This window comes from Doryrhamphus excisus, chromosome 22, assembly GCF_030265055.1.
Source record: "Doryrhamphus excisus isolate RoL2022-K1 chromosome 22, RoL_Dexc_1.0, whole genome shotgun sequence".
Taxonomy (NCBI): domain Eukaryota; kingdom Metazoa; phylum Chordata; class Actinopteri; order Syngnathiformes; family Syngnathidae; genus Doryrhamphus; species Doryrhamphus excisus.
Genome location: NC_080487.1, coordinates 6,062,962 through 6,174,251, shown reverse-complemented (window position 1 = coordinate 6,174,251; position 111,290 = coordinate 6,062,962). Strand labels below are relative to the sequence as shown.

At 40.0% G+C, this 111,290-nt stretch overlaps 6 protein-coding genes and 1 long non-coding RNA gene across 11 annotated transcripts; 3 read left to right on the top strand and 4 right to left on the bottom strand.

The window, feature by feature from the left end:
- Window positions 1-36,190: 36,190 nt before the first annotated feature.
- Window positions 36,191-48,122, bottom strand: ap1m1 (adaptor related protein complex 1 subunit mu 1). Its single transcript, XM_058062019.1, has 12 exons — window positions 47,943-48,122; window positions 47,236-47,392; window positions 47,074-47,141; window positions 46,855-46,985; window positions 45,026-45,173; window positions 44,775-44,901; window positions 44,525-44,667; window positions 42,234-42,305; window positions 41,809-41,967; window positions 41,569-41,694; window positions 37,036-37,111; window positions 36,191-36,710 (listed from the first exon to the last, which is right to left on the bottom strand). The coding sequence occupies exons 1-12, from the start codon at window positions 47,982-47,984 to the stop codon at window positions 36,688-36,690; spliced, it is 1,272 nt and encodes a 423-aa protein (XP_057918002.1). The 5' UTR covers window positions 47,985-48,122; the 3' UTR covers window positions 36,191-36,687.
- LOC131109739 (uncharacterized) lies at window positions 38,161-42,939 on the top strand. The gene is made up of 3 exons (XR_009120781.1): window positions 38,161-38,395; window positions 41,214-41,346; window positions 41,423-42,939. It is a non-coding gene; the product is annotated as an uncharacterized LOC131109739 (long non-coding RNA).
- Window positions 48,123-54,792: 6,670 nt separating the features above from the next.
- LOC131109694 (tropomyosin alpha-1 chain-like) lies at window positions 54,793-70,411 on the top strand. 4 transcript variants are annotated; one of them, XM_058061949.1, is made up of 9 exons: window positions 54,793-55,088; window positions 59,573-59,698; window positions 66,574-66,707; window positions 67,591-67,708; window positions 67,779-67,849; window positions 67,953-68,028; window positions 69,417-69,479; window positions 69,558-69,627; window positions 69,801-69,985. In XM_058061949.1, the coding sequence occupies exons 1-9, from the start codon at window positions 54,975-54,977 to the stop codon at window positions 69,881-69,883; spliced, it is 855 nt and encodes a 284-aa protein (XP_057917932.1). In that variant the 5' UTR covers window positions 54,793-54,974; the 3' UTR covers window positions 69,884-69,985. The 4 variants fall into 4 exon arrangements, with proteins under 4 accessions (XP_057917932.1, XP_057917931.1, XP_057917934.1 ...); XM_058061948.1 differs by lacking the exon at window positions 69,801-69,985 and adding an exon at window positions 70,100-70,411 and having other exon boundaries at window positions 54,797-55,088; XM_058061951.1 differs by lacking the exons at window positions 54,793-55,088; window positions 59,573-59,698 and adding an exon at window positions 64,959-65,304.
- Window positions 70,412-71,157: 746 nt separating this feature from the next.
- LOC131109720 (ras-related protein Rab-8A-like) lies at window positions 71,158-75,160 on the top strand. Its single transcript, XM_058061990.1, has 8 exons — window positions 71,158-71,333; window positions 71,885-71,945; window positions 72,138-72,198; window positions 72,278-72,355; window positions 72,426-72,515; window positions 72,588-72,653; window positions 72,720-72,770; window positions 74,656-75,160. Exons 1-8 carry the CDS (start codon window positions 71,210-71,212, stop codon window positions 74,743-74,745), a joined length of 621 nt encoding a protein of 206 aa, XP_057917973.1. The 5' UTR covers window positions 71,158-71,209; the 3' UTR covers window positions 74,746-75,160.
- Window positions 75,161-77,329: 2,169 nt separating this feature from the next.
- On the bottom strand, window positions 77,330-81,616 carry cib3 (calcium and integrin binding family member 3). Of its 2 annotated transcripts, XM_058061975.1 has the most exons (6): window positions 81,566-81,616; window positions 80,061-80,095; window positions 79,660-79,771; window positions 79,303-79,450; window positions 78,988-79,183; window positions 77,330-77,351 (listed from the first exon to the last, which is right to left on the bottom strand). In XM_058061975.1, exons 1-6 carry the CDS (start codon window positions 81,614-81,616, stop codon window positions 77,330-77,332), a joined length of 564 nt encoding a protein of 187 aa, XP_057917958.1. The 2 variants fall into 2 exon arrangements, with proteins under 2 accessions (XP_057917958.1, XP_057917959.1); XM_058061976.1 differs by lacking the exons at window positions 79,660-79,771; window positions 80,061-80,095.
- A 2,398-nt stretch (window positions 81,617-84,014) lies between these two features.
- Window positions 84,015-87,771, bottom strand: admp (anti-dorsalizing morphogenic protein). The gene is made up of 5 exons (XM_058061917.1): window positions 87,409-87,771; window positions 85,177-85,313; window positions 84,978-85,100; window positions 84,699-84,888; window positions 84,015-84,594 (listed from the first exon to the last, which is right to left on the bottom strand). The coding sequence occupies exons 1-5, from the start codon at window positions 87,704-87,706 to the stop codon at window positions 84,170-84,172; spliced, it is 1,173 nt and encodes a 390-aa protein (XP_057917900.1). The 5' UTR covers window positions 87,707-87,771; the 3' UTR covers window positions 84,015-84,169.
- A 2,306-nt stretch (window positions 87,772-90,077) lies between these two features.
- pnhd (pinhead) lies at window positions 90,078-97,081 on the bottom strand. The gene is made up of 7 exons (XM_058061918.1): window positions 97,030-97,081; window positions 95,110-95,205; window positions 94,897-95,039; window positions 94,497-94,773; window positions 93,031-93,212; window positions 92,123-92,181; window positions 90,078-90,334 (listed from the first exon to the last, which is right to left on the bottom strand). Exons 1-7 carry the CDS (start codon window positions 97,079-97,081, stop codon window positions 90,184-90,186), a joined length of 960 nt encoding a protein of 319 aa, XP_057917901.1. The 3' UTR covers window positions 90,078-90,183.
- Between the last annotated feature and the right edge of the window lie 14,209 nt (window positions 97,082-111,290).

Genomic DNA, 111,290 nt, shown 5'->3' with positions numbered 1-111,290 from the left:
TATAAATCCGATATATGCGTAAAACGGACATTTTCCGGTATACGCATATAACGGATTTCGCTTATATCGCTGGGAACAATTGAATCCGATATATCCGAGGTTTACTGTAGTAACCTTGGAATCCATCATGGCCACCTTGGTTCCCAATTGGTCCATGAGCATCATTACATCTGAATGGAATGCTAACAAATTCCCAATGATCGTCATCGGACTCCACTAAAAAGCCAACCATTCCTGCCTGGATCTGCCTCCTACATAGATTGGATCTTGGACCAGGCTCTTGGACTAGAGGTGTCCTATCGGATGAGATGCAGAGCATCTTTTATCCATTGAAATTCCTAAGAACTTTTACCGCTACAGATACTACAGATTGCAGAAAGTACTTGGATCCCTCCATACATCTGAATGGGATGCGAACAAATTCCCAATGATCGTCATTGATGGCTCTTGGACTAGAGGTTTCCTATCGGATGAGATGCTTAGCATCTTTTATCCACTGAAATTCCTGAGAACTTTTACTGCTACAGATACTACAGATTGCAGAAAGTACTTGGATCCCTTCCTCGGAGAACAACCTCCTTCCTCGGATCCATTTGTGGTATTTTTTCTATGTTTGCAATGCAGTGGCGCTAGCAGAACCTCCTTGCGTGTTTCACACGGCGGGTGTTGGCAGGAAGCATCCGTTGTCCAGACCTGCCTGCCGAGCGCCCGTCCACGTGTGCCAGCGCTCATGAGTCACTGGCAGACGATGTTTGCCCAAGCAGCCGTGAGTCACGGCATGCTAGCTTGCAGGATCTGCTCGCATGCCAGGTGAGGCTTGAGAATCCTGTCCACGTTCTTCGCACGGACGCCGACGAAACACGTTGTTACCAGTAGCCATTTTAACGCCGCCTGTCGGACACGAGTATCGACATACTCGACTCACTCACACCCATTTTAACAGGAAGTTTATGCATTAATTTCCAAATAAATGCCTCAACTTTTATACCCTAAATTACCAAGCATCTACTTTTACCGTTTTGTTGCCAAAATTGTTAGCTCTCTTAGGAATTTATTAGGTTTTTCTACAAATTGTGTTGGAATAACCAAAAACTGCTTGAAAACCGTTGAACTGATGCCAGATACTTCCTGTTCCCACGAGAATTGACTTGTATTTTGCACACATAATTGCACTGTAATTAGTACTGTAATTAGTCCCAGTCATATTCAGGTTGTGGGTTTTTAAATACTTTTTTTTTCAACTAATGAAATGAAACTAATGTAATAACTTAGGTGAATTGACGCGTTTTACTTCCTGTTCTTATGAGGATTTAATTAAAAAAATATATATTTTACTGTGATTACTACCAACCAGATGCATGGTCATTTAGGAGTATCATTTAGGAGTACAAATCATTGGTGTATTAGTACAAAGCAGACATTGAGGTACTTTTTGACAATCATATGATTTTTACGAATAAATGACTAAGTGTTCAAAAAGAGGTTCCCGCACACTTTATCACTCTCATTCATTCGTTTATTTAGGTAACGTTTTGTTCCGTTTGACCTTCATCAGACATCAATAATAAAAAATCAATAATAAATAAATGACTGAAAATAATACCAGTTGGGTGAAATACTTATATACGTATTATATTTAGTAAAAAAAAAAAAGTAAAAAAAAAAAATATCCCCCCAATAAATGAATGAATGGGTCAATGAATGCCATATGTAATTTCCCATGCTGCTTCCTGTTTATGGTATTATGGAGTATTTTGTACAAATAATTGGTGTATTAGTACAAAGCAGACATTTAGGTACTTTTTGACAATCATGTGATTTTTACTAATAAATGACTAAGTGTTCAAAAAGAGGTTCCCGCACACTTTGTCACTCTCATTCATTAGTTTATTTAGGTTACGTTTCGGTCCGTTTGACCTTCATCAGACATCAATAATAAAAAATCAATAACAAATAAATGACTGAAAATAATACCAGTTGGGTGAAATACTTGTATACGTATTATATTTAGTAAAAAAAAGTAAAAAAAAAAACAATTTTACTGTGATTACTACCAACCAGATGCATGTATGTGGTTTCCTGAAAATGTTGCATTTGTGGCGAATAAATAAACGAGTAAATAGTTGAATTGATGTCAGATCCCGAAGTTTCACATGCTGATTCCTGTTCTTGGTAGGATTTACTAGTACTTACTAGTACACAAAGTCTCCATTTCTGATACCGTTTCAGCCCATAGCGATATATGTAACATATCCATATCTGCTGTGATGGAATGAACACATATGTGTTGTATGCAGCATTGTTTTAATATCGTTTTTCAAAATCTGATACTGATGTCGACCGATATCATATTTTATATAGCCCATATACCGATAATTATCGGACATCCCTAATATAAATTTTGGTCTCTCCCCAATAAATGAATGAATGGGCCAATGAATGCCAGATGTAATTTCCCATGCTGCTTCCTGTTTATGGTCATTTAGGAGTATCTTGTACAAATCATTGGTGTATTAGTACAAAGCAGACATTTAGTTACTTTGTGACAATCATATGATTTTTACTATATGCGTTACATTAACGCCCAGTTTGGACTCTTAGGAAAAACAATCAGACTGCACTTCCGGAATAACAAACAAAAAACAGACTGTGTACATATATTTATACAGTATATTCTGTATATTTTGTATTTTTCATTCTTTTTTTAATAGATGTGTCTGCACCTACTTACAAATTCTAACAAATACTAACAAATTCCTAGTATGTGTTTGATCATACCTGGCAATAAACCCTTTTCTGATTCTGATTCTGATAAACTAAGTGTTCAAAAAGAGGTCACTCTCATTCATTAGTTTATTTAGGTAACGTTTGTTCTGTTTGACCTTCATCAGACATCAATAATAAAAAATCAATAATAAATAAATGACTGAAAATAATACCAGTTGGGTGAAATACTTGAGTAATATTTTAGAAATAATCGTAGTCGTGTAATGAGTACAAGGCGAATAGTCGTAATCTCGCTCAAAGGGCTAAGGTTGCATTCAGGTGAGGTGAGGCCACCTTAGTGTTGATTCAGAAAGTTCTTATCTCCCAGCATGAAGACGAGCGTTAAAGAAACGGCGTGCTGGTTGCACTGCTGAAGGATGCCCTTGTAATTAGCGTCCGCTAGCAAGCACCACAGGGAGCTCCCAAGCGTCCTCAGAACGTTCTCTGGACGCGGCGTTGTAAATGTTGTAGTTTAGTTACTGGCCACGTGACTAATAGGGCTCGGAGGCGGCGATAAGGAGTGGTACATTCCATCTTTATGAGCGGCTTACCTCGCAGCAACTGATAGATTATGCAAACTTTGCTCCTAAATTCATCTTCCACTTGCTCACGCTTGTACTTCACAAATGTACAAAACACTTAGAAAAACACATGACAAAATAAGCTCACTCATAGCACCTCTAGTACAAGTACTTTGTGGTTTTTAAACACAAGAAGTGCAGTATAATGAGCGATACTTTATACTACATAGTGAAAAATGTTTGTCTTATATGAATTCCTGCTCTGTAATCTAGTGGCTTCAGTCGAGGGGTCCAAATCGAGTCAAGTCCCAGATTGACATTTCCCAGTCCTTACTGGTCATATGCACTTATTTATTATTATATGTGGTATTCCCGTCACAACTGATGAGACTGAATGAGACTTCTAACTTATGAGGTTATATTGCATGGAGTCCCTCATGGCACATCTGAGTGAAAATAACTTCTTCTTCTATTCGGTGTGGCTTTTTACTTTGTCTTTCTTCTCCTCTCCGTTTGAAACACTTTAAGTTCAGAAGTTCCCCAGGGGTCAATACCGGGACCAAAACTGTTCAACTTGTACATCAATGATATCTCCAAAGTCACAGAAGACTTAAAGCTGGTATTATTTGTGGATGATACCACTGCTTTTTGTTCTGTATCATTAGAAAGGTCAGAGAAGAAATGGTCACACTAAAAAAATGATAATAGATTGTCCTTGAAACTAAATAAAACCATGCAATTTGCTAACAGCAGCGCCTACAGAGAACATACTAACTCCTTATTTCTAAAATCACAAATACTTCAACTTGCTGATATAGTTCATCTTCAAACAGCTAAAATAATGCATAAGGCTAAAAATAACCAATTAGCTAAAAATGTCATCCAATATTTCTCTACAAGAGAGGAGAAATATGATCTCAGGGAAGAAGTACATTTGAAACACTTCTATGCTAGGATAAAACGTATATGCTAAGTTAAAAATTTAAAAAGAATAAATAGATAATAGAATCAGAATCAGCTCAGTAGCATGCTATGTTTACATCGGCAGCCATCACTTGTCCGTGCAGTGATACCGTAACAGTTGAGCAATGTGTTGTAAACAAAGAATATTGGAATGAAGCGTGACTATAGAGGTGTTATGTCATGTTCTAGAGCAGTGATCTCAAACACGCGGCCCGCGGGCCACAAATGTGGCCCGCAGGACGCTAGTTTAGGCCCACGCCTTGATATGAAAGTTTAATGTTAGTGCGGCCCGCGCAAGTTTGATATGGATGCTGTATGGTATCATGTACCCAGAAAAAATTATTACGTTTGATTAATGTTCATGTTAAAGGTTAAATAACTGTTAATAGTTATCCTCCCTATCCGTGTGGAAGTGGTAAGTTTTTGGCTTTTTTAAGTTTAAGGGAAATAACTTGGAGGCTACCGTTTAGGTCGCTAGCTCTCTAATTTGCGAGTTAGCATGTGTCTCAAGACCCTGCAGTTGCGCAATATGTTGTAAATAAAAAGAGTATAAATGTGACTATAGTCGTGTTTTGTCATGTCTACAGGGCTCTAATAATGCTTTGTTCATTTTAATCTGAAAAAAATAATTTGTCTACCCACCAACTATATGTGGTTTCTTAAGTTTTTATTATTTGCCGTTTTATTATTATTATTATTATATTTATTTATTACTGATTGATTGATTTTCTTTATTCTTGATTTGTTTATTTATTTTTAATCTTATTTTTTGTAGAAAAATAAGATATTTGAGAACAGTGGAATGTTTTATCAGAGCTTTTCTTGTAGAAAATCGGAACCAAAGCAAAGTTTATTCATTTTTCCGTTTTTTGGTTTTTTGGAAAACCTGATGCGGCCCAGTCTTACCCAGACCCTAGCTCCAGTGGCCCCCAGGTAAATTGAGTTTGAGACCCCTGTTCTAGAGGTCTCTAATAATGGTAAAAAATGATGGGGGGAGGACAGTTCTCGGGTATACGCAGGCTTCAAAGCCAGCGTTAGCATGCCTTAAGTTAAGTTGCCTTCCATGTCGCAGTTATCTCCATTTTCTGTTGATAAGCTAAAGCTAATTCATCGGCAAGTCTCCAATGTGGCCGCCGTCAAAAACAACATGTTATATGTGAGTTTTTGTTTTTGTTTTTATGCTCAGCAAATAAACCTAAATCAAGCGTGGATGTGTTTGTACAGTCACATGACAAAGTGGGCGTGGCATTGCGTACGGCTGGCTTATAAAACGATTACCGTGCATGTTTGCCTTTCATTCACTTGATGGATTATTGACTTTTCCACATACAAATGATATCATCAATGATACAGTTAATATCAGCAGCTAAGATAAAACATAAAGATAGAAACAAAAAGTGAAGGAAAAATAAAAAATTGTGTATTATATTTTATATATAACAAAGTTAAAAGGGACCTATTATTATGCTCATTTCCTTTGTATTGAGTTGTGGACTCCTATAGAGCAGCTACACACAATAACGAGCAAAGATCTTCCAGAATCTGCACCTATTCAGCTGTATTTATTATTTATTATTGTATTTTGTGGTTCCTGCAAAAACGCTCTGTTTTAATGTATTCCACCCACGGTCCGCCTCTAGACACGCCCACTCTGCTGTGGTCGGTCACACTCTTGAGTACTGCCTGCCTTGTTTCCAGGGTAAAAGTCTAATAAAATGATGAAGAGGTGACTTTATATGTGCACGCGCTTTAACGGGCATATCATAAAAACCATGAAAAATATATCAAAGGGGCTCGGGTCCATTTAGTGGTGTTTGTATTTTGTAATTATTGACCTTTTATGAGGAGCACAAGGGGTCATCGCACACTTTTAGACAAGGGAGCTTGTTGTTGTTCTGATGGAATGTGTTGTGTTGTGTTGTGTTGCGGTGGATTGTCAAGCCTGAACTTCCATCAAGATAAACAAGTCAGCTGAACCCTTCATTTAGCACTTCCTCCTCCTTTTGGGATGTGACTTTCCTGGCAGGCATTTCTACCTGGCGGCATTCCCTGGGATGCGACTGCAGCTTTTTAGATGGGAAAACTTTCATTTGGCGGAAAAAAGAAGCTTGATCTTCCAGGGAAAGAAGAAAAAAATAGAATTTAACTAACTTAAAATAGAATTTAACATATTTCAGTATGTGACTAAAATAATAATAATAATACAAAATAAAAAAACAGAAAGCAGGAAGTGAACAAATGTAACAGTTACTGATTGTAAAAGTACCAGATGGAGGGGTAGGATTTAATAAGCTTTGCTTCTTCCTACTCCTTTTGGACATGTGGAACTGTGAACTGATTATGGGATGCACTCAATTGTAATCTGATGCATGTTCAAATGAAATAAAACCATTACCATTACAAACTATAAAGGTAAAAAATGTAAAAATCAGCATAAAGCCACCCTACCAAGATAAAGAAGTTGTAATATTAATGAGGAAAAGTCATCATTTTTGGAGGGAAAAATTACATTTTAGTCGCGTTGAGTTGAGCCCAAATCATTTTCTATGCCGCTTATCCTCACTAGGGTCGCTGGTATGCTGGAGCCTATCCCAGCTGTCTTTGGGCAAGAGGCGGGGTACACCCTGGACTGGTGGCCAGCCAACGGCAGGGCAGTAAAGTTGAAAAATATGAAAGAAAAATACATATTAAATACATAATAAAGTCAAAATATGATGGAAAGAAAGTAAACTAGAAGAAAAACATTTTGAAGAAGAAAGCTGGAAATTTATGGAATAAAGTCAAAATATTAAGAAAAAAGTCTAAATTTAAATAATTTTTTCCCCAAAAATAAATTAATGTATGACAAGAAACCTAATGGTTAGCATGCAGACCTCACAGCTAGGAGACCAGGGTTCAATCCCACCCTCGGCCATCTCTGTGTGGAGTTTGCATGTTCTCCCCGTGCATGCGTGGGTTTTCTCCGGGTACTCCGGTTTCCTCCCACATTCCAAAAACATGCTAGGTTAATTGGCCACTCCAAATTGTCCATAGGTATGAATGTGAGTGTGAATGGTTGTTTGTCTATATGTGCCCTGTGATTGGCTGACCACCAGTCCAGGGTGTACCCTGCCTCTCACCCAAAGACAGCTGGGATAGGCTTCAGCACCCCCGCGACCCTCGTGAGGATAAGCGGTAAAAAAATGAATAATAAAAATAATATTATTAATTATTGCTTAATTATTTATTATTGTTATTATTATGTATTTTTAGTATTATTATTTTCTTTTATTATTATTATTATTATTATTATATTATAATTTATTAATTATGGCAAAATTAGTTTATTATACAAATTATACAATTTGTCCTCACAATACATTATGAGGATAAGCGGCAGAAAATGAAAATGAATGACAAGAAACAAAACAAAAAAGTTTAAATTTTTGGAAAATTAGTTTGGGGGAAGAGTTGGAATATCATGGGAATAAAGTCCTAATAAGAACAGACATTATTATTATTATCCTAATAATGGACATTATTTCAGAGGAACAAAAGATGGAAGTCTACAATAATAATAGGCTTTGTCACCTACAGCATATCACAACGCTGAGATGCAGTTTTTCCCTGAAATATACTACGTATAAATAACTTCTTAGCATATCCAGAATGTGGCCCTCATTGGAAAATATTTGGACAGCAGTTTTTTATTCCTGTTTAAGGCAGCGAGACCTCACAGAATGTTGTTGCAGTGATACCGGCCCAGGAGACACAATGGTCATAATAATACCCACCTCCCAATGCACAGCCCCCACCATTAACAATGCAGGGCTCCTGATGGGGGTGGGCCGAGAGCAAGGCCTGCGCAGACGTCTGGGCTGGGGGATTTAACCTTCCAGCCTGGGGCCTTCATACCTGACTGAGGGCAACCTGAGACGCTGGCGGGGGCGGTGGGGGGAGAGTGGGGGGAGGGCGGGCGGCACGCGCCTGGAGAGCTAATGGATCGCAGCTGAGGTTGAAAATGTTTCAAATAGTCCAACTTCATGTTTGCTTTGGAGCGTCCCCAAAAAACGGCTCAGGATTTGGACTTCCTGTTTGGTTCTGGGTGCGTTTTGTTTGGGCGACCAAGCTGGTTTGCGATACCTGGGGTGAAAGTTCATACTGATACTTGATTGTTGGCTTTTCTACCAAGTAAAAGCAAAAATTCCAAGTATCGGATCAATCCCCAAATCTGCAGTACTGGGCCATTTTCCCATAGGAAATAAACACTGACAGTCGATAGAAACTTTAGAACTTTGGAACATGAACACAGGAGGCATTCAGAAGCTGAAGCTGGACTCAAATGCTGTGGAAATATGCTAAAACCTAGAATGAAAGTAAGAGTAAATTAGTAGTTTGAGCTCAAATCAGGAATCGAACCAACCATCTCTGACCGTGGATCCAAGCACTCTACCAGCTGTGCTATACAACTTCATTTGCTGCAATTGGGGTAGCAGTACCCCAACATGTACATGAACACAGGAGGCGTTCAGAATTTACATAGTAAATGCCCAAAAAAAGGCCAGCATTGTTAGTCCAGTGAACGGCATCATGCCACGTCCAACGTCGTCTCTGGGTACTGGGTTTGGTGGAGGACGGTTTGACCTACAGTTATACAGCCGGTTCTACGGACTGTTCCAAACCCATAATCAGAAACGGCGTGAGAGAGCACCAACTCCTGACCAGGATGGCTACATCTGGTTGCCGGACCGGTTTTGCCGTGGAAAAGGCCCCGGGGCAGCCCGAGGAGGGATTATGTCTCACAGTTGGCCTGGGAACACCTTGGTTTTTGCCTCGACAACCGCCGAAGCCGCGTGCCGTTTGGCCTGACGGTATCTGTCAGCTGCTTCCGGAGTCCAGAACCCCCCTGATGTACCCCAAGAAGGCCGGGTACTCCGAGGTGCCATTTGGCAGTCAGGACCCTTTCCCCAGCCCGAAGGCGTAGGGAAATTACCCTTGCAGCAACTCCAGAGTAGAACAAGGTCCAGCCCCCCTCTCAAGGAGTTTGGTTCCAGAACCCAAACTGTGGGTCGAGGTGAGTCCGACTAAGTCTAGTCGGAATATCTCAACCTCTTGCACAACTTCAGGTTCTTTCCTCACCAGAGAAGTGACATTCCATGTCCCAAGAACCAGATTTGGCTGCCGAAAACCATGTCGCCCAGGCACCCGCCCTTGACCGCCACCCAACACACAATGCACCGGACCCTTATGCTTGCTCCCGTAGGTGGTGGGTCTACGAGGGGGAGATCCCGTGTGGCTTCTTCGGGTGGGTGAAGGCCCGACCATTAGGCGTTCTCCTTCGAGCACCTCCCCCGGGCCTGGCTCCAGGGTGAGACCCCGGTATACCACATCCAGGCGAGGTACGGTTCCTGCTCTTGGTTTTATTCATAAGGTCTTCTGAATCACTCTTAGTCTGTCCCGTTACCTCGGACCTGTTTGCCTTGGGAGACTCTACCAGGGGGCATATAGCCCCAGACAACATAGCTCCTCGGATCACTCGGGTACTCAAACCCCTCCACCACGATAATGTGGTGATTCACGGAGGACCATTTGGCAGGTGCCATTTTCTTTTCTTTTGACATTATTTTTGGAATGTTACATTTTGGTTTCGGTCTGCCACAAAAACATGATTTATATGAGGAAGATCCAGTTCAGGGCTTCAAAATAAAAATGATGTCGAACAATATGGTTTCAAGCTAGGTTAAATTTGAGGATAAAAGTAAAGTGATCGAGCGCCAAGCATCACCGAGAAGAAGCAAGTCAATAAAAATCTTTTGGTTTTGGCTAAAAAGATCTCGTGGTTGCAAAATCCAAACAGACTTCATTCATTCGCCGAGGCCAGGTTGTAAATTGCAGCCTTCAAACGACATCCGCTCGACTCCTGGAGCGCAGCTTAAGTCATCCCTGCTTTGTGATTGACAAGCTATAATTGCTACGCTTTTCAAAGCAGCCCGGGAGATGTGTGGTGGATAAGCCGACCCGGCCCAGATCTTTCCTCCTTCTGGGCATCACGTTCCTGAACACACACCTTTGTGCTGCATCGCCGTTCATGGAAGACACAACCACGATTGCAACGCAAAGACGAACGGTCATTACGCAAGCTAGGCACAGCGGCCGTTCCGGTCATTAGCCGTCGCGGGCTTTTAGTCTCGAGGACACTCTTTCATTACAGAATAGAGGTAAATACTCTGATAGCATCTCTTGTAACGCTAAATGAGGGTAACAAAGTCACATGCCCCCCCCCCCCCCCCCCCCCCCCCCCCAGCTCCTTCAATCTGCAAGCTCATCAAGAATGACAATAGCAGTTAGTCACATTTGCATTTCTTTGCTGCCGTTGGATTGGACCTAAAACATGGACGATGGTGATGAATACAACCAGCGTATGAAACACATGCTGAACAATGCATCATATATGTTGTCATAATTGATAGGCGAAAACAGGTTGCGTTGTTGCGTTGTTATCCTAAGCCAGAATCATTAGTAACACAATTAACGTTTCATTTTGATTTTGCTCTACATATCTTGAGTTTATACGGTAAAAATGTTGGCTACACTGGCATCAAGCTTGTGTTTCTACAAAATACTGTCTGCGATAATCAATAATTTTCCCTCACCCTAATAAGGCCATTTTCCCCTTTTGCGTGTTCTTTTATCTCTGATTATGAGAAGGGGAAAAAAGACTTGCAAACTGGTATTAGTTTTACAAAATATATTAAAAAATAAACTAGATGATGCAATGTCAGCAGACATTGCGTGGGAATTCTGAAAAGCTGAAGCAAAATTGAAACACTTTTAAAAGGGTACAAAAATCTAAATTTAGAAGCTGAAGCTGGACTGAAATGCTGTGGAAATATGCTAAAACCTAAAATGAAAGTAAGAGTAAATATGTAGTTTGAGCTAAAATCGGGAATCGAACCAACCATCTCTGACCGTGGATCCAAGCACACTACCAGCTGTGCTATACAACTTCATTTGCTGCAATTAGGGTAGCAGTACCCCAACATGTACATAAACACAGGAAGCGTTCAGAAGCTGAAGCTGGACTGAAATGCTGTGGAAATATGATAAAACCTAGAATGAAAGTAAGAGTAAATTGGTAGTTTGAGTTCAAATCAGGAATCGAACCCACCAGTTTTAGCAGTACCCCAGCATGTGCATGAACACAGGAGGCGTTCAGAAGCTGAAGCTGGACTGAAATGCTGTGGAAATATGCTAAAACCTAGAATGAAAATAAGAGTAAATATGTAGTTTGAGCTAAAATTAGGAATTGAACCAACCATCTCTGGCCAAGGATCCAAGCACACTACCAGCTGCGCTATACAACTTAATTTGCTGCAATTGGGGTAGCAGTACCCCAACATGTACATGAACACAGGAGGCGTTCAGAAGCTGAAGCTGGACTGAAATGCTGTGGAAATATGCTAAAACCTAGAATGAAAGTAAGACTAAATATGTAGTTTTAGCTCAAATCAGGAATCGAACCCACCAGTTTTAGCAGTACTCCAACATGTGCATGAACACAGGAGGCGTTCAGAAGCTGAAGCTGGACTGCAATGCTGCAGAAATATGCTAAAACCTAAAATGAAAGTAAGAGTAAATATGTAGTTTGAGCTCAAATCAGGAATCGAACCAACCATCTCTGGCTGTGAATCCAAGCACTCTAGCAGCTATGCTATACAACTTAATTTGCTGCAATTGGGTTAGCAGTACCCCAACATGTACATGAACGCAGGAGCCGTTCAGAAGCTGAAGCTGGACTGAAATGCTGTGGAAATATGCTAAAACCTAAAATGAAAGTAAGAGTAAATATGTAGTTTGAGCTCAAATTGGGAATCAAACCCACCAGTTTTAGCAGTACCCCAACATATACATGAACACAGGAGGCGTTCAGAAGCTGAAGCTGGACTGAAATGCTGTGGAAATATGCTAAAACCTAGAATGAAAGTAAGAGTAAATATGTAGTTTGAGCTCAAATCAGGAATCGAACCAACCATCTCTGACCGTGGATCCAAGCACTCTACCAGCTGCGCTATACAACTTCATTTGCTGCAATTGGGGTAGCAGTACCCCAACATGTACATGAGCCATTCAGCCATTCAGAAGCTGGACTGAAATGCTGTGGAAATATGCTAAATTCTAGAATGGAAGTAAGAGTAAATTTATAGTTTGAGCTCAAATCAGGAATTGAACTCACCAGTTTTAGCAGTACCCCAACATGTACATGAACACAGGAGCCGTTCGAAAGCTGAAGCTGGACTGAAATGCTGTGGAAATATGCTAAAACCTAGAATGAAAGTAAGAGTAAATATGTAGTTTGAGCTCAAATCAGGAATCGAACCAACCATCTCTGACCGTGGATCCAAGCACTCTACCAGCTGTGCTATACAACTTCATTTGCTGCAATTGGGGTAGCAGTACCCCAACATGTACATGAACACAGGAGCTGTTCAGAAGCTGAAGCTGGACTGAAATGCTGTGGAAATATGCTAAAACCTAAAATGAAAGTAGAGTTCAAATCAGGAATCGAACCAACCATCTCTGGCTCTGGATCCAAGCACTCTACCAGCTGTGCTATACAACTTAATTTGCTGCAATTGGGTTAGCAGTACCCCAACATGTACATGAACACAGGAGCCGTTCAGAAGCTGAAGCTGGACTGAAATGCTGTGGAAATATGCTAAAACCTAGAATGAAAGTAAGACTAAATATGTAGTTTTAGCTCAAATCAGGAATCGAACCCACCAGTTTTAGCAGTACTCCAACATGTGCATGAACACAGGAGGCGTTCAGAAGCTGAAGCTGGACTGCAATGCTGCAGAAATATGCTAAAACCTAAAATGAAAGTAAGAGTAAATATGTAGTTTGAGCTCAAATCAGGAATCGAACCAACCATCTCTGGCTGTGAATCCAAGCACTCTAGCAGCTATGCTATACAACTTAATTTGCTGCAATTGGGTTAGCAGTACCCCAACATGTACATGAACGCAGGAGCCGTTCAGAAGCTGAAGCTGGACTGAAATGCTGTGGAAATATGCTAAAACCTAAAATGAAAGTAAGAGTAAATATGTAGTTTGAGCTCAAATTGGGAATCAAACCCACCAGTTTTAGCAGTACCCCAACATATACATGAACACAGGAGGCGTTCAGAAGCTGAAGCTGGACTGAAATGCTGTGGAAATATGCTAAAACCTAGAATGAAAGTAAGAGTAAATATGTAGTTTGAGCTCAAATCAGGAATCGAACCAACCATCTCTGACCGTGGATCCAAGCACTCTACCAGCTGCGCTATACAACTTCATTTGCTGCAATTGGGGTAGCAGTACCCCAACATGTACATGAGCCATTCAGCCATTCAGAAGCTGGACTGAAATGCTGTGGAAATATGCTAAAACCTAGAATGGAAGTAAGAGTAAATTTATAGTTTGAGCTCAAATCAGGAATTGAACTCACCAGTTTTAGCAGTACCCCAACATGTACATGAACACAGGAGCCGTTCGAAAGCTGAAGCTGGACTGAAATGCTGTGGAAATATGCTAAAACCTAGAATGAAAGTAAGAGTAAATATGTAGTTTGAGCTCAAATCAGGAATCGAACCAACCATCTCTGACCGTGGATCCAAGCACTCTACCAGCTGTGCTATACAACTTCATTTGCTGCAATTGGGGTAGCAGTACCCCAACATGTACATGAACACAGGAGCTGTTCAGAAGCTGAAGCTGGACTGAAATGCTGTGGAAATATGCTAAAACCTAAAATGAAAGTAGAGTTCAAATCAGGAATCGAACCAACCATCTCTGGCTCTGGATCCAAGCACTCTACCAGCTGTGCTATACAACTTAATTTGCTGCAATTGGGTTAGCAGTACCCCAACATGTACATGAACACAGGAGCCGTTCAGAAGCTGAAGCTGGACTGAAATGCTGTGGAAATATGCTAAAACATAGAATGAAAGTAAGAGTTCAAATCAGGAATCGAACCAACCATCTCTGGCCGTGGATCCAAGCACTCTACCAGCTGTGCTATACAACTTCATTTGCCATAAACAATAGAAGATTCTCGATGTAATGTTTACGCCATAAACCTTGCACCCTCATCACGGTTTGTGTTGAATTGTGGGATGACGGTGAGTCAGCGTAACGCCAACCACGGCCATCAATCTTAAGCTCGGTGCACGTGTACTTCCTTGTTACATGCTAACACGTGCTAATGCGGCTAACGTGCGGCTCAGACGTCTGTGATGAACAGCTGAGACAAGTCGTAGCAGACGCGGCGGGCACGTTATGTCTTTGTTGTGCGTTGCATTCAAATGTTCGCTTTGATCACTTTTTGACAAGAATTAAAAATGGAGTCGGAGCGTGTGGAGTCTTGATCTTTTAGGATGTTTTTTAAATCTTGTAATCCTGGCAGGTCACATTGCAGCACTTTGGAGATCCTGTTGAGAGCTTTGACTCAGCTTTGACGGCGATGACTCAGCATATTTGTACAGATTATTTCATATTGACCTGGAGATGCGATCACAGAGGCTAGAAATAAACGTTTAGTTTGATGATCCAAATGTAAATACCCTCGCTTCACTGGCTCGGGAGATAGAAAACCAAACAAATTATAAATTAATAATGAATAATAATCAATTAAATTCAATTTAAAGCACATTTAGAGCTCAGTCGGTGATCCTTTACATTTCTTAAAATTCCATTTACACATTTTCAACCGCAGGCAATTATTTGAGCAGATGACAAGTCCTCTTTTGGTTTTGAACAATTTTTGTTCATAATTTGTATTTATTTCAAGGAAATATATTTATTGTATAATTTATGTAGATAAACTAATTTTGCCATAATAAATTATAATATAGTAATAATAAAATAAAATAATAATAATAAAATACATATAATAATAATAATAATAAAATACATGTAATAATAATTAAGCAATAATTTATATTATTCTTATCCCGGTCCTATATTCATTTTCTACCGCTTTCCTCACGAGGGTCATGGGGGTGCTGGAGCCTATCCCAGCTGGGCAAGAGGCGGGGTACACCCTGGACTGGTGGCCAGCCAATCACAATATAATAATAATAATAATAATAATAATGTTTCTGGCAGAGTGCAATAATAATAATAGTTATTAATAACAATTATTAGTATTGGCAGATTTTGCAGAGTATTGGCAATAATAATAACTATGATATTATTATTGATAATAATAATTATTATTATTAGTAGTAGTATTGCACTCTGCCAATAATAATAATAATTATTATAGCAATAATTAATTGATTAATTAATAATTATTGACAGAGTGCAATAATAATAATAATAATAATAATTATTATTATTATTACCAATAATAATAATTATTATTACCAATAATAATAATAATTATTATTACCAATAATAATAATAATTATTATTACCAATAATAATAATAATTATTATTATTATGATTACTACTACTAAAAATAATAATAATAATTATTATTATTACCAATAATAATAATAATTATTATCAATAATAATAATAATAATATCATAATTATTATTATTGCACTCTGCCAATAATAATAATTGTTATTATTAATAATAATTATTATTATTGCACTCTGCCAGAAACATTATTATTATTATTATAACAGAGACCCTCTGAACTGTTGCTGTGCTTGTACAGATAATGCGTTTCATCATAAATATTCTTTTCCTTCCTCCCCTGCAACATGATCCCTTGCTCCACAGTGGGATTGTAGCGCCATATGATGGGATTAGATCAACATATTTGTAGTCTCTGGGAAATATCATTCATACAGAAGATGGGGTTGGATTATTCCCACACTTGAGCTCGTATCACCTGTGCAAGAAGGCATGGGAATCTCACCTGCCTTTTGTGTGCCTGTAGCTTTAATGCTAATGAGCTGTGATTCTGCAAGTCATTTATAATACCAGGAGAACGTCACAATTTCAGTGCTTTTTCTCACAGCCTATGAACATGCTTTAGGCCAAGGCTGGCCCTTTAAGAAGAACTGCATTGTGGGAAGTTCAGCATTGTAGATAGTGTCTCTCTTTGTTCTCTCACTTCTATCTGCACCATTGCATTGTCTTCTGGGTCTTGATTGGCTGTAGCCCATTGCCAATCAATCTCTTTCATCTCTTGTTGTGGTCATGGCTAGCAAACTAGTTAACTGTGTGAGCTACTTGCTAACCGCTAATACTTTAAATAACGGAAGAAACAGAAGAAACTAGCCGTGTGAATGAATCTTGGCTCCATGGAGGATGACGAAGAGGAGTAAAATAGGATGAAAGTAGCAATATGTTTTAACAAGGATACAAAAACGCTGCAGCTGAACGGTGCTAGGACGACGAGGCGCGTTTAGAGGAGTGAAATACACGAGTCACTTCATCATTTCTTGTCGATTACCATTAAAATTCAAAATTCAAATTAAATTTGAACTTTGAAAATGTGTCCGAGAAAAGTATATAAAGTGTAGAGCAGGGGTCTCAAACACGCGGCCCGTGGGCCAAATGTGGCCCGCAGGACACTAGTTTGAGGCCCCCGCCTTGATATGAAAGTTCAATGTTAGTGCGGCCCGCGCAAGTTTGATATGGATGCTGTATGGTATCATGTACCCAGAAAAAATTATTACGTTTGTTTAATGTTCATGTTAAAGGTTAAATAACTGTTAATAGTTATCCTCCCTATCCGTGCGGAAGTGGTACGTTTTTGGCTATTTAAGTTTAAAGGAAATAACTTGAAGGCTACCGTTTATGTCGCTAGCTCTCTAGTTTGCGAGTTAGCATGGAACACTTTCATTCATTCATTCATTTTCTACCGCTTTTCCTCACAAGGGTCGCGGGGGTTGCTGGAGCCTATCCCAGCTGTGTTTGGGCTGTGTTTGGGCGAGAGGCGGGGTACACTGGTCGCCAGCCAATCACAGGGCACATATAGACAAACAACCATTCACACTCACATTCATACCTATGGACAATTTGGAGTGGCCAATTAACCTAGCATGTTTTTGGAATGTGGGAGGAAACCGGAGTACCCGGAGAAAACCCACGCATGCACGGGGAGAACATGCAAACTCCACACAGAGATGGCCGAGGGTGGAATTGAACCCTGGTCTCCTAGCTGTGAGGTCTGTGCGCTAACCACTCGATCGCCGTGCCGCCGGAACACTTTCAACTAAAAAAAACTAAAAACTAAAAAAAAAACTAAAAAAAAAAAAATCACCTCAATTTTGGACAATGAAAAACTTTTACTTTGAAATCCATCCCCAGAAGTCAACATTTACCCAAAATAAATCTTTTTTCCATCTATTGTGTAATTACACAGTGCTGTCATGAGATGTATGTGTTGGGAATGGGAATGGGACTTTGGAAGAATAGAATTAAAACAGGACTTTTCAATCTCCTAGATGCAAAAATACATTTTTTACATGACATTTTTCCGGACTGGTCTTCAATTCGGCTTTTGTAGCTGCTTGTTAGCGCTGTGAATGTCAACACAATAAATCCCCTCTCCTTCAAATGTGCAGGTAAACCTTCAAGCGTTTCCCCTTATGCAATTCCAATCGGAGAAGGTATTTTATTGAAGTGGTCGCCTGTTTGCCCTCACATTAAACGGCACAGGAATGCGTTTCTGGGTTTGCCCAGGTTCTTTTGATGTACGTTGAGAAAAGGAGCTCATTCACAGCTTGCGAGGGGAAGGGGGGGGGCTCAATGGCTTGGTTTGTCCTGGTGGGTAAACACTCGCTGAGGAGGCCCTCCATATACGGAGCGCGGCCCCCATAGCGTTCCATCTTGTGTGACAATGAACAAATTGGCATTGAAAGGCACTTACTGTGCAATAGCGCCCGGCGACACACCTGAGTAAATGAACGTAGCACGCCGGCCGAGAACAAAGACCACCTTGAACCCGACAGACCTCTTTGACACGCTTGATGTTTGACGCGCTTGACTTTCATTGCATGGGGGACCGCAGCAGATGTACCAAATACACACATTCGGTATGCACGCGTCATCAAATCGGAGCCAATGCAAGCACTGTATCATCGCTACTCGCCATATCCGTTAGCTTAGCGTTAGCGACAGACACACACAATCAGCACTCAACACTCACATGCCTGCAAAAGTGTCATATAAAAGTGTAGCTACTACTTTTAGATTTTAGTTGACACATGGAGACGTAGATGTTAGCTTACCTTGTCTCAGTTAGCTTAGCGTTAGCGACAGACACACATAATCAGCACTCCAATGGCTGCCCAAGTGTCATACAAAGGTGTAGTAACTACTTTTATATTTCAGTTGACACATGGAGACGTAGATGTTAGCTTACCATGCCGATCCTTGTCTCAGTTAGCTTAGCATTAGCGACAGACACACACAATCAGCACTCAAATGGCTGCAAAAGTGTAGTTACTACATTTATATTTTAGTTGACACATGGAGACGTAGATGTTAGCTTACCTTGCCGATCCTTGTCTCAGCTAGCTTAGCGTTAGCGACAGACACACACAATCAGCACTCAAATGGTTGCAAAAGTGTCATATAAGATTGTAGTTACTACTTTTATATTTTAGTTGACACATGGAGATGTAGATGTTAGCTTACCTTGCCGATCCTTGTCTCAGTTAGCTTAGCGTTAGCGGCAGACACACACACAATCAGCACTCAAATGGCTGCAAAAGTGTCATATAAAAGTGTAGTTAGTACTTTTATATTTTAGTTGACACATGGAGACATAGATGTTAGCTTACCATGCTGATTCTTGTTTCAGTTAGCTTAGCGTTAGCGACAGACACACACAATCAGCACTCAAATGGCTGCAAAAGTGTCGTATAAAAGTGTAGTTACTACTTTTATATTTTAGTTGACACATGGAGACATAGATGTTAGCTTACCATGCCGATCCTTGTCTCAGTTAGCTTAGCATTAGCGACAGACACACACAATCAGCACTCAAATGGCTGCAAAAGTGTAGTTACTACATTTATATTTTAGTTGACACATGGAGATGTAGATGTTAGCTTACCTTGCCGATCCTTGTCTCAGTTAGCTTAGCGTTAGCGACGGACACACACACAATCAGCACTCAAATGGTTGCAAAAGTGTCATATAAAAGTGTAGTTACTACTTTTATATTTTAGTTGACACATGGAGACGTAGATGTTAGCTTACCTTGTCTCAGTTAGCTTAGCGTTAGCGGCAGACACACACAATCAGCACTTAAAATGGCTGCAAAAGTGTCATAAAAGTGTAGTTACTACTTTTATATTTTAGTTGACACATGGAGACATAGATGTTAGCTTACCATGCTGATTCTTGTTTCAGTTAGCTTAGCGTTAGCGACAGACACACACAATCAGCACTCAAATGGCTGCAAAAGTGTCGTATAAAAGTGTAGTTACTACTTTTATATTTTAGTTGACACATGGAGACATAGATGTTAGCTTACCATGCCGATCCTTGTCTCAGTTAGCTTAGCATTAGCGACAGACACACACAATCAGCACTCAAATGGCTGCAAAAGTGTAGTTACTACATTTATATTTTAGTTGACACATGGAGATGTAGATGTTAGCTTACCTTGCCGATCCTTGTCTCAGTTAGCTTAGCGTTAGCGACGGACACACACACAATCAGCACTCAAATGGTTGCAAAAGTGTCATATAAAAGTGTAGTTACTACTTTTATATTTTAGTTGACACATGGAGACGTAGATGTTAGCTTACCTTGTCTCAGTTAGCTTAGCGTTAGCGGCAGACACACACAATCAGCACTTAAAATGGCTGCAAAAGTGTCATAAAAGTGTAGTTACTGCGTTTATATTTTAGTTGACACATGGAGACGTAGATGTTAGCTTACCTAGCCGATTCTTGTCATGACGATTCTAGTTTCAGTTAGCTTAGCATTAGCGGCAGACACACACAATCAGCACTAAAATGGCTGCAAAAGTGTCATATAAAAGTGTAGTTACTACTTTTATATTTTAGTTGACACATGGAGATGTAGATGTTAGCTTACCTTGCCGATCCTTGTCTCAGTTAGCTTAGCGTTAGCGACGGACACACACACAATCAGCACTCAAATGGTTGCAAAAGTGTCATATAAAAGTGTAGTTACTACTTTTATATTTTAGTTGACACATGGAGACGTAGATGTTAGCTTACCTTGTCTCAGTTAGCTTAGCGTTAGCGGCAGACACACACAATCAGCACTTAAAATGGCTGCAAAAGTGTCATAAAAGTGTAGTTACTGCGTTTATATTTTAGTTGACACATGGAGACGTAGATGTTAGCTTACCTAGCCGATTCTTGTCATGACGATTCTAGTTTCAGTTAGCTTAGCATTAGCGGCAGACACACACAATCAGCACTAAAATGGCTGCAAAAGTGTCATATAAAAGTGTAGTTACTACTTTTATATTTTAGTTGACACATGGAGACGTAGATGCTAGCTTACCTTGTCTCAGTTAGCTTAGCGTTAGCGGCAGTCACACACACAATCAGCACTAAAAATGGCTGCAAAAGTGTCATATAAAAGTGTAGTTACATTTATATTTATTATTATTATTATTACATTAACCACGTAAAGATAAGCATGCCGTTTCGGTAGTAACGGGCTGCCCATTAGCGTGACTTCCATGTTAGCTTGTACCAAGAGTTACCACCCAGTTAATATTCCCATGGACGGAGACTGTCTTGATGCTGAAATTTCGCGAAAACACAAAGCAACAAGAGCGTAAGGTAACCGCAAGCTGTGTAAACGTGATGCTAGCATAATAGCCGAGAACAAAGATGGGCGTTGACCCTCTTGTCCCGACTGTCAAGCTAGTATGTACAAGTCAACGATGGAATTGTTGATGTGATTCATCTGGGACAGAAATGGACATTTGTCTTATCTTCGATATTTTCATTGTCTTGGTGACCAGCAGCTAAAAATAATCACGTTGCTTCCAAAACACGAGCGGAATGCACATCTTGTGGAACAAAAACATTTAAAAATGGAGCCCCGTTCTTGTAGTCTGGATCAGATAATCAAACACACCCTGCCGTGACTCACCAGCCGACCGACCACTCCAGGATGCCGTGTTTGCCGTGTGTGTGCTTTAGCCCGGCATTCCCAGGTGAGGTGTGCTTGTTGTACTGTCTGTCATGTCTGTCACTGAACGCTTCACACCGGTGGAGGTCCGGGGGCCGTGCTGCCCATTGTCAGCCTCAGGCTCCGCCCCCCCCAAAACCGCTCCCTTTGCCACTCGCCACGACTTTCCCAGTCTCACGACATGTACGGGTGTGAATCTCACATTCCATAATCATGTTGTTTTGAGTTTTTTTGTGAGGGTATTAGCGTCAAAATAAGTATTTGACATGATGGCTGTTGTTAGCTAGCTCATATTAACTAGTTTTCTCACGTTATAATGCACAGAAAAGGGATTAGGATTGGGAATGTTGGGCAAAATTCCCCCAAAAGTGCACTTCCCCTTTCAGTTTGTCAGCCACTTTGTAACACATTGAGTTGCTATGGTAACATACAGTATGGCTGCGTATATTTCGGGGTTCAACCATGTACTTTTTCACCCTGTACAAGTATTCCAAATATGAATCCTACACTGTACATGAGCGTGTATTGTGTCTTTAAAAGACTGCACTTTTTGTTTCGGTGTAGTTTGTTTTCATTGCATTTTTCCTCAACTGGACTGCAATCTGATGAAAACAGGTTGAAACCAGATTGAAACTAGAAGATGTTTAGTGGCAGGATATGCGTCCGTCATCTTTGGCCCTTTTCAGGGTCTCCTCCGCAGCTTGTGTCTGTTTAGCTGCATTCCTGGTGGTTAAACATAAAATGGCAAATACGGTCTGTGAGTATAACGGTGGCGTGGTGGTGTAGTGGTTAGCACACAACCAGAGGGGAAATCAGACTTTTTTTTTTTGCTTTCCAGTTTTGGCTAGAATACAATATACAACCCCAAAAAACATTTTAGAACAAATTTGAACTCGCTAATAGAAGTACTACTACTGCTACTACTACAGAGAGAACCAAATCAGGCTGCACAGTGGTCGAGTGATTAGCGTGCAGACCTCACAGTTAGGAGACCCGAGTTCAATCCCACCCTCGGCCATCTCTGCGTGGAGTTTACATGTTCTCCACATGCATGCGTGGGTTTTCTCCCACATTCCAAAAACATGCTAGGTTAATTAGCGACTCCAAATTGTCCATAGGTATGAATGTGAGTGTGAATGGTTGTTTGTCTATATGTGCCCTGTGATTGGCTGGCCACCAGTCCAGGGTGTACCCCGCCTCTCACCCGAAGACAGCTGGGATAGGCTCCATCACCCCCCAGCACCCCCGCGACGATAAGTGGTAGAAAATGAAAGAATATTACAACTTCCAATAGCCAATTTTTTCTTGAATATTTCAATGTTGAGGTTGCATGGCGGTCGAGTGGTTAGCGTGCAGGCCACACAGCTAGGAGACCCAAGTTCGATTCCACCATCTTCTGTGTGGAGTTTGCATGTTCTCCCCGTGCATGCATGGGTAACATTGTATTGTATATAAATGCATTATGTATTGCGGCGGGCTGCACGGAGGTCGAGTGGTTAGCACACAGACATCACAGAGAGGGGGCGAGGGTTCAATTCCACCCTCGGCCGTCTCTGTGTGGAGTTTGCATGTTCTCCCCGCGCATGTGTGGGTTTTCTCCGGTTTCCTTCCACATTCCAAAAACATGCTAGGTTAATTAGCGACTCCAAATTGTCCATAGGTATGAATGTGAGTGTGAATGGTTGTTTGTCTATATGTGCCCTGTGATTGGCTGGCCATCAGTCTAGGGTGTACCCCGCCTCTCTCGCACGAAGACAGCTGGGATAGGCTCCAGCACCGTCACAATAAAACCTTTACGTTATACGTTGTATTCTAATATATGGTCGCTTCCAAAACAACAACGCTCCACTTCTGCACCGTCCCAGTCACATCACAAACAACTGCTAAGTTCAACTCTTCTTTGTTCGGGTTGGAGTCATTGTATTAGCACCCCCCCTCTCCTCCTCTATGTGCACATCATGTAAATTGCAGGGAAGGGTGGGTATGTAATTTCAGCGCGGACATGTGCGCTTAAATTAGCGTGCGGCGCGGTCAGTGGGGGCGAGCACACTGACGGAGCCGGGGGCCTTTTTTGCGGCAGGCGATTGGCTGCGTCGCCGCGCTAACACGCTGCGCTTTTCCAATGCTTGTGACGGGGGTGCTTCTGATGTGGCCGACCGCCGTGGCCTGATGACGGGGGTTGCATGTGTTCCTTGACCTTAACCATAATGGACAAGGTTTTTACCCGCCGGAAGAAAATTACAGCCCCTCTGGAATGCTACTCTTATTATTTTCCGTACGAGAGCGAAGAAGACATCTCAGCGTTAGGATCTCGGGCTGTTAGCAAAGCATGAAATGTGCACGTAGGCGGCTAATAGATGATTAGCGAATGGGAGGAGATGTTAAATTGGAACTGTTAACACATTTGACTTCCTTCCTGCACAGCCGCCTACGCCGTTAGATCCCACCCCGCCTCAGTCGTGTATCAGTCACTCCCTCCCCTGCCGGGATGCTGATGGAATAGCGCTACGAGCCCCGCTTCCAATAAAACGGCATGAACTCACGTTGAAAAGGCATCAAACCTGCGGGTGCTGCTTGGAAGCTGCCAAAAGTGACTCGTAAATTGAAATGGTTTGATATATTTGGCCCCGCTCATCTGTTGGGGGGGGGGGGGTGTAGACTAACCGCACGGGTCAAGCTGGCGCCGACTTCGGCCTTCGAGCAGGTGCTGATGCTCCTCATTAGCATTTGCGTCAAGTTTTGTTCCTCGCTTTGAAAGAGATAAAGATCAGTGAGATTAGCATGGCTTGGATTGGAATGGAATGGGGGGGGGGGGGGCGTCTATGATGATACCAACAGCAGAAGATCAAAGGACCCCCCCTCCCCATCCCTGAGGCCAAGTGCTTGATGTTCTCACCTCGTCACCTGACCTGTCAGGTGTGTATGAGAGGAAACATCAGCTCGGTCACGTGAAATAGACGAGGTCCCTTTAAAGGACTACACCACTGAAAGCACGCATGTTGACATCGTATCCACACTTTCCATCGGAGTTACAAGCTCCTCCCCTTCCATAGCAGCTACTTTAATACACAACATTAAACACATAATATTAACAGCTATTTCGAGAGCAGTGCTGCAAAGCATGATGGGAGATCGCACTAGACTTACTTCCTACTTACCCCAATTGTGGCAAAGTCGTAAAAGTTGCATAGCATATCGCAGCTGTTAGAGTGCTTGGATCCCGCCTCGCCTCGGAGATGCTTGGTTCAATTCCAGATTAGAGCCCAAACCACCAATTTACTCTCACTTTTATTCTACGTTTTAGTCTATTTTCCACAGCATTTCAGTCCAGCTTCAGCGTCTGAACGACTCCTGCGTTTTAATCTAAATTTCAATTTTTAAACCTTTTCAAAGCGTTCCAGTTTTGCTTCAGCTTTTCAGAATTCACACACAATGTCTGCTGACATCGCATCATCTAGTTCGATGTTGATGTTCTCCTCCGTTTTGGGATTAACTTCCTGGAAACACTCACAACTCACTTTCATTCTACGTTTTAGTCTATTTTCCACAGCATTTCAGTCCAGCTTCAGCTTCTGAATTTTGGATTTTCTCACCTTTCCAGTTTTGCTTCAGCTTTTCCGAATTCACATGCAATGTCTGCGAGTTCGGTGTTGATATTCTCCTCTGATTTGGGATTAACTTCCTGGAAACACCGGCATCAAGCATGCACCAAACAGTTTTACAGATGATTAACAAGAATGACTCCGCTTTTGGGAAAATGTTATTTGGGTTTTTAAGGGGGTGGGGGGAGGGGGGGTGACACAGTCTTAAACTTTAATTATTAAACTTAATGATTGTTTGGAATTCATTGCTTACTCGTTTTTTTTTGTTTTTTTTTTGGCTCAATCCCATTTCTTCTTTTTGAATTTTCCAAACCAGATCTTTCCGATCTCCTGACTGTGTGGCCTACAAGCTAACCACCCCTCCAACGTGCAGCTAAAATGTAAATTAGCTGTAAGTTCTATTAGGTTGATGCTAGTACGATGGTGACGGCCAGGTTCATGCACTCTGGGGACAGATGACTCCATTGACTCAATTACCCGATTCACTTGAGTGAGTCACTCATAAGAACTCATGTGGTTGCCTACGCTACTGATTCATATAAAAAGGGATTAGCATTTCTTCAGTTTGTGAGCGTACCTTGTTGAGATGATTGACAGAAGTCAAAAAGGTGGGCTCAGATGTACGAGGGTAAAGGATGCACTGAGTTATTCCTCATCTCCTACGTGACAGGGACCGAAGTTCCTGGTCAGGAATGACAAGTCAGATTAGAGTTCAGGGAGGTCAGCGAAGGAACAATCAGAAGAAACGAGGCTTCTGGGAAATGTTTGACAGCAGAGTCGACTGACGAGCTGATAACAGATGACACATATAAGACGTACTGTATGCTCACACAAGAAGTGGGATTTCCTCCCCTCCGTCACCTTGCTAGGAGCTGCGTTAATCATTAACGACATGATTTGTATCTTTCTTAAACAATCCTTCGCAATGTTGCCACTGATATGGGTCAGCGTAAACGCTAGCAGGAAGTACATCCTCATCGACAATGATGGCTGCAGTTCGCAGTCGCTTTATTAGGACTAGTGGCCAGGGCCAGGGCACATATAGACAAACAACCATTCACACTCACATTCATACCTATGGACAATTTGGAGTCGCTAATTAACCTAGCATGTTTTTGGAATGTGGGAGGAAACCGGAGTACCCGGAGAAAACCCACGCATACACGGCGAGAACATGAAAACTCCACACAGAGATGGCCGAGGGTGGAATTGAACCCTGGTCTCCTAGCTGTGAGGTCTGCGTGCTAACCACTCGACCGCCGTGCAGCCCGCCGCAATACATAATGCATTTATATACAATACAATGTTACTGTGTGCCCTGCCATTGGCTGGCCACCAGGCAAAGACAGCTGGGATAGACTCCAGCATAGAAAATGGATGTTTGTTTTACTTTGGTTTCAGGGGTAATCTGTTTTTATCAAGGCATGTTTTTAGTATAGTCATTTCATCTCTGACTTTACAGACGCCATTAATATTTGGGTTGAACCTGTTGACACCTACTAGCAAAGTCGTAAACGTTGCATAACGCAGCTGTTAGAGTGCTTGGATCCCGCCTCAGAGATGCTTGGTTCAATTCCAGATCAGAGCTCAAACCACCAATTTAATTTACTCTCACTTTCATTCTACGTTTTAGTCTATTTCCACAGCATTTCAGTCCAGCTTCTGAATGCCTCCTGTGTTCATATACATGTTGGGGTACTGCTACCCCAATTGCAGCAAATGAAGTTGTATAGCACAGCTGGTAGAGTGCTTGGATCCACAGCCAGAGATGGTTGGTTCAATTCCTGATTTGAGCTCAAACTACCAATTTACTCTTACTTTCATTCTCGGTTTTAGTCTATTTTCCACAGCATTTCAGTCCAGCTTCAGCTTCTGAATGGCTCCTGCGTTTTAATCTAAATTTTGATTTTTAAACCTTTTCAAAAAAGTTGCTTGCTGACATGATGCTGACATCGCATCATCTAGTTCGATGTTGATGTTCTCCTCTGATTTGGGATTAACTTCCTGGAAACGCTGGCATCAAGCATGCACTAAATAGTTTTACAGATGATTAAGAAGAATGGCTTTAATTTTGGGAAAATGTTATTTGGTTAAACTTTAATAATTAAACTTAATGATTGTTTGCAATTCATTGCTTACTCGTTTTTTTTTGGGGGGGGGTCAATCCCATTTCTTCTTTTTGCATTTTCGAAACCAGATCTTTCCAATTTCCTGTCAATACAACTGTTTACTTTTACTATTTTTTACAACACTGATGATCCTGATGTTCTGTAAATATTCCTGTTTTTTTTTTATTTAAAGGGGACCGATTTTGCTGGGAATCTGCAGCCATATTGAAATAGTCCGGACAGTGCATGGCATGCAGCTCCACATATACCGTTTTAGATGTGGAGCAATCACACGGTACTTTTTGGCTTTTCACGTGAGTAAATCAGAGATGAATAAAACACTAAAAAACAAAAAAAAAAAAACAAAAACAACACATGCATCAATTGCGACACTCTCTTGACGGCTACAAATCCTTTTCGAGGCTGTAAATACGAGCGAGTAATTACAGTTAAAAATGTGTGTAATTGCTGCGAGTCTGACAGGACACGCGGTGTGGGCGGCGGCCACACCTGCTCATCATCATTATCATCAACAATTATGAAGAGTTAAAAAGCTCGCCGTGATTAACAGGATGTTGCATCCTAGTGTGTATGTGTGTGTGTGTGTGTGAGTCACATTTATTGTGCAAAAGCTGCAGGAGGCTGCTCGACACGTGCTGCCTTTTGTGTCAACCGCTAGACCTGAAGTCGGGGAGACCCCACCTCGAACAACGCGGCCATCAAACTATTTCGGAGTCTGCTTGTCTTCATGTGGTTGGGTTTCTATATCGGGCATCCCACCCCCCGACCCCACAAATTACACGAGGGGAATAATCTGCAGTTACATTATTACAACCAGTACAAAGTCAACACCCCGCAGCAACCCCCCTTTCTCCCCTCCCCAAGAGGATGCACCCCAAACGTCTTATTTGGACTCATCTGCGAGTGGTTACGGCACCAAAGCGCCATATGGCTGCAGGATGGAAAATTAGAGAGCCAGCGGGCCCTTTCCCCCCGGCAAGCAAGCTGATTGGGTAAACACACCAGCTTTGACAAAGCGGTTGGCCTCAAGACCAGTATGGAGGGTGGGGTCGGGGGTTGGCGGTTGGGTTGTTGGGGCCGGCTGCTTTTCAGCTCGCGGCCCAACTAACTGGCACTCAAGTCCAAATTTTGGGGGTCACAGGAAGCAGCCCGAAACATATCAGCAGAACGCCGCGGATTCTTCCCCGCAACACCGTCAGGTGACCAACAAATAGCGTACATCAGGTTTTAACCTGGCTATGTAACTCCAAGGGGGGTGTCAAGTGGACCATCACTGTTTACCGCAGGAAGGATGGAACAGTTCAGAATTAGATCCACAATCCCCTGGAAAAATATCTCAAAAGTCGGATCCTTCGCCCAGACAAATCTCATACCATCTCAGCAAATCTCATGAGATTTCAGTTCAATGAACCACAGAAATTGTAGCAGACGAAGTGCAGTGGAACCTCAGTTAGCATCATAAATTCATCCCAGAACGTCCAACCCTAACCAAAACTCTAACCCATTTTCCCACAAGAAAAACGGGAAATCCAATTACAATTAATTCCATTCATTCAGTCATTTTCTATCAATATTTGTTTTATACTTTTACAAATAATTATAAATGCATACTGTTTAAATCAGGGGTGGCCAAATGTGGCCCATGGCTGCTTTTTATATCATTTCACCAAATAAAACAGTAAAAATATATAAAATCAGCAGTCATTTGACAAGAAAGTGGTAATGTGCAAAGAAAAAAATTAAATAAGAATAATGATAATAATTCACAAGAATAATGTGGTAATATTATGAAGAAAAACGCCATTTTAGTTGCATAAAATTTAAAGCAAAAATTTTGTATTTTTTTTTTAAAGTTGTAATTATGAAAAATATAGTTGTCGTTTTTGGAAAATGTCTTGTATAAAATAAAGGCAAAATATTAGAAAGAGGAAAGTTGGCATTTTCGGAAATTTTGGTTGAGGAGAAAGTCGTAATATTACGAGAAGAAAATTCACAGAGATTATTTAAGAATGCAGTTCAAAGATTTGGAAAATAAAAGAAAAATTGGAAAAAAAGCAATGTTGATACTACAATACTTACATTATTGTATGCAAGTAAAACTATCATTGGAAAACTATAAAAAACATTTTTTCGAGTTATCATTTGTAGTGTAACTGTGTTAGCGAACAAAAAACTACAGTCGACCACTGATGACTTCATCGATGGTGCTGACTGCTGCTTCCTGTTTCCATGCGTTAGCAAGCTAATAGGCTGCTAATGAGGATGCTTTGACGTGAAAAAAAATACCTTAAGAACAGTTGGTATTTTTTGAACTCAGACAATGTTGACGCACAATTTGCTCATCCTCCGTCGACCCCGCCCCCCCGGCTACCTTGGTCTGGATAAAGTCGCTAAAGTCTCTTGGCACTCTAGTCTTACACTCTAATTCTCACAATGTTGCCTCATATGTGGATAAACGTGCATGTCCTCGAACTAAACACTGGAGACAGATTTGGTATCAACGCAAATCCCTTCTTCTCACGACTTCCCGTCATGTCATCCTTTCAGCGGAGAAAGGCATCTTTCCGAAAAATCGTAGTGCCAAGGACACCCAACCACCAGGAAGCATCTCTTCGCTTGGCGAGTGGTCGGCTAATTTAACATGGCTTCCAAGCTTTGATGTCATGTGTTGCAGCAGCCCGACCAGGTTTTGTTGTGACCAATCTGTGTCGTCCAAAGCGGACGCTGCCATTCAAGCTCAAGGGGAATGGTCTCTAAACAGGAGCTGATTGACAGACCTGTAATTATTGGAGTGTGTGTGTGTGTGTGACAATGCGGCGCAGAGTGACGCTGATGTCAAACACATGTTCCCCCTCCGCAGCCTGTACAGAAATAACCCAGCCTATTTCTGTGCCGGCTGCTGGTTAGCATGCAGGCTCCAGCCACTGATGTTTGCAATCTGGCCGCCACAGAAGGTTTTTACATGATCACTAATTCCAGAAAAAGTGGTCGGCCGAAGAATCCATCTTTGTTTTTGCTGCTGTTGCCATGCGTTTGTGCCAAAATATCACAGGAAGTTTTACGTACGTTTTTGAGCTAAATATTTTGCCCCAGTTTTTGTACAATTTTGCGTAACGGTCCTTTTACCCTGGGCTGTATCGTTCCGGGGAATCAAGTGTCTGAACCAGGGGTCTCAAACACGCAGCCCGCGGGCCAAATGTGGCCCGCAGGACACTAGTTTGAGGCCCCCGCCTTGATATGAAAGTTTAATGTTAGTGCGGCCCTTGCAAGTTTGATATGGATGCTGTATGGTATCATGTACCCAGAAAAAATTATTACGTTTGATTAATGTTCATGTTAAAGGTTAAATAACTGTTAATAGTTATCCTCCCTATCCGTGTGGAAGTGGTAAGTTTTTGGCTATTTAAGTTTAAAGGAAATAACTTGAAGGCTACCGTTTAGGTCGCTAGCTCTCTAGTTTGCGAGTTAGCATGTGTCTCAAGACCCTGCAGTTGCGCAATATGTTGTAAATAAAAAGAGTATAAATGTGACTATAGTCGTGTTTTGTCATGTCTACAGGGCTCTAATAATGCTTTGTTCATTTTAATCTGAAAAAAAATAATTTGTCTACCCACCAACTATATGTGGTTTCTTAAGTTTTTATTATTTGCTGTTTTATTATTATTATTATATTTATTTATTACTGATTGACTGATTTTCTTTATTCTTAACCCTAACCCTAACTCCACACAGAGAATCGAACCCAGGTCTTGCAGATCTCCAGACTGGGTGGCCAACATGCAAACCACTCGACCACCGTGCAGCCATTATTTTCCATACAATATATTTTTCCTTCAGGTTTTTGGGTGTCTGGAACATACTACATTACATGATTTCCTATGAGACCAGGGTTCAATTCCACCCTCGGCCATCTCTGTGTGGAGTTTGCATGTTCTCCCTGTGCATGCATGGGTTTTCTCCGGGTACTCCGGTTTCCTCCCACATTCCAAAAACATGCTAGGTTAATTAGCGACTCCAAATTGTCCATAGGTATGAATGTGAGTGTGAATGGTTTGTCTATATGTGCCCTGTGATTGGCTGGGTGTACCCCGCCTCTCGCCCCAAGACAGCTGGCATAGGCTCCAGCACTGCCCGCAACCCTCGTGAGGATAAGTGGTAGAAAATGAATGAATGATCTCCTATGGGAAAAATCACTTCAGTTTTCCCAGTTCCTGTCTTACATGGACCAGGACTACCAGATTGGTTGATTTATAAACGCTAAATAAAGTTCCTTTACCCTTGTAGTTGTCATCTACTACACTGCTGGATTGGTTAGCATTGTGTTTAGCGTGTATATTTGTCAGTAATTTAGTGCAGGCTAATTGTAGGAACCAATGATATTTTACAGCAGTAGGGAGGGCCAGAGAGCAGAAAGAACTTCCTGTATGAAATGAAAAGAGAAAGTCCCAATGGTGCCTTTGAAGCTGCGTACAACCGCCGGGTGTTTTCTCTTCCAGGAGAGGATTTTGCTTTCTATTGTGTCACCAGAAAAGACTTCTGCGTTCCCAGACGGCCTCCAGTGACATTTATTTGGGAGGTTTTGTTCACGAAACGTCAAAGAAGAACGGCGATGCTAAATCACTTCATCTTTTCACAGTTGCTTTAAAAAAAAAATGTTTTACAATTATTTGTTTTAACTTTGATAGAGATGTTTGCTTTTCAAACAAAGGAAAACCTGGCCTTTATTGATATGCCTTTTCCACACAATTCCCATGGCGGGACATGTTGGGGCACCGCAGCCCGTGGAATGGGAATACAAGGAGCATATTTGGAAAAGTCGAGGCTCTTGTCTTTTGGTTTGGATAAGAGTGCGGGGATGACACATTTATTAACTTGCAAAACAAACATCTACAACGCAGCCAGCACCCCTTCTTTGTGTTTGTTTGGGATGGCGTGACAGAATTCAGGAACGTTTTCCAGGAATAGCAAGATACTTCCAGGTTCTGTCAAGCATGCTTTTCTCTATGGAGCATATTATTTTTTTATTTTATTTTCTGTATGTTTAGTAAAGGGGACCTATTATTACACTCAGTTTTCCTTTGTATTGAGTTGTGAACTCCTATAGAGCAGCTACACGCAATAACAGCACAGAAAGTCTTCTAGATCTTCCAGAATTTACACCTATTCCAGCTGTATTTATTTGCATTTCCAAAATGATCCGGTTTAATTTATCCCACCACGGCCCACCTCCTGGTATGCCCACTCCGCTGTGATTGGTCACATTCCCAAGGACTTCTGGATACATAGCTTAGCGTTTACTAATTAAGACTAATAAGACTATAATTTGTTGTGGCTTTTGTTTGCAGGACACGAAGAATTAAACATGCATAGGCTAAAAAGCGTAAAGAAAGAAAACCATTTGCGGGCCATTTGTGGACCACATTTTTATGGGCCTGTGAACAAAAACATTAGCCACGTTTACATGGACCCAAATATTCCAATTGCATCCAGTTTATTTGCTCAAACGGAAGAAATGTAACCTTTGTATACACCTCATTCCCAAAGAAAAGTGCCAATCCGAATGATTATATAATCGGATTCACGGGGGTGGAATATTCCTTTTCCCCAATCCGATTGAGGTATCTTGTACACGCTCAAACGGAAAGTTGTTAGACTGCGTTCTTCTTCGTGGTGTTTTTCTTCTTCTGTTTTTTTATTGAGTAATCGGCACTGGACTGCTGCGGAAAGTTTGTTTTTGATTCAAACTGGACGAAGGAAAAACTGGTTATTCCAACAAGTGGAAGAAAAACTCGGAAGTCGGTATCACGTGATGTTGGTGTTTATGCTTTACTGGGCATGCCCCATTGACTATTCTGGTTGATTATAGCGCCGCATGTAGACAAGGGATTGGAATATTCCTTTCCATGGATACCATTGTTTTCGGAAAGGTCATTCGGAAAGAGAAAAACTCCTCATGTAAACGTGGCTACTGAAAGATAAGAAAAACGAAACCAAGTTTGACAGATCACTGACACACATACAGAGTAAACGTATAGCTGATTAGTAAACGACAAATACAGCATCTTCTCATCCGTTTGTGTTATTTTTAGCCCCGCCTAGTTCCAATTAACCACGCCCACTGAAATTGACATTGATTGATTGAAGTTACTATAACTATACCGTAGCTATCCTAGTTGCACTATATTGACGTCCGCAAGTCCCTGCTAGACTGAATGGGATCAATGACGCAAATGGAATCACATTTGTGCAAAGAAATACGACTAAAAGAAATCTTTACGGCCCTGATCGGCGTCTCCAGTGAGGGTTGCTGAGGTGTTTTATCATTGCTGAGGTCGAAAAAGCCTGTGTGGCCCCAATTAGTTGTGATTTTAAGTCTGGCAAGAGGAGTTGATCGTGTTTCACACGCAAGAATAACACGGTTATGAACAATTTAGCGCTAAAAACAGCACTCAAACTATGTATTTAGCCGGAGGCTTCTTGGGAGGTCCCCGGGCCCCCAGGCTGGGTAGGACCACTGCCTTGGTGATTCCCGGCCTCGCTGCCGGCATGACTGCACTTGCTGATGCGGCACAGCTCACCCCCTCCCCCCAGTCCATATTCAAGTCTATTGCACGACAACTATTTATTGAAACGTTTGGCTGCTCGGCAAGGTCACGTGACGCCCGTGTGTGTGTCAAGGCCAGCTAAATATAACACTCAGCTCCTGCGTGCTTTAAGCTAATATTGTTGTAAAGTCTGGAAAGTCGGGACCACACGCACCCTGCAAACTCCCAGCACACGGGAGCAGCATCTGCTTCTTTCCTCGGAAGGAAGTCCGCCGCATTCCGTGGCTTCACCTGTCAACCATGTCCAGGTGACTCAGCTGTCACTTTGTGACAACCGCGCCACCGGCGGCTTTGACGTCACGCCAGGGATATCAGAGGATTCCCTTCAGTTGCTCGGCGACGCGAGTAAACGCCGGGGTCGGGGACTCCTCTCCGCGGCGCACCTGAGAAGACGTGTTGTCTCATCTTTCCATGTTGAGCAACCCTTGTTATTTTCCACCGGGTCATATAACCGCAGCCATAAAATCATTTAACTGTTTAGGTGTGTGTGTGTGTGTGTGGTCTCCATGGCAACCAAACAAGTTATGAAAGGGAAAGGTGAAGGTGATACGCTCCTGTTTTAATGATAGATGAAAGGCTTTGATTAGACGCCATCCATCACATAATCTGTGTCTGTCCAGCCCGAACACACCAGTGGGGCTCGAACCTGTGACCGTACATCCCCATCAAAACTAGCGTTATGTTGAGCTAAAAGCCCCGGGGCTCACAACCCAAAGTCCAGCCCAGTTCTTAAAGGGGAAATGCACGTTTTTCTGTTTTTTGCCCCCCACATCATTCACAATATTTCTTTCAAGTTAATATGAGCTTGCTAACAATGGAGTCGTGGGAAATACCTGAAGACAAAAAACAAATCGGTGTACACGACACGCGCTTCAAGCACGGCCCAAATGCTCTCATTGGACAGCTGCACTGGAGAAGTGGCGACACTGACGGGAGCGATTGCAGACCGTCAACCGCAGCCCGACACACAACCAAAGTTCCTCCTGCACTGAAAGTGCTACACAGTGTCTGCATGCTCTCAAGTCCTTGTCCGCATTGGCTTGATGATCACATCGCCAGCCTCAAACTCACCACACCCTACTACCTAAGGGTTCGCCTCCAAAAGCTCCACCTCGGTGAGACAATTTTTGAGGCACTTTTTGCAGGGTGCAAAATTTCTAAACTATCACTCTCACAAAGGCAGGAGGTCTTTGACAGGACAGGAAGTCAAAAAACGTGACACACGTCCCTTCGTGTCATAGAGCGAATGGCCATTTTTCGCTATTTCGTACACGTCTTTTCGAAGCCAGGTACATGATGGAGGACTCACCTTAAGCCTAAATATAACCCTTAACCTAAATATATAGCAGTTTATAGCAGTATATATAGCAGACAAAGCATGTCTTTGAGTTGTTATTGTGGTTGTGTTTCACAGTGGTTAGCTTATTTTTACACTTAGGACCCTTAAGGTGAAAATGTGTTGTAAAACACCGCCTGTGTAGTTAATTGACATGTGTTATGATGTCTACATTTTGACACGGGAACAGATATGGGATGTTTGCAGACAGATACACACGAGATATGCACAGTACATCTAATCTGAGCCACGGCATTCTAACCATTAAGGTGCGATGATACGCATGCCAAGTCTATAATAGACTACTTCAAGTGCAGCACAATCTGATCTTAAGTGTTTTTTGGAACAATAACAATAATAACAGGTGCACTTTGAAGGAAGTCATTGTCTCATTAGAGCGGAATCAGCCTCGAACATGAGGCGCATTCTCCAGAAGCTAACTATCCTAGCTTGGATTGATGCGGTCAGAGAGGCATCAATTAACCAATGTTTAATTACTCTGCTAATTACTTTTCAATGGCACAGTGGCTTGATCGTGTCTACGACATGGGAACAGCTGTTCCTAATGAAGTGTCATGGCAGTGATGTTGAATCCGGTCACCTGCACGGCGTGACTCACATGACCCAAAAACGCAATGTCCCTTTTATAGCAGTGAGCTCACGCGGGACCACTGTGGTTTCTCCGACCTGGACCCGAGTACAAAGGCCGCAGTGTGGCTGGGAGCATCCCTGCGACCACAACTTGACTCACATCCTCTCTCTCCCCCCCGTCCCCCTGAGCATGTTTATGGAACGTGAAGTGGTGCTACGTGGACCATGATATCACAGGTCGGGGCGGTGCTTCCACGGAGACGCATGGATGCGAAGGACCTGGAAGAACGATGCAGTGAGTACACCTAAATACACGCGGTCCTCGGATTACTGATGACTTCCCTTTTGGTGGAAGTCGGAAAAAAGTTAATAAGAGTTAATAATAAGTTATTAAAAGTTAATAAGGGAAGTTATGTGGTCTGCGTCGCTGTAGCTCTTCAGCGTTGGTTAATTTAATTTGAATTTGGCAACATGATTGCAACTCAAGGAGCACCTAAATTGGAATGTGGCATGAAAGCCTGCAGTGCAAGTCCGCCTGTGACGCTTCAAGTGACGAGCGGGTGTTTTCTCTAAATATACATTTAATGATAATAAAGGGTTTGGGATACATATGGAAAGGGGTTTGTAACTGTTAGGAATCACTTCCATGCAACTTGAGTAGGACAATTTGTCTTTTATGCAAGTCTGATGGCGTCGCTCCACAGAGAGACAATAATTGGCTTACGTTACGACCTCATGGATATGTAGCTAATATATACAAACAATCAACAAAGAGGTGAGTGTGTGTGTGTGTGTGTGTGTGTGAGGCGATGACGGCGAAAGAATGTAACACTTGTGTGACCTACGGATGACGCCGCATGTAAACATGACTCCTGCTCGACACGGCCGTGTTGGCAAAAACAAAAATAACGCTTTCCTGTGAAACGTCCCTCCTTAGACTATTTGAAATGATCATTTAACAAAAAAAAAAAAAAGACCGTCCCATGGTCTCTTGAGTGACACCTGCAGACAAGCGGCTGATTGACGGCCTGACTCCATCCCCATCCGGCTGAGGCGTTGCCTACTGGGTGCGGAGCTGGTAATCTGTGGAGGAAATGGACAAGACTTAATTGAATATGCAGATGGACGGCAATACAAAGACAATGTTAGGAGGATGTTGGGCAATTAGTGGGAACATTAGAAAAAGACCCCACAAGTGAAAGCCTTTCCCAATTATAATCTCAAGAGTTCTTTTTTTTTTAAGTTCACTTTCACACGGTTCACAGGAAGTTGCCTCATGTTGTAGCTGTTTTTTCTTTTTATAGAAAAAGTGCATCACTTCCCACCACATTGCAGGCCATTGCCTAACTCTTGCCTAATGCCTGCACTGTGTGTGTGTGTGTGTGTGTGTGTGTGTGTGTGCTATTACCTCCATTCTGGGTGATGTAGCGCACCCATGGCAGGGCCTGGTAGCCGCTCTTCTCAATGATCTTCAGGTAGCGCACCTGCCGACAAAACGCACCGTTAGAAACTCCTCAACCAATGCAGGGTCACATGATATTGAAGAAAAGACCTTTTATGCACCAAATGTCAAACCCTGGAACTATTCCATAGCACGCTTGGTGAAAAATGTGGCTTCATTGATGGTGCTTTTTGGGGGGTTAAGTGCTAAGTGTTAAGTGCTGCTTTGGTAGTTATGCCATAGAAAAACATTTTTAGGATCTTCTAAATCCGTTTATTGACATAGAGCCCTCCAGACGAGAAATAACACTTCTTACACTCTTATCCCTCAATATGGTAGAGTGCTGTGAAACATAGTTTGCTCCCTTTTGCATGTTTATCACGCTTCAGATCAAAACATTTAAATATTAGTCAATGACAACACAACTGAACACATAATGCAGTTCTTAAATTAAACTAAATTAAATAAAAAATCCAAAGTTACATGGCCCTGGTTGGGCCACCCTTAGCAGCAACAACTGCAATCAAGTGTTTGCTATAGCATGCAATGAGTCTCTTACAGCGCTGTGGAGGACTTTGCAGAATTAGTCAAAATTAGATTATTTTTCAATTTTTCTGTCATTTATTTGCAAGAGAGTCAAACCTCCAGTGTATTTTGATTCCTCTTAATAAAGCGTAAGAAAATTAGCATTTGCCCAATTCTAGTCAAATAAGGGGCCAGGTTTAGGTTTTCCTGCTTGAGTTTAAAAGCTCTTCTGGCCTCGGCATGAAGTCTGGGTTTTAATTTCATGGAGAGACTTGCTTGGGATAAGAAGGGTTTCTACAATGTTCTCATAATGTGAGCCCAACTGTACATCATGCAGCACATTCTTATCATTTAGATCACAACATTTCTGGGCCTTAAATTGTTAATTTGGGTAAAAAATACATATAATTTGCTTATATATATATATACATATTTTTATCAACCATGAAAGACTACTGGAATAGTGTGGAGTAACTTTTGACAAATGGTGATAATGAAGGGACGACCGTATTAGTAGTCCACATGCAACATTTTCACTGTCCAAACCACTTTTTTTTTTTTTTAAGCTCCTGAGTCCAAGAAGAGTCCACATTGTAAACACCAGAGATACGAGCAGAGTTCTTGAGGAAGCAGCGACGTGACTCACAAGAAGGGGAAGCAGCTTTACGGAATGGTGGTTCGAAGGAAACGCACATTTCTTTGACGTGACTGTGTTTTTTTTGGGATGATTCAGCACAATCCCCCTGTTCGGCTTTCACAAGGCCGTTAACCGAACAAGCGTTACCACACCGCTGGATTTCGAGTAAGGCCAGAAATAGCCTTCCAGATGAAGACGATAGTACGAGTATCACATGGTGGATGTCACTTGTGTAGAAAAAGGCCGTGTGATGTGTCAGGGATGTAAAGTTGACCACATGTGCACACTCGCCATTAAGAGGCCCAAAGCGCACATTTGACCACCGTAAGGCTGACGTGACCCTTTTTCTTGGGGGCGGGGGGGGGGGGGGGGGAAGCCACCATGTCTCAGTCACACTGGCTTCCAGATGAGCGCGGGAAGGGAGAGTGCAGGAATTATGCTGGTGGATTGGCAGCGGTACCCGACTCTGGTCGCCTCGTTTTTAGCTTTGCTTGACCCAGCGAGGTCACAGAACGCCATGGGCTGGCACGGCGCAACCGTGTCCATGCCGTCAGCAAAAAAAAAAAAAAAAAAAACATCTGCGGGATAGCATTCCGCCGTTCTGAAATGGAGGATGCTTGTTTGTAAACATCAGGTTGGACCTCATGTCTTGGCACCTCAGCAGGCGTCAATTGGCAGCCGCCATAAGTGTGGCCCTGCTGCATTTAAGTGCATCGTACGCACTCGAAATGAGCGCTCTCTCTGCAGTTAGTGGCGCAGTTAAGAGCAACTTTCCCATGCTCTGATGTTTACACGGCTTAATTAAACTCCACCGCCTCTCATTGCACGCCTCCTCTTGCACGTAGAGAGCGGCGAGAGAAACCACGTGCTGCCTTCAAATAAGAGGACAGGTTAGCAGCCTGACGCACGCGTTGGACACGACCATGGGTGGCCCGGGTGCACCCAAGTGAGATAAAGACCGGGAAATTAAGTCACCTCATTGCAGAAAAAAAAACTGCCCCAAAACACCGGTGATGGTGTTTATTCCAGCATATTGGCGCCTCTCTGCAGGTTGACGTCCTCAAGTGCTGCTTGGTGAATCAGTGCATGAGTGAAAGCGAGCAAGGCAGCGGGGGTTAAGTAAAGTGCATAAGAGAAACGGCCCAAATGTGCTTGGATGCGAGTGTGTCATTTCCGAGTGGGATGAATGACATCCAACTTAATCATGTTTTGTTTGCAAATGTGGAAATGCTGATGATGTATCAGTCACTGAACAGTCGCATTCAGTGTCATCTACTCTTTTGTTGCTTATGAACGGTAGCAATATGATAACGTTATTAATGAAATAAATATACAGTGACCACGGGATAATTTCACAGAACTAATCAAATGTGGTGGTACCTTAGACCAGTGTTTTTCAACCTTTTTTGAGCCACGGCACGTTTTTTACGTTGGAAAAATTTTGCGGCACACCAATAACCAACATTATTTGCTTCTTTCAGCTTTTTCCTGATTATGGACTCGCCACAGCAGATCCTTTTGATCCGCATACAAATTTAAACAACAATATTACAAAATGTCACCACTACCTCTCACGTGCATCACTAAGTCTATTAGAGGAACGAGGCAATCAGCTACATGTTGCCACACGGACGAATATTGCATTGCTCTGCCAGTCTTTACACCATAATACTTGCAGAATAATATTTGCAGAAAATTATGAATACATGTTAATTAAAAAAGTGATATTGAATAATTCCTCACGGCACACCTGACGATTTCTCACGGCACAGTTGTTGAAAATCACTGCCTTAGACTAGCCAAACAATGAGCCAAAGCATACCCGTCATTTACTGTGGTTGGTTTATTAATAAGGATATAAGCCTTATGATGGCACTGTGTGTGGCTGTTTCATCATAACGTTGTCTTATTTAACAAATTTCACATTGCCCCTAAATGCGATTATTTTCATTTCGTGAAAAAGTTAAGCGTCTTTTTCTTATTACAGTAAACCTCGGATATATTGGAAATTCGCTCACAACGGACAGATAAAAAAGAACCGATTTTTCTGTAATGCATTTCCAATAAAAATTCATTGCATATATCGGATTTTTTATAACGGATTTCGCCTATTTCGGACAAAATCTCCAGTCCCGTTCCAATGCATTTCCATTAAATTTCCCTCGCATATATCGGATGGCCGCATCGTTATGCTAATCTTGTTGATGTCACTGGCTATTGTCTTTCTCCTGGCTCCAGATTTAGGACAAATATAAAAGTGAGTGACGTCAATAATACTAGCACAGCAGTGAATGAGATCTTAACCTCACTATTGGAAATAACGTAGGCCTGACGGGCGTAACAGGGCCTAGCTTAATTAACAATTTGTTACGCTCAGAGTCCAATAAAGTTAAATTCTCATTACCTTACGTCTCTTTTCATTGCCCAGTCCAGGTACATTGGAAACATAGTCAAGGAAGTGCCTTTTTATAACGGATAAAATCCGATTTACATAAAACGGACATTTTCCGGTATACGCATATAACGGATTTCGCTTATATCAGACAAAACCAGTGGGAACAATTTAATCCGATATATCCGAGGTTTACTGTATTATTATTACCTCTCGGGTCGAGGAAATCTCATTTAATTTGGTGTCATTGAATTTTACTGCAGAGAGCAAGTCTTTGCCAACATGTCTGTATTTCCTTATTTTTCTTGGCCAGTTGTAATGTCCAAGTGGTACTAACATTGTGACTGGTGAGTGTATTACAATTATCTGTCTTAACAGACAAAAAAAAAAAAAAAAAACCTTCAGTGAATTGACTCGCTATGAAGCTTGAAAGCATGCAGCGTGTGACTTGAGGTCATTTGTCACTCGGCTCTTTGCTGTGGCGGTTTTGTTTTAGTCACAAAATACATTGTCCGCCGTTATTTTGATGTGGACGGCAAACGTGCAATTAAGGGAACCTGATGCAAACTGTTTTCATTTGTCTTTGAATAGGTTTGCCAAGTGGCATTCGGAACATGGGAAAATATGATGTTGTGTTCCTGCGACGCATATATAATCACAAGACAACTGTCATTATGCAGTCAGTGCAAAGCTCTGCAGCGCCGGCATTCCAGCAGGGAGGAAGGTCATTTGCATCTTGTTTCAGTTTGGTTTTCGATGGGAACATTTTTAAAGTTTACACGATTTTTTTTATTTAACAGGAAAGCAGTCAGACTCCGCTGACACTGAGAGAGCGCCTTTACAGCTGCTACACTGCCCCCTGTGGCCAAACGTAGGTTGCATTTCCCCTTGTTTAAACGTTTACTTGCCGTGTGAAGACATTGCAAGTGCGGCAAAGTGTGCGTACCTGGATGCCGGAGGTGGTGAAGTAGGGGATCTCGAACTTGACACTGATTGGGGGCTTCCCCTCTTTATCTTCAGCTTCCACACTCGGGAGACCAAAGTGGGCTCGCATCAAATACTCCTTCCCGCCCTGTTATAAAATACGTCATAGTTTGAGGTGCAGAATGAATCAGACAGGAGGGGTTTAAAAATAATAATAATTTGCTTTGTTTTGCTCTTCTGAGTCACACATGTTGGCGCTTACAGGGAAGGACTTGATGGACCAGACGATCTCGCTGTTCTCAGGCACCCACTTGACGCTGCCAACTGTGGTCTTGAACTTGGGAGAGTCGGCGTCTGTTGGCACGGGAATGTGGATCTCCACATTGTTGGCGGTGGAACGGCGTTTGAATTGACTTTTGGCCTGATAAAATGGAGGGGGCGAAGGGGGGGAAACAAGCAGGTCGGGTTTGGCACGGCATTGGCAGGAGTGACAAACCAGTTTAGAATTTAGCTTTTGTTTGCCACCCACATGGCAACAGGGCACAGTGTGAATGGGAATCACTGCGGCGGATGACTAATTAATTCGTTTAAGCAGCCAAAATCTTCACAATATGTAATAATGATGGTGTACTCTGTGTTATATGCAAATGTAAAAAAATGACTGAGGAGCCAAGTGTGGGAACCTACCTTGATCATGTACTCGATGCGACTATGAGAATGCTTCTCAATGACGGATTCAATCCAGATCAGCGGCTTCACCTGACACGTAAACAACTCATATTTGATTTGCATTCAGCACAGAACAGCCATGGCTAGACGGTTTGAGAACAACACACAATTTGCTGCTTCGGTTTTGATGCTAAGTTGCATATAACCCAGAATCTTATGAAGTGATAACACGACAATTAAAAGTCCCCTTTGTCATGAAAATGAACGTCATCCCAAAACACATTTCATTGCATTTCATTCAGTCCTGCCACAAAAGGACCAATCGACATCAAGTTAGTTAAAGGAGACCTATTATGCTTTTCCCACTTTGCTGATAAAAATGTTGTTTCAATGTTGTATTCTGGTGTTAAACTGTGCCAAAGTTTCAGATAATGCAATGATTTTCAACCACTGTTCCAAGGCACACTAGAAATACTCGCAGCACACCTTTCTTCTATTCCTGCCACGATATCAACTTTGTGTTCATCTAAACAGGCCCAGGTTTCGCACAGAGTGAAATTATATTGTAATTGAATGAGTATCATTTTGTAACATTTTCTGTTAGTGTTGTGCCGCAAGATTTTTTCCAAGCAATGTAAAAAAAAAGTGTTGTGGCTAAATAAAAGGTTGAAAAACATCGATATCGAATAAGGTTTGCGCATTTGGAAGTGAGCCCTGCAAGAAGTTTGGGATTTTGGCTGCTTGGTTCTCCAGCCAGAAGCTCATGAGTTATCAGTAGCTCTCCAAAGGCTTTACTCATTTATTATCAACTCCTATACCCACAAAATTAAAAAGTGGGGTTTGGCAGTAGTCACACTTGGGAGTGTGACTAATCACAGCGGAGTGGGTGTGCACAGAGGCGGGCTGTGTGTGGAATAAATTCAAATAGATCAGTTTGGAAATCCCAAGGAAATAGAGCTGGAATAGGCGCAGATTCTAGAAAGCTTTCTGTGCAGGTTAATCATGTGTACCTGCTCTATAGGAGTCTACAACTCAAAACAAAGGGTCTACAGATAAGCATGTGGTTAGTGTGCAGACCTCACAGCTAGGAGACTAGGGTTCAATTCCACCCTCGGCCCTCTCTGTGTGGAGTTTGCATGTTCGGGTTTTCTCCGGGTACTCCGGTTTCCTCCCACATTCCAAAAACATGCTAGGTTAATTGGCCACTCCAAATTGTCCATAGGTATGAATGTGAGTGTGAATGGTTGTTTGTCTATATGTGCCCTGTGATTGGCTGGCCACCAGTCCAGGGTGTACAATCGCCCAAAGAGAGCTGGGATAGGCTCCAGCACCCCCCGCGACCCTTGTGAGGATAAGCGATAGAAAATGAATGAAGGTCCCCTTTAAATAATATTTTTAGAATGTGCCACAGGGCCAACAAAAAAAACTGCGGGCTAGAAATGGCCCCTGGGCCACATTTTCGATGCAAAGGAAAAATTAGCATAATAGGTGTATTGGCAAGGGCAAAGGCTAGAGAGGGCGGTGTGATCCTAATTGAGTGAGAACAACAGACTGGAAGCTTTAAAAAGTTATTCCACTGTTAACCATGGCTACCTGCAAGGAAAGAGATGCAGTCATGGTAGCTTAGAAGAAAAAGAGCTTCTTAGGCAAGGATATTGCTGCTAGTAGGATGGCATCTAAACCGACCAACCATCCATCGGATCATTCGGGAGATGCTTCAAGGAGAAGGTAGAATTGTTGTGAATAAGGCTTCGGGGCATTTAACCAAGTCCAGCAAGTTAATTTAGCTGCAGGATCAGGGCACCACCAATACAGCACTTTCTCAGGTACAGTAGCAGGCAAGTTTGATTGCATCTGGTCGCATAGTGAGGTGAAAACGTTTGGAAGATGGTGTGATGTCAACAACGAAATAAGCCACTTCTCTCCAGGAATAACATCGGGGACAGACTTGTAGTCTGAAAAAGGTACAAGGACTGCTGAAAGCTTGCCCAGAGAAGAAAAGGCGAGTGCTATTCGTGTGTAGGATTGCTTCTTAGCCTAGAGAATGGGCTCACTCAATACTTTTTGAGAGCACAGCATGTGGTACCAAAACAACCCGGTAAAAGTGATAACTAGGTGGCTGTGGGAACAACATAGTAACATCTGACAAAAAGATCTAAAAACGCTGAAGCAGCAAATATTGTGAATACTTAACACTTGTATCATTCTCAGAACCTTTGACCAGGACTGTAGATTCCTCTTATCAAATACACTGCCTCCCTCTAGTGGACAATAGACATTACTACCACTTTGATGCATAAAAATCTTACATGAGTGTTGAGGCGGTAGGACATGAGCTCAAACTCGCCATCAGGCGGGATGAAGGAGATGGTGCGGTCGTTCTCAAAGCGAGACAGACGGACGCACTGATGAAACTTCACGTCCTCCAGCTCCACTGATTTACTCTTCCCTCCTGCAGGAGTCAACACAGGACACGGTTTTTCCAAGCAGGACAGGAACGTAACTGAATGTCTATATGAATTTGATTATTTTGGGCTGGCTGTTCTTGCAGCAACTCACGTCCGGTGTTTTCAAACAGAACCTTGTCGTTGAGGCCCAGTCGCAACTCTGGCATTCCGGACAGGAAAACACGCATCTTAATAGAACCAACAATCTCGCTGCGTAGAACGTTACCGTTGGCACTGACCTGAGAGGAGGCACAGAGGAATGGTAAAAGCAGAGCAAGATCATGCTGACATTCACGCAGGAGGGAAGTTTAGGGCCCGTTTGGCTTTTGGCATTACTTCAACAACACATCGTTCAGGTCTTACCAGCAGGTTGACCGACTCAATGACATCCAGGAAAACTTCATTTTTCCTGTACTTGATGCCCTCTGAGCGCCACGAAACAGCATTGGTGACTGTGGCGGGAGGGCGGGGGGCACCCGTGTCCAGTTTGTGCCCCTCCTGAGTTATATACCTGAGAGGAGGAAAACAGGGGCAAATTAGCTCACTTCCAGTCATCTTTCTACTTTGTACTCCGGTTTTCCCCGTCAATTCGGTATCACATTAACATGCAGGTTTAAAACCGTAGCCATCGTGGGTGGACAAATGTTCAAATTCAACCCAATCAAAGGGAAGAATGCCAAATATGGATGCTCCCATCGATCGGCCACCGAACAGTATCGGCTGATTTCTGTGACCGGCATAGGCTTGTATTTTCTTCCACAACGGAGCGCTGCAGGCATCTCATTTACGCGTGTGTCCTACAGCGGATAAGTCGTCGCTACGGTCTTGGGGTCATTTTGGTGGGATGGTTAATGGCTCTCACTGTGGTGGGCTGTAGTCCGAAAGCCCTAGAAATGGCTTAATAAACCTTTCCAGACTGACAGATCTCAATTAATCTCTGTTAAGTTATGTTTCCTTCTTCTTCGTTCCTCTTTATGGTAATGTTTTATTTCATGTGAACATGCATCAGATTACAATTGAGTGCATCCCATAATCAATTCACAGTTCCACATGTCCAAAAGGAGTAGGAAGAAGCAAAGCTTATTAAATCCTACCCCTCCATCTGATACTTTTACAATCAGTAACTGTTACATTTGTTCACTTCCTGCTTTCCATAATACAGTTTAAGTTTTTTTTTAAATAATGCACCTTGTACCGAAGTAGGAGGTGATATGAGCATCCAATGACATAATGGGTACCATAGTAAGTGTCAATATAGTGATATATATAGCACATCATGACTGGTTCAAGACTCTTCATCCTTGTATTTAGCAAACATCAACTGCTTGTATTGTTTCTTGAATTGGCTCATCGTTGTGCATTGTTTGAGGTCCTTACTCAATCCATTCCATAGTTTGATTCCACATACTGAAATGCTATGGCTTTTTAACGTAGTAGAAGTGTTTCAAATGTAGTTCTTCCCTGACATCATATTTCTCCTCTCTTGTAAAGAAGTATTGGATGACATTTTTAGCTAATTGGTTATTTTTTTAGCCTTGTGCATTATTTTAGCTGTTTGAAGATGAACTATATCAGCAAGTTTAAGTATTTGTGATTTTAGAAATAAGGAGTTAGTATGTTCTCTGTAGGCGGCATTATGAATTATCCTTACTGACCTTTTTTGCAGTACATTTAGTGAGTGAAGATTGCTTTTATAGTTATAACCCCATATTTCCACACAATAAGTAAGATATGGTAGAACCAGAGAGGGAATGTGCAAACTAGCTCCTTTGTGTGTGTAACTGTGTGTAACGGCTAAAGTGTGAGGCACATGTTTGTCATGTAAATATGTGTAGCATACCCCTCCTTTTCCTTTATAGACAAACTTTATTATTTAATATTTTTCTACTTTGTAACAGAGAGTGATGTTCAACCGGAGTTGTTGATTTCAAGAGAAAGTTCCCTGTCATTCAGGACCACCCTGACACCTCACAGGGGGACACGCCCTATTATTTAAGAACGAACCTATCCATCTCATTTCAGGGGCATTTAAAAAAAGACATATTCTGAAAACACCTCCGCTGACCACACTCTGTTTTCTGTTGTGATTGGCCGGGGTCGAGGTCGGCTGCAAAACCTCCATATTGTGTTAGTTACAACAATACAATGTAATAAGACTGCTAAAAGTCTCCGTCAAAGGGGGTGCAACTCACTCTTGCAGAATCTTGCTGTCGGTAGTCTGAGGGTAACCAAAGTCCATCAGCTCGTCCATCAGCTCATAAATGATGACAAAGTTATCTCGGATGCTCTCTTCTTCCAGTTCTTTGAAATACTCTGAAAAAACCTGCGGGGTACAAATGTAGCTTCTGAAATCAACATTTAAAGACTTGTGTTGGTTAAAGTGCAAAATGGAGATGACCCTTATAACCTACCTGGACAATTTTGTACAAGAAAGAGAAAACCAAGGAAACACTGGCATTTTTCTTGGATGTAGCAACCACTGAGGTGATGCAGGGTCAAGAGATTTTCAATCATAGGCAAAACGGGTAAAGTACAACTTAGCAGTGATGTCAGTGATGTTGTGGTAAGGATACAGTAGAGGTTATTGTGCTTGATCCACATGAAACGCACTCCACCGTGAGCCAGGATGGGAGAAAGTGTGCCCTCTTCCTCTTTGTCCATCAGGAGGCTCATGAAGTGCTCGATCTCGGACATGTCCACATCGCCTCGGTAGTTCCGGCACACCAGCACCTGACAGGTTCACATCAATGTTAGTTTTGATCACCATTTAACAGGTTTTTCCTTAACAATTATATGCTATTTGATTGGAAAAAGAATGTCATAAGCATACAAAATACTGCTGCATTTTTGTACATCCTGATGCACCAACCATTTATGCCGTGTTAATACAGCTGTTGCAAAGACAACAAATATTCTTCAAACTCTTGTTAATTTAGGAGCAGCAACACTTTTTGGGGTCTTTGACAGCACAGTAAGGACGGATTTGGTAGGATTTTCCCATTGCTAGCATCCTTCCCAGTCCGACTGTGAGAGGAAACAGCTGTCAACTTAGGGGATGTTTTTTTTCTTCATATCGCAGTCATTCGTTTAATTAATACATTAAACCTTTTCGCTACTAACTTAAAAGTTTTCACGGTTTATTTTCACACCAAAAATCACTATTACTCTACAACCATTGATGCGTTGAGACCGTATAGCCACCACTGTCAAAGAGGAATGTGCTAGCACGGATGCTACTTGCTAGGCTAACATTAGCCGGCCCCGTTATCTCCTTCCTTACCTTTCCTTTTAAATCCAAGACGTAAACGGCGCTCGCAGACATCTTGGATTTTTGGGTCGTTCAAAAGAATGCGCTGTGTCCACACCTTATGGACCGTGCTTAATTGATGACTTGTAGGAGACAAAAATTAAATATCAGACGTCCCATTCATAATACTGTGAGGAAAAAAAACACTTGACTTCCGCCTTTGACGCAGTAGCACGAGAGCATACAGCGCTACCTGGTGCCTTGGAGAATGCAGTAGTCCAGGGGTCTCAAACTCAATTTACCTGGGGGCCACTGGAGCTAGGGTCTGGGCAAGGCTGGGCCGCATCAGGTTTTCCCCAAAAAAACACGCATTTATTAAAAACAGAAAAATATACAAACTTTTTCAGTGCTTTGGTTCCGATTTTCTACAATAAAAGCTCTGATAAAACATTCCACTGTTCTCAAATATCTTAATTTTTATTTTTCTGCACAAAATAAGATGAAAAATAAATAAACAAATCAAGAATAAAGAAAATCAATCAGTAATAAATAAATATAATAATAATAAAATGTCAAATAATAAAAACTTAAGAAACCACATATAGTTGGTGGGTAGACAAATTATTTTTTTCCAGATTAAAATGAACAAAGCATTATTAGAGCCCTGTAGACATGACAAAACACACTATAGTTACATTTATACTCTTTTTATTTAACTGCAGGGTCTTGAGACACATGCTAACTCGCAAACTAGAGCGCTAGCGACCTAAACGGTAGCCTTCAAGTTATTTCCTTTAAACTTAAATAGCCAAAAACTTACCACTTCCACACGGATAGGGAGGATAACTATTAACAGTTATTTAACCTTTAACATGAACATTAATGAAACGTAATAATTTTTTCTGGGTACATGATACCATACAGCATCCATATCAAACTTGCGCGGCCTGTACTAACATTAAGCTTTCATATCAAGGCGGGGGCCTCAAACTAGTGTCCTGCGGGCCACATTTGGCCCGCGGGCCACGTGTTTGAGACCCCTGCAGTAGTCTAATGTGGTATAATGTGTGTTTGCATTTACTTTTAAAGATAATTACATGATCAGCATTCTAATTTGATGAAAATTAAAGATTATTTCATTTAATATTATTTAGTTGTATTTTTAAAAATATATTAAGTACATTTTTAGGTTTATTTTATGTGTCTGACTTGGAAGAGTTTAATTCCAGTCCTGTTTTGTTACTGTCAGATAACAGCAAGCTGAAGCATGTTGTGGTGGTATGCAGGAAAACACTTACATTATAAATATATGCATGTATGGAATAATTGTACAAATCCAAATGCATTACAAAATATCTGCTAAAATATCAAATTCAAGGAAGAGCCTCTAAATGGTGCAGATCTGGATTCAATGCCCAGTACAGGTTTGACTTCATACATGTGTGCGTTTTCTCCCAGGTATTCTGGCTTCCTCCATGATATTTTGCTTAGTAATAAAATGACATCATGCAGCTGTTTATGATATGCATGAAACAACACTTATGTAATTGCCTCGTGATCCAACCCTCAATGAAATCTTACTTTATCATCATGGACCGTTTTGGAGGTGCAAGCTCAAGTCAACAACAAAAGAATGTGCACAAACAAAAGAAGTATGTGCGTGACAGAATATAACACCCATGTTTGATTTTTAACAGGTCACTTCAACGCCAACCGCGTACAAAGTATAAAAATGGAGAAAAGCAAGTATTCAAGACATTGAAATATGTTTTTGAAGGAGTTGTAGCCCTGTTATTCTTACTGGAATGAAATGTGGTGCTTTATACTCTGATATCTAACAGATGTTGTCTGCTCACTTGCTTCCTTATTTGTCATGTTTGTGAAACACATTTCAAGCTCTTTTACGTGAGCAATGACAAACAATTTGGAGATATAAGAATACAGTCAAAAAAATTAATACACTCCATTCATTCATTCATTCATTCATTTTCTACCGCTTTTCCTCACAAGGGTCGCAGGGGTGCTGGAGCCTATCCCAGCTCTCTTTGGGCGTGAGGCAGGGTACACCCTGGACTGGTCGCCAGCCAATCACAGGGCACATATAGACAAACAACCATTCACACTCACATTCATACCTATGGACAATTTGGAGTCGCTAATTAACCTAGCATGTTTTTGGAATGTGGGAGGAAACCGGAGTACCCGGAGAAAACCCATGCATGCACGGGGAGAACATGGTGGAATTGAACCCCGGTCTCCTAACTGTGAGGTCTGCGCACTAACCACTAGAGCATGTGTTGTCATTCAGCAAAATGGAATGCCCAAACAAAGCCCCCGCTGTATGAGATAAGAACAAGCCATTCTCATAGGCAACTGGCTCATTGGCAGCATTCCCTCTCGGCTGCACTGGTTTTCGGATCCTGCCCAAAGTGGAGGAGTTGCTCAAAGCTCTCACTTGACTGGTCCATCGATCGTGAACTTCATGTAGTGGATCCGCCAGGAGGAGCTGGACGAAGTAGCAGGGGAGGAAAAATTACATTCATTCATTCATTTTCTACCACGGGGGTGCTGGAGCCTATCCCAGCTGTCTTCGGGCGAGAGGCGGGGTACACCCTGGACTGGTGGCCATCCAATCACAGGGCACATATAGACAAACAACCATTCACACTCACATTCATACCTATGGACAATTTGGAGTGGCCAATTAACCTAGCATGTTTTTGGAATGTGGGAGGAAACCGGAGTACCCGGAGAAAACCCAGAGATGGCCGAGGGTGAAGGGTGGAATTGAACCCTGGTCTCCTAGCTGTGAGGTCTGCACGCTAACCACTGGTCCGCCGTGCCGCTTGGAAAAATTACAACTTTATTTAATTTAGTTAGTTTGTTTTTTTAAACTCTATGCTATCTATTCTCATAATATTATCATTTTAAATTTTAGAACTTTTTCTCGTTGGAATATGACTATTTTTCCTTAATATTTTGACTTTATTTTTGTAAAAATACAGCTTTGTTTTTTTATATTTTCTCTTCTTTTGTAAATGTTGTTCTCCTGAAATTATGACTTTATTCCCATAATTTTACAACTTTCCCCCCCCCATCCTAATTTTCCAAAAATGACAGCCCGGAGGCAGGCTATGGGTGAAATAAATTAAAACGGCCCGTTTTTACGGAAATAGTTGCAGATTCTGGAAGATCTAGAAAGTTTTCTGCGTGGGTTATTGTGTTTAGCTGCTCTATAGGAGTCCACAACTCAATACAAAGGCTCTAAAAATGAGCGTAATAGATCCCATTTAAATCATATTTTCAGAATGTGCCAAAAAAAAAAAAAAAAAAAAGAAGGGCTAGAAAGGGCCCCTGGGCCACACTTTGGGCATCACCTGTTTTAAAGTACCACGTCTTTCTCTTGAGCATAAGCCTTTCAGCGCAGTGCCTTCCTGTGGGACAAGTGGGCCTCTTGAAAAGTGACACATGTTTGATCCCCTTTGCTGCTCAGAAGGAGTCTAGACATTGTTGGCAGGGGCCACAAGCACAACGGGATGGGGGGGGGCTACCCAGCCAAATATAACTCCATACCGTGTATCGGTCACGTTGTGCATGTATAGAAGTATATATACTGTATATTTGTAAGTACAGGTGAGTTAAAGAGGTGATTCACTACCATCAGTGTTACTTTATGGCGTTATAACACATATGGAGACTATGTGTCGTCCTTTTTTTTGCAGCGCTGTGCAGTGATTTATACTTAGCAGCACTCGGACTGTGTATTCCACTCCCAAGGCGATCCTGTGGCTTTTGGGGGAGTTTTGACCATATAAGGAGATGAGGAGTTTGCAGTCTGCTTTCCTGTGGGAGGCGTTTCCCGTTTCTTTCCCTCTCGCCTCCCAGTCGTTCTATTCATCTAAGCTCCTCTCCTTGTGTTTGAATACATACAACACAAAATACACAGCAGTCTTACTTTGAAAGATGTGTTCAGGTTCTCTGAGGGAGCATCCTGACTGACCGTAAAAGGACGCTGGCTTCATGTTGGGAGTGGATAGTGAGTGTGAGAAGTTGATATTTATGACTTCATACTTGTTTGGAGGACTTCCTCAGGCGATCTGCTTGTCTGGAATGCCTGAAAAGCAAACCCAGTACAAATGTTGATAGCAACAAAGTCTTGTTTGAATTCCGAAAGAGTCACGCACTCGCCGTCATGTTTCCTCTGCAAGAATACGTGATGCATGATAGCAGCCGGCATGACTATGATATGCTGTGATGCATTTCCTATTCATCCATTTCATTTTTGCTTATCATGGTCAGGGTCACGGGGGGATGGAGCCTATCCCAGATGATTTTGGGAGAAAGGTGGACTATACCCTGGACTGTGTGATGAGTGAAGATAATAGGCAAAATCCTTACATGTGACAGGTATACTTTTCATGGAGAAGTCCATAGATGGTTACTTTTGGACATGACTGTCCAGTCTCTACTTCCGAATCGGATTTGGGATCCAATACATGTATGTTAAATTTGGGTTCGCAGCTAGCGACACAAACCAGAAATCCTTCTAAGCAATGGGGGATTGTGACCAAGTAGGCGTGTCTGGAGGCGGGACTTGGGTGGAATACAATAAAACAGACCATATCCACGGGAAGCACAAAATCCAAAGAAATACAGCTGAATAGGTGCAGATTCTGGAAGATCTAGACAGCTATGTGTGCTGGTTATTGTGTGTAGCTGCTCTATAGGAGTCCACAACTCAATACAAAGGGCTGAAAATGAGCATAGTAGGCCCTTTTCAAACACTTTGAGGTGCCATAAAAGTGTAAAAAGAAGTTTTAATAGTAAGACATCAAAACAAAACATTCAGTTTCATTGGACATGACTGTCCAGTCTCGACTTCCGGATCGGATTCAGGATCCAACACATGTATGTTAAAAGCTGACATTTTAAAATGATGCATCGACATTTATTATCAACTCCTACAAATTGTGGGCCTTGGGTAGAATACATTAAAACAGACCGTTTTCGCAGGAAGCACAAAATCCAAAGAAATATAGCTGAATAGGTGCCGATTCTGGAAGATCTAGACAGCTTTGTATGCTGGTTATTGTGTGTAGCTGCTCTATAGGAGTCCACAACTCAATACAAAGGGCTGAAAATGAGCATAGTAGGCCCTTTTTAAACACTTTGAGGTGCCATAAAAGTGTAAAAAGAAGTTTCATTGGACATGACTGTCCAGTCTTCCGGATCGGATTCAGGATCCAACACATGTATGTTAAAAGCTGACATTTTAAAATGATACAACATTTATTATCAACTCCTATAAATTTGGGTTCGCAGCTAGCAGCACAAACCATAAATCCTTCTAAGCAATGGGGGATTGTGACCAAGTAGGCATGTCTGGAGGCGGGCCTTGGGTGGAATACAATAAAACAGGCCATATTCACGGGAAGCACAAAATTCAAAGAAATACAGCTGAATAGGTGCAGATTCTGGAAAATCTAGACAGCTTTGTGTGCTGGTTATTGTGTGTAGCTGCTCTATAGGAGTCCAGAACTCAATACAAAGGGCTGAAAATGAGCATAGTAGGCCCTTTTCAAACACTTTGAGGTGCCATAAAAGTGTAAAAACAAGTTTTAATAGGAAGACATCAAAACAAAACATTCAGTTTCATGGCAAATAACAAAGATGGGTGTCATTTTTGTGCTGTTTATTGGTTCATGACAAATTACAAATGACCTTTGCACTTTACACCTGTCGTTTCCAAACATTTTTAAAGTGTAAAAAGAAGATAAGCAATGTTTATTAGTAAAAAACTGAAACAAAACATCCACTTTCATGACAAATAACGACGGCACGGCATTGCAGAAGCGCTTTATGCATCTCATATTTTAACATTTTGGTAAAAAAAAAAAAAAAGCTAACTTCTATTTCCAAATCATTGGCTAACATTTTGTACAAACGTAAAAAAAAAATTGAACCACTTCCTGCTTTGAGTCAGCTTGCTCTGGTTCTTCCCCGTGTTGGGACCACTCCTTCTTTTGAAATAAGCATCACCAAAACCACCCTCCTTCCTCATAAAGCTAAAGAAAAAGCAAAGTGCTGAAATCTATGCCCTGTAAATGCAGGTTTATATACAGTTGTTGCTTATAAGGACATTGGCCACCTTTCTTGTCATCTTTATTTTTAGAGTGGGCAGCTGAGGCTGAACGCGAGGACACGCATGTCCGCATTACTACTGATATTACACACACACACACACACACACACACACACACACTGATTTCCTGCATGCTGGTAAAAGGGATTGGTCATTGTTGGTGTTCTTCACTGTTGTGCAAGCGTACTAAGAAGCAGGAGATGGTGACGCCTTGCATGACAATCCTCCTAGCATCCTAGCATACTACTATAGAAAAAATCCTACACAGTTAACAGTCCTTTGTACAATTCCAGGAAACGCAGCTAAATAAAGTCAAAGACAGTAGCAATTAGCTTCCATGCCGTTGTTTGATGTCCGTGCTGCTCCTCTCACCAAAGCTGCTGTGGCTTTTTTTCATCACATTCTCTTTGGTGAGGATCATTTTTCCATCCATCCCTGCTAGAATTCCATCCTGTTCTGGGATTAACATCAGCATTCCTTCGCCAGAACACACTCACTGAGATATGCAACACAAAAAAGGTGGAGAGGGTTCAGGGGGTGGGGGGGGGTAAATGAGCATTCAGTGCTACTCCTAAATAAGGAGATGCTCTGCATCCTGCCCAAACATCTCCACCACGTCCAGGAGTATTTGAGAGGTGAAGTTTATATTAGGGAGCGAAGGGGGCGGAGGGGGGGGGGGTTGCTCTAAAGTAGGGGAGGGGTGACTGTTGGGGTCGTTTACTGGGGACTGAGGTTTGTCTCCAAAGCCCCCTTGAAATCACACGGTGCTGCGGTAGAACCTTCACTTTGCATCCTCCTCTTCCTCCTCCTCCTGTCTCTCCTCCTTCCTCTTTAGCTCCTCGTCCATCCTCTCCTTCTCCGTTTTGCCACATCTGCAACCCGTTCGTTTCTTCGCAACTCGTGAAACTCTCAGACAAGCCACCATGGAGGCCATCAAGAAGAAGATGCAGATGCTCAAGCTGGATAAGGAGAACGCCCTCGATAGGGCGGAGCAGGCCGAGGCGGACAAGAAGGCGTCGGAGGAAAAATGCAAGCAGGTGGGTTGAGATGTACAATAAGGGCGTTTTTTTTAACCGATACAGCTTCAAGGTACCGTGCAGAAGGATTGTGATACATGATGATAGGTCAAGTCTGGAGATGTTAAGAGGGTCTTAAAGCTACAAAAGAGAAGACAGCAGCTGAGGTCAAACCTTCAAACCTGAGGCTCGGGTCCACTTGCAGCCCACCACTTTTCAATATGATTAACATTAGTGAGGATGCCGACCGGGGGGGTACAGAAGGATTGTGATACATGATGATAGGTCAAGTCTGGAGATGTTAAGAGAGTCTTGAAGCTACAAAAGAGAAGACAGCAGCTGAAGTCAAATCTTCCAACCTGAGGCTCGGGTCCACTTGCAGCCCACCACTTTTCAATAAGATGAACATTAGCAAGGATGCTGACCATACCAAATGCCAGAAATGTTTTTTTAAAACCTCACAATCCATGAAGGGGGTTCACATTGTACAGGGGGGCGCATTCTCGGCAAATGCGCCAAGGTGGCAGGCTGAGGCGGGAGACAGGAAAAAGGGAGGAGTAGCTTATGGGCGGTTGCTGCCACCATGTTAGCCCCTGCTGGTGTAACGGTACAGCTGACGGGGGCGGGTTCAAGCCAAGCCTCGGACAATTTTGGGAAAAAAGTCAGTACGATCCGACAGATGTGGTGCCCAGTGGTGACCCGCCCTGGTGGCGCTCCTGTTCTTTTTCTTCTACTCCAGAAGCATTGCACACAAAACGGGTGAAAATGTGTCAAAACATGCACCCCGAATGTGTTCTTCTGTTATTATTTTTCTGGCGGGTTAATAAAAAACACCCACTGGAATTTGAACGCCACTTTATCCTCACCAGTGTCGCTGCTGTATGTATGCTGGAGCCTATCCCAGCTGCCTTTTAGATGAGAGGCAACGTCCACCCTGGACTGGTGTAACTTAAGTTTAGTCAAATCATCACCAAATTTGGTGTGCATCTTTACAGGACCGACTAATGCATGAGTGTAAATTTCGAGCAAGGTTGGTTGAAAAACATGGCCGTCATCGAGCGACTTAGGAATTCATATATTATGTATAATTTGGTGATATAATTTGTCTAATGAGGATATCTGTGTTATACCTATGCTGGCATGACTTACAAAGCATTTTGACCACAAACCATAGGGGGCCCCACAAATGCCATTTAGACGCCGCAGTGGGAGTATGGCATATAACATACTGTATATGCAGTCATATAACATACCGTATATGTAGTCATATAGCATACTGTATATGCAGTTATATAACATACCGTATATGCAGTCATATAACATACCGTATATGCAGTCATATAACATACCGTATATGCAGTCATATAGCACACTGTATATGCAGTGATGGAACATACATACACTGCAGGAATAATAGGATGGATAGGCCCATAATGTACATTTTTTTTTAAATGTAAAAAAAATGTTTAAAAAATGTAAAAGAAATGTTTAAAAACTGTAAAAAAATGTAAAAAAATGTTTAAAAAAATGTTTTAAAAATGTAAAAAAAGGTAAAAAAGGTAAAAAAAAAGTAAAGAAATTGAAAAAAAATGTAAAAAATGTTTAAAAATGTTTAAAAAATGTAAGAAAATTGTAAAAAATGTTTAAAAATGTTTAAAAATGTTAAAAAAAATTTAAAACAATGTTAAAAAATACAAAGAACAAATAAAGAGTACAAAAAATAGATTGTCAAGGTTAGATTCCAAAAGCTAAATAAAGTTGGATAATGTAAAAAAAATAAAATAAAAATAAAATAAGCCGGCCAGCTAGTGGTGTTCATCTAGACTACTTTTCCCCGACTCCATCCTGTCAGGACCATCAAGTTAAAGTGAATTTGGTGTTCTCAGGTCATCCATCTCGATATCTGAAGGGCAAACATTTCTCTGGTGTTGTAGTGCCACTTGATAAGAGCAAAGTGGAGTCCTGAGATGTAAACATATACTTGAGTGTTCTAAAAAAAGACAATTAGTGCACAGAGGGAGGCGATGTCATCGCAGCAGTGCGCCCGGAATGAAAGAAGAGTCCAAACAAAGCCGGGAGTACGCCCCTTAAATCATTTTGAAACCCCCTCCACTGCCGCCCCCATCCCCTTGGGGAACCCACATTTGGCCCCCTCAAACAAGTCTTCCACTTTGGGAAGAGTCAGCATGAAATAGTAGAAGATGGAGCGGAGCGCTTGAGTCTGTTTGCGCTTTCTTTGCTATTTTTGGCACTCCCAAATGTGGCCGGGGCTCACAGAAGACACACAAAAGACTCCACATCCTTGTCAAACCGTGCTGAACCTCAAGGAGCACAGCTGCAGTTCAGCCACAGTTATCTCCATCCATCCTGCCAAAGTCCTGAAACGTTGAACCCCCCCGCCCCCTGTGGGCATCATTCCAGGGTTAGCAAATATCAGTGCACTGAATTGGAACAGTAAACCTGGCACTTTGATCATAATCATTTTTCAGTATAAATTATATTATAAAACTGAACCTCAACTACTTAACTCAACTACTGAGTAAATTTTCCTTTTTTTTTTTTTGGAAATCAAAGTCAATCAAACAACCATTCACACTCACGTTCATACCTATGGACAATTTGGAATCGCCAATTTTTGGAATGTGGGAGGAAACCGGAGTACCCGGAGAAAACCCACGCATGCACGAGGAGAACATGCAAACTCCACACAGAGATGCTCGAATGTGGGATTGAACTCGGGTCTCCTAGTTACGAGGTCTGCGCGCTAACCACTCGTCCGCCGTGCAGCCCCGATTTTAAATATTCATTCATTTTCTACCGCTTATCCTCACGAGGGTCGCGGGGGTGCTGGAGCCTATCCCAGCTGTCTTCGGGCGTGAGGCGGGGTACACCCTGGACTGGTGGCCAGCCAATCACAGGGCACATATAGACAAACAACCATTCACACTCACATTCATACCTATGGACAATTTGGAGTGGCCAATTAATCTAGCATGTTTTTGGAATGTGGGAGGAAACCGGAGTACCCGGAGAAAACCCACGCATGCACGGGGAGAACATGCAAACTCCACACAGAGATGGCCGAGGGTGGAATTGAACGCTGGTCTCCTAGCTGGGAGGTCTGCGCGCTAACCACTCGACCGCCGTGCAACCCCCATTTTAAATATACTTTATAAAAATAAAATAAATGAAGCCTATCCAGGCTGACTGACGCGAGAACCAGGGTAAACCTTGGACTGGTTGCCAAGCAACTGCAGGAAGCATACATTCATACCTATGGGCAGTTTAGTCACCAGTTAACTTAAAGGGGACCTATTATTATTGTCTTGAGTGGTGGACTCCTATAGAGCAGTTCAACACAATAACCAGCACAGAAAGCTTTCCAGCTAGAAAAAAAAAACAGGTGTGTTAAACTTCCTGCCCAGGTGTATGAGGTCAACCTACCTTCAGACGTAGTAACAGAGGAGGGACAGCGCCTGTGCGAAGGCTATCCACCGTGTTGGGTTGAAAACAACAGCAATCGCTAATTACACAATTAATATTACAATAATTTGTTCACACAGTTGTTGCAATATCTTGTTTCCCTGGATTCTGTGTAAAAGGCTTCCTCATTACTCATTCTGATGCCGACATTTTGCAGTGTCTCTGTGTGAAAAGAGGCTTCCAATATGACCTCATAAGGCTTGAGCCTTTTTATACAGAATAACGACATGAAAAAAATAATGAAAAAGTGCCAGCTTTTACATGCTGCAAGAGAGGCGAGACGGGGCTATTTTCTTGTATTCAAGGCAGAAGCAGATAGATGCTGGATCTACTGTCACTTCCTCTGATCTCTGTGTGAAAGGAGACAAGGTGTAAAACTTCCAGGTGAATTTGCTCACCTTATTCTGTGTCTGTGCTTTTAATGCAGAACAGCAACAGCCCTGACATTGCATAACAGCAGCTACAGCGGTAACAGAGGCAGGATATTGCCTGTGTGAAAGGGTATACTGCAACACAAGGTGTAAAACTTCCAGGTGAATTTGGTCTCCTTATTCTGTGTCTGTGCTTTTTATGCAGAACAGCAACAGCCCTGACTTTGCATAACAGCAGCTCCGGCGGTAACAGAGGCAGGATGTTGCCTGTGTGAAATGGTATACTGCAACACTAAGTCAGGGTTGTGAAACTGATATAAGGGCTATGTTCTACTGTAAAAGGCACAAGCAGATAAATGCTGCATCTACTGTTTGATATGTTCTGTGTGTGAAGAAAGTAGAAAACATTGCTGTTGTTTTTACGGACAAAAATGGCGGCAATATGCATTGTGAAAGGGGCTACCGAGGACTTCTATTGTATGCACATAGCTAAATACAGTCAACAAGACCACGGGTCGCTTCAGTCGGGTAGGTGCAGTACCACCTGCTGGACATGCTCGGTCACTGCTCTACCACTGGCACCCCGATGCAAGCGGTCTGTAACAATGTTGCATCATTTCCAGAGTGACAAGCAACTGCTGTATCTTTCAGCTGGAGGACGACCTGCTGGCTCTGCAGAAGAAGCTGAAGGGAACAGAAGATGAGCTGGATAAATACTCCGAGGCCCTGAAGGACGCTCAGGAGAAACTGGAGCTGTCGGAGAAGAAGGCCGCTGATGTGAGTTGGCGGCAAAGATGCCATCTGAGGCGCATTTTCCACAGTGGATCGGGGGAGTGGGGGGTGGGGGGGGCACAGTTGTGGTTTGTCCCTGACAAAGTATCAATAACCACAGTTGCACGTCAACGCCACAGATGGTGTTTCACTAAAACACACAATCATGATTTGAAACAGAGCTGCTTGACTTTTAGTAGCGTTGACATGAAACCATCGACATCGCCATCGTTTGTGCAAATAATTAGGGATGTCCGATATTGACTTTATTGCTGAAAACCGATATGGCCATATTGTCCAATTCTCAACTTCCGATTCTGATATCAGCCGATACCGATATGTGTAACATGACATACTTCCTGTGGTGGAATGAACACATATGCGGGGGTGTTGGAGCCTATCCCAGCTGTCTTCAGGCAAGAGGCGGGGTACACCCTGGACTAGTGGCCAGCCAATCACAGGGCACATATAGACAAACAACCATTCACACTCACATTCATACCTATGGACAATTTGGAGTGGCTAATTAACCTAGCATGTTTTTGGAATGTGGGAGGAAACCGGAGTACCCGGAGAAAACCCAAGGGTGGAATTGAACCCTGGTCACCTAGCTGTGAGGTCTGCATGCTAACCTCCAGCCCGTGTGGGATACAGCATTCTTTAAATATTGGTTTTCATGATCTGGAAAAAAAATCAGATACCGATATTGACCGATTTTCACATTTTTATGCTGATATCATGCCAATAATTATCAGTACCAATAATAATAATCGGACATTTCTATAAATAATAGCATTCTAAGTAATATCCTAAGAATTATTCATAGTATTCATAATAATATTCATCTTCTAGAATCTAACTATAAGAAATTTGACTTAGGTAGAGAAAGAATGAAATACATAAGCTTTATTAAATATGACGATATATTAAATAGAATACTGAACTGAAATAAAGAACAATAATAAACAGTAAGCAGTTTTTATTGGATAAAAGATGACTTCACATTTGACTAAAGACACTTTCGAAGCAGGAGGGGTGCGGGGAATGCTGGAGCCTATCCCAGCTGTCTTCAGGCGAGAGGCGGGGTACACCCTGGACTGGTGGTCAGCCAATCACAGGGCACATATAGACAAACAACCATTCACACTCACATTCATACCTATGGACAATTTGGAGTGGCCAATTAACCTAGCATGTTTTTGGAATGTGGGAGGAAACCGGACTACCCGGAGAAAACCCACGCATGCACAGGGAGAACATGCAAACTCCACACAGAGTATGGCTGAGGGTGGAATTGAATCCTGGTCTCCTCGCTGTGAGGTCTGTGCGCTAACCACTTGAACACCGTGTCGCCCTCATTTGTTGATGTTTGACCCAATACAAAATGAATAAGTTAGCTATCATGTATTTATGCTAGCGCTCCTAATGCTATTTACACCCATTCTGGTCTTCGGTCATGCTCACATTGACACAAGACCTCAAATAGCTGTCCTCGGCTATGCCTGCTGCTAACTAGCAGCCCGTAACCCAAATTTTAGCTGGCGGTTCAAAGCAAAAAAATTATTTGAGACATGGCTCACATCTAAAAACAATCGTTAGCTGGGACCCTGGAATGTCAAGGTACTGTTTCGGTACCTTTGCACTTCTCCGTGGTAGTCGACATACTTCGTGACGACGCCAATCCCAGCGACAGAAACTACAAATAACTTTGGGCTTTGAATTTTGTCCATATGTATTCATTTAGTTTCTTTATTTAAAAAAAGAAAGGAAAACGCAAGTGTTTGGACGGGGATGGTGTTCCTGGAGCTTTTTCTCAAGCACAGACAAAAGTGGGCCAGCCTGTAGTTGAGCAGGAATGCCAGGAATGCGACTAAAGCAAACAGAGAAGCCCTGACTGACTGCGGCCGTCCAATCAAAACCAAAGCTTTTGTGGAGCAGCCACACGCCACACAACATGGAATAGTCTTGTGTACCGTTTATACGTACAGTATATTTCAGACAGCTCGCCGCTTACACATCGTCCATGTAGCACACCTTTCAGTACCAATTCCAATACATGGAGGAAGGACCCTCAGGGTCAAAGGTCAGCCGACACATGTTTCCCCTTAAAATGATTCCACAAAGACCATCCACGAACATCTCATCTCGTATTTCCCGTCTCTCAGGAAAAAAACAACACAATTGGATGTTTATGCTCATAACACTTTATTGTTCATCATGTTATAACATTACCGTGACCAATTTTATTCTTGTCATATTACATAGTAATAATAATGAATTCATATTTCTTGTCATGTTACCAGAATTATGACTTTTTACAACTTTTTCACACAATATTTTTGGTCTTTATTCTTGAAATATTGCATCATTTTTGTGCAATATTACATTTTTGCCTTGTCAAATGTATTTCTTTTTTTTTCTTGTGTTATGACTTTAATCCAATCCAAATCCTCCATAATTTCAATTTTATTCTCCTACTATTATGACTTAATTTTCATAATCCTTATTTTATCTGTAATATTTGGACTTTATAACATTTTAAAATAAAACGTTTTAAATGTGAAACTACAATTTTATTATCTCAATATATTGCCATTTTATTTTCATAACATTACTAGTTTAAAATGACAAATTACTAAAACTACTACTAATAATATAATTATGTAAAATAAATTATATTAATAATTATTTTTTATTTAATAATAATAATTATTATTATTATTGTAATTAATAAAAAAATAGTTTCATTTCATTTCAGTTTTATTTTAAAATAATTAAAAACTAATTATTAAAATAATTAATAATTATTTTTAATTTAATGATAATAATTATCATTATTAAAATAAAAGAAGTATGAATATCATGTATGTATATTATAATATTATTAATAATAATAATAATTATTATTATTGAATTACAATAAATATTAATATAATTTATTTATATAATAATATTATTTGTAGTAGTAGTAGTAATTTGTCATTTTAAACTAGTAATGATATGAAAATAACATAATACAATAATAAATAATAATAATAATAACAATTTTTACAAATTACTACCGTAATATTCAGATTATTTTTTTTACATTTAAATATTTTAAATATTTAAATAATTATAGTTACATTGCCACAAAAGCATACTTAAAAAATAAGCAAACACATATTGAAGGGAAAAATATTTTTTGCAGTGCACAAATCTATACACACCCCCTCAACAAACTTGAATCAATTAAGTAATATTTCCTTATGTGAGCGTATACATCCCATAATATGGTGTACATAATGTGGGGCTATAGTGCCATACCTTATCTTTGGCCCCTTTCTCCTTTCTGAATTGTACACCTGGTGGCTTGTTTTCACCTTATAATGAACCTGAAGGCTGAGGTTACATCCACTTATGTTGGGTTCATCTTTAGATCGGGTTGAGGGGGGCACCGGTATCCCACCTGTAGAGGGCGTTAACATCAGGAAATAGATGTTGCCCATATGGCCCATCGCTAGAACCGTCCGGCACGTCACATTGTCAATTTACATTCCACAAGCAGTGGAGATTCAACAAGCCCGCTTGGGCACGGACTATGACCCCCTCCCCCCTCATGACCCCACCTGCACCCACGCCACCACATTTTCTAGACGTTCATTTCCATTTCTCACTTTTGCATTCCTCAGCCTTCTTACTGCCACGGTAACATCATGTGACTCCTTTCAAAGGGAATGAATCATTCACTAAATCATAGCAGACAATGCACCCCCCCCCCCCCCCCCCCCGTGGACGACATTTAATCAGAGCACAAAAATGCAGCCAGAAGCCAACACCTAACATTTCCCTTACTGAGTACACACCAGCCAAATTACACACACGTATTATTGATATTATATGACTTTTCAATAGGTAAGCATTTTTCACACAACATTGCAAGGTTTATAGCTCATATTATTTCGCTCTATACATATTATTATGACTTTATACTGGTAATAATTTGACTTTTATTCTTTTTATTGAATTTCTTCCCCATGATGCAACTTCACTTTCATGAAGCTACCACTTTTTTATGTTACTATTTTTACCAAGAGGATATTATGGCTTTATTTTTATAATATTGTTACTTTATACTTAGTTTCTCTTGATTTTTCTTCATTCAGATTTTGTATTTTTTACATTTTTTCTCATAATTAAACAATTTCTGTGAAATAGATTTTTGCGCTAATAATTCAACATACTATAAAATTTCTCCTCAAAATAAACATTTTCTTTTGTTAAATTAAATGTTTCTACTTTTTGTTAGGAAAGAGCCGAGGTTTGACCCCCTATACACAATGACCAGCACAGATAGCTTTTCTCTTATTTTTTTTTAATTCAGATTTTGTATCTTTTACATTTTTGCTCATAACTAAACAATTTCTGTGAAATAAATTTTTGCGCTAATAATTCAACATACTATAAAATTTCTCCTCACAATAAAGATTTTCTTTTGTTAAATTAAAATTTTCTACTTTTTGTTAGGTCAGAGCCGAGGTTTGACCCCCTACACACAATGACCAGCACAGAAAGCTTTCTAGATCTTCCAGCATCTGTACCTATTCCAGCTGCATTTTAATTGGATTTCCAAAACGCTGTTTGAATTTATTCCATCCATGGCCCGCTTCGGGGCACGCCCACTCTGCTGTGATTGGTCACACTCAGCTTGGAAGGCTCGTGCCCAGGCCCATATAAGGAAGTCGGCTCACTGTGATGTCACAGTGACCCACTTCTTTTTAAGGCTCACTTCCAAATGCGCAAACCTCATTATTTGAATTTTTGGCATCATTTAACACCAGAATACAACATTCTAACTACATTTATAGGTCAGAAAAAAGGAAAACGCATCATAGGTCCCCTTTAAAAGATGTTATTTTGTCCTTATAATGTCAAATTACAACTTCACTAATGTGAAATGTTGACTTTTTTCATAATGTTGTTAAATGAATGATGTATTATAACTAAATGTACAAAACAATCCATCTTTATCAATGATGCATCATGGCGGACGTGATTTAATCAGAGCACAAAAATGCAGCCTGAGGCCAGCACTTGACGTTTGCCTTATAAGTACACACTCTCCAAATGACACACACACTAGCACACGCCCAGGGGGGACGGACTTTGCTCACCTTGCTTGTGCGCATGCTCGCCGCGGACACAAAAGCACTTCCCTCTCGCGCGCGTGACGTCACCAGAACCCTAGCTCTTCCCAGGATTGGAGGAATTCTCCATAAATTTCCTGAAAGCTCTCACGGCACCTCCCCTCTCATTGCAACATCTCCCCACTGCACGTCCCTTATTTCCTGCCTGCCCTAGAAGAAGAAGAAAAAGGAGGAGGAAGAGAAAAAAACTGAAGTTTTCTAACAAAAGTTAGACGCTAATCGACGCCACTTTGGACACAGAATAGAACACACAAGCAGCTGTTTTTGTTTTTTGGGGTTTCTCGTACACAAACGGTTATTCTTCTTGTAATAATGGAAGCGGTGAAGAAGAAAATCCAAGCCCTCCAGCAGCAAGTTGATGAGGCGGATGAGCGCGCCATGGCCGTCCAAAGGGAGCTGGATACTGAGAGGGAGCTGCGAGAAAAAGTGAGATTGAAATCCTTCCATCCATTTCATTCTTATTTGTCTTTCTTTGCGCTGTTGGCCTGAAGGCAACACTCCGCCATGACGCATTATTCCTCTTTTTTACCCCCCCCCCTTCCCCAATCGAACTTTTAGCAGAGGAAGAATTCTCTCAATGAATTCATGAAGTTATTTTGACTTTTTTTGTGCTGTAAAACTCTTTCAAAATGATGAGACCCAACAATGGGACGTTCACTGACTCCCTTTGGGTGTCTTATGTAACTTAAAACTCACACCAATCCACTTTCACCATACTTCAACAAAGTTTTTCCAAGAAGAAAATCCCAAGCGTGGTCCCTCTCGGGAGTTTATTATTGATTTGACATCGATACAAAAATACATAGATGAAATATTTATTGATATTGGCTGACAATTTTATGAAATATTATTTTAAACTCTTATTCTGATTGTATTTTTACATTTTAGAAAATATATAATTTAATTTTGGGAATAAAAAATCTATTAAAATTGATAACATTAAGTTAAAATCACAAATTTTAATATATTTTGATGTTATATATATATATTTTTAACAACAATTGTTGAATTGAAATATTCATTATTAAATATTTTAATATTAACTTCCTTTTAAAAAAATAGTATAAAATATATTTAAAATATTTAAATATATATATATATATTTTTTAGAATTTATATATACTATATGAAATTATATGTAATAATATATATGTATGTTATTAATATTTTTCTAAGTACTACATTTGAGTTTCCAGTGCATAGAATCCTCTTGTTATGGTGGTAATGCGTTCAATGAATGAATCAATGACTCCCAAATATCATTCGGTCATTTCATTGTCCATGTTTCCACACCAAAAAGAGATCCAGATGATCCCCCCCAGCCTACAGGAAGTAGCCATCAGGCCGTGTTATCAGCGCCACAGGAAACAGGCACCAACAATGCATCCATCCCCACATCCAGGGGGGAGGGAGGGGGGCGAGGGTGGGCTGCTCGCAGGAAGACACTATAGTGAGGCCAGCTGTGCCTGTTCAGGTTACGTCACCGGCTTGAACGTGTCAGCGGCTGCGCCTCGCCGTGTTTGTAGGCCATCTGGGCGCAGCCAGGCCGAGCGAGGCAGTAGGTCAAGCTGCGGGAATTCTGGGCTGACGTGCTAAAACTGCACAACCGTCCGCTTGGCAAACCTCCTTCCTCTCCAGACACGCTTCCCTGCTCCAACTCTGACCCTCTCCCTGCCTGTGTGCCCCTCCCTGCAGGCGGAGGGCGATGTGGCGTCCTTGAACCGCAGGATCCAGCTGGTGGAGGAGGAGCTGGATCGGGCCCAGGAGAGGCTGGCCACGGCCCTGCAGAAGCTGGAGGAGGCTGAGAAGATGGCCGACGAAAGCGAAAGGTGACGGAAGGATCCTTAAAAAAAAAAAAAAAAAAAAATTAAATCAATGCTTGGGTGAACGTAGTCCCGTATTGTCACAAAGCTCACTTCCTGTTAGCATCTTCTTTTTAGCATTTACCTTTGTTAGCTAAATTTGATTTGATCATGACTTATGTGTTTATCTGGAGAGTTTGCATCGCAGGAAAAAAAAAAAGGTGACCCTCGGGGACCAATATGATCAAGTCCTTGCAGAAGCTCACTTCCTGTTAGCATCTAGCATTTACCTTTCTTAGCTAAATTTCACTTGATTAGAAGTGTATCGATCATGAATTATGTGTTAATCCATCTGTCTGTCTATCCAGAGAGTTTTCATCGTAGAATCGTAAAAATCAACATGATCGAGTGCTTGCAGAAGCTCACTTCCTGTTAGCATTTAGCTTGATAAGCTAGACTTCGTGGGTTGATAGTTTATTGATGCAGAAAAGATATATGCCTATCCGTATAGGCATATCCATATGCCTGCGTATCCATCCAGAGAATTTTCATAGAAAGGGTATCCCCCAGGGATCACTATTAGGTCCACTGATACAGTTCTATTTAGTTAGCTATTTAACGGTCAAATATACATGAGCTTTCTAACAGCAGTAATAACCCATTACAGTAAAACAATCAGGCTAGCTGCCAGACAATCACCTTTATCTAGAATTTAGGAAATGCTTAATTATTATTTTTTAAATTATATTTATTTTTATATATTTTTTTTCATTATATTTCTATTATAGTCCTTGCCACTCCTTTTGAAATATGTTTTGTAGATCATTTTCTTACAAAACAAGCAAATAAATGCCCTCCAAAGAAAGTGCTTGTGTGAATTCCTTCAATGTTTGTCTTTGCGCTCCTTCAGAGGCATGAAAGTGGTGGAGAACCGAGCCATGAAAGACGAGGAGAAGATGGAGATTCAGGAGCTGCAACTCAAAGAAGCCAAACACATCGCCGAGGAGTCCGACCGAAAATACGAGGAGGTCCGATGACGACTCCCGTGAAACCTTACCAAGGAGGAAGCTGAACGCTAATATTTTGTGTCCTTTCCAGGTGGCCCGTAAGATGGTGATCCTGGAGAGCGACTTGGAGAGAGCAGAGGAGAGGGCGGAGGTGGCAGAACTGTGAGATAATTTAACATCTTTGATACAATCTTCATTCATTGAAGTGTCGTTTCTGCGCTAACGTGCCAGGCTAACCACAGTGAGTTATGTCTCTCCCCCACAGGAAGTGTAGCGACCTGGAAGAAGAGCTGAAGAACGTCACCAACAACCTGAAGTCTCTGGAGGCCCAGTCTGACAAGGCGGGTTTTTCTGACTGTAGCAAAATTACATTACATTTTGGTGCAAATCTACAGACAGGAATTTATTTTTGTTTACATTTGCGATTGCTCCTCCCACCACTTATGGTAATGGTAATGGTTTAATTCCATTTGAACATGCATCAGATTACAATTGAGTGCATCCCATAATCAGTTCACAGTTCCACATGTCCAAAAGGAGTAGGAAGAAGCAAAGCTTATTAAATCCTACCCCTCCATCTGGTACTTTTACAATCAGTAACTGTTACATTTGTTCACTTCCTGCTTTCCTAATATACGTAGTTTAGGTTTTTATTAAATTAAATTAAATTAAATTAAATTAAATTAAATTAAATTAAATTAAATTAAATTAAATTAAATTAAATTAAATTAAATTAAATTAAATTAAATTAAATTAAATTAAATCAAATTTCCTAGCATAGAAGTGTTTCAAATGTACTTCTTCCCTGAGATCATATTTCTCCTCTCTTGTAGAGAAGTATTGGATGACATTTTTAGCTAATTGGTTATTTTTAGCCTTATGCATTATTTTAGCTGTTTGAAGATGAACTATATCAGCAAGTTGAAGTATTTGATTTTAGAAATAAGGAGTTAGTATGTTCTCTGTAGGCGGCATTATGAATTATCCTTACTGACCTTTTTTGCAGTACATTTACATTGAGTGAAGATTGCTTTTATAGTTATTACCCCATATATCCTCTCTTGTAGAGAAGTATTGGATGACATTTTTAGGTAATTGGTTATTTTTAGCCTTATGCATTATTTTAGCTGTTTGAATATTATTGACGCCACCTTACATGCTCGAAACACACTCAAAATAAAAATGACAAAAATTTGTGTAATGTGTAGGGATGTTGGATTTTGCCTTTTTTGCTGAAAACTGATATTGTCCAACTCAGAATTTCCCATACCGATATCAGCAGTTATCGGTATGTGTAACATGACATATCTCCTGTATGTGTTGTATACAGCATTTTTAAAATAGCTGTTTTCATGATTGGGTGAAAAATCAGATACCAATATTAGGTAATTGGGGGTGTCCGATAATTATCGTCTCGATATCAGCATAAAAATGCAATATTGGTATTGGTCTTTTTTCCTGACTGTGAAAATCCATATATTTAAATGAAATGTTCATTGCACCACAGGAGATATGTTATGTTGCATATATTGGTGTCGACTGATATTGGTATCGGACATCCAGAGTTGGACAATATCGATTTTCGGCAAAAAAGCCCAAATCAAACAAATTTTGATATTCTTTTGCTGTTTTTCTCAAAAAAATTCTGACCGTTTCCCTCATATTTATATTTTATTTCCATAATATTATGATTTTTGGCTTAAAAACCTGTGTTTTATTGTCTCTGTAGTACTCGGAGAAGGAAGACAGGTATGAGGAGGAAATCAAGGTCCTGAATGACAGACTTAAAGAGGTAAGTGAATGCATCAGTCTTCTACAAAGAATTATTTGCCACACCTTGTCCTCATATTTTGAAAACTATTATTGCTAGGCGGAAACCCGTGCAGAATTTGCAGAAAGGTCAGTGGCCAAGCTGGAAAAGACCATAGATGACCTGGAAGGTACGTACGCCTCCTCCCGTCTTTCCTGAACATGCTGGTTGTTGTCAGCCTTTTCTCCCCTGACCTGATCTGACCTGTCTTTCTTTCCTTTTTCTTTCTCTTCCGGCATTTCTCTACCTTTTCCTCATCATCCCGTTTCTCCTATCTGCTCCGCCCTGCACTCTGACCTGCAGACGAATTGTACAATCAGAAGCTGAAGTACAAGGCTATCAGTGAGGAGCTGGACCATGCCCTCAATGATATGAACACCTTGTAAAAGCTGCTCTCTTTTCACTTTTGCTTTTGCAACCTTCTCTGCTGGGACACCCCCACCCCCTCATCCCCCAAAGCTGAATAAAGATTCTTCTGTTTTACTGTCTTGCTGTTTTCCTGGTCTCTCCCTTTCTTTTACAATAAATTAGTGAGACTTCCATTACTTTGTGATTGCATTTCATATATCTGATGCCCTCTCTTTTTCTTTTTTTTATTGCAGATAATCTATCACATGCAAAAGAGGAAAACCTAGGAATGCACCATGTCCTGGACCAAACACTGCAAGAGCTCAATAGCTTGTAAACACACAAAAAGAAGTTGTGTGTAAAAAAAAAAATATATATCCCTCCAGTCTCTTGCCTTGTTTTAGCCCAACAACAACACATTTAATCATTTTTATATATTTATGGTTCTTTGTCCCTCCCCCCTGTTTTGTAATAATGGTTTTGGGTCCATATCATATTCAATTTTGGTGCTGGAAATTTTGTTGTAGACATGAGACAAACACAAATAAAACTAGACAACAATGACAGTCATGCTGCTGGTGTTATTATCTGGTCTTTTCAATTGTATTTAGAGATGTAATAAACCTTTAATTTGGTTGTGTATATATATACTATATCGGCAGTACATACTGTGTATATATATGGATGTATATATGTGCGTGTGTGTGTATATATATTTATTATTATATTTTTATTTTTAATTAAAAATATATACAAAAAATTACAAATAAAATTTAAAAAATCTCATATATATATAAAATATATATGAAATTTAAAATAAAATAAAATACATCTCATATATTCTAATTACCTGGAGGTCTGTAGCCATTTATGCCTCATTGGATGGAGCCTAATAATTTTAATTAAAAATTAAAAATATATACAAAAAAATTAAAAATAAAAAAAGTCATATATATATATATATAATTTTAATTAAAAATTAAATATATATATATGACATATATTGTATATATGTAATTAAAAATTAAAAATATATAAAAAAAATTAAAAAATAAAATAAAAACTCATATATAAAATTTTAATAAAAAATTTAATATATATATATGACATTTTGTATTTTATTTTTAATTTTTAAAAAATTAAAAATAAAATAAAAAATGTCATATATAAAATTATAATTAAAAATTAAATATATATATATATGACATTTTTTATTTTTTTTATATATTTTTAATAAAAATTATTAGGCTCCATCCAATGAGGCATAAATGGCTACAGACCTCCAGGCCAATGGGTGGCGCTGGGCTGTGTCCGTCATCACCGCTTCTTCGCCGGGTGTCACTTCCGGTATCATATCAACAACTATGGCGAAGACGTACGACTATTTGTTTAAACTGCTGTTAATCGGGGACTCCGGGGTCGGAAAGACGTGCGTCCTCTTCAGGTTTTCCGAGGACGCCTTCAACTCAACGTTCATATCCACCATAGGTACGTTTGGACTTGATTTAAACCGGCGGTCTATCGTCAGGGTACACTACGCCCAGTTATGGGGGTTTGGTCTAATTGCTGGTGAGCTGTTAGGCTACACTGAGGGATGTTGTGACATTTATGTAAATGGAACTATTATTTGGTGGATATTATGTGCTGTGCTTGATGGTGTTGTTGTTTGAGTACAAAGAGGTGCACTGGAAAGTCAATACGTCCAGCAGTTAGCATTGTTATTAGCCGCTGGCTATCAGCTGTTAGCATCAACGTAATAACCCATGCCTGGCGGTTAGCATTGTGGGTAGCTGCTAGCTCTTAGCGCTAACGTCAACTGTAAGACATAACCCGAATATTTATAATACTTTTTTTCTTCACCGGGAAAAAATAATAAGACAAAATTAATCCCTTTTCAAACATTGGACTCAATGACTTGCTTTTTTTGCCATTTGTTGGTAAGTCTAGAACGGGGTGAAATATGTAGACCGTATATATTCTTCAGTTTTTAGCAACTTTGATAATCTTTAAAAGATTGACATGTGTGGTCATCCCTCCAGGCATTGATTTCAAGATCAGGACAATAGAGCTGGATGGCAAGAAGATCAAATTGCAAATATGGTGAGTTTGTCTTCATGCTTTACTTATTGTTTGATGCCAAATACATCTTATCTTCCATTGCTGTACTATTCAAGAATGATTTGTTTCGCGTTGTCGTAGCTCATTTATGTATTTATGTTGATACTAACATCTTTTTTAACCTTCTTCATGTAGCTTAATGGTGACCACATGGTTTTTTGCTTATTTTTCCAGGGATACAGCCGGCCAGGAGCGCTTCCGAACAATCACGACAGCCTACTACAGAGGAGCAATGGTGACTATCCATCACGTGTTGATGTCGTTTTTGTATCTGAGCTCCATTGAGGACATTTTGGATCGTTCTTTATTTTTAGGGAATCATGCTTGTTTACGATATCACCAACGAGAAGTCCTTTGAGAATATCAAGAACTGGATAAGGAACATAGAAGAGGTATTCATTCTCATTTATTTTTTGAAATTCATATTTGAACAACACACCGAAAGCTTCCTGACTACCCCAGCATGCATCGTCTGACGTCGAGAGGATGGTTCTTGGCAATAAATGTGACATCAACGACAAGCGACAGGTGTCTAAAGAGCGAGGCGAGAAGGTGAGAACTGATAACTGCCAGTTTCGATGTTTTACTCGGCGAAAATACATTCCCCTTTTAATCTTGTTGTAGCTTGCTTTGGAGTACGGCATCAAGTTCATGGAGACGAGCGCCAAGGCCAACATCAACGTGGAGACTGTAAGTTTTATGATAGTTATGCAAGATGCTGAGAATGATATTGATCTTGCTTGTTGCCCCTTTTAGGCCTTTTTGACACTTGCAAGGGACATCAAATCCAAAATGGACACAAAAATGGTAAGAACTGTTGGCCTGCAAGTTTTTTTTTTAAATAACGTGTATTTTTGACACAATATTGCAACAAACAACATGGCTGAATTTGATGGTTAAATATGATACCAAAGGTAGTTAATACCTTACACCAGTTTCAATGTAAACTACATTTGTGGGCGTGGTTATGCAAAATGTGGGCGTTAATACACTTCCAGGTACCGTGTACTAGCGGCTGCCACAGTCCACAAGCAGCATATACTTTCTCTGATAACTTGCTTAATCGTGTTTGGGGTGGCAGGAGATGGCGTGTAGGGTTATCAAACGCCGCTAATTGTTAAGGGAATAGTAGGAATTAAAAAAAAAAAGAAAAAGTGAGGATAAGCGGCATAGAAAGTGGAAGGATGGGTTTATTTATATTCAACACAGTGGCTAAACTTTCTAATGGGATGTCAGCCTCTGCACACATTGCTACCAAATCTCCAACAAACTAATGCAAACTAATTCCAACTGCATATTACATGACTTGTTTTGTTTACGCAGACAAAGGGCAAACGGCACTCTTATTTTGAAGGAAGTTCACAGAAGTGTGTTCTGTGTGTGTATTTATGGCTAAGACGAGCTACGTTCCAAAATAAATGTACTGCTTGTGTTTTTTTTTTTGCCACTCAGCACTTCCACGTTGTCATGGGGCACTGTAAAACGTTCCTGACATTGAAGCCATAAAATACAACCTGGTGGAAATATACTCGTCGTGCACACACAACCACACTAGCTAACCCTCCTGATTGGGCCTGATTCAGCCTGTTTAGGACGGGAAGGGATTGTTCAATGTTTATGATTTTGTGCCACGACTGAGCGTGGCATTTATCATTCATATATCATTTATACTGGTATAAGCCATTTTCTTCTTTTTGGAATAATCTATACTGGTACACCAGTACATAAAAATATCGCCTAGTGATAACAAAAAACGCTCTTTTTGGGCAGTACAATGCTATAGTTATTCATGTAAAATCCAGATTTTGGTTATTATTATTATTATATTAGCACAGTTTTATTCCAAGGAGCTTCCTATTGTATTTGTGGGGCCAACCTAATATGAATTGGTGTTACAGTTTACTCATTAAACTCTTTTTTTTTGGGTCAAATTATGACACTGCCCTTTATGCAATGGAACAGCTAAATTAAATACACATTTTACTACTCTGATATTTACGTGGAATGGGACTCAGGTTTTTCTTTATATTATTAATTGGGATGTTTTGATATTGGATTTTTTGCGGGAAACCGATAATGTGCGACTCTCAATTTTCGATACTGATATCAGCCAATACATTTATTACTCTGTTATTTACGTGGAATGGGACTCAGGTGTTTATTTTTATTATTAATTGGGATGTTTTGATATTGGATTTTTTGCGGGAAACCGATAATGTCCGACTCTCAATTTCCGATACTGATATCAGCCAATACTGATATGTGTAACACGTCATATCTCATGTGGTGGAATGAACACATATGTGTTGTATACAACATTTTTTTTTTATATCGGTTTTCATGTTCATGGTATGGAAAAAAAATCTGATACCGATATCACATTTTTATGCTGATATCGGGCCGATAATTATCATACATCCCTAAGTATTATTATTAATATTATCAGATAACCTTAATTATATCAATGAAGGGTACTTAGAATTTTTATGTAATACTTCTGTCAAAAATCTGTCGAAATCTTATGAGATCCAGCCTAATTTCAACGACAATTTCATCATTTTGTTTGGCTCCACGGCGGTTTGTGGAAAAAAGCCTTTCAGGTACTTTGGTGACAGATGCCAAAGCCTTGGCTAAAGTTTAGCGTTGTTTGAGTCCTTCTATGTCTTACGTGTTGTGTTGCTTTGCCTCTCAGGAGGGGAACACACCGCAGGGGAGCAGTCACGGAGTGAAGATCTTAGAGCCCCGCAAAAAGTCCAGCTTCTTTCACTGTAGCCTCCTCTGAGGACCCTTTTTTTTCGAGGCCTTTCTTGGAACCCGCTCTGCCCAAATAGACTTACTTTGCCGTGAGCACTTCCTCTCATTTTCCGCTTCTCGCTACTCATCCTCGTGGACTTTTTTCCTCCCTCCCGGAGAACTCTTTCTCCTCTTCTTCTCCTCCTCTGAGAGCTTCCAGTGGTGCATCTGTTTCATTTGTCTGAGATTCTTAGTGGATCACAGCACAGACTATCCACGTCCGCACAAAAGGCAGGCTCGGACTGATGTTTGTTTTCTTGCTTGTCTCGTCATGCATCGCAGGTGCTAGCACAATTATTGGAGGGTTGCTTCCTGACGACTTTGGGAGGGGAATCATACAAATGTGATTCTTTCAATTATCTTTCCTAGCGCTTCCCCGTTGTACCCCCCCTTTTTTTTTTTTTTTTTTTTTTTAAAGAAATATGTTTTTGCCAGAAACCGACAAGCTTGAACATCCGGGATACACATCCATTCATTCTGTGTTCGACAATCATTTGCCTTCCTCAATCAAGATCAATTGAACTTGTGAAGCAACAAAAACAAAGGCTCACACATGAGCGGAGTCGGGCTTGTGTTTTTTTTGGGGGGGGCGGGGGTTCGGTGTCGAGCTAAATGACATTTCTGGCATTGACATTTTCAACTCTCCTTGCACTTTAACACAGCAGCTCTTGTTTTGTGCATAAAGTCCATGCCATACATGCAATACATTTCATTCCATTTTATTTGTCTTAGTTTACCTGCTGGTGACGCCAGTATTTGACTGACAACCCGCCCCTTGCATTTATGCCTCATTACTATTTATAAGAAGCTTTTTTTTTCTACGACGTTATTTGTACAGTAGAAATTCTTTTTTTTGGAGAAAAAAAATCACAATCCGGCTCGATCAATATTTTAAGGAAGCTCATTTCAATGCACTCCGACGCAGCAGCTCCGCTAAAGCTTCCATTAACATCAAAAGCTGCTGCGTTTCATCTCTTTCAAAGTGTACCTAATTATGCGTCCTCCGCTTGCAGTCTTTTTTTTGTCTTCTCACCTAAAAGTCGATGTGGACCATGTGACCTCATGTCTTTTTGTCATAATAGCTCAGAGCGGTCCAGTGAGCTATGCATCGTGAATCTCGGACCTTTTTTGTGTGTGCTTTTTATCAATGTTCATCCTTGAGCCAAAAACAGGACTTTCTGTATAAAAGAAAAAAAAAAAACATTTCAATGCAATCTTAACATTTTGTGGTGGGAGGAAGTGATACACTTCCACTTCCTTACCTTTTGTATCACTTGGACTCCCATTGCTTTGCACACAGTCATTATGTTTAGCGGTTTGCGGCTGCGTTCACACTTGGTTACGCTTGGTCGAAAGGAACTGTGGTGCGTTTGATCAAATGGGGAAACCTGATGCACGCCATACAAGCGGGGGCCAAGGCTGCTGGAGAGATGGGTGTCGGTTAGGGATGCATCGAGCCACTTTTTTTTACTTTGAAGCTGATCGCAGTTTGTGAATTTGGATATTCCCAGATGCAGAGCCGTTTAATATGCAACAGCGTCAAAAGAATATCGGAGAACATGGATGTCTCCGCAGACGCAGCCTGGCGCATCCATGGCTTCACAAAGAGTCAACACCGAACTCAATCTCAATCTTCGGTGATATTCTTTTGGCGTTTTTGCTAATAATTGTAGCTCATATTCTTCTAGCTATGGCAGATTTCCGATACGTGAATTACGCTGGTATCGGATCCCGGTATGGACACTGGATTGGACCCCATCCCTAGTATGTCCCCTTGCAAGTGACTTCTGGTGCGATTCAGCTAAATCAGGAAATGTGTATGAGAAAACTGCGCTCTTTAAAAGTATATTTTCCAAGCTTTTGGTGAAATCCAAGATGGCAAGTAAATACAGCGTTTTCACCTAGCAGTCAGGGTTTGGAATATCGGAGCTTCCCAACAAAGTCCTTGCTTTTGGAGTATTTTTAATCGCTGTTATTGGTCCAAACCAGCGGTCCCCCACCCACGGTGTGAACGCAGCCGTCATCATTGCCGTTGTGGAGACACAACACGACCCCAGTGTGTTTATCGACCCCTTCACCCAACAGACTTCAAAAGAAGACCTTTTTAAATGTTGCATCCTGTATTTTTTACACTCATTTCATACATTTGTGAAGTACACATAACAACATAGTGAATATTCTATATTGAGAGATCTACTTATTGTACTGTACTTTCTAAACATGTATCTGCAATTTGTAGAGAAGTCTATACTTTTTTGATGAAATAAAAACCAAGCGAGATAAAGAAAAAAAAGATCTTTGTAATTATTATTTTTCCCTTGGCTTGACTCTGCTGGCTGATGATCAGCGGAAACTCAGTGGAGCTCATGTTTCCCCCAACGGACCTTGACCACTTTCGCTCTCTCTCTTGGCCTGACGTGACCTTCTCCAATGGTCTGGCCTGTCTTTTCCTTTATTATTAATTGTAGATTGAATTGTTATTAAAGTTAACTGTTGTAGCCAAGGATCTACTCTTCATCCACTTTCCACTGTGTTGTCGGCATGTGGGGTCCATTCTTGGGTGGCGGTCAAACTTATATTCTTATGTGGAAGGTGCTGTGAAGAGAAATTGGATCACCACAGTCAATCGCAGCTCTACCAGCACATACGGTTACTTTCATTGATATAGGTGTACCATATTTCCTCATATTGTCCAAAGCCCGTTATTTTATTTATTACTCAACCCCACAGTATCTACCTTATTAGGGGCAAGGCATTTTTTCGTAAAGCTAAATTTTTTTCTTAGTTATATATATTGTTTATTATTTTGACAGTCATTAGTATTATTTAATTGATTGTTTAATTGTCATTTATTATAAAATATTTTTTTCCTTCCCTTTTTTTATTCAGGATGTTTAGAATAGTCATTAATTCATTCATTTTCTACTGCTTTTCCTCATGAGGGTCGGGGGTGCTGGAGCCTATCCCAGCTGTCTTCGGGCGAGAGGCGGGGTACACCCTGGATTGGTGGCCAGCCAATCACAGGGCACATATAGACAAACAACCATTCACACTCACATTCATACCTATGGACAATTTGGAGTGGCCAATTAACCTAGCATGTTTTTGGAATGTGGGAGGAAACCGGAGTACCCGGAGAAAACCCATGTATGCACGGGGAGAACATGCAAACTCCACACAGAGATGCCCAAGCAGAGAATTGAACACAGGTCTTCCAAATCTTCTGACATGCTAACCACTCATCCACCGTGCGGTCCCTGGGTAGGAACATCAACCAGTAAACCGGTAAATCGTTTAACTGTCAATCTCACACTGCAGCTTAGCTTTCCCTCACTCTTGAACAAAATCCGGAAATATTCCTCCACCTGGGACAAAACCACACATTGACCACCCATTTCCGTCTGAGAACTTCCACTTTGGATTTGGAGGTGTTTGTTGAGTGTCATCCCAGAAGCGTCATACTCGGTTGCAAACCGCAGAAGTAAAACTCTGGATATCAGGACCACCACCATCCGCTAGTACCAGTATCAGAATAAACCGTAGTTGTACAGTACATGATATCCGTTGGGGGCGGCACGGCGGTCGAGTGGTTAGCGCGCAGACCTCACAGCTAGGAGACCAGAGTTCAATTCCACCCTCGGCCATCTCTGTGTGGAGTTTGCATGTTCTCCCCGTGCATGCGTGGGTTTTCTCCGGGTACTCCGGTTTCCTCCCACATTCCAAAAACATGCTAGGTTAATTGGCGACTCCAAATTGTCCATAGGTATGAATGTGAGTGTGAATGGTTGTTTGTCTATATGTGCCCTGTGATTGGCTGGCCACCAGTCCAGGGTGTACCCTGCCTCTCGCCTGAAGACAGCTGGGATAGGCTCCAGCACCCCCCGCAACCCTCGTGAGGAAAAGCGGTAGAAAATGAATGATTGAATGATATCCGTTGGATAATCACTGCTAGAGTCTGGACTATAATTCCGGAAAAGCCAGATTCTCTTTGTGTTGGAAATAAATTCCCTCTAAATTAGTTCTCACGCCCGCTTTCTTTCCCCGCCAGCAAGCCGTTGTTGTCTTCTACAGAATTCTCATCTTCTTTTTGAATGAGTGTTTTGGAAAATTTTGTTGTGTAAACCTACAGGTAGCACCTGATGGGATTTGAGGTGGTTTTCCTGCTCTTAACACTATTAGACCAGAGTCCACAATTTGAGGAAAATCCAGTTTTATTGTACTTTATACGCACCTGAGGAAGTCTGGTGCTCGGATGATCATGTGCTGGAAGTCCTCCAGCGACAGACGCCCGTCATTGTCCAGGTCGGCTTCATCCAGGACCTTCTCACATACCATTCGCACTTCGTCCTCTGTCAGTTCGTTGCGGGTAAGTTTGTTCAGTGTCTTTTCCAGGTCCGACTTGCAGATAAAGTTGTCATTGTTGAAGTCTTGTAAAAGGAAAAGCAGATTAATGTTCATTCATTCACACATTCATGTGTCAGTCAAGGGACCGGAACCAATGATTGGATTCCTCTGACCCGGAAGTGATATGAGTTACATGTTTTACCGTAAATCTTAAACGCGTAGTAGGCCTTAAGGTCCCGCGGCGCCATCTCACTCAGAACAGAGAACATATCCAGGAAGTCATCCAGCGTCATATTTCCCTTTCCATCCTCCGAGAAAACCTCAGCAATCCTCTGGCGAAATGGGTTGTCCTGGACAGAAGACAGACAGCCGTTCCAAAATGGCGTTTTTTGCAAACCACTCACTCCGGTGTGTTTACTTCCCTTCATTCGCACGTTTGTTAAAACAAACGACTTACCTGCACCGCACAAGTTGAAAGGAGTCAAGTAACAAATGCACTCTCTCAAAGAATGACGTTCATTAATTGGTCATCAATTATGGAGACGGGTTGGTGGGCTACCTTCAGCTCGGGCATGCTGCCAATCAGCTCGTACGGGAGCTTCACATCTGGCTGGTCGGTGTAGTCAAGGGGAACGAGCTGCGGTGCTAAATCGTGATAGCGGTGGAAGAGTCTAGATGGAGAAGGAGATGCTAGAACATCTTAGAGTTCAGACACTTGATGCGAATATAATGGCGACATTCTAGTTTCTCTACTTCTGTGTTGGAGCTGAATATCACATGGAAAAACATGCTAAAGAATGTGTCATAATCAGGAAAATAGCATTTGTCGCTACCTTGCTCGGCAATAAAAATAAATTCCAACTGACGTAAACATTGTCCAGTGAGGACCCGACCTCTTCTGGCGGCCGTCGTTTAGAGTTACACTCTGAATGAAACAAAGCTTTGCCAGGTGTGACTTACCTGAGAATTTCCTTTCTTGTAAAATATGTACAGTCCTGAAATCACACAAATGTTGTGTTCAATTAGCGTATTCGAGTGGGACGAATTAAAAGCCATTCTAAATTAGGCACTGACGTGTATGAAAACTAAAAATTATTATTATTATTATGTGCTACAATTATTCGTAATTAGGAGTAAAATCAGCATACATTATGTAGTCATGTTAGGAGGAAGTTCTGATATGAGTATAAAGTGGATTATGTGATAACAATGTTTTGTTAAATGGGTTTTACGTTCATATTACTGATGTAAGCGACTTCATATATATACAGTATTGTTTATGTATATATTCAAAATGTGTAGCTAATCAAATAAAAAAAGAGTAGCGAGTAGTGGATTTTATGACTAAAAATTTGTAAAATAACTATAAAAGCAATCTTCACTCGCTAAATGTACAGCAAAAAAGGCCAGTAAGGATAATTCATAATGCCGCCAACAGAGAACATACTAACTCCTTATTTCTAAAAATCACAAATACTTCAACTTACTGATATAGTTCATCTTCAAACAGCTAAAATAATGCATAAGGCTAAAAATAACCAATTACCTAAAAATGTCATCCAATACTTCTCTACAAGAGAGGAGAAATATGATCTCAGGGAAGAAGTACATTTGAAACACTTCTATGCTAGCACTACGTTAAAAAGCCATAGCATTTCAGTATGTGGAATCAAACTATGGAATGGATTGAGTAAGGACCTCAAACAATGCACAACGATGAGCCAATTCAAGAAACAATACAAGCAGTTGATGTTTGCTAAATACAAGGATGAAGAGTCTTGAACCAGTCATGATGTGCTATATATATCACTATATTGACACTTACTATGGTACACATTATGTCATTGGATGCTCATATCACCTCCTACTTTGGTATGTGACAAAAAATTTAATTTAATTTAATTTAATTTAATTTAATTTAATTTAATTTAATTTAATTTAATTTAATTTAATTTAATTTAATTTAATTTAATTTAATTTAATTTAATTTAATTTAATTTAATTTAATTTAATTTAATTTAATTTAATTTAACAAAAACCTAAACTATTTTAGGAAAGCAGGAAGTGAACAAATGTAACAGATTGTTACTGATTGTAAAAGATGGAGGGGTAGGATTTAATAAGCTTTGCTTCTTCCTACTCCTTTTGGACATGTGGAACTGTGAACTGATTATGGGATGCATTCAATTGTAATCTGATGCATGTTCAACTGAAATAAAACCATTACCATAAAATGACAAGAAAATGCTGTACTGTAATGTGGGACGAACATTTAATATAAATAACTCAAATTATAACAAAAAAAACGTATCAGCAAGTATAGGAAACTATTACTTATCACGTTCAACCTTTTGGAGATACCAATACTGAACAAGTAAATACTGTTAAAAGTTGAGCTGTCTGACCGTCTCCTGCAGGATGCACCACACGCATGTGGGTCTTCTTTTGCCGTGTGTGCCACCAACCTGGTAGGCGTCCAGCTGCTTTGCCGTGAAGACAGTCTGTTTATTTCCCATGTCTAAGCCTCAGGTCCATCGTCGCTCTAACATCCACTGGCTTTTTCAATTTTATGTGCAGTGCCTGGTGGCAGATATGAAATACCGGGACAATAGGACGGCGGGGCCAGAGGGGGAGATCGGATGACGGGCGGCTGCCGCCACGGGGCCCTTTGGTCCCCTTTTGTAATGGCGGTGTTTCATCCTTTACCCGTTGTGAGTGGCAGCTCCTTTGAGAGTTGAACAAGGACTGTCGTCCAGCATTATGCCAAACTCGATCAACCCCCCCGCCCCCCCCACTCCTGTTGGTGCCACTCCATGGCCGACGCCTCCGACGCAACTCAGGTTACACTCATCACAGACAGCCTTTTGTGGCAGCCATTTTTTCATGGAAAGGAACTTAGTTGCTAACTTGATGAGGCGTTACTTTCCTCAAGACCTTTCTTGCTTTGACTTTTTTCCTTGCCTCCGTCGCCAAGGGTGTGGGGTTTCAGTTTCACTTGCTTCTGTTTTTCATGCATGAATGTGACCCCCATGTGGACAGTCCCATGAGATTGATTGATTGACTCTACAGGCCCTTTTACTGATGGATTTGTATTGGCTAACTTGACTCGTACGCTAATTTCTGATGCTATTTCCACATACTGCCAGGTAGAAAGTTGGACTCGGGGGGTCTGGCCCCACCCAATGGGGCACCCGAGGCACCCGCCTCCGAGCATGCCCACTCTGCTGTGATTGGTCACACACGCAAAGTGCTTCCTAACTATTATAACCATATAAGGAAGTCCGCCTCTCTGTGACATCACAAAGGTCACAGCTTTACCACGCCTTTTCAAACCGAGCGTTTTGAGCCGTCCCAAACTGTTTAGGGCTCACTTCCAAATGTGCAAACCTCATTATCTGAAACTTTGGCATGGTTTAACACCAGAATACAACATTCTAACTACATTTATAGTTCACAATAGAATAGGTCCACTTTAGAAAAGAAATCGATTCGCATTGTTTTTATTGTTTTATTTATAAGATGAAATATCACTCAATTAACATGTTGTACAAATTCCAAATACTGTACAAACAAATCGGAATTATAATCATTAGCTAAAATGACTGTAGCCAAACATAATAGTACTAATAATAATAATACATTTTATTTGTACGTATAGCGCTTTTCAAAGTACTCATTCATATATTCATACAAATAAATTAAATACAAAAACAGACATTAATTCGGCTCTGCTTTAAGGATGGCCCTTTAAGGCTGGCCCTTTAAAGCTGGCCTTTTAAGGCTGGCCCTTTAAGGATGGCCCTTTAAAGATGGCCATTTAAGGCTGGCCCTTTAAGGCTGGAGCTTTAAGGCTGGCCCTTTAAGGCTGGAGCTTTAAGGCTGGCCCTTTAAGGCTGTAGCTTTAAGGCTGGCCCTTTAAAGCTGGCCCTTTAAAGATGGCCCTTTAAAGATGGCCATTTAAGGCTGTCCCTTTAAGGCTGGAGCTTTAAGGCTAGCCCTTTAAGGATGGCCCTTTAAGGCTGGCCCTTTAAGGCTGGCCCTTTAAAGATGGCCCTTTAAAGATGGCCATTTAAGGCTGTCCCTTTAAGGCTGGAGCTTTAAGGCTAGCCCTTTAAGGATGGCCCTTTAAGGCTGGAGCTTTAAGGCTGGCCCTTTAAGGCTGGCCCTTTCAGGCTGGCCCTTTCAGTTTGGCCCTTTAAGGCTGGCCCTTTAAGGTTTTTTTGAGAGTTCATTGTAATTATTTTAAATAGTATAGTATAATAATCATACTGTGGATACCCCCCCCCCCCACACACACACACACTTATGTGACAGTTTTGGTATTAAATGGTATTAAAAATGTGTATTAATTTAATAATATTTAATAAATGTATAATAATGTGTAGTTTCATTTCCAAAAATATGCCAAAAGTATTTTCCAATTATTCCCCTACTCCACTCACACATTGGCTGAGTAGTTTGACTCTTTTGTTGCATTCTCAAGGTTCAAGTAGTTTTGCTTTATTTTTGGTTTTATTTAGCTCTGTTTGGCTTGTTTATCACATTTTTGTAGATAATGTTCAAATGTGACTGAAGATATCGCGTGTACAGTTTAATGTAAAAATTAAGTGTACATATAGTTTTTGTTCTTTTTATTTGTTGTTATTTTTAATTCTTTATATACGTCTGAATTTTTAATTTATAATTTATTTATAATTTTATGACCGAAAGAGACTTTCCCTTCCTATTTATCACTGTGTTGCTGTGCTATATAATATATTTACCCTTCCCATTTATCACTGGTCTGCTATATGATGTATTTAACCAACAACCAGTCATTTAAAAAGGAACATCTTGAAAATTACCAGGGGGGCCCAAACTTTTTCCTCCCATTGTATGATGTATGGTGTCATTGAGCACAAAAAAAGCTAAACACAATGTTCACAATTTATTTCTAGCTTATACCCATTTGCAACAGAAAAATATGCACATTTACATCTTTCACAGGATTAGCACTCCCACCGCCGTCATATATTATTATATTTATGGCTATTTACATATATTACAATGCCACAGCACTTGTCAGTTCTTCAGTGGCAGCCGCAGCTCCCAGCCACCATGTCGTTATACTGCTTGAGCACCACGTTCTCGTCATCATCGAAGTAGAGCAGGTTGATGGAAAAGAGCTTGTCGGCCACGCAGCATGGCGTCTCGATGCCCTTGATGAGCTTGAGGGCGTTGATGATGGATTGCACGGTGGCGTGGTTGGTGGGTCGCATGTTCTGGCCCAGCGGGAAGGGGCAGGAGCCCTTGCAGTGGTAGGCGTTGTAGCCCCGTGGTGAAACGATCCAGCCCGACCAACCGATCTCCTCGAAGTCCACGTAGAGCGGCAGGCGCTGGCAGGGCATGGAGACACCTTCGTCTTCTAGGTGGTCCACAGAGCGGGCGAGGCGGGAGGAGCGAGCGGACATGGAGGCTTGAGGCAAGCTGGAAGTTACGTCGATACCGTCTGGATCTGTGTGTGAAAGAAGAAAGGTATTGAGCTGTCTGACTTTTGTAGGGTTACATCGTCGAGGAGCAGAAGAGCCTCCACACTCCCAGGAAGTGGTCCATCCTCACCTGCGTTCTCCAGTGCAGCAGAGCGACGTCCATCGTCGGTGAACAGCACCAGCATAGGCTGCTTACTCTGGTGGTGGTTGCGTCCTGAAGCGAAGCGTATCAGCTTCAGGTCCATCTGGCTCCCGCCCAGAGTCCGCACCACCACGTGGAGCCCCAGGTTGCTTCCCTCGTCCGTCATCCAAGAACGGACCTTCATAGGACATGAACATCAGACAGGTAAGATGTTTTTAGTGTTTTTTTTGGAAAAAACGATCAGGCAGACGAGGTGTAGATGCTCACAGCTTGAGTGATAGTGAAGACCTCCCAACCAGTAGAGTGAACCGGGATGAGTCGAGAAGACATCAGCTTCCTCTCATGTGTTTTATTGCCTTTGCTGGTATCCAGAAGCTGGTACACGCTAACCTGTGTATTAAAAAGACGTTAGACGTGTCATGGAAAGGTCGAACACGGGTTTAAAATGTAACGTGCTTCACGTTACCTGGCAGAAGTGGTGCCTGTTGAACATCAGCGTGGCCTGAGGGCGCAGCTTGAAAAGATGGAGCTCTGCTGTCAGGATCTTCTCCGTTCTTGCCACGGTGGACAGATTGAAGCGGAACTCCACCTGCTCGGTGCGCACTGCAGTGGGAAATATTGTTAAGGACCAAGAGCAGTTGACGTTCTACAGCTAGAGGCAATTTTATTTGGGATGTCCGATAATTATCGGCCCGATATCGTTCTACAAATGCGGTATAGGTTGATATCGGTATCGTATTTTTTTGCCAATCATGAAACCCAATATTTAAAAATGCTGTATACAACACATATGTGTTGATTCCACCACAGGAGATATGTCATGTTACACATATCGATATTTGGAAATGAGAGTCGGCATATTGTAAAAATATCATTTCACAAGAAAAAAACAACACAGCAAAATTGAAAATATATAATAATATAATATAATAAAAATGAATTTATTAATAAATAATAATATAATGAATAAAATATAATTTTACAACAATAATGTGATTTTTAAAAATAACAATTTTAGTAGCATAAAGTTTAAATGTTAGACAAAAAATTTTTGTAAGTCATATCATGATAAACAAACCAGAAATTAATAAAAAAATATATAATTTTATGACAATAATGTGATTTTAAAAATAACAATTTTAGTAGCATAAAGTTTAAATGTTAGACAAAAAATTTTTTGTAAGTCATATAATGATAAACAAACCAGAATTTAATAAAAAATATATATTTTTTACGACAATAATGTGATTTTAAAAATAATTTTAGTAGCATAATGTTTAAATGTTAGACAAAATATTTTTGTAAGTCATATAATGATAAACAAACCAGAAATTAATAAAGTTATAAATAAATATATAAGAAAGTTGAAAATGTGAAAAAAACATCAGAAACAGCTGCTATTTTATAAAAAAATAATTTCCAAATATTCACAGAAGAGAGTTGTAATTTTACAAAAATAATTAATATTAACCTTCCTCTTGTGTTAGCTTTCTAGTATCATCTCTTATGTTAACGGGTTGGTTTTGACCCATGTATTAAATCCGCTATAAAATACACTAAAAACAATAAGTTACCATCAAATTTGCTTCTCATGTCTTGGTTACCTTCTTAGGCTTCCTCATCCATGAAAATGTTGGTTTTAATACTTTTGGTGTGGGCATGTAGGCCTTTTTTTGTCACTATACCTCTCGATTTCAATTTCCAAAAATGGTCAAATGAACCTCAAAAGAATCATATTAATAAATTGAAGGTTCTTATGTTACCTGGTTATTACTGAGGGCTATAGAACATATCTCTTAAATTAATTAGTTTTATTTATTTTCTAATTTTAGGATTAATCACTAAAGAAACATCTATGGTGTTGGGGTCAATTTTGACCCATATATATTAATGTCAAGAAAAGGGAGAAAAAGTTATTGTTTTCAGCAACAGAACTTTTAGTATAAAGTGAAATCAAAAAGCAGAACAAGCATTTTTTTCCTTGGAAAAGGACAAGATGTTCATCCACTGTCATCGTTGCCCTGGTTTGAACATCAGCACATTTCTACCAAACATCCCTGATGGGACCAAGCTTGTCAGATCTCCCTCTGGTCACCAAAAATTTGGTCCAGATCTTGGTTCCCTGTACATTCTTGCCATTCTTTCCATGATCCAAATTGTAAATATGAAATCAGCCATCAGTCAAATGAGTGAATTCACCTCACATGTCTGGACTTTTTTTTGTTTTTCTGCTGGTATAGTGGAAAAGCGGTCAAAATGAGAATCCCCTGAAGCTTACATGATGAGAAGAGGAGCTGGTTGTCATTGTGTTGGCTAATTGTACACTTATGATTTCAGTTGTGGCTCAAAATATTGCTTTATAGTCATATTATTATAACCAAACAGTACAGTGGTCATAATTTCAACCAGACCATTTTAAAATTTAGTAAAAAAAAATATTTTTTGTTTTATTTCGTTGAAATAGAATTTCCTGACTAAGTCAAAAAACAAATGTTATGTGATTTTTTAATGTATTAAAATGTAAAACGGGTCGGTGTCGACTCTAACACAAGAGGAAGGTTAAAAAAAATAGTATTTTTTGTAATAAAGTAGTATTAGTAGTTGTTGGTACATGTAGCATACAGTACACTACAAAAGTTTTGAGACACTTGGTCATGCTACAGAATGAGCAAGTGTCCCCAAACTTTTGACGACTTACGTTTGTCAAAGAAGCTCCTCACGGTGTTGCCTTCCAGCAGGTAGGGGTCCTTGGTCACGCCGTCCACGTCCGCCACCGTGTTGTACAAATCCAGCATGTACTGTGGGGGCTGCTTACTCCTGTGGATGGCGGGTGGGTCCTCCATGCCGAACACCTCCAGGAGCCTCTTAATGGCGGCGGAGCGGACCTCCCGGGACTCGTTATCCGCGGCGTATGGGTCTTCCAGGTAATTGAAAGCGGGGGGTCTACCCAGGGCCGTGAAGGCTAAGGCGGCCATTGCGATCACGAAAGTTAGCATCTTTTAAAGTCCGACACAGGCGGCGTCTTTGTTGCGAGTGCATGGGGGTCCCCTTGAACTGCCACTTATTTATATCTAATATGACCCCCCCTCCCCAACCCACGGCCCCCGGCCCGCTCAATCTCATGGTAAACAGCAGTAAAGATGCTATTTGGTCGCAAATGTAAATCAGCCATTATCGAATGTAAAGGGAGACTAATGGCGGTGTTGACAAAAGTGTGAAGTCCATTGGGGATTAATCCCAGCCTTTTGTCTGCACATCTGGAAACAAACGCATACATCAACAGAAAACAACACCCACGCAATCCACTGTGGGATTTATACACGCACGCCGGTGGTTAAACATTAGCAACTTTTTCAATAAAACGGGAATCCACTTTTTTTTTAGGGGTAAGGGGGGGGGGTCATCTGCTCCAAAATGGATCCATTAATTTGTAATAATGGCGCAGTTGTCTGAGGTGCGAAAACGATTGGTGGCACAAAGGGAGGAGGTGTGCGTGGATACACATCCTCGCATTAGCATCTCCTGCCTCGCCTTCTCACTCTCCGCCATCATGCAAAAGCGCACCGCTTTAATTGTGACAGTTTCACTTCTCTGCGTCCACATCCGGTTTCAATTAATTCGTCATCCCAAACCCCCCCCCGCTCCCCCCGAATTGCACAGGACACCTGGCAAAGACCACCAAGTCATGAAAAAAATGCTGGTTGAGCAACTTCTTCTTATTTGTGTCACACAGAGGTGCTTGTTTCACACGTCCCTATCAAAATAAGAGCCCCTTGAAGCGTGTGTGTTTGTGTTGTTTCCTTTTTCCACCTGTAAAGCTTGTTGTAAGGCAGAGGTCTCCAACACTTCAAAGAAATCATTTTTAAATAACTACATCGGATGTTATGTAAAACGATATCAGTTTCCGAGATGTGGGCCATCATTTATTCCGGAAAACATGGTCATGGTCGAGGCCGCACGGTGACCCGAGTGGTTAGCATGTTGGCCACACAGTCAGGAGAGGGGGATGCCCTGGGTTGAAATGATAATAAAATATGCTGCGCTAGCATTGTATAAATGATAATAAAATATGCCGTGCTAGCATTGTATAAGTGATAATAAAATATGCCATGCTAGCATTGTATAAATGATAATAAAATTTGCTGCGCTAGCATTGTATAAATGATAATAAAATATGTTGTGCTAGCATTGTATAAATGATAATAAAATATGTCGCGCTAGCATTGTATAAATGATGAAAAAATATGCTGCGCTAGCATTGTATAAATAATAAAATATGCTGAGCTAGCATTGTATAGATGATAATAAAATATGTCGTGCTAGCATTGTATAAATGATAATAAAATATGCTGTGCTAGTATTGTATAAATGATAATAAAATATGCCGCGCTAACATTGTATAAATAATAAAATATGTTGTGCTAGCATTGTATAAATGATAATAAAATATGCCACGCTAGCATTGTATAAATGATGATAAAATATGCCATGCCAGCATTGTATAAATGATAATAAAATATGCCGTGCTAGCATTGTATAGGTGATAATAAAATATGCCGTGCTAGCATTGTATAGGTGATAATAAAATATGCCATGCTAGCATTGTATAAATGATAATAAAATATGCCGTGCTAGCATTGTATAGGTGATAATAAAATATGCCATGCTAGCATTGTATAGGTGATAATAAAATATGCCATGCTAGCATTGTATAAATGATAATAAAATATGCCATACTAGCATTGTATAAATGATAATAAAATATGCCGTGCTAGCATTGTATAAACGATAATAAAATATGCCATGCTAGCATTGTGTAAATGATAATAAAATATGCCGTGTTAGCATTGTATAAATGATCATAAAATATGCCATGCTAGCATTGTATAAATAATAAAATATGCCAAAATATACCATGCTATCATTGTATAAATGATAATAAAATATATTTATATATATATTTATAGGACTAAAGCTGTCCTATCTAGTCCATCTGGTGTGTGTCCCTGAGTCCGCTAGAATGACAGGCCAACGTCTTCTAAGACAGCCTGAAAGGTCCATTAGTGATGGACGTAACGACTCATCTCTATGCTTCCCTGTTGAACTTTAATACGATATTACGACATTCCGTATATCCATGAGGATGGATGGATGGCTTCCTGGATGGACAAACCTGGAATAGTGTCAAATCCTGTCTATTCCTGTTACTTGCTGTAAACATCTTCCTATTTGTATGGTACGACTGGAACGGAACACCTTGACCACTGGCATTGAACCTACAGTCACTCTTATTTCTACAATATAGTTGCCATTTTTTTTTGCACAAACAGGGTTTTGGTATTACATTTATTTACAAAAATTATGACTTTTACATATATTACATATAATACAATAATACTTTGCAATGGGCGCATGCAACCGTGTCATGCGTGGTTCCAGTCAGGAGGGGGCGTTGCGTGTGTGCGTTGTGTCATTAGTTTTGGCAATGGCAGGAAGTGATGGAGAGGACCGTGCGAATTTGACCGTGTTGGCTTAGAAAACTGTGGCTCTCGTACCCCTGGGGAACGCACGAGTTGGATTGTTTTTCGGCCCACAGGTGACACATTTCGGGATCTGACAGGCTCCTGAAGGGGACACGGAAAATTAGCTTTTAGTGTGGAATAAATGACGTTACACAGTGAACATGAAGTATCCATAGTAAAAAGTGTGGGAAAATAAATATGTCGGGGATCATGTCAAACATAATCCACTTTCTATGCCACTTATCTTCACTCAGGCTGTAGTGAGAAGAAGAAATGAGAGAGCGAGGAGAATGAGAAGAAGCAGAAGTCGGAATAGGAGTACAGAGTACATTGAAACCACCATGGAAAGTGGAAAAGGACCTAAACAGAAATTTACAGCAAGAAACCCGAATTTTAGCCAAATGAGACGCAAAGTGGACCTTCCAAGACCCTGGAATGGCAACTCTGCACCGGACCAGGTCTGGATGACCTTAGGGGTGACCTACTTACTGCTAAAAATAAATAGAATTAATTATTATTATTTACTATATATATATATATAATAATTATTATTATTTACTATATACACATATATATATAAAAATAAAATAATACACATTAATTATTATTATTTACTATATATATGTAGTATTATTTACTATATACATATCTATAGTAAATAATAACTATATATATATAATTATTATTATTTACTATATACATATCTATAGTAAATAATACTACATATATAGTAAATAATAATAATTAATGTGTATTATTTTATTTTTTCTTTTAACTGAAATGCCTTTTTTTCTGTGACTTTATTCTCCTTCAGAACCTTTTTCATCGTTATTCTATTATTAATTATTATTATTTACTATATATATGATTATTATTATTTACTATATACATATATATAGTAAATAATAATAATATATATAGTAAATTAATTTAAAAATGAATATAAATATAATTAATTAATTAATATAAAATTAATTAATTATTATTATTTACTATATACATATATAGTAAATAATAATAATTATTATATGTATATATATATAGTAAATAATAATAATTAACAGAATTAAAACTATACTATACTGGTATATGATATTATTTATTCATAAATCTAATAATAAAAACATTTCTAAAAAAAAGAGTTACTAAAGTCACAAAAGTAATTTCAGTTATTGCAACAACTAAACATTCAGTATTTATTATAAATTACCAACATTTTGGTGTACTGGGAAGGAAATACTAATACGCATATAATGAAATGAAAAATATATGATACTTCTATTTTTTTTAATGAATATAAGAAAAAAAAACGTTGCTAAAGTAAAACAAGTCATTTCAATTATTGGAATAACAAAATAAAAGAAACATTCAATATTTATAATAAATTAAAAAACACATTTTCTCAGGTCATGGTAAGGAAATACCAATACATATATATCATGGAATAAACATAGATATACTGGTATATACAATATACAGGATTTCATGTTTTTTTAATAACTATAATTATGAGTAAAGTTTAAAAAAAATGTTTGGTCAGTTTTATCCGATAATGGAAAGGAAATGCTAATAAAAATATGTTATAGTCGTTTGCTAGTTCAGCTTTTTAAGAATGAATGTCCTGACAAAGTTATGAAAGTAATCAGTGATAATCATAATGATTGTCAAACACCAGATGCATACACATCAATGTAACTAGTATGGAAGACAATTAATTAATACTTTTATTTCAATGAGTGGATGGAGTTGTTGGGGGGCCTTTAAAGGGACATTTGGTGCCCGAGGGGGGGGGGGCCCTAAAAGTGGCTGTGTGAGAGGGTGACAGAACTTGCAGGCAATTGTTAGGTGTGTGTGTGTGTGTGTGTGTGTGGCAGCTGTGCTCATACGTACCTGAGAAGGCATCGGTTTCCTGTGGTGCAGCCTCCCAAACATCTGCCCACATCCACTTCCTGCGGGGACATTAGCAACACAAGAAGAGACGGGCTGTTAGCTCACAAATATTGACACAGTTGCTTGTTTAGCATGGCCGCCGCTTTGATTTGACACCTGCGTGCAGGAGAGGGGGCCATTTGTGTTTGGGGTCTACTCACACCTTCAGTGCTGAGCCACGGCCCCCCCTCGCTTTCCCCCGCACACAAACCCCAAGAAGACCGAAGGCCACGCGGTAAAAACATAGTCATCAAATAAAGGCTATTTTTAGAGGCTGCTTATATTTCATGAAAAGCTTCTAAAATTGACTTCTAAAGAGCGCAATTGTCTCACAAAGCTAAATCGAGCAGAGCAAAGCGACAGCACGTCCAAGATGTTTTGTCTTCTTGTTGTTAATTTGAATAATGGTTTAACAAAAAGCTTGTAAAATATACTTTAAAAGAGCTCTGTTAAAGAGCACTCAAACAAACACGCAAAGGAAGCAAGCAGAGCAGAGAGGCGGGACAACTCCGGTCCCGGTATTGATCCCATTTGAGCCTAAAGGAACCAAAGCGAACCAGAGTTGACTCTCTTGGTTGGGTTCAGATTCAGAAACCGGATCAGAATGGGTTTGAACGGATGTTTGTGAAGCATCCATCGGCCGCTAGACACGAATAACGGCCTAAAAGAAACGAATAAACATCAGAGGAAGTCAACCTGCTGATGAAGGACCGTCTGCCACTCAGCAGGTAGCCTGCATGAGATACTTCATTAGCGTCTGCGACGTTTCCTCTTTGACTTGACGACCCCACATGGAAGAATTACAAATGGGCCGCTTTGCATACGGCGACTAAGGGATACGTCACAAACTTTGGGAATGAATGGAATACCTTCAGTTTTTCCTCCTTGACTCCTTGGCCGTGATGTACGATCTCGTAGTAGTACTCCACGTAAGGAACCCTGTAGCAGCTCTCCTTCAGCTCGCAGGCTGCCACCGTCTGGATGACGTCCACTTTGTTGGGGGTTTCCACCAGGGCCGGGTCCAACTTGGTGGGCACGCAGGAGAAGCCATCTGGGACAACACAGGGAATCATAATCATAAGAATAATCGTAACAACAGCAATGGTTACAAGCATCAAATAATTGTTGTGTTATGTTATTTCTATTGACGTTCTATTCATTGTATTCAAATATCAAATAAAAAAATACTAAGTAAATACATTTAAATACATAGAAATACAAACATTTTGATTGATTTGTCATTTTATCATTCATTAAATTACAGTATATATATATTGTACTAAATAGACTACATATCAATAATACTTATTAAAACTAATAATTATTTTATATGATAATATATAATAATAAAAATACATTAAACTTTTTACATTTTGATTAAATTATATAAAAATATATACAATACATATAAATAATACATTTTTATTATGTAATATATAATTATTAATATTATGTATAATGTAATATATTAATATAAATCTAAATGAAAAATAATACATACAATAAATCATTAAATAAAATTATTATCATTATATAAAATTATTTAAAAATTAAATTATACATCTTATGATAGCAACAACAATATAATATAATATAATATCAATTATATAAAATTATATATTTAATATTTATACTTAATATATAATTATAAATATTATATAAAATATAATATATAATATAATATGCAACAATAATATGAATACATGGAATAATGATTTTAAATGGAGCTTGTCTGATAAAAAGCCATTTTTACTGATGTTTCATGAATCATCCATACATGGTCTCCATACTGTATACCGGTAAAGGTGTTACAGCTAACTTACACATATATACGTACATACGTACTTACATATAAGTAGACTTTAGCACGACTGGGGTTCTGGATAAATGTTAGCATGACTTGATGTTAGCATGTATGATGTGACAGTGTGTTAATATAAGGGCGTTTCAGGAGTGTTTAGTGATTCATCACATGAGTCAATCAGTCCAGTGTCAAGTGAGTCATTGATCAAGTAGTCAAGTCATCTATAGGAACCATGTGGTATTAACTCTTTAAGTGAGTCAAAGGTCATGTAAGAATAGTGTAAGGTGACTGATCTGGGACCAGTCAGCGTCAGCAGTCGGGAAGCTGGCGAAGAACTCGGAAGAACCTTGACCCTCGGAGTTCCGAAAACTCCAATCGTTTTTATAGGCCACTTATCCTCACAGGTATGCTGGAGCCTATCCTAACTGACTTGTGTTTTTTCCCTCCCATAAGCAGAGATTGAAGAACACATCTTTCATGGTCCCCAGGGGGGCCACCTCATGCCAAAAAAGAAATACCCCACCCACACACCTGGAGCACCCTTGGCACGCGAGCACCCTCCCACGTCAATGACACTCTCGTAGGGCGTCTCGGCGTAGAAGGTTCTGAGGGAGGGGACCCTCATGCACCGGGTCAGCTTGACCTCGCAGTGGCACTCCTGGATGACCTCTACCTCGCGGGGGCCTTCGAACAGGAGTACCTGGTCCACGCGCATCCCCGTCGGCTCGCAGACATGGTTGACCCCACACGACGGAAGCGGGTTCCGGGGTTGTGGGGCGTCCGGGGCGGCTGGTCCACGCGTCCGAACCTTGGTTGTGAGACACAACAAAAGTCATTCGATGCCTGGTTGTTTCACGTTAGCTTCCTGAGAAGGTGGCGCCCCCTTAGCGCCCCCTTAGCGCCCCCTTGTGGTGATGGAAGTGCAGCATACTTTTTTGCTCCTGAGGAATTCCAGCATGGTTGAATGTTGAGTGTAATCCCGCGCTGCTTGTACTTGGTGGGGAGGGCGGGGCGGACCCCCGCAGTGATGCCGACACATGCCCACGTCCACGCTGACAGGACTCCCCGATATGTCTGAAAGGAGCAGAAACGATGAAATACTTCCCATGTTTCTTCATGTGGGAATGTCGTTGCCAGGCGTTACCTTGTCCGACGTAAACAAAGTGACTCTGTCTTTTGCAGCAGAGTCTTTGGCTGAACAGGTTTCTGTGCTCCACGTGCTTGGTTAGCACCGCTGCCACTGGAAAACAACACAAACGTCATTAGCATTAGCATTAGCATCTGGAAGCATCTTCTGGGCGTGTTCTTCTGGTTATTTCTGAGGTCAAAGGTGACTCCTGTTGGATCTGAGGTGACCGGTTTCTGTTCCTGAAGGTGCTTTAACCAGCTTTCTCTCCAAGCGTTAATGGTCCAAACTGGGGATACTGGGTGGCCAAAGACCTTCATTGATTGGTTGACTGAGTGATAAGATACTTTTGGGGTGTCCAAAGGGTCTTTGCGGTCCTCTCGGCATATTTCAAACACTGATATGAATAAATAAAATATGCTAAAATGCAATACTAGGATTGATACAGAACATTAATATAAAGGGACCAAGTTGCAATGAACTGAAAGGTTAATAACTGTTATTCATTATTATTATTAAGCTATATTATGTCATTAACTCATTCATTCCTTTTCTACAGCTTTTTCCTCACGAGGGTCGCGGAGGGGGTGCTGGAGCCTATCCCACCTGTCTTTTGGGCGAGAGGCGGGGTAGGGTACACCCTGGACTGGTGGCCAGCCAATCACAGGGCACATATAGACAAACAACCATTCACACTCACATTCATACCTATGGACAATTTGGAGTCGCTAATTAATCTAGCATGTTTTTGGAATGGGGGAGGAAACCGGAGTACCCGGAGAAAACCCACGCATGTACAGTTGGCATGGCTAAGGGTGGAGTCATTAACTCCATTATACTTATTTATTATTATGTTTGATCACAGACCAAAGTTGTTTGCATCGACGTTGTGACGGATTATGATGACTTTTTTAAATGGTCATTTATACAGTGGTCCATTGGCCCCTGGCATACGAGTGTCCTACCTAATGAGTGTTTTTTTTTTTACATGCTGATTTGTTGCTTTGGACTGCTAGCTTAACTCTGGGTTACGAACTATTTACTGTCATTGTGAAGATAGATGGCTGAAGACGACAATGAATGTAAATAGCATTAGCACCCGGAAAGACGTTCCATCAGTAACGCAAATGTAAATTAGAATTATTATTCTAATATTTATTTTAATGTATTATTCATTTATTATTATTATTAATTTATTATTTAATTTTAATTAATTATTATTATTATTATTATTATTATTATTATTTGTTATGTGTTGTGTAAAACTATGAATAGGACTTTTTCAGAGCGGTTGTGTACCACAGATAATCATTAGCACTCCATAGGGTCATATTTAATATTTAAGTGGTTAGCCAACATTGGGTTTGTTTTAGCATGTTTATATTCCAATTTTAATTTTAATTTTAATTTTAATTTTAATTTTAATTTTAATTTTAATTTTAATTTTAATTTTAATTTTAATTTTAATTTTAATTTTAATTTTAATTTTAATTTTAATTTTAATTTTAATTTTAATTTTAATTTTAATTTTAATTTTAATTTTAATTTTAATTTTAATTTTAATTTTAATTTTAATTAATATTATTCTTATTTGTTATGTGTTGTGTAAAACTATGACAGGACTTTTTCAGAGCGGTTGTGTACCACAGATAATCATTAGCACTCCATAGGGTCATATATAATATAATATATAATAATAAATATAAATAAAACAAAAGCAAACTGTATAGAAACAAACTATCAACACCCTTCAATGTTTGTGTATGCAACCCGGATAGAAAGACTTCCGGGGAATTTGACCAGAATTCAAGACATTCTGTCACAGTACTGTCCAAATCCTGAAGCGGTCAATATTTACAGTGCAAACGTGATTGGAGGGTTTCATGCACGAGGCTACACGAGCTAATGAGGGCGTCTAAAAGCAAACAGAGTACTTACATGTCAGGTGGAGAGCACACAGCAGCACCAGGCAGTATCCAAGCACATCCATGGCTTCAAGTATCCAAGCTGCTTCTTGGCCTCTGGTATTTATACGCGACTGGAAAAAACCTCCCTCAGACTGGGAAGCAGAGCGAGCGTGCTAATCAAATTTCCATGCTTTAATTGGGAACAGCAGCCACTTCAAAGCCAAAGCAGCGTCTTTGCAGCATCGGCAGGCTGGAAGGGAGTGAGTGTGTCCAGCAGGGCCCCACCGCCTCCACCTAATCAAGTGCTTTAAGTAGCCCCGCCGCCATTAAAAGCGTCACTCATTCAAAGGCATTAATCATCTTTTATCCCCAGGGGGTGGGGAATTAGCACCTCGGACTTGAAACAAAACCAGCGCCCGAGCACATAAACAGGATCAGCGTGGGGGCGACCCAGCCTCACCTTCCCGGACCCCCCAGCACCTTTTGTGTTTATTCAGCATGGCGCCAAATGGCTCATGATACCCCCCCCCCCCTCTCTTGTTTTTTAATTTTTAAAGCCTTCTAGCAGGAGCAAGAAGGTGTGCAGTACTTGGTTGCTATTCACTCAGGCTTTATTAGTCGTGGCAGCGTTTTTATTGGAAAGGATACCGTGTCCTGGGTTTCAGTTTGTAAGAATGTCAGTCATCGTTTGTCATAAGAAAACGCTAATAATTCAGAATTTATTCAAGGCGCGGTGTCAACATCAACGACCAGAATGGCTTCATTGACCCTTGTCGCTAGGTAGAATATCTTTGTTTTTTTCGGTGCTAGCGTAAAACGGGGTAATAAGGGACAATTTTCAGGGTAATAAGGGACAATTTTCAGGATTTTTAAAAAATTTAATTCTGCCTTTTCATGTTAAACAGGAAGCTGCTTTGTCTTGTTTTTTTTTTTCAAAGAAGCATATATTCTTGAACAAATCGTTCAAAAAACATTTTCTCGAAAATTGTCCCTTAAAACCCCGTTTTACGGTACCTCATTTTTCTCTTATTTATACATTTAAAATGATATACCGTATTTTCCGGACTATAAGTCACACTTTTTTTCACTTTTTTTTCACTTCATTGACCTTTGTCGCTAGGTAGAATATCTTTGTTTTTTTGGTGTTAGCATAAAACGGGGTAATAAGGGACAATTTTCAGGGTAATAAGGGACAATTTTCGGGAAAAATGTTTTTTTGAAAGATTAGTTCAAGAATATATGCTTCTTTCAAAACAACAACACAAAGCAGCTTCCTGTTTAACATGAAAAGGCAGAATTCAATTTTAAAAATTTTCCTGAAAATTGTCCCTTATTACCCCGTTTTACGGTACCTAATTTTTATCTTATTTATACATTTAAAATGATATACCGTATTTTCTGGACTATAAGTCACACTTTTTTTCATAGGTTGGCTGTTCCTGCGACTTGTACTCCAGTGCGACTTATGTATTTTTGGCATTGTGCGACTTATACACTGGTGCAACTTATGTATGTTTTTTTCTACTTAATTATGGATTTTTGGCATTGTGCAACTTATACACCGGTGCGACTTATGTATGTTTTTTTCTACCCAATGATGCATTTTTGGCCTTGTGCGACTTATACTCTGGAGCGACTTATAGTCCAGAAAATACGGTAAATAAACCCACAAAAAATGCAACTTATACTCCAGTGCGACTTATGTATGTTTTTTTCTACCTAATTATGCATTTTTTGGCATTGTGCGACTTATACACTGGTGCGACTTATAGTCCAGAAAATACGGTAAATAAACCCGCAAAAAATGCGACTTATACTCCAGTGCGACTTATGTATGTTTTTTTTCTACCTAATTATGCATTTTTTGGCATTGTGCGACTTATACACTGGTGCGACTTATGTATGTTTTTTTCTACCTAATGATGTATTTTTGGCAAGACAGTGTGCCTGGTGTTAGTCCTTTCTTTGATGTGCTGATATCATCCCCTCATTTTAAGAGGTGGGGGGGTGGGGGGGGGATCAACGGATCATCGTCACCGACTCAGACACCTTGATCAAGGCCACGGGGTTTCACTTGCAGATTCTTTTCACGCGGCGTACACAAAACACCCCAAGAAAACATGCTGGGGATTACGTCGTAAGACCCCCCCCCCCCCCCCCGACACGCCCCGCCCGGGATAAAACCCGGCTGTCTCAGTGATGACTTGATTGGATTATGCGGCTTGTCAGATGATCTGTGTGGGTTTCACTTCTGTTCGATAAGGACTACTGTATATGTGACGATGTACTTGCAGTATTATAGTATTATAGTATTATAGTATTATAGTTATAGAAATGAATGAATGCAATCAATATTTAGAGCTGGACTACAAACTTTATTTGTAATATCAATATGATTTGATATATTCCTTCCCGATACCAATATTCCTTCCTATATATATTCCTGTTTGTGCAAAATAAGACACATACAGTACTGCAATATGCAGTACAAGTTATAGAAGACATATTTAGCACATGTAGACCAGAGATTGGAATATTCCTTTCCATGTATACTATTGTTTTCGGGAAGGTCATTTGAAAAGATTCCATTCGGAAAGAGGAAAAACTCCTAATGTGAACGTGGCTAATGGTATCCATGGAAAGGAATATTCCAATCGCGTGTCTACATGCGCCGCTATAATCAACCAGAATAGTCAATAGGGCATGCCCAGTAAAGCATAAACACCAACATCACGTGTATAGAAGGGTTTAGATTCTGTTCCACAGATGGCGCTAATGCACACAAAAGCTGCTTGCCAACCGCCAATAAACAACAGAAGAAGAAAAACACCAGCGGGTACAAGATACCTCAATCGGATTGAGGAAAGGAATATTCCACCCCTGGGAATTCCAATATATGTTCATTCAGATTGACACTTTTCTTTGGGAATGAGGTGTATACAAAGGTTACATTCTTTCCGTTTGAGCAAATAAGCCGAATGCAATTGGAATATTTGGGTCCATGTATAGTGGCTAATGATCCAAAACCCACCAGCAAGTCCACCTCTGAATGGCTGAAGTAAAACCAAACGATGACTTAGGAGTGGCCTAGTTTTAAGTCCTTATCTGAACCCTATTGAGATGCTGTGGCATGACATTAAAAAGGCTTTATGCTGGAAAAAACCTCCAATGTGGCTGAAAGACAACAATTCTGCAAAGATGAAACGCCTTGTTGGAGCCAACAAGACTGGTCTCCTAGCTGTGAGGTCTGTGCGCTAACCACTCGACTACCGTGCTGCCTAATAGTAAAATGAGAAAATAAAAAATATAAAAAAAACAACTAATTGATTTAAGAGATATGTTCTATAGCCCTCAGTAATAGCCAGGTAACAAAAGAACCTTCAATTTATTAATATGATTCTTTTGAGGTTAATTTGACCATTTTTGGAAATTGAAATGGAGGGGTATAGTGACAAAAAAAGGCCTACATGCCCACACCAAAAGTATTAAAACCAATATTTTCATGGATGAGGAAGCCTAAGAAGGTAACCAAGACATGAGAAGCAAATTTGATGGTAACTTATTGTTTTTAGTGTATTTTATAGCTGATTTAATACATGGGTCAAAACCGACCGGTTAAGCTAACACAAGAGGAAGGATATATGGAGCCAAATTGCACCACAGCAGCCAATAGCGTGCTTAAAACACCTTATCACCACTGTATCGCTAGTTGGAATTGAAATATCAATATGAATAAGACAGCATTCAACATAATTTACAATAACTGACAAAGGCAGACAAAGCAAACATATATCCCAAGCACATTAAGCGGCTTATACTCCCATCTAGTGGTAGAAAGGCAAATAGCGGCATGACTGACTCGAACTTCTTTATAATCAGGGGTGCCACCACACAGTCAGTAGCGTGCTTAAAACGCATTATCTCCGCTGTATCGCTAGTTGAAATTTAAATATAAAAATTCATAACACAGAATTCAACATAATTTACAAAGACTGTTGGCATAAGAGCAAACAGTTAGCAGACAAGGCAAACATATATTCCAAGCACATTATAAGGGGCTTATAGTGCCATCTAGTGGTAGAAATGTAAATAGCGGCATGACTGACTCGAACACACCACATTAAAGGTGAAACTCTGTTAACTGAAGATATTATATGAATTACTGGAGCTCATAATCAATAACAGAAAAGCAGTAAAAACCTTTCATACACTGGAGAACGTTCTAAAAATAATTCATATGAAGAACAAGCTTAATGTTTTCTATTGTTTTTATTTTTGTTCTTATTTTCAAGCAATATCAGCACATTCCTTTCTTTGTTATTTACTTTTTCTTATTTATGTTATGTTTATGTAATTCTGCTTATACTGTTTTATACTGTTTTGTAATTGAAGTTTGTAATAAAATATATATTTAAAAAAACAACAAATAGCCAAGCCTTCAACTCTTATTCTACTCATTTTTCCTCTAAACGCCAACTCCGAACAGGACGGCAAACTCGACACTGCCCTCCAGTGCCCACACGCGAAACAGCAGCCTAGAACTACAACACATACTAATTCGCTATCTATAAGCTATATTGTATACTTTTCCATTCAGGCTGATTTGTTGGTAGCTGCAGCATCTCCCCAGCAGTTGATATGCTGGTCCACCTCTGTCACACAGTTGATAAAATGTCACGATTAAATGTCAGTATTTATTAACACATTAATATGATTTCCATCAATGCTTCATGTCCCAAAGTTATGACTGTGCCAGTAAACTGATTGATGGCTGAGGGATAAACAATGGAAGCTACTCTACATGTTTCACATTTTCATGCACTTTATCTGTGCAGTTTCTTGTGGTGGCTAGAGGGCGCCATTGACCTTTAAAAAGAGTCACCAACAGCAATATGTGAATGTCAATGCTTTTCAAATCAACATTGTTATTCATGTTATTTATTGTATGTATATGCTGAAGGTCATTCGCACAAACAATGTATGATTCTGCACTTAAATGGTAATGGTAATGGTTTTATTTCATTTGAACATGCATCAGATTACAATTGAGTGCATCCCATAATCAGTTCACAGTTCCACATGTCCAAAAGGAGTAGGAAGAAGCAAAGCTTATTAAATCCTACCCCTCCATCTGGTACTTTTACAATCAGTAACTGTTACATTTGTTCACTTCCTGCTTTCCTAATATAGTTTGTGTTTTTTTAAATTAAATTAAATTAAATTAAATTAAATTAAATTAAATTAAATTAAATTAAATTAAATTAAATTAAATTAAATTAAATTAAATTAAATTAAATTAAATTAAATTAAATTAAATTAAATTAAATTAAATGACTGCCATGTAAAGGTGAGTGTACCTTTTAATTTATTTTCATTTAATTTAATTTAATTAAATTTAATTTTATTTAAATTCAATTCAATTCATTTAAATTCATTTCCAATTCCAATTCCAATTCCATTCATTGTCGGTACCTCCATCTGGTACTTTTGCAATCAGTAACTTTTACATTTGTTCACTTCCTGCTTTCATAATATAGTTTGTGTTTTTTTGTGTGCTTTTTTCACAATATGACCATCCAATGACATAATGGGTACCAAGTGTTGAAACGTCTTATGGTTTCGTTACCAATAACGAGCCCAATTGATGCGTTGCTCGGACTACTGTTTCAATTTTGCATTTACAAACTGCAGATTTTACAGATTTTTATCTTATCGACCTTCAGTGTCTGCACCATCGTGAATGTTATCTGCATCTTCCCCATTCCAAGCTTCTAGTTTCTATTTCTTTAATACTTTCCCCACAAATTGCAACCTTTGTTTGCAGGGTAGTTACATGAAATGAATATAATCCAGGAATACTCCTTCATTAATATACAACTATTTTGTTTTCAACAAGAGATGGGAAATAGTACCTCAGGGGAAAAAAAACACAATAATCTAAAACCCTTTAAGATGTTGGTATTTGCAGTAAAACTATGGAACGGCTTCAACAAGAAACTAAAAAAAATGAATATAGGCCAGTTTAAGTTAAAAAAACAGTACAAAATATAGATTTTCAAGGCATTTTACATCATTAATTCTGATTTTATTCATTTATTATTAGTAGTTATTCACATGTTTTATTTAAATTAAATTAATCAATTAAAAAAAAACAAACAAGAAAAAAAACAACCTGTATTACGGAAAGCAGGAAGTGAACAAATGTAACAGTTACTGATTGTAAAAGTACCAGATGGAGGGGTAGGATTTAATAAGCTTCTTCCTACTCCAGATGTGGCCCGCAGGACACTAGTTTGAGGCCCCCGCCTTGATATGAAAGTTTAATGTTAGTGCGGCCCGCACAAGTTTGATATGGATGCTGTATGGTATCATGTACCCAGAAAAAATTATTACATTTGATTAATGTTCATGTTTAAAGATTAAATAACTGTTAATAGCTATCCTCCCTATCCGTGTGGAAGTGGTAAGTTTTTGGCTATTTAAGTTTAAAGGAAATAACTTGAAGGCTACCGTTTAGGTCGCTAGCTCTCTAGTTTGCGAGTTAGCATGTGTCTCCAGACCCTGCAGTTGCGCAATATGTTGTAAATAAAAAGAGTATAAATGTGACTATAGTCGTGTTTTGTCATGTCTACAGGGCTCTAATAATGCTTTGCTCATTTTAATCTGAAAAAAATTATTTGTCTACCCACCAACTATATGTGGTTTCTTAAGTTTTTTATTATTATTATTATATTTATTTATTACTGATTAATTGATTTTCTTTATTCTTGATTTGTTTATTTATTTTTCATCTTATTTTGTGTAGAAAAATAAAAATTAAGATATTTGAGAACAGTGGAATGTTTTATCAGAGCTTTTATTGTAGAAAATCGAAACCAAAGCAAAGTTTATGAATTTTTCTGTTTTTAATAATTTTTTTTTTTTTTGGAAAACCTAATGCGACCCACCCTTGCCCAGACCCTAGCTCCAGTGGCCCCCAGGTACATTTTTGAGTTTGAGACCCCTGGGTTAGGCAAACCACTACTCCTTACGTGACGAAAAAAACCACAGCCTTATTGGTCAAGCTGCAAAGACACATTATACATTATACCCGGCCACCATTTTTATTATTGTGTGATCACAAAGAAAATGCTTCTCTCTGGGGATTTTATTAAAGCACACAATCAATCAGTAAAGTTACGGGGCGCAGAAACACTTCATCTTTGCCAGAAAGCGATGCAATTGGAAAAGTCAAGCTATCTTCAAGTCAAAGGAGCCGGAACTGTGTCATGTAATTGAGAGTCGCAAGGTAATTGAGGATATAGATCAATAATATCTAGAGAGTTGTTCTCATTACGGAGATAGCCGGACACTTCCCAACGTTATTCCTCGACGATGATGAATCTGAAAAGAAAAAGCAAACAAGAGGAGAAAGCCGGAAAACTGGAGTAATAAGATTGAAAAAAATTGACAAATGAGAGCCCTTTTTGATGTCCTCACAAAACTCATATGCTGCGATTGCGTCGGTCGCCTCGCATTTCCAAAATGTCAGATCTCTGTTCTTAGAGACGGGAATCTTGTCTGCTTCCCGTGCCCTGATTTCCCCAAGGATTGGCATTCTCGACACGCATGGTCGTCTGTGAGTGTTTAAACAGTCAACCCCCCCACCCCCCACCCGGAGCCGCCTATCCAGCCTCCCAAACTGCACCCCTATTACAGCTTCTCCTATCCTCCCACGCTTCATTTCCGTCCCTATCGCCTGTTAGTGATGTTAGTATAAAGAAACTGGAACAACTTCTAAAAAGTGTTTAAGGAACTTACTGGATCAGCCAGTTCATTAAACCTTTACCACGTCTTGTCCACAAGTGGGAATTGGATGAAACTCCGCTTTCAATTCCAGAGAGAGATGCCACCCGGGGTGCAGACAGGAGGGCTGCACTTCATGTGATGGATTTTTAAGGGAACAACTTTTCTACCTGTTTACCCCTGAGGGCCTGAAGGAGGCACAGTTGCTATTTGAACACTCAGTCTTCAACACGGACGCATTTGTTTTCCACGGTGGTTCTTCCACGGATTATTTGTTATTCCCAAAATGTAACCAGTGCCTAAATGCCTCACGCTTCTACCCAAAATAAATCTCAACACTTCTAGCGGCAGGACCATGCAGGATTTGGTGTGCTGCATCCATAAATAGAATTCCTAACACTGACATATGTATCACACACTTCCAGGATTATTATCGTACTTGATGTTTTTTTGACACAAAATGGCGAGCGACCTCACAGCTAGGAGACCCGGGTTCAATTCCACTCTAGGCCATCTGTGTATGGAGTTTGCATGTTCTCCCCGTGCATGGGTTTTCTCCGGGTACTCCGGTTTCCTCCCACATTCCAAAAACATGCTAGGTTAATTGGCCACTCCAAATTGTCCATAGGTATGAATGTGAGTGTGAATGGTTGTTTGTCTATATGTGCCCTGTGATTGGCTGGCGACCGGTCCAGGGTGTACCTCGCCTCTCGCCTGAAGACAGCTGGGATAGGCTCCAGCACCCCCGCGACACTCATGAGGATAACAAAATGGCAAAGGATAGTCGAGTGGTTAGCGCGCAGACCTCGCAGCTAAAAGAACAGGGTTCAATTCCACCCTTGGCTATGTCTGTGTGGAGTTTGCATGTTCTCCCCGTGCATGCGTGGGTTTTCTCCGGGTACTCCGGTTTCCTCCCACATTCCAAAAACATGCTAGGTTAATTAGCGACTCCAAATTGTCCATAGGTATGAATGTGAGTGTGAATGGTTGTTTGTCTATATGTGCCCTGTGATTGGCTGGCCACCAGTCCAGGGTGTACCTCTCGCCCGAAGACAGCTGGGATAGGCTCCAGCACCCCCGTGACCCTTGTGAGGATAAGCGATAGAAAAAAAAACAAAAAAACAAAAACAAAAAAAACCTTAAACTATATTAGGAAAGCAGGAAGTGAACAAATGTAACAGTTACTGATTGTAAAAGTACCAGATGGAGGGGTAGGATTTAATAAGCTTTGCTTCTTCCTACTCCTTTTGGACATGTGGAACTGTGAACTGATTATGGGATGCACTCAATTGTAATCTGATGCATGTTCAAATGAAATAAAACCATTACCATTACCATTACCATTACCATTACCATTACCATTACTATGTGGCCCTTGCTGTAAAAAATATGGACACCTGTGGTTTAGTACTTATTATTATATTATGAAGTGGGATCAGTCCCACGTCATGTCACTTTGCAGCAAATATAATTCTCCCACCAGTCAAATCCAAAGGCACAAAAGCAGCCCCAAATTCATCCACGCCTTCATTACCAAGACCGTGTTTTTCCTTGCCGTTCTATTAAAGTGTAAAGTCTGGTCTCACATCCACGCTCACCAGAGGCAATTCAGCAATTCTGACAGCTCTGCCGGTTGGCTGGCTATGAACTTTCAAATTATGGACACATACTTTTCCTACAGGAGTTGTGGCTTCAGTGGATAAGTTCAAGTTTCCTACAGGACTGTTATGTTGTTCAAAATGGATTTTGACCTTGAACACATTTGTTGAAAAAAAAAAAGGCATTTTATTGGCTTTCTTAACAATGTAACCCATAAGGAGTCATGTTGACATGAGGTTTCATGTTGCTAATATAATTCCAAGGGCTCCTGGCAAATAGGTTATTATTAATTATTATTTTATTTTGGGCTGCACGGCGGTCGAGTGCTTAACACCAGGAGACCAGGGTTCAATTCCACCCTCGGCCATCTCTGTGTGGAGTTTACATGTTCTCTGCGTGGATATGTGGGTTCTCTCCGGGTATTCCGGTTTCCTCCCACATTCCAAAAACATGCTAGGTTAATTGGCCACTCCAAATTGTCCATAGGTATGAATGTGAGTGTGAATGGTTGTTTGTCTATATGTGCCCTGTGATTGGCTGGCCACCAGTCCAGGGTGTACCCCGCCTCTCTCGTCCGAAGACAGCTGGGATAGGCTCCAGCACCCCCGCGACCCATGTGAAGAAAAGTGGTAGAAATAAAATAAAATAAAATAAAATAAAATAAAATAAAATAAAATAAAATAAAATAAAATAAAATAAAATAAAATAAAATAAAATAAAATAAAATAAAATAAAATAAAATAAAATAAAATGAAATTTAATTTGTATCCCGCCTCTCGCCCTCTCGCTCCAGCATCGCCCGCGTCCCTTGTGACGAAAAAGCGGTAGAAAATGAAGGAATTAATAAATAAAATAAAATAAAATAAAATAAAATAAAATAAAATAAAATAAAATAAAATAAAATAAAATAAAATAAAATAAAATAAAATAAAATAAAATAAAATAAAATAAAATAAAATAAAATTGTGTGTACGCCGCCTCTCGCCTTCTCGCTCCATCATCCCCACGACCCTTGTGAGGAAAAAAAAATGAATGAATGAATGAATGAATGAATGCTTCATATATGAACTACTTGACACAAACCTGACTTTGACCCTTTAGTGAGCTACTCAAAATCAGCCGGGCGAGATAGCAGACCCCTGAGCTAGTATCACCATCATTATGTGCTTATGTTCATTAAACAGCCACACACAAGAAGTGTTTGGAGGACAAACCATAATTAGTATAACGACAACAAGAGAGTCAAGTTGTCCAATGACAATTGAAAATGTTGAACTAACCGCATTTCTTGTTTGTTGTCCATAAGAGAGACCTGTTGTACAATCGTTACCGGAACAACCTCGAAGGAATATTTGCTTTGTTTCTTCCTACTCCTTCTTTGAAATGCGGAATTGCAAATTGTGTCGTGTGTTCTGGTCGGATTTTGGTGCTGATGAAAGTAGTTCCAGCTGGACTACTGGCTCAAAAGCTTTGCATCACAAAAATGGTGAATAGAAAAAAAAATCAGACCTCACAAATGGCTTGGTTTTATTTTCTGTGCCGTTGTATCACTTTGCGCTCCTGCCTGTCCATTGTTGTGTTACTGATTCTCAGTTTTGAGATGCGGGGATCGCAATCACTGCAACACGAGAGCTGTATAGTGTTTTAAAAAATGGTGTGTATTTGGAATTATGGCTGGGGAAGCGGTGAATGACTATGCATTCATGAATAAATGAAGGCCATTTTCCTCTCTGAGTGGATATTGTCTTCACGATGGTCATTAAAATCAGAGCGTGTGGGAAGGGAAGGGGTTAAATGGGGAGGGAGGCACATGGGGAAGATGACTTGCGGCTTATGGTCAAATTGTCCTCTGCAAGGTCGTCAGTGATTGGCTTGTGAGTGCAGAAAACGATGTAAGAAATGACGAAGCAAAGCTACTCAGTCAAATACTCAATACACTTAAAAGTTTGATATTTTAGGGATATTTTTAGGTCCCACACATGGCAGTGACACATTGTCGTAATGTGGTGTCCGAAGGCCAAAACAATTCAGGTGGCAGACTTGCAGTACGCAAGTTTCGCAGTTTCTCTGCCAAGTAAATATTTAATTGTAGTCTAAGGCACATTTATTTTGCTTGGCAGAGAAACTTATGGAAAACACTAAAAATAAAAAAAAGTAAAAAAAAAAAATTGGAAAAAAAAATGACTTGACTTCCCAAAACAACAAGAAGAAAAATCACATCACTGAAATCTGAAATTTAATTTGAGGTATTTTAAAGAATATTTTTCTTTTAATATTAATATATATTATAATTATATTATTATTTTTATATTATTATATATTATATTATATATTAATATATTTTAATTTAATATTTTTTTTATCTCACATTTATTTTTCCTATTTCTTATTTTAAAGAATATTTTTCTTTTAATATTAATATATTTTCATTATATTATTATTTATTATATTATTATTATATATTATATTATATATTAATATATATTATAATTATATTATTATTTTATTTTATTATTATATATTATATTATATATTAATATATTAATATATTTTAATTTAATATGTTTTCTTTTTTCTCTCACAATTATTTTTCCTATTTCTTATTTTAAAGAATATTTTTCTTTTAATATTAATATATTATTATAATATTATTTATATATTATTATATATTATATTATATATCAATATATTTTATAATTATATTATTATTTTATATTATATTATATTATATTAATATATTAATATATTTTAAATTAATATTTTTTCTTTTTTCTCTCACATTTTTCCCCATTTCTTATTTTAAATAATATTTTCCTTTTAATATTAATATATTATTATTATATTATTATTATTATTTATATTATATTATATTATATTATATTATATTATATTATATTATATTATATTATATTATATTATATTATATTATATTATATTATATTATATTATATTATATTATATTATATTATATTATATTATATTATATTATATTATATTATATTAATATATTTTAACAGTCAAGTGAGGTCAAGCAACACACTGCTACCTGTACTGGGGTCCGGTGCCTTTTAAAACATTAGTAAATGTATTCCAAGTATTGTTGAAAGTGTATAATATTTGCCATTAGTATTAGGCAGTACAAATACTATTTTTTTTCCATCTTTGGGCTCTTTAACCACGATAAGATGGAGAGTAGCCAGCAGAAAAGAACTGATTTCACCAAATGAATGAAACATGACCATATGGTCTACAATTGACATGCTCTGAAGTTTTCATTTGGAAAATGTAATGACTCTTTTACATCTGATTTATTGAACATATTTTTCTCAACACAATATGCCCACTGCATCAGAACAGAACGCAAGCCTCATTCAAGTCTCCACTGCGTCCACTTGCCTCGCCGCTATTCATTGGCATTTCACATTAGTAATTCAATTGAGCACACTGGCGCCTGCCATTGATGCCAATGATCATTTCTGAATCCCATTAAACCCTCCAACTTCGGCCATTGTTTGTTTTAAATTGTCCAGAAACATCTTGGAGGAAATACAAATGACACTTTGGCGAAGATCCATTGAAGTGGAAATCAATACGGAACTACGCCATCACTCGCCTCCTTTCTCAGGTTATATTGGAGCGTTGTGGTAATATATTTCATTAATCTATGCCATGTTTGAACGGAACTATGGCAAACTGTTATGACACAGAGTCAGACAATCTTTTACAATTTTAATCTGACCTGAGAGCACACTTCCAGCGCCATATATTAGGGTGTCACAAGACACCCAACCCACAAGACGAGATTGGATCTACGCTGTGCTATATATATGCTATATATATATATATATATATATATATATATATATATATATATATATATTCTACATATGAAGTGTAATGGTAATGGTTTTAGTTCATTTGAACATGCATCAGATTACAATTGAGTGCATCCCATAATCAGTTCACAGTTCCACATGTCCAAAAGGAGTAGGAAGAAGCAAAGCTTATTAAATCCTACCCCTCCATCTGGTACTTTTACAATCAGTAACTGTTACATTTGTTCACTTCCTGCTTTCCATAATACAGTTTAAGGTTTTTTTTCTTTGTTTTTGTTTTTTGTTTTAATAATTCTTTAATAATGTTTTAATAATAATATTTTAATAATAATTTTACTAATAATATTTTAATAATAAATTTAATAACATCCTAATAATAATTTTAATAATAATTTTAATAATAACATTTTAATAATATTTTCAATAATAACATTTTAATAATAATAATTTAAATAATAATATTCTAATAATATTTTAATAATAATTTTAATAATAATAATTTAATAATAATATCACCATATGACCATACAATTGACCATACAAGTGTGACATGTGTCATTGGTGCTCAGCCAAAGCGGAGCATAAAAACAAGTGCTTGGTGATTAAGAGTCCAAATGTCTGTGTTTTTTCATCTGACAAATTTTATCTAGGGCGGCATGGTGGTTGAGTGGTTAGCGCACAGACCTCACAGCTAGGAGACCAGGGTTCAATTCCACCCTCGGCCATCTCTGTGTGGAGTTTGCATGTTCTCCCCGTGCATGCGTGGGTTTTCTCCGGGTACTCCGGTTTCCTCCCACATTCCAAAAACATGCTAGGTTAATTGGCCACTCCAAATTGTCCATAGGTATGAATATATAATCGGATTCACAGGGGTGGAATATTCCTTTCCCCAATCTGATTGAGGTATCTTGTACCCGCTGGCAAGTTAAACAGTAACCTACCAAGTAAAACCACTCATGTCGTCTTTAATGGCCTCAAAATTCTTTCATCATACATGTTGTCAGCCTCTCTCTTTCATTAGCCATGTTTACATGGACCCAAATATTCCAATTCCATTTGGGTTATTTGCTCA

Bases quoted from the DNA above. Each gene is read 5' to 3' on its own strand.
- ap1m1 (XM_058062019.1), bottom strand. From the start codon at position 47,984: ATGTCTGCGAGCGCCGTTTACGTCTTGGATTTAAAAGGAAAG. The intron at 46,986-47,073 runs GTAGGTTATAAG...TGTACCCCGCAG, and splicing joins TCTTGTACAAAATTGTCCAG to GTTTTTTCAGAGTATTTCAA. The intron at 37,112-41,568 runs GTACGCACACTT...TTTTGTCGGCAG, and splicing joins TCACCACCTCCGGCATCCAG to GTGCGCTACCTGAAGATCAT.
- pnhd (XM_058061918.1), bottom strand. From the start codon at position 97,081: ATGGATGTGCTTGGATACTGCCTGGTGCTGCTGTGTGCTCTCCACCTG. The intron at 94,774-94,896 runs GTATGCTGCACT...CTCACAACCAAG, and splicing joins AATTCCTCAGGAGCAAAAAA to GTTCGGACGCGTGGACCAGC. The intron at 92,182-93,030 runs GTATTCCATTCA...ATGTCCCCGCAG, and splicing joins TCAAGGAGGAAAAACTGAAG to GAAGTGGATGTGGGCAGATG.
- LOC131109720 (XM_058061990.1), top strand. From the start codon at position 71,210: ATGGCGAAGACGTACGACTATTTGTTTAAACTGCTGTTAATCGGGGAC. The intron at 72,356-72,425 runs GTATTCATTCTC...TGACTACCCCAG, and splicing joins GGATAAGGAACATAGAAGAG to CATGCATCGTCTGACGTCGA. The intron at 72,771-74,655 runs GTAAGAACTGTT...TTTGCCTCTCAG, and splicing joins CCAAAATGGACACAAAAATG to GAGGGGAACACACCGCAGGG.
- cib3 (XM_058061975.1), bottom strand. From the start codon at position 81,616: ATGGGAAATAAACAGACTGTCTTCACGGCAAAGCAGCTGGACGCCTAC. The intron at 80,096-81,565 runs GTTGGTGGCACA...GTGTGATTTCAG, and splicing joins AGCAGCTGGACGCCTACCAG to GACTGTACATATTTTACAAG. The intron at 77,352-78,987 runs GTGCGTATAAAG...TTCTCTTCACAG, and splicing joins CGAGCACCAGACTTCCTCAG to CACCTTCCACATAAGAATAT.
- admp (XM_058061917.1), bottom strand. From the start codon at position 87,706: ATGCTAACTTTCGTGATCGCAATGGCCGCCTTAGCCTTCACGGCCCTG. The intron at 85,101-85,176 runs GTAACGTGAAGC...TTTAATACACAG, and splicing joins ACAGGCACCACTTCTGCCAG to GTTAGCGTGTACCAGCTTCT. The intron at 84,889-84,977 runs GTGAGCATCTAC...TGTCCTATGAAG, and splicing joins TCTTCACTATCACTCAAGCT to GTCCGTTCTTGGATGACGGA.
- LOC131109694 (XM_058061948.1), top strand. From the start codon at position 54,975: ATGGAGGCCATCAAGAAGAAGATGCAGATGCTCAAGCTGGATAAGGAG. The intron at 55,089-59,572 runs GTGGGTTGAGAT...TGTATCTTTCAG, and splicing joins CGGAGGAAAAATGCAAGCAG to CTGGAGGACGACCTGCTGGC. The intron at 67,850-67,952 runs GTGAGATAATTT...TCTCCCCCACAG, and splicing joins AGGGCGGAGGTGGCAGAACT to GAAGTGTAGCGACCTGGAAG.